At 48.0% G+C, this 105,549-nt stretch overlaps 6 protein-coding genes and 1 long non-coding RNA gene across 7 annotated transcripts; 2 read left to right on the plus strand and 5 right to left on the minus strand.

Annotated features, from left to right (window-relative positions):
- Nucleotides 1–4,814: 4,814 nt before the first annotated feature.
- RRP8 (ribosomal RNA processing 8) lies at nucleotides 4,815–8,150 on the minus strand (the record flags this gene model as incomplete). Its single annotated transcript, XM_079709469.1, has 7 exons — nucleotides 8,037–8,150; nucleotides 6,483–6,852; nucleotides 5,827–6,280; nucleotides 5,607–5,736; nucleotides 5,342–5,448; nucleotides 5,161–5,257; nucleotides 4,815–4,934 (listed from the first exon to the last, which is right to left on the minus strand). The coding sequence occupies exons 1-7, from the start codon at nucleotides 8,133–8,135 to the stop codon at nucleotides 4,815–4,817; spliced, it is 1,377 nt and encodes a 458-aa protein (XP_079565595.1). The 5' UTR covers nucleotides 8,136–8,150.
- Nucleotides 8,151–8,919: 769 nt separating this feature from the next.
- On the plus strand, nucleotides 8,920–15,000 carry ILK (integrin linked kinase; the record flags this gene model as incomplete). The annotated part of the gene is made up of 12 exons (XM_079709470.1): nucleotides 8,920–9,008; nucleotides 12,344–12,509; nucleotides 12,692–12,787; nucleotides 12,973–13,069; nucleotides 13,168–13,251; nucleotides 13,363–13,448; nucleotides 13,582–13,691; nucleotides 13,802–13,929; nucleotides 14,021–14,142; nucleotides 14,242–14,341; nucleotides 14,449–14,579; nucleotides 14,763–15,000. The coding sequence occupies 12 exons, from the start codon at nucleotides 8,920–8,922 to the stop codon at nucleotides 14,910–14,912; spliced, it is 1,359 nt and encodes a 452-aa protein (XP_079565596.1). The 3' UTR covers nucleotides 14,913–15,000.
- A 142-nt stretch (nucleotides 15,001–15,142) lies between these two features.
- TAF10 (TATA-box binding protein associated factor 10) lies at nucleotides 15,143–16,550 on the minus strand. The gene is made up of 5 exons (XM_079709471.1): nucleotides 16,300–16,550; nucleotides 16,006–16,160; nucleotides 15,701–15,765; nucleotides 15,498–15,612; nucleotides 15,143–15,313 (listed from the first exon to the last, which is right to left on the minus strand). The coding sequence occupies exons 1-5, from the start codon at nucleotides 16,529–16,531 to the stop codon at nucleotides 15,224–15,226; spliced, it is 657 nt and encodes a 218-aa protein (XP_079565597.1). The 5' UTR covers nucleotides 16,532–16,550; the 3' UTR covers nucleotides 15,143–15,223.
- Nucleotides 16,551–19,497: 2,947 nt separating this feature from the next.
- Nucleotides 19,498–24,178, minus strand: TPP1 (tripeptidyl peptidase 1). The gene is made up of 13 exons (XM_079709534.1): nucleotides 24,120–24,178; nucleotides 23,933–24,004; nucleotides 23,544–23,683; nucleotides 22,561–22,711; nucleotides 22,227–22,354; nucleotides 21,950–22,128; nucleotides 21,565–21,763; nucleotides 21,229–21,417; nucleotides 20,921–20,990; nucleotides 20,375–20,495; nucleotides 20,132–20,290; nucleotides 19,844–19,969; nucleotides 19,498–19,670 (listed from the first exon to the last, which is right to left on the minus strand). The coding sequence occupies exons 1-13, from the start codon at nucleotides 24,161–24,163 to the stop codon at nucleotides 19,530–19,532; spliced, it is 1,719 nt and encodes a 572-aa protein (XP_079565660.1). The 5' UTR covers nucleotides 24,164–24,178; the 3' UTR covers nucleotides 19,498–19,529.
- A 1,301-nt stretch (nucleotides 24,179–25,479) lies between these two features.
- Nucleotides 25,480–45,483, minus strand: DCHS1 (dachsous cadherin-related 1; the record flags this gene model as incomplete). Its single annotated transcript, XM_079707879.1, has 20 exons — nucleotides 43,678–45,483; nucleotides 37,777–37,965; nucleotides 37,455–37,686; nucleotides 37,084–37,320; nucleotides 35,727–36,752; nucleotides 35,313–35,506; nucleotides 35,006–35,102; nucleotides 34,746–34,903; nucleotides 33,711–34,575; nucleotides 33,376–33,615; nucleotides 33,156–33,281; nucleotides 32,384–32,593; nucleotides 30,476–31,354; nucleotides 30,238–30,351; nucleotides 29,854–30,065; nucleotides 29,610–29,764; nucleotides 29,288–29,418; nucleotides 28,889–29,172; nucleotides 28,423–28,561; nucleotides 25,480–28,091 (listed from the first exon to the last, which is right to left on the minus strand). Exons 1-20 carry the CDS (start codon nucleotides 45,466–45,468, stop codon nucleotides 25,480–25,482), a joined length of 9,891 nt encoding a protein of 3,296 aa, XP_079564005.1. The 5' UTR covers nucleotides 45,469–45,483.
- On the plus strand, nucleotides 34,334–62,316 carry LOC307055697. Its single transcript, XR_013810979.1, has 3 exons — nucleotides 34,334–34,408; nucleotides 42,284–42,312; nucleotides 62,066–62,316. It is a non-coding gene; the product is annotated as an uncharacterized lncRNA (long non-coding RNA).
- Nucleotides 62,317–81,076: 18,760 nt separating this feature from the next.
- On the minus strand, nucleotides 81,077–82,499 carry MRPL17 (mitochondrial ribosomal protein L17). The gene is made up of 3 exons (XM_079708562.1): nucleotides 82,291–82,499; nucleotides 81,907–81,975; nucleotides 81,077–81,537 (listed from the first exon to the last, which is right to left on the minus strand). The coding sequence occupies exons 1-3, from the start codon at nucleotides 82,462–82,464 to the stop codon at nucleotides 81,262–81,264; spliced, it is 519 nt and encodes a 172-aa protein (XP_079564688.1). The 5' UTR covers nucleotides 82,465–82,499; the 3' UTR covers nucleotides 81,077–81,261.
- Between the last annotated feature and the right edge of the window lie 23,050 nt (nucleotides 82,500–105,549).

The raw sequence follows: 105,549 nt of genomic DNA on the forward strand, positions 1-105,549 counted from the left end.
GCCAGCCTGGGAAGTCACCAGGGATGGAGGACGATGTAATTAGAGGTCTCTGTGAGAATCTGTAAAGGGCTTCGTGAAATTACATAAGTGGTTGAGTGACTGGAGCCAAGCTGTGTCTCTGCCAAGACCACGTTGCTTCTTTGGGAACTGTGCTCCCTTAGAACAGTGTTACAGGAACAAAAGCTGGAGCACCCCAATGACTGCAGGGGCAATAAGCCTCTAAAAGGGATGCTGAGGAAGCATGAGCAGACTGCTATCCAAACCCAAATTTATTCTTGTCTCTCACCACCCCTCCAACCTTTTTTCATTTAGAGAATGAAGCAGCAAGCTGCAGCAAGCCTGTGACTTTTCAGCTCATTCTAAGTTCACAGATGTCTTAGAATCAGTTTAAGATACAAAACCACTCTCAAATGATTGCAATGTCTAATCCTACGCTACAATAAATAATCTGCACCTATTGTAGCTTTAACTATTTTCGCCTCCCAGCTCTGTCCCACTTAAGTCAAGGAGCCTGCACTGGGAAAGGGAGGAATGATCTGGATGCTCTCTGCTCTTCTCACCTCCTCTCCACCTAAGAGCTGCTGACTGCTCTGGGCCCAACTGCAGAGAAGGAAGAGGATAAAACAGTTCTTACTTGACTGGATGTTTTTGTGTCCCATGGGCCTGCTAGATATTTAAAGGGAACATCATGCTGTCCCTTTTCTGCAGTCCCCTTTACCTTGGTGGATGCAGCTTTATTCTGGGTGGTTTCCTGAGACTCCCTCCTCAGCCCACAAGGCACACTCCTAGCTTCTTTGTGCTGAGGTCTCCTTGCCTCTTCAAATGGTCCTACCGGACAGGACTCAAGACCAGCTGACGCTTCCCTCTCCTGCAAGGTGCAAAGGATACACTCATGCATGGCTTACCACAGCCAATTCTGGGAACACAGGCCAATGCAAAAGCAGCAGCACTCCCCTGGCTCCACCCCTGAAACAGTTAATGAATCTCTGTTTGCCCTCCGCATTTCCAGGGCAGGAGTCAGATTCCAGGTTCACCATTTCTTGGCTTTAGGAATAAATACCTCAAGCTTCCCAAATGCTCCCAGTGGAATCTCCAATTACACTCTTTCCCACTCCTGTTTACTTCTTACTATGACTGCACTCCTTCATTCTGTTCTCCAATTGTTCCTTAAACTGATCTCATTGTTCCTTAAACAGCTGGCATGCTGTTATTTCTTAAAGAAATATATATTGTTCTCTCTTCAGTCTAGGCTCTCAACATTAGACACTGAAGCCCAGGCATGGACTTGTAGAACAGTTTGTCCTGAAGCTGATGATGGAGCAGGGGGGACCCAGACTCAGGAAAGTCCTGCTTTCAGAATTGATAGAAACGCAGATGGAGGCTTGGCTGAGTTAGGGGGAGCCGGGGGCCTGAGTGAGACCCAGAAAGATGTTTGTGTAGGTGGCTGGAGCCAGAACAGGCAAAGAAAGAATCCAAATGTTAAGTAAGGGAGGAAAGCAAAAGACGGAGGAGGGCAGACCCCAGCTGTCCTGCTGAGCATGATAATAAAGCAGGGAAAATTAATCAAGATCTAGGAATATAAATAACACTTGGGAAACAGAGATATGGAGCTATAAAAAGGTGATGTGTGTCCTACAGTGAGACAGATGCCCTGCTACTCCAAAACATCCCTTAGACTTTATTGCTTACCTCCCTGTTACCCCAGGAGATTCCTGTCCCATGGAGCTGCCACAACAGTTGTCTCCCCAACAATCCCCAGTGAATCCCGCCAAGTTGGAGAGGACTGTCAGGGTACTTCGTCTTGGCTGCCTGGCAGCCAGCTCCACTCACCAGCCTCACATCACCCCCAAGATGGAAGTCTCTCTAGTAGGCTGTGTGAACCCTCTGTCCCTTTGAAATTCACGCTATCCCACCTCTCCTACTCTTTGCAGATCTCCTGGATCTGCCCCCTTCTTCAAGAGGTTGGCACCTGTTCCACACTTATGTCTACCATCATACTGGAGAACTTCAAAGTCCACTTAGAACCCCTCTCAATACCTGAGGCCTCCACGCATTAACCAATCTCCTGGCAACCTCCCTTGCACACCTCTCAGGCACTCATCCCTCTAACTACACTCTTAACTTAGCCATTGCCTGGAGCTGCTCTGCTTCCAATATGAATTATTCAGGCATTCCAGTTTCTGACCACAGTCTCCCATCCTTCTAGGTTACTTGTTCAGTTACCCCCAATGCAACAACCTACTCCTGTCTTTACTCCACTCACCTGTTCTACCAAATTCCATGGTCCAGCATAGCAATCACTTACTTAGGAACGGTCTGAAATTCGTTTGCTCGTTTATTTCAATTGCATGGCAAGTTTCCAACTCTGGATGATCCCTCAGTACTCACTTTTTCCACAGCTACACCTAGATTCCTGAGTACGCAGAGATAACCACAGCAGTGGGCTGACTGGGCTCACTATAAATTCATGAATAATTCCACTATAAATTCAAACCCCAGGCCCTCAACATTATGCAGTAATTCTCTCCCCGCTGCGATCTGACCTCTCTCTCATCTTAAAAGACCTTTCAACGGCATCTGACAGCCGAAAACCTCCCCACTCCTTCCACATTAAGAAATCCATTCTCCTGGTTTTACTCCTCCATCTCTGGCCCTGCCTTCTCTTCTTGTCCCCTTTATTGGTTCATTTTCCTTTACTCATCCATTAAATGCTCCTGAGAGCTCTATTCCAAGCCACTTTCTTTTCTCATTATCTTACTTTGGATATCTTATCTACTCCTATGACTTGAATTACCTCCTCTGGCTGCTGGGTTTCTGTCCCACATCCAAGTGAACATCTAGGTACCAAAAACCCAACCTTTTGAATGGCATCACCAGCCCAACCAGTTGCTCAAGCCAGAAACCCAAGACTTGCTGCAGATTCCTTTCTCTCACCAAGCCGCAATGTCCCACCAGTTCTACTCACTGAAGTCCTCCCAGCCGCCTCCGCCTATTCCACCGTCACTAGTCCACAGTGCCCTCATCATGTGCCCGAACCCAGGCTCCTGCAACACCCCTGCTTCTCCTCGGTCCCTCTCAACTGGACCCTGTCATCCTTCTCACCTCCTTAGATGGATCTCAAGTGACCAGCTCGGGAATACAAAGATAAATATGAGTTGAGAAGACTGCAGACTAATGCACAAAGCAATTGCCACACGGTATTTAAATGCTGAAATTGCACTCTTCACGTAGCGCTTTGAGAGTGCGGATGAAGAAGTTAGTTCTGCTTTGGGAGTAATGGAGTAGGAAACAACTAGGCTGTTTGGAAGGATGAGTGAGACTCTGTCGATCAGATGAGTATCCAGCAGAGAGAAGCACATGCAAAGGTACTGAGCAGTATCTGCTGGACGGTTCATAGCCCAGCCTCCAAACATGCCCTCTGGCCTGCACAGCCTGCCTCAAAACACCCACCTTACTAGAGGCACCCAACTGGCTCAGAGCCCTGGAACCTGTGTCCCAGTGGTCACTCTCAGTTCTTGTTCTTTGAAATAGGTAGAACAGGCTATACCTTTATACCTGGGCCCATGGCAGATGCCTTCTGGAAGAGGCCAAGGGCCTATCATCCCAGTTCATCTTCTCCCAGCACTAGCCTTCCCTGCCCATGGCTTTCCTAGGACATGCTGATTTGGGCCCACTACAAGGCAGAAACAACAGACAGACCCTTCTGCCAATGAACAGCCCAATCTCCACCCCAAATAGCATCAATCAGTTGTGATTTATGAAGAGGCCCAGCTCCTGCACCCCCCCCCGTCCAAGAACAGCTCACAATCTGTCAAGAATCTCTAAAAATCCTATAAAATAAGCCTGTTGAAAGGCCTATCTTGAGCTCTCCCAGAGTCTTCCTCAGTCAAGAAATCCATTCTTTACTCTTCAACCCCAATCCTACCTGGAGAAGGTCTTTAGTAAACAGTAATACTTACAACACACATCAGCCACAGCTACAGTTTATTGTGCACCTCCTGTGCACCCAGCCCAAGCTACAGATTTCCTCATTAACCCACACCACACAACAATCCCATGAGACAAGAATCATACCATTTTCCAAATGAGTAACATGACATTCAAAGATTAAAAGACTCTCAGCAATCAGTGGCAGGCCTACCTGATTCCAAAATTTGTGCCCTCAGCCAGACACACACCAGGGCCCTATGGGACAACAGATACTAGGAGTAGTTTGGGCCATACAGCTCCAAAGATGGAAATGAGGATCAGGGGAAAGAAGTACTCAGTACAGGGACAATCAAACCATCCTGACCTAGAAGCCCAGACTGATGTGCTCAGCCAGGATGTTGGCGGGCTACCAGCTGCCCCAGAGCCAAGAAGCAATGCCTGCCCCAGGCCTTCAAGGCCTGGGCAGACCAAAGCTATAGAAGGAGCTGGTGCGCAAACAGGAAAAGCAGAATAGAGGAGAGTGGAGATGCTGGGACAGAAAGCCCACGTGGCTCCTGAGAGATGGACAGAGGAGCCACACCCAGAGATGCCTTGAGTTCCAAACCATGTCGTTTCCATGACACTGAGGGCATCCGTAATTCCCAGATACTCCTGCGTTCTCACAATAACTCCTTATTCTTTAGCTAGCCCAAATGACTTTATGCTTCCTGGAACCAAGAAGCCTTCATTAGAGCAGGGCTGAGCCAGGGGTTTCATTACATTTTGTTCTTGGGATGGAGTAAGGGTGGTACCAGGCCCCGGGTCACAGCCTGGCTGGATACAGTCTTCAGAGTACTGAGCCTGGAGTTCAAGACTTGCCTCCCCTTTCAAGGGGGGTCCAGAGGTCACCTGCGCTTGTAGAGACAAGGCTGGAGCTTCAGGCCCAAGAGTTGAACCTTGGGCCCGACCCGAGGAGGCCCAGTCTTCTGAAAGTCAAACAAGAAGAAGTGGCTGTTGGTCAGGTCCTAGGGACAGAAAAGACCCAGTGAGCTCTAAATCCTCACCCCAGCTCCTCAAACCACCTCTCCACATCCCGTTCCTGCTCAGAAAGCTTCCCAGGGCTCTCCCATGAGTCATGCCTTCAAGGAGCAAACGTCTGTGTCTGATTATGACCTCCGTCCTGAACACCACTATTACCCTGAAGGGCCACACATGTGACAAAAATACGGACAGACTTCTTGGGGCCCTCACCTTGGAGATGACCTTGAAGCCCAGTTTGGTGACAGCCCCCAGAAAGGTCCGAACATCTTCAAAGCGGCTGCTGACCTCAGCCACTTTCAGGAGACCCCTGAAAAGGAGGGAAAGTTCTGGGTAAATGCACAGACACACGCATGTGCACATATACATGCATCTGTTTCCTGGGGACTCCTACCCTGGCTTCAGCACTCGATTTGCCTCCTCTAGGAAGTCTCTGATGTTGGTTCCCATCAGTGAAAGGCAGAACACAGCCACATCTACAGATTCATCCTCCAGAGGCACCTACGGAGAATGAGAGTATTGTATGAAGCACACATTATGGGGAGGAGAAAGCCAGCACCGAGTGCTAGGGGTGTCGGGCAAAGAGGGCATGTTAGAGATTAGCACATGGAGTTTGGGCCTAGGGCACAGGCCAGATACGTGGAAGGAGTGGGGTTTACCTGGGCCATGTCACACACAGTGACCCGGGGGTCCAGAGAGGCCAAGTCGAAGCAGTGCACAGGGTTCCGGATACTTGAAGCCAGGCGGCAGTCCCCACAGCCAAAGTCAGCCACCACCAGGGACGCAGGCCTGGAAGTGGAAGGGAGGAACAGCTCACTGGTCTGGTCTGAGCCCATGACTGACACACCTCGCTTCTCATAATGCCCAACTCCCACTCACCGCTGGTGAAGATCCCTGGCAATGCGGTCCACTGGCTGCAGTGGCCACTTCTTGACTTGGCTCTGGAAGCCACGGTGGTAGAGGAGAAAGGCCTCAGGGTCTTCCTGGAAGAGGCGCTGCGCAGCACTGCTGGGCCCTGAGTACAGCTGTTCATTGAGGTAGCGGAACCGGGCACCATCCAGCCGCTGGGCCATGCGGGCTCGCAGAGCCTCTGCCCGGGCTCCATGGCTGTGTGGACTGGGGGCAGGAGGCACCTCTGTCTCCTCTGCGGTGGCTGTGGCTGGGGCCTGCTCTGGTGGCTGAGGAAGCCGAAACTTGTTCTTCTGTCTACGCTTGTTCTTCTGCCGGTTCCGCCACTGCTTGCGACTCAAGGTATGCGGAGGATTAGAGCAAGGGGTCTCAGGGCCTGGCCTGGTGGAGTCACTTGCAGCACTAGAATTCCAAGCTTTGGAACCTGCAGGGAGTGAGATGGGAAGGCATCTTTGGGGCAATATCCCCTGAATTCAGAGGCTTAGCAAAAGACTAAACCCAAGACAGAGGTTGTGGCCTAGATGAAAGTACTTCTTATTCCCTAACCCAAACCTAGTGGTGGCAGATAACCTCTGTCATATGTAGGATCAGCTGATCCCCCCTCCCTGTCCCACATGCACTAATACCAGTTTGGTCAACATTGTCCAGAAGCTGGGCAGGATTTGAAGGGTCCTGTTTCTGGCATTTCCTCTTTCTTTTCTCTTCTGCAGCAAAGTCATTGCCAAGAAGAGCCCCTTTGTGGCACTTCTTCCTTTCCACTTCCTCTTCCTTGGAGTCACTGCTAGGTGGGCCCTGTTTTTGACGTTTCTTCTTCCTTTTCTTCTCTACTTCAGGAGAAGCGCTGGCAAACAAGACCTTTTTTGGGCGTTTATTCTTTCTTTCCACCACCTCCTCCTCGTCCTCCTCGTCACTGCCAGGCAGACTGGGGGGCTGCTGGGGAAGAGATGCTGCCTCCAGGGCCCGTAATGTGGCCAAGAGCTTGCGGTGCTTGGAGCCCTGGGGGAAAACAAGGGATGAGAGCAGGGGCGAGGAGAATGGATGGGGCCTGGAGAATTAAGAAAGGAGAGATGGGGACCTCATTCAGACGCTGGTTAGAGGCACATGGATTATTCCCAGTCAAGTTAACTTGTCATGAAGACTGCCAGACCCTGAAGAACTTTCAACTGCCCAAGGAGGGCAGAGAAATCATCCACCCCACTTTCTTCATTGTGCAGATGAGGTAATGGGGTTCCCCAGAGAAACGTGATAACGTCACAAGCTACAAGATCAAGGCCAGGGACCAGGAGTTCCAACCCTCAATCTCAGGCTTCTACCTCTAACTAATACCTTTTTAAAAAAGTTAGGAAGATTTCTGAAAACGAGAGTAACAGGATCACACGTGTGTGTATTAAAGGTGCCTCCTTTAATAGTTGTAGTGTAGAGAACAAACTGAAAAGGACAAGCTGTAGACAGAGGCCAGTGGCACGGACTACAGCAATGGGTTGAGGGGTTGAAGAGGAGGGAATAAAGCAGACAGACTCCATGTTGGAGGCTGACCGAAGGGTAGAAAGAGCCTGAGCAAGTGCAGCAGCCCACACATCGGCAAAGGCTTAAAGGAGAAGGTCTGCTGTCTGGGAGGCCATTCTAGGTTGAAGTCCTACTGGGCGCTCCTAAGCCAGGCACTTATCTTGGAGTTCCCCTCAGCACCACCTCCCTTTGAAAGGTAGTACTGACAACCCTTCAACGTCGTTCACTCTTGCTCTCTCCAGTCTCCACACAGCACCCAATGACCTTTTCAAAGTGCAAATCTGAAGAAATAATTCCTCTGCTAAAACACTCCACTGGCTTCTCTCTATCTTTACCGTATGCAAAGCTTCTAATCTAGCTCTCCAGTTTCTACGGCACCCCCTCTCACTCGCTCCGTTCCAACTACACAGATTATTTCTGTGTAGGTGTGTGACCCTAGCAGAACATGCTCTCTCACACCAGGGTCTCTGCACGTGCTTTTCCTTCCAAGAAACCCTCTTTGCTTCACTAACTTCTACTCACCAAGTCTCTCTCAGTTCCAACGTCACTTTCTTTTGGAAGTTCCGGGGTTTTCGGGCGGCCGCAGGCGCCCCCTCCCCCTAATACACATGCGGCGCGCCCCAGCTCTGGGAGCCAGCGGGGTCCGTTCCGAGTGCCCCTGCGGGTCCACTCACCTTGATTTGCGAGTCGGCCGTGGTCCGAGGCCGTAAGGCTACAGACCCGAGGTCCGCGACTACTGGGGCCTCCTCGGCCCACTCCGGCTCCTCGAACATGGGGTTGGGGAGAGCGAGGTCGCGCGGTCCACCAGTCTCTCCACGTGCCCAGCTAGTCTTCAAGAATCAAAGCGCTCAGAGCCTCCAAAACAGGGCCGGAAACCAAAGAGTGAAAGCTAAGGCGGCTAGAGCAGCCGGCGCAGTGCCGAAAACCATCGAGTTTAGACACTGGTGGGCTAGAAGGTCAAGGAAGGCGGGCTGGAGGGCTGGGGGAAGGAGGCCCGCGCTAGCCAGAGAGGGCCAGGGGCGGGGCGGGGCGGGGCGGGGCGGGGCCGGGCGGCGGGCGCGGCCGGACGGGAGTTCCCCGGAGAAGGCGCCTCCAGCCCGAGTCCCGGTGAGTGTGGAAGTACCCGTGCCCCCTCCCCAAGTCTCGAGCTCTACCAGGCGGTCACCCCTCACTCTGCCTACTCCGTTCCGAGCGGGGAACGAGGGCCATCCCCGGGAAGGACCTCCGACCCCCTCCCCCAGGGTATAGGGCGCCTAAACTCCCCCCTCCCCCCAGTTCTGTCCGCGGGTAGGGTCTCTGTGCTTGCTCTCGGACATCCCTTCGACCCGCCTTTCCCTCGCGCCCAGGGGACACAGTACGGTATCATCCCTCTGCCCCCCTAACCCCTTCACAGACCTCCAGTAGCCGGGGACGCAGTGCCCAGACCCCCACCCCAACACAAACACTTCTCTCCTTTAAGGGACAAGGCTTGGGGCTCACACCCCCCCCCCCTTCCCTGGATCCTTCTACAGTCCCCACGCTTTCCCAATCGAGGGGACTCAGCGCCGGGACGCTGCTATGGACGACATTTTCACTCAGTGCCGGGAGGGCAATGCGGTTGCCGTCCGCCTGTGGCTGGACAACACGGAGAACGACCTCAACCAGGGGTGAGCTGAGGTGGCTGGTGGGGGAGAGGAAGGGTAAAGACATGCTCCTCTCCGCGATGTGGGGTGCTCACGTCTGGTGCGGGCTGCTGACTTTCCTATCCAGTGTGGTGAGGGCTAAGCACAGCCAGTCAGCGGGGCAGAGGGTCTCCACACAGAAGCTGTTGTTTGAGCTGAATCTGGACTGAATAAGAATTTCACAGGCAGAGGCTGCAGAGAACTTTTCTAGCCTCAGTAAACTGCATGGGCAAAAGCTAGGGGGCAAGACACCCAGAAGAGGGTGCCCGGAAATTGTCCGGAGTTCCATACGGCTAGAGAATAGAAGACCTCTGTGGGCTTCTGTTGGCTGAAGCACTGGGTACAAGCGGAGAACGACAGGAGATAAGATTGGAAAGGTCTGCAAGGGTCAGCCAGATCATGCAAGAATATTTAGACTATAATAATGCATTTATTCCAAGAACAAGGGTTTAAAGCCATGTAATGATATGATGAGACTGTCCATTTGTTAAGTGTCATCTTGGATGCTTTTTGAAGAGCAGGTGGTGATGTGAAGAGAGGCACCAGAAGTGGTGATAGCTTGGACTGGAATTGGGGCAGGTAAAAAAGAAAAAAATGATCAAATTCCTGAAATCTTTAGGATAAAGAATTGGTGAGACTTGGTGTGGGAAGTGAGGAAGGTCAAAGATGATGACCAGGGTTCTGGCTTGGGCACTTGGGTAGATGGTGGTTCCTTTTACTGACATGGACAAGGCTGAAGGGTGATGAGTTCCACTCTGGACATGTTAAAGTGACAGTACAGTGAAGTGGAAATGTTGAATAGGCTGTTGGATTTCAGGAGAGAGATCTGACTTGGAGACAGATTTGGGAGATATTAGCATGTAGGTGGCACCTGAAGAGGAGGGTGTGAAACAGGGGATGAGAAACGTACAAGACCAAAAAGGAGCAACTGGAGGTTGAAGGAGAAACAGGAAAATATGCTAGTAAGGCTTGGAGAAGTGAATGTTTCAACAAAAGGGGAGTGGTCAACGGTACTATAGACTGCTGAGAGGTCAAAGAACTTGAGCACTTTAAAGTAACCACTGAATTTACAATTAATTATATATTTGATGATCTCTGTGAGGGCTGTTTCAGAGGAAAACAGGTGAAGAAACCAGACTATACTTGGTTCCTTCATTTAAAGAACTATACTGAACTTCTGTGCTGGGTGCTAGAGGTCCAGAATCAGACATAATGCTTGCCTTCAAGGCAGCAACCCTGTGACAGGTTGAATGGGAGGTAGAGAAAGTGAATGTAGACAAGTTCTTTAAGGCTGGCTGAGACAGGAGGACAAGAAAAGCAGTAGTGATGTTGATTCAGGATGGTGGATTTTAATTTTATTTTAAAATTTTAGCTTTTGAGGTTGGGAGAATTTTTTTTTTTTTTTTTGGTACGCGGGCCTCTCACTGTTGTGGCCTCTCCCGTTCCGGGGCACAGGCTCTGGACGTGCAGGCTCAGTGGCCATGGCTCACGGGCCTAGCTGCTCCGCGGCATGTGGGATCTTCCCGGACCGGGGCACGAACCCGTGTCCCCTGAATCGGCAGGCGGACTCTCAACCACTGCGCCACCAGGGAAGCCCGAGGTTGGGAGAATTTATTTTTTAGGTTTGAGAGGTAAGGATCACCTGTCATCTTCATCCAGGCTTTACAGGTTTCCATTAGGCTCTATGCTATTTCTCCATAATTCGCAGTCACTCCTTCCGTTTTTCATATAATTCTTCAAAGGGTGCTCTGATAAAGACAGCGAGCGCAGTTAGTATTTTGTTGGTGGGGTTATAACGCGTCAGGTGAGGTTGTCCAGTGAGCCTGGCATCTAGGAAGACTCAGCTGCCAAAAGGTGAAGGGGTGGCATTAGTGAAACTGGTGCTGGTTTGAGTAGATAGGCTTTGGGGGCCCAACTGGCTATATGCTGGATATGAAGTGAGGGTGAACTTCCTGCTGGCCTCTTCGGGACTAAAGTTCAGGTTCTGAGGTGACCGGCGGCCTGACAGTGGGCAGAACCCTTGTGCCCATACTTTTGCTCTCAGGCTCTGGCCTGCTCTGGGGCTACAGACTGCCAGAGGCTGGTAAGCTGGGGCACAAATTAAAGAGCTGGGATGCAAAACTGACCGATAAGCAGGGGGTGGTGATTGCTTTAGGAAGAGGGAGGGGAATACCCACCTCCCAGGAAAGGTTTTGGCTATCTTTGGGAGCAGATGAGGGCAGCTGTGGAGGGAAATCTAAGTTAAAGGCCACACCCACCACCCACATTGGCTGTGGGGACATCTGGGTGGCCCGCGGTGGCGGCTCCAGGCCCCGCCCAGAGCCCGCACACGGGAAGTGACCGCAGCACTAAGGCATCCTGAGGCTGCCGGCCCAGACCGCGGACTGCCCCCCTGCTCCGCCCCTTGGATCTGCAGCCCAGGACTGGAGGGAATTTCCTTTTATGGCCCCAGGCTGTCAGGCCGGCCTAGCTTCCACCCAGTTGTTTATTTTGTTTGTTTTTGTTTTTTGTACATTTCTTTTACTTTATAAAATACAAGTTCTTGGGAAAAGAAAAAAGTCAGGTATAGCTTTCTTTCTAAAGAAGCCATTCTCATTTTCTTGTTTTCTGTGCCCAGGATTGCTTGAGTAGAGGAATCCTGTCTTATGTGGTGGTATCTACTTCATGAATGACTTATCAAAAGCATTTTTCCTTTTCATTATAAACCCTTCCAAACCATCATTTTAATTCCATTCCCTTTTTAGATCTTAATTTCAGTATCAGAACCAATCAGTAAGCTTGCTTCCCCTCCCATGAGCTGCAGCTTTCCTTTTCAAAGCTACCCCTCCTTCCCATTAACATGCACTGAACAGCTGCTGTCACTCCTTTCTCTCAAGAAGCTTACAGTCTAATAGACAAGACAGCCCACTAACAGATTTTTACAATCCAGTGTGACACGTACTGTAGTAGGGGGATGTGCCAGATGCAGTGGAAAACAGAAAGGACCAACAGATGTTGCAAAAGGGGTGCAAAGGAAACCAGATGAAGAATGTTACCACATAATGAGGGCATGCCAGGGAAGAAAGGCTAGTGGGAGATGGTGATGGAGACAATGAATCATATGGATTTGTTGGGATTTCACGTAGTGGTTGGTTGGGTTTGAAGCTCAGGGGAAGGTCTGAATTGGACAGCTTTGGGAGTTGCTGGCATGAATGAGAATCAAAGTCCTAGAGGTAAAGTTTCTCAGGGAGAGTATGCAGAGTGACTATCAGTTTTTTTTGTATCAAAGCCTTTGCCCCCATCCCACCTCCAGATCAATGACCATTGCCCCTTCCTCAAAGGGACGATCATGGCTTCTCCCCCTTGCACTGGGCCTGCCGAGAAGGCCGATCTGCTGTGGTCGAGATGCTGATCATGCGTGGGGCACGAATCAATGTGATGAACCGTGGGGATGACACCCCTCTGCACCTGGCAGCCAGTCATGGGCACCGTGATATTGTACAGAAGGTATGTATGAACCCCTGCCTCTGTCATCTACTTGATGTACCTGCCTGGAAGTCAGCCATAGACACTATAACATACCATAGAAAGTATGTATACTCTCCTCCCTCCTTGCATGCCTCAACACACGTCTCTCATTTGGGACTGACTGTACCTTCTGCCTCTTTCTGTTTGGCCATGGGGACCAGCTGCTGCAGTACAAAGCTGACATCAATGCAGTGAATGAGCATGGGAATGTGCCCCTGCACTATGCCTGTTTCTGGGGCCAAGATCAGGTGGCAGAGGTGAGTACTCAGGCCCTGAGTTCTGGGATGGGTGGGAAGCAAAGTCTGAGCTTGAGTGGGAGATTCTAGAACCCTCAACCCATCCTGAGTACTGCCCAGTACTCACAACATTCACAGGGTTTGTACTGCATCTACATTCATGGTTGGTTGTGACTGCCCTCATCACAGCCACCTTTTAATTCCAGGACCTCGTGGCTAATGGGGCCCTTGTCAGCATCTGTAACAAGTATGGAGAGATGCCTGTGGACAAAGCCAAGGCACCCTTGAGAGAGCTTCTCCGAGGTCTGTCCCCACCCACCGCTCGTGTCTTATCATGTTTCAGCCTATCTCCTCCCACCACACAACAGCTGAAGCCAAGACTGTTTGTCTTTCTTCCCTAGAGCGGGCAGAGAAGATGGGCCAGAATCTGAACCGTATTCCATACAAGGACACATTCTGGAAGGGGACTACCCGCACTCGGCCCCGTGAGTCAGTTGTGAGGGTAGGGGTGGTGATAGAGAATAATCCTGGGCTCCTGGGGCTGGGTGAGAAGGAGGCTGGTTAGAGGGAAGTACCTGACCTGCCCGTACTCTCAGGAAATGGGACTCTGAACAAACACTCCGGCATTGACTTCAAACAGCTCAACTTCCTGGCGAAGCTCAATGAGAATCACTCTGGAGAGGTGACCCCTACCCTTGCCCTCCCACCCACCCACACATTACCTGCTCTGCACTCGTCTTAAGTTTTTCCTCCAGTTAGTGGGCAGGAAAGCAGTGGCCTTAGTTAAAGCCTTCTAACCCATATCTGTCCTTCAGCTATGGAAGGGCCGCTGGCAGGGGAATGACATCGTCGTGAAGATGCTGAAGGTTCGAGACTGGAGTACAAGGAAGAGTAGGGACTTCAACGAGGAGTGTCCCCGGCTCAGGTAAGGCAAGGCCTAAACTGGAAGCCTTGGTTCCAAGGAACCCTGCCCAGCACCCAGAGGGAGATCTTTTATGCTGGGTCTCAGCCAGGGACATTCTCTGCCCCTTCCAGGATTTTCTCCCACCCGAATGTGCTCCCAGTGCTCGGGGCCTGTCAGTCTCCACCTGCTCCTCACCCCACCCTCATCACACACTGGATGCCATATGGATCCCTGTACAATGTGCTACACGAAGGCACCAGTGAGTAGGGGATGCCAAATCTCGTTGTGGCGGGGGAGGGGAGAGAAGTGTAAGCCTCTCCAAACTATTTAACTCTTGCCTCCTCTTTTAGATTTCGTTGTGGACCAGAGCCAGGCTGTGAAGTTTGCACTGGACATGGCAAGGGGCATGGCCTTCCTACACACACTAGAGCCCCTCATCCCACGACATGCACTCAACAGTCGTAGTGTAATGGTGAGGTCACAACTTCACTCCCGGCCCAGGCCCCAGAAGCCCTTTCCCTATCTAGAATAGGACTTACCTCCTTCCACACAACTATCTTCTCCTCCTCAGATTGATGAGGACATGACTGCTCGAATCAGTATGGCCGACGTCAAGTTCTCCTTCCAGTGCCCCGGACGCATGTATGCACCTGCCTGGGTGGCCCCTGAAGGTGAGTGAGTGCATTATGTTGGGAGGCAGAGAAGGGGCAGCTCAGTAGTAATGGAAGGGAGCAGAGACAGGATAGGCAGCTGGAGCAGTTAAGTCCTGTTCCTCCAGCTCTGCAAAAGAAGCCTGAAGACACAAACAGACGCTCAGCAGACATGTGGAGTTTTGCAGTGCTTCTGTGGGAACTGGTGACACGGGAGGTACCCTTTGCTGACCTCTCCAACATGGAAATTGGAATGAAGGTGAGAGCATAACTGGATATACTTGTGTTGGGGGAATGGTGGTGGTAGTGACAATAATTGTAGTGAGGCTGGGCTCTTCCTACATTTGTTCAAATATACAGAATCCTGTCCTGAGGGCTAGAGGCCGCTCCCCACATGAGACTCAAGTTCTGAGACCCACGTTGTTTTTCCTTGTGCTTGCAGGTGGCATTGGAAGGCCTTCGGCCTACCATCCCACCGGGTATTTCCCCCCATGTATGTAAACTCATGAAGATCTGCATGAATGAAGACCCTGCTAAGCGGCCCAAGTTTGACATGATTGTGCCTATCCTGGAGAAGATGCAGGACAAGTAGGGCTGGAAAGTCCTTGTCTAAACTCCAGAGGTGTCAGGACACGGTTAGGGGAGTGCACCTCCCCAAAGCAGCAGGCCTCTGGTTGCCTCCCCTGCCTCTAGTCATGGTACTACCCCAGCCATGGGGCCCATCCCCTGCCCCCATCCCTACCACTGTGGCCCAAAAAGGGAATGGGCTTAAAGCTTTGTCACTTGCCACACGGTGTCTCCCAGCATGGGAGGGATCAGCCCTGCCTGTCACAATAAAGTTTATTATGAAAACAGGCTGGTGTGGGGACAAGGGGACGGACAAGTACATTTAGATTGGGTGGCTCAGGTGAAGTAGTGCGGCTTCTTCACATTGATGCCATACTCGCTGAGGGCAGGGGTCAAGTCCTCCATGGTTAGAGTGTACTTGCGGTCCTGAGGGAAGAGGGAAGAGCACCAACTGAACACAGGAATTTCCAGATTTCAATCCCAGGTGGGTGGCCCTGAGTAGGTCTTTCACCTCCCCTAGGGCTTAGTTTCCCTCAAAGGGGTTTCAGGATAATTTAAGCCTCTGCTGCTGTAGGAGGTAATAACTGACTCAGTGAGCCTCCCCTCACACCTTGCTCTTGCTTCGGGAACTGCCAGAGGCTGTGCCCTTCATTTTGCAGTGCTGTAGGGCATCGTTGGCAATATCTGAGATGAATTTCTGGGCAGCTAGGGAGATGAGCCGAATTCTAGAGAGAAAAAGATGGTATGAGAAGGAGGTGGACAACAAACTCCACACAAGCACCCAAGGCTCTAACCTGCCCAGAGTTTACTCACATGCGTGGGTCCGAGGCCTCAAAGCCAGCACGGTTCAAGTAGTAACCAGTCACTGCATCGGGGATCTGAGAAATCAATTAGACGACTGTCAGTGTTAGCCCTGTGTACTGTGGGGCTGAGAGTGGGAGGGTAAGGGAAATGGAGGGCAAGCCTGGCTACCAGGAAGCTCCTCCTTTGGGTGGGCAGAAGGGATAAATCACAAGAGCTAGTAGGGGAGTAAACGCAAGAGGACGCTGCAAATACAGGCGGCGTGGCAGAAGCTGACGTGACAGCGGGCCAGCAGCCTGTTCAGGCGGGAAGCCCACCGTAGGCGTGTAATCCTCCAGCTGCATCAGGAAGTCCACCAGAGGCGTGCTGGACACCACCGGCTTCACGTCTCCGTTGGCCGCGCTTGGCAGCACGTAAACCCCGTTAGACATGGCCCCCTCCGGGGGCGCCGCGCCGCCCGCCGTCACCGGAGCTGGAGGAGAACCAGCAAACTGAGACATGGAGGTGGGAGGCGCGGGGGCCCAGCTAGGTCTGCCTTAACCCTCTGCCCTCACCCACCGCTGGGGCCAGCCCAAGGCGCGGCCCTCGCCCTCCCCCGTCCCGGCCCTCACCCGCTCCGCGCCGCTCGGCCGGCTCCCCGGCCCGCGCCGCCACGGCTCCCGTGCCCCCTGCCGCGGCTCCAGCCCCAGGCCCCCCAGCTGTCCCCGCGGGGCTGGCCTTGTTCTCCGCAGCGACGCCAGTGGGCAGCGCGGTGGGGGCCGAGACCGCGGGTGCCGGGCCCGAGGCCGAGGCGGCAGAGGCCGGCGCCGCCTCGGGGTCCGCGCCGGAGCCGCTGCAGCTCATCGGGCCGGTGGGAGAGGCGGCGAACAGAGCCGCTTCCGCTTCCGTTCACGTTACGCACGCACCAGGGTTGACGTCACACGCCTCGCGACTCGCCCCTCCCACGCCACGTTCGCTCCTCCCTTAGGCTGCTCGCCTCTTTCCGCGGCCCCTCCGGCTGCTAGATGACGAAGGCCGGTGGGCGGAGACAAAGTGCTGGAGAACCGCGGTAGCGGGAACATTTCTCCTCTCACCCCGCGGTTGTCCTAGGCGGATCCGCTGGGATGGGAACGCTTGAATGTCGAGGAGCCTCTTCCGTAGGCCTGGGACCCCTCACCCAGCCTGACGCCCGAAAACCTTGCTTTGGGGCCCATCGCCCTGACACCTCTCGACCGTTGGTTGCCTGCCACTCTGCATGCTTTCTAGTCCCTTTATTCAGCCTTTTAAGGGTTTGTAGTGGAGTTGGATAGCCTCTCTCCCTGGCAGCTGCCCAAAGAAGTGAGGGCAACAGGAGAACGTGCTACTGCAGATGGGGAGGGAAGAACAGTCCTCCCACCGTATAGGTGGTGAAGGGTGGGCAGGACTGGTTCTAGGACCCTCCCCTCAACCCCCTTCCCCCCCCCCTCCCCGCCATGGATACCAAAACCCATGGATGCTCAAGTCCCTTATATGAAATGGCATAGTATTTGCACTGTATACTTTAAATCATCTCTAGATTACTTATAATATCTAATACAATGTAAATGCTATGTAAATGGTTGCTGGTAAATTCAAGTTTTGCTTTTTATAACTTCCTGGAATTTTTTTTTTTTAATATTTTCAATTCATGGTTGGTTGAATCTGTGGCTGTGGTATGTCAGGATACAGAGGGACGGCTGTCTTTCAGCCTGAATAAACAAGATATGCAAAATCACAGCTAGTGAAAGAGTGGGTTTTTCAATGCAGCAAACATTTATTTAATTCCTATTTGCCAGTCCTGAGCTAGGGCCTGCAAATACAAAGTTAAGTAGGACAAGGTTCTAGTCCTCTAGGCACCAATAGTCTTGGAAAGGGAGGCAAACAGTTAACTGGCCATTTCAACAATATTTGGGGGTTTAAATACTGGAGGTAGGCACAGAGTGTACAGTGCAAGGGAGGAAGGGAACTAACAGGTGCTGCCTGTATCTGTGTGTCAGGCATTCTATTAACTTTATCCCATTTAATGATTCCCTGAATATTAGAGGCAGGTATCAATAGCCTCACGTAACAGATGAGGAAAAAGGCTCAGAGAGTTGAACTTACTTGTTCAAGGCTCTCGCCTACTCTATATCAGAGCCAAGAATCAAACAGGTTTGTTTTCAAGGATCTAGGATTTTTCTGTCGTACCAAAATCATCTAGCTTCAGGGAGCCAAAAGGTTCACACGAGAAGGTGACTTCTGAGTTGAGTCTCGAAAGAATTCTGGAAATCAACCAGGCAAAGGGAGCCAGGTGTAATGTTAGGGCCCAGAATATCTTGAGCAAAAGTGAAAGTGTCTGTGGGGAGGGCAGGAAAGGATAAACAATTTGTTACTCATGAACAAATGGCAAGTAAGGGATTAGGTTTTTAAGTCATGATAAAAAGCCTGAACTATATCCAGTAATCTTTGAAGGGTCTTAACCAAGTAAATAACCTTATGGGATTTGCATCTTACTCTGGTAGATGGTTTAGGGAAGGGCAGAAAGTAAGGACACTTCTTGCAAGGGCCTCCTCAATTCAGAGGAGAGGGAATATGGCTCAGGGCTAATGCAGTAGCAGTAGAGATGGAGAGAATTCGATGAGTTCTAGATATACTTAGGAAATACAAATGGCAGGACTTGTGGATTGATAAAGATATATTTAAGAGGTAAAGTCAGCAGGACTTGTTGATTGAACATGATGATGGGAGGAGGTGAGGAAAAGGGAGTCTAGGATGACACTTTAGGTTTCTGGCTTGGTTGGAAGAAGCATAGTGTTATTTTTTTTTTTTTTTTTTTTTTTTTGCGGTACGCGGGCCTCTCACTGCTGTGGCCTCTCCCGTTGCGGAGCACAGGCTCCGGACGCACAGGCTCAGCGGCCATGGCTCACGGGCCCAGCCGCTCCGCAGCATGTGGGATCTTCCCAGACCGGGGCACGAACCCGTGTCCCCTGCATCGGCAGGCAGACTCTCAACCACTGTGCCACCAGGGAAGCCCGCATAGTGTCATTTACAAAAAAGAAACAGAACAGTTTGGGATTGGGAAGAAGGGAGATGAAATATTGAGTATCACACATATTACTTTTGAGGTATCGATCACTGTTGGATAAAAAGTCTGATATAGTGAGATGATGGCTGTGGATGCCAGTGATTGATTTGTTCCAGGGTCAATGAGTAGAGCAAGAAGAGCAAAAGGCTAAGGATGGAGCAATGAAATACAACAACATTCAATGAGGAAGCGGAGAAAGAGAAAGAGGGAAGAGGGAATGAAGGAGGAATAGGGAGTGGTCAGAGGAGAAGTTAAGCCTTGGGCACTAAGGAAGGAGAGGCAGCAGACTACTGTGACAGAGAGTCCACAGAGCAAAGATTGGGAAGTGTCCACTGGATGAAGCAGCAGGAAGGCCTTCATTTCTCAGTGTTTCTCAGGGGAGGAAAGAGTGAAAAAGTAAGAGCAGAGGTCTCATGGCAATGAATTGAGGAGTGAAGATGAAGTGAAATAGTGTACTACACAGACAGTGTAAACAACTGAAAAAAAAAAGTTGAAAAAAAAAAAGAAGAAATGGAAGAGGGGGTGGTGTGCGGAGGAGGCTCCCAAACAGTGCAGGTTATAGCATCTGTAGAGGAACCTGGGCCAGGGGCAGGGGGACCTGAGTATAAGGGAGCAGGTAGCATTGGGAGTCAAGTCAAGCTCACAGCATTTCTGGGTTAGGGAGATAAGCTGCGGCAGTCAACAGTTGAGGGTTTAGCAGGGCTTCCAACAGTGCAGAATCAGGGACCGAGCCACCAGCTGTGGGGCAGTGGACAGGCCCACTCTTGTAGCAAGAAAGGATCAAGGGTTTATTAGTATCTTCAGCAGAGCTGGGAAGTTGGGTGTTCCCCAGCCTGTCACAGGATCCCAGCCAGGACCAGAGCAGAAACCTTGACCCTCCACCTCTTCATTCAGACAGGACTCATGGCAGCCACGTGTTACCTAGGGAGAAGGTGGGCATCAGATCCCGGCTTGCTGATACTAGCAGACTGCAGCACCTCACCTTGTATTCACATTCCAGAGGCTATCCCACCCCATCAGAATTGTCCTCAAGTTCATCTTAGCACTCGACGTACTCTTACGAAAGTGGCCACACCCCTCTCTTCCATACTCACATCAAAGAGTCCTGCCCCGTGCTGCTGGTAGAGCCGTGGGTTGAGAAAACCAAGAGCGGGGAGGCCTCTGAGGATTCTGTGTTCATTTATCAGGGATAGGAGTCCCCCAAACACTGGAGTAGAGGCCTGCAAGGGTGAGGGTACAAGTAGAGGTTAGGGGTTGAGTGGACTTTTTGGGAGGGATGGATCAGAGGTCTCTGAGGAATCAGGGGTTCTGGGTGTAAGGTCTTGGGGGTGGAGGGTGAGGGTAGTCCCTGGGTGGGGGTTTGGAGCCAGGCTAATTCTCACCGAGGTGCCAGACACCCATGGAATGGGCACATGGTTGCTGACCACCCAGTAGCCATCAGAGAGTGCAGCCACGTCTGGGTAGGCACGGCCGCTGGCATTAAAGTAACTGGATGGTGGCAAGTGGGGACTGGAGCTCAGGTACTGGGCTACAGCTTCCTCCTAAAAGGCATTCTTGAGTGAGTATCATCTGCTGAACTGAGGATCCCACCTGTCCCCCCTCCATCCACGCAAACACACACGTACCTGGTATGAAGGCCGTGGGAACACATTGCTGAAGCCGCCACCACTGATATAGTCAACAACCTCATCTGTGACTCGGAAAGGATTCTGGAAGGATGTGCCTCCCACCGTGGTGACATAGGGGCTGAGGGCAGAAGACAGCATTCAGATTGCAGGGTCCAAAGGGCACCTCCAAAATGCATGGGGATGGGTGAGTATGGGTCTGGGGTTTGCTGGAGGGACTGGGGAAGCACTCTGGTGAAGTATGTACATGGGGATGACTGAGAGATTTGGGGCCCTCAAGGCATGGCCTGAGGTGACTGTGCACACTTTTCCCTACAGAACACCCACCAAACCTCCCCTTAAAATGCCTGGGGACTGAGGAAGCGGAACAATGGAAGCTATGTCCTACTTAGGAGACTCGGGGCCTTCCTACAGGAAGAAGGGGGGTGCAGGTAAAGTTGAGGGTTGGGCCACAGGAGCACCTGGTGCAATCAAGACAAAGGCTCCAGATCATGAGGTCATAGATGAATTGGTGGCCACAGGTAAGTGGTGGGCTGGGGTGCTTACCTGGAGGCAGGGAAGCTGGGACGGAACCGGTGTCTTCCAGAGACAGACCAACACCCAGCCCCACTGTCACCTGGGAGAGAGACCAAATTTGCCACTCAGTTTAATTGGTCAGAGTTTGGAATGTGGGTTCAGATGTCAGAGAGGAAATTCAAGTGTTAGTCATTACTGCAAGAGGTCAGAGTTGAGGTCAGGTCAGTGGTCCCTGTTGAGTTCAGATTATGAGATAGAGATCAGGTCCAGGAGTCACTGCGGGGTCAAAGTTCTGAGGCTGGGTGGGTGTGGGAGTCTCAGTTTGAGTAGGAGGTCACCTGAGGCAAAGAGCAGGGTAAGACCCCGAGCAGCAGCCTTCATGAGCTCGGTGTTGACCCGCTGGATGTAGGCGCTGCTGATGGAGTCCTCATCATCCCCGTAGCTCACGGTGTGCACATGTGGCAGGGCTGACTCATTACTGAGCAGGAGGAGCCACTGCAGGAAGGGCTCCTGTGACTCATGCCGGCCTGGATTTTTTTTGGAGAAGAGGGCACAAAGGCAGTCATTTGGGAGGTTGTCAGGATCTCCCTGGAGCTCATGGGATTCCCTTGGGGAAGCAAAGATCACCACTCACCCCCACCTCTATCCCCACCAGCCAGTCCCCTTGGCAGTACCAGGGCTACTGTAGACCCAGGTGGAGATGTTGGCGCCAGCACTCATCAGGTACTCCACATCTAGGCTGGCCTCGATTCCGGCATGGCCCCGGCCCTGCTGTCCGACCACACGGGCTACTGATGCCTGGTGTGCAAAGTTCCCACCGAAGAGGCGCATGAACTCAGCCAGGTCTGAGTCATGGAAATACTGCTCCAGGAACTATGGAGGGAATCAGAGCAGATATCATGGGTCAGAGGACACAGCCCCAAGGGTCAGGTCAGGGGATACTGTCCCAGATCACAGGACTGGGGGTGAGAGCCCAGGGGTTAGAGTCAGCCCCAGGCTGGTCAGGCACCTTGGGGCGGGGGGTGCGGTAAGGACCCTGAGGCTCTCTGCGTGGCTCACCTGGGCACAGGCTTGACTGTTGTTGGTCGTGCCAGAGCCCACGTCTTGTGCCGTCAAGTTGTACCGCTCACGGATCACAGATGGGGTCACCCCCAGGTGCAGGCCAACAGTCCCTGGCACCTGTGGCTCAGGGCGTTGCCTCAGGGTTGATGTGGGGGGAAAGCGGTGCAGCCCCCCCACTGTGGGGAGGAGTCAGCCTTGAGGAAGAGATCCTTTAGCCTCCAACCCCCCATTTTATCACTGACCGCCCCCCACCACCAACTCCACTGGGTGTTACCAAAGTCCACGTGGGAGGCCAAGGCCTTCGGGAGCCGGTAGGGATGTGGGGACCTTACAACATGGGTCTCTGCAGGTCCCCCCATATAGCGATGAAACTCAGCCCCAGAGAGCAGCAGCTCTGCTTGTCTGAAGTCAGAGATCAGAGAACAGAGGTCAGAAAGCATGGAACAGAGCAGAGGAGGCTGCCTGAGCATCACTGGGCAGTTAGTCATTATCTCCCCACGTGTTTTCACCCACAGGCCCTGGCAAGCTCTCAGCTCCCTTCCACTGCGGTGACGAATCTCCCTGATGGGAGGATCGGTGCCCTCCATGAGGCAATTATTCCCTCTTACCGGACACTCAGCCAGCAAGTCAGAAAGTCCTGTGTAGTCACTGAGTGGCAGTTCCGGGCTCCAGCAGCCAAAAGCCATTTTTGGACTGTGTGGAGGGTCAGTGGTGATGGCTGGACCAGTTCAGCCACATCCTCTAGGGTCAGGTACTTTCCTGCAGGGATTCAGTAGAGGCTCTTACCTTCATTCCTTGCTTTTCTAAGTTGCCCCTTTTGAACCGTAACCAGGAGACACTGGAGCTTAACATGATGGTGAGTCACTGCTCTCCTGTGTGGATCATGCATACACCTCCTGGGTAAACCTTAGACTTCCCCCCTCACCACGAAGGGCTTCCAGCAGGGGAAGCCCACAATCCAGCTTGACCATTGGAGCAAAACATGGACCTTCTGGAGCAGAGTGGGGAGTAAAGTAGGGAAAAGAGCAGAGGGGAAGCGACTGCAGACCAGTGAGGGGGCTGGCAGCAGTCCAGGTGAAAGAGTTATCAGCTGAGTTGGTGGCAATAAGGAATGGTGAGACAGTGGAGTATTTCAGAGCTGGAACTGGCAGCCTTAGGGTCGAATGGAGGAGTAAATGAGAGTGAATTTAGTGGGGGGAGGTGAAATTTGAGGTAATGAGCACTTATATGTACTGGATGCTACTTCCCCATTTGTCTGGTAGTTGGTAAATAGTAGAGTCAGAATTTGAATCCAGATCTGATCACCAAGCCTGTGCTCTTAACCATACCCACTTTCAGTTTTTGAGCCTGATGAACATAGGTGGAAAGTTTTGGAGGAAAGAATGTGAATTAGTTTGGGACACTCTAGTTCCAATTCACCTTTTTATTCAGAAACTCTTTAATGAGGGTCACTGGCATTCATCTGTTCTATACCACCCCCTCGACAGGCCCCAAGAGCACGTCCCTGACATGACCTGCACCGTCCCACACTCAGCCCAGTCCTGTGTCCCTCTACTGCATCCCACATCCCACCCCCAGTCCCATCAGGCACCGTAGCGAGAAGAGCTGGGATCCGACACAGCCTGCACCAGCTCGGACAGTCTCTCCAGGTTCTGCTGTCTCAGGGCAAACGTGAGACTCAGCTCTTCCTCAGGGTCCGCACGGCCCAGAGACACCCAGCCTGGTGGCAGCCTGCAGGGTCAGGGGTCAGGCACATGGCCTTCATTAGAGTAGGGATGGGAAGGTTCAGTATTAGACCTAGACCTTGGGGAGGATTCCAGAAGAAGATATGGATCACAGGAGGGGGATTATCGGGAATCTGGGAATAAGGCTATGGAGTGGGTACCAGGAGCTGGTAAGGGGGGTGAGGGAGGCTAGAACCAGGAAAACGGGTACAGGAGAGGCCATGGGGTAGGGGGTGTCAGTGCTAAGTCAACTCACGTCCGCTGCTGGTCAGGCTCCGGGCTGTAAGTGCATTTGCCGGCGACAAAGAGGGCAAGGAGCCCTAGGAGGCTGCAGGGGCAGCACATGTGTTTCAGCAGGAGCTGGACTGTCATTGTGTTCCCATCCTCCAACATATACTCCCTCCAACATGATTCCCTTCTCCCAGGGCCCCCTAGTTTCTTACCAGGCTCGGGGGCCCATTCTGCCTTTCCGCAGATCCGCTGTCATGTGACAGATCACATGAGCCCTATAGTGCACCACCACCACCCGTCTCGGCCTAGAAACTAGTGACGGTGCTGGCTCCTCCCTTGAATGGGTGGTCCTGAATGCTGAAGAAGGGGAGGGGCTGCTCCTCGGATTCTCCCTCTGTGGACTGTCAAACACTGGGTAAGCTCAGGGCTCCCCCACCTGCTGCCGGAATCCAGGACTCACCACAGTGTAGGGGGTGCTTAAGAAAGGGGCTTTGGAGGCCCACAGACCCAGGCTCTTACTAGCTGTATGATATCAGAAAGTCACTTAACTTCTCGGAGCCTAGGTTTCTTCATGTAGACTATGGAGACTCTTATGTTAAAAGTGCTCTGCCTCAGAGGGTTGCAGTGAAAATGTACAGAGATAGAGCAGGCAAACCCCTCAGCAGAGAGCCTCACATGGCAAAGGCTCAACAAATGTGAGCTCTTATTACACGCGAGTATATAGGGGCGCCACGGAAAACAAATGCACCACGTGGCTGCTCTTGTACCCACCCGCACCTCCCTGAAGACCCTCAGGCCTAGAGCTGGTCATCTCCAAGATCTCTCCCCAGCCAGCCAATCCCTCTCTAGGTCACTGCCACAAGCAAGCCCCTGCTGTCTGCCGTCCTCTGGCCTCCTGCCCACGTTAGAGGGAAAGGTCGACTGCAGAGAGATGTGATAGTCAGCCTCAGGCTGGGCTCGGGCTCCCGGTGCCATCCCCACTCGCTCCCACCCTAGATGCCCCTATGTCCACCACCTTCTGTGACTCCTGAGGTGTCCACAGTGTGCCAGGTGGCTTCCCATCATCCCCCCACCCCTACGGCCCCCACAGAACAGAGCCGGACACTGGATACAAACTGCAGTTTATTAAGGCTCCAGAGTGAGAATTGGCACTTGATTCTGGGCAGGGGCAGGGGTGTCAGTGGAACCCAAAGGAGCTGGGCCCAAACAAGTTAGAGGGACTGACCCCATTCCCCCTACCCCCCAATAAATAAAGTCTCAGCACCATCTCAGGGTGCTGGCACAGGGCAAGAAGCCCTCACTGAGGAGGACCCAGGGCTGCTGCCTCCTTCATCATCTTTCTCTCCACACTGTACCTGGCCACAGGTCAGTGCCCAACAGGGCCTCGTGGTGCTGGTGCTCTGACAGGGCCGGGGTGAGACGTGAGACCCGTCCCCACTGGAGGACTCTGGGGTGGGAAGCTGGCCTCCCCCGCGGCCAATCATGGTCCGAGGCTGCCCAGGGCAGGCTCAGATGGGGCCTGCATTGGGGACACTGTGTGCATCCCAGGTCGGGGCCCAGCCTGGGCCACAGCTAGATATGCAGCTCCGTGTCATCGGGTGGCTCCAGGCCGGACTCTGCACTCAGTGCTGAGGCTGAGGGGCCCTGGGCCACCCCAAATGGTGAGACAACAGGTGAGCGAGCAGCCAGAGGAGACAGTGAGGGTGAGAAGCTGGGGGACATGGCAGCTGAGGACAGGGAACCTTCATGGCTGATGGGGGAGCGGTGAGAGGCTGGTGGGAAGATGGCCCGGGTTGTAGCCGTGCTGGCTGGCTTGGGGGGCACAGACTTGGCTCCTGGGTGGGCCACGGCAGTGATGAGGGGTGGTGGGTCAATACGGGGAGCTGGGGGACATGGCCGAGCCTCATCCTTGAGCCGGGCGATCTCTGTGAAGACGCTGGCCAGGGGCTGGAACTGAGGGCACCAGCTCAGCAGGTAGTCCCAGTTATAGCTGCCACGGAGCTCCTCCTCACCAGCCACAATGGCCGTCAGTGCTCCTGCCACACATGGCTTGCCATCTGCTGGAAAGCCATAGTCCCCAGTGGGTGCAGGGCTTAGGCCACAGCCCCCCAGGAAGGCTGTGGCAGCGGCTGGGGGGCCCTCTTCTCGGTACAGAGTGGCTCCTGCACCCGGCAGCAGCAGCCCTGCCTTGCGGCCCTTATACCAGGTGTCAGGGGCAGGTGGCTCGCAGGATGTGTCACTCAGTCCATCTGCATCCTGCTGGATGCCGGAGTCAGGGCCACGGGCAGCCAGAGAGGAAGCCACACTGGCCACACGGGGGAACTCGTTGATCATGCGGATCTCGTCATCCTCTGCAGCCTCCGCTGAGCCTCGGCCGCTTGAGTGTGAAGGGTCCAGGGAGCCACCACGGGGGTAGGGTCCTCCAGCTCCTGGCCCACCATAGCTGGGGAGAGTCTGGTGATACAGGTGCTCTGAAGGCGGTGGGCTGGGTGGCTCTCGGCCCAGCTTCTGTAGAGAGCCACTGGCCAGGGGTGCTGCCTGTGACATCGGGCCAGATGCCGCCTCAGCCTTGCGGCTCTGGGCCCGCACCAGCCCTAGGACCAGGGCTGCCAATGCGAGCACCACCACGACTCCCAGGGAGGCCGCCACAGCCCCCACCAATAGCAGGTTGAGGTCAGGTGCCAGGCCCAGCGCAGTGTGGGTGATGTCCACAGTTACGGGCACTGTGGCACTCCGGGAACCAGGCAGAGGCCCCCGTGCCACCACCTCCAGCCTCAGCTCCCGTGGTGCCTCACGTCGGGTCCGGCCCCCACCGCCAGAGGTGCCTGTTCCGCTGCCTGGTGCCCGGCTGTCCACCCGCAGGTACAGGGCACCTGTAGTCTGGTTGATACCAAAATAGGGGGAAGAGGTGGCAAGAGAATAGAGCACCAGGCCATCAGCACCTCCATCCTCGTCTGTGGCCTGCACGTGACCCAGGCTGTGGCCACGCCGGGCACCTTCTGGCACTTGGAAGTGGAAAGCTGGAGCCAAGAATACTGGGTCATACTCATCCTCTCCAGTCACCAGCACTGACACAGTGACTGAGGCTGACAAATTCCCAGCATCGGTAGCACCCACCAGCAACTGGAAGCTTCCTGTGTGCTCATAGTCAAAGGCCACTCGTGCCCGCAACTCCCCTGTTGAGCTGTTCAGCGCAAATGCCTCACGGCCCTCAGGCCCTGGCCCAGCCTCCAGCAGGTTGTAGCGGAGCCTTCCGAAAGCCCCAGCATCCCCATCAATCGCATGCAGAGTAGTCACGAGAGTGCCTGGAGGCTGGTTCTCTGCCAGGCTGGTGCTGAGCAAGCTCAGAGGGAAGGCTGGCCTGTGGTCATTCACATCTTGGACCTCGATGGTCACTGGTGCCAGAGCAAAGTGTGCCCCGGCAGGGTCGGCAGCCCGCACGACAAGCTGATGTCGAGCCTGGGTCTCACAGTCCAAGGGGTGGGCCAGTCGCAAGTCACCCGAGCTCTCATCCAGCTGAAAGAGCCCAAAAGGGTCGCCTGAGCTGAGGGTGAAACGCACAAGGCCATGCGGGCCTGGGTCAGAGTCAGAGGCCTCCACGTGCAGCAGCTCGGCTCCAAGAGGTGTGTCCTCGGGTACTGCCACACGGTAGGATGCTCGGGTGAAGACAGGTGGGTTATCATTGACATCCAGCACAGTGACAGTGACCGGCACAGCCGAGCTTCGAGGTGGCTGCCCCCGGTCAGCTGCAGCCACAGTTAGATTGTACTGGGTTAGGCTTTCGAAGTCTAGAGGCTCAAGCAACACCAGGCAGCCCAGGGCCCGGGGGCCTAGTCCATCACCCTCCCCAGTCTCAGCCAGCCGGGGTTCCAGCTGGAAGACTCGACCCCGGTTGCCACTGACAATGCTGTAGTCCACGGTGGCGTGGGCGCGGCTTCCGTCGGCATCTGTGGCCTCCAGGGTGAGCAGGGTGGAACCAGGGGGCATATCCTCAGTTACTGCCACACGGTAGTGTGGCAATGTGAAGCTTGGGGCGTGGTCGTTCTGGTCCTGCAGCTGCACGTGCACTGTGGTGCGTGCTGCCCGAGCCGGCGTCCCATGATCTCGTGCTTCCAGCACCACGTCCACCACTCCTGGCCCTTCATGGCCCAAGGCCATTGTCCCCACTGTTGTGAACAAGGTCCCTGAGATGAGAAGGGAATGAAGAGAAATATGCCATCAGCAGAGGCTGTGGGTGAGCAGAGTGACCCTTCGGGGACTGGGAAATGGCCTCGGAAGTCAGACTCCAGGGAGTGGCCTGTGTGCTAGGGGATTACAGAGGGGCCTCCAGGATTCAGAGAATGGCTTCTAGGCATGCAGTCAGGACAGTGCTTAAAATAGAGACAAAGGGTGGAAAATGTCCTCCCTGGGTCAGAGATGTAGGGGTTAAGAGTTCAGGCAAGAAATTCCAGGAATGAGGTCAAAACATGGCCCAGCACAGTCAAGGATAAAGGGTAGATCCCAGGAAGGACGCACCGTTGTTGGGGTCAACACTGAAGCCCTCAGCAGGGGAAGCCAGGTGGTAGGAGACATGACCATTGGCACCGGAATCCCGGTCAGTGGCAGAGACGGAGAGAATGGCACTGCCTGGGGGGGTGTGCTCAAGCAGCATCACCTGAGGTGTGAGGACAAGGGTTTATGGCCAAGCGTCCCAGCTGCCCACTCAGCCTATGTTCTGGAGCTTGGTCTCATGAGCTCTGCTTGGCATCCGTCCCAGCTTGGAGCCCATCTACCCCTTAGAATTTGGATTGTGCACCTTCCCCCATTTGGGCACTGGATGAAGAACCTGGACACAGTTCCCAGGACTTATAAGGCTGGTCTTATAGCCCCAAAGATCCGTCCCCAAGTCAGTTCCGACATCCAGCCCACCTCAGATCCTTCTAGCCTTGTCACTCCCCTCCGTTGTGAACAACCCTGGGCCCAGAGGTGGGGGCATCAGTACCTGGTAGAGGGTCTGTGAGAAGGCGGGTGCATTGTCATTGACATCCTCCACGAGCACCGTGAGGTTGGCACGGCCCTCATGAGGCCCGTCATGTGCCAGGAGCTGCAGATGGTAGTGGTCACGCTGCTCGAAATCCAAGGGGCCCGTGAGGGAGAGGCGGCCACCATAGCGGCCTACACTGAAGGGATCCTGGGGCTCAGAAGGGCTCAGCACATACCACAGTACTGGTCCTGAGTCCACATCATTCCCTGTTACCTGTGCAATCTCTGAGCCCAATAGTGCATCTGCAATACATGGGACGAGTGTGTTTGGCATGGTCCCAGAGGCCCCTGGAGCCCCAGAGTGGGGAAAAGTGCTTCGCTACCACCCTTTGTACCTCTCACTTTACCCAGAACTCACCTTCCGACACTCGGAGCTCCCAGGGCTGGGGGATGGTGGGGCGATTGTCATTGGTGTCGATGACCATCACCGTCAGGGTAGCTGAGCCTACCAGGGCTGGGCTTCCTCTGTCTGTGGCCATCAGCACCAGCCTGAACACAGAGCACAATCGGGGTGGGGCCTGGGGATAAGGGAGAACCTTGGGCAGGGATAGGAGGGCTCAGGACAGGCTGGGGGGTGGGGAACTCAGGACGTGGCCTAGGGCTTGAAGGGTATTCCATGCGGGGCTTAAAACTGGATGGACCTGGGATGGAGTCTCAGGGTCTACAGACCCAAGCCTCACCGTGTTTCGGCCCAGATCTCACGGTCCAGGATAGCTGTGGTAGTGATAGTGCCTGTGGCTGAGTCTACATGGAACAATCCCCGGGCTGGCTGGGATGCGGCCAAACTGTAGGAGATCTGTCCACCGGGGCCTTGATCCAGGTCATCTGCTTCGACCTGGTGAAAGTAGGAGGCTGCTGGCACTGGGCTGGCCACAGACAAAGTCCACCCAGCCCTGCCCCCCATCTTCCCATCACACGCCACACCTGCAGCAGGGGTCCCTCCAAGGGCCTGGACTCAGGCAAGAAGGCCACGTAGTGGGGCCGCAGGAAGCGGGGAGCATTGTCATTGGCATCTTGCAGGGTTAGGGTGAGCACGGAGAAGGCAAAGGCTCCTCCACTCTCCGCCTGCAGCACCAGTCGCAGCCGTGGGCTTGCCTCAAAGTCCAGCCCCTCTGCTGAGCGGACTGTGACGGCTCCTGGAGGGAGGTGGAATGTATCACTGACAGACCTCTTGCTTGCCCTAGAGCCTTCCTGTCTGAGGCCCGCTACTCAAGGGCAGCCTCTCCCCAACCAGAGTCTCCTCGGGCCCAAAGAGGAGCCCCGCCAGGAGCCTGTCCCCGCACAGAGCCCCCTGCTCCCGCCCCTTACCTGTACTAGGCTGGATGGAGAATGTCCCTTTCTCATTCCCACTGAGAATGCTGTATGTGATGGGTCCACTTGAGCCCCCTGTATGGATAGCCTTGGGGGAGACAATGGGAGTCCCTGCAGAGGGGATGATATTGGTTGAAATGTGAGCGCTAGACTGAGGGAGTCTGGGGACTATTTTTAGTTAGTAACCCCAACCCATCCAGGGATACAAAGCTGGGAGACATGGTTGGGCACCCACCTGGGGGTGCATTCTCACGGAGCATGGCTTCGCTACTAGCCCGGGGAAAGCGGGGTCCACGCTCAGACTCTCCCTGCAGCCCAACAATGACCACACCAGTGGCAGAGCGAGCTGGACGGCCAAGGTCGGTTGCCACGATGAAGAGGACACGATCCTGGGGACCCAGGGATACAGGGGAGCGGGCCACACGGATTTCACCGGTGTAAGAGTCCACAGTGGTGCCAGGAGGTGGTGTGCCTGCCAGCCGGTATAGGATGGAGGCATTGGCACCAGCGTCACGGTCTTCAGCTCGCAGAGTGGCCAGAGCCAGGGTTGGGGTGCTGAGGCTGGGGCCTGGGCGGGGCAGGCGCAGCCTCAGGGGACTGGTGGGGAAGGTGGGCGCGTGGTCATTGACATCGCGCACCATGATGGTGATAGGCACTGTGGTGCTTAGGGGTCCAGCAGCTGCACCATCCACTGCATTCACGGTAAAGGCATAACTGGGACACTGCTCTCTGTCCAGGGCTGTGGCTGTGCGTAATTCCCCAGAGCTCGGCTCCAGCAGGAAGGCTCCTGCTGCACCTGCACCTAGGTAGTAGGTCACGCGGCCATTGGGCCCAGCATCAGGATCATGAGCCTGTAGCTGCAGCAGCAGGGTCCCTGCAGGCGCATCCTCAGGCACCTCCACAGAGTAGGCAGGCACAGGGAAGGCGGGGGCATGGTCATTAGCATCCAGCACTGTCACTGTCACAGACAGAGTAGCACTGAGAGCTGGCTGGCCTCCATCCCGGGCTTCTATCTGCAGCTGGAATGCTGGCTCCACTTCCCGGTCTAGTGGCCTCATGGTGGCAAACTCCCCAGAAGCTAGGTCCAGGACAAAGGCTTCTGCTGGGTCCCCATCTGCAGAGAAGGGCACGCACACATAAACATACATGTGTCAGCCCATGGGAGTGGGGGTGATTTACAGGCAACCTGGCAAAGAAAGAGAAAGAGAGAGGGAGAGAGAAAAGAGGGAAAGTGGGATAAAGGCAGAGAAACAAAGAGAAACACAGAAGGTAAAGAAAGATACTGCAAAGTAGCTTTTCTAAGAGTGTGGTCTGCGGACCCCAGGGATTCCCCTGAGACCCTTTTGGGGAGTACATAAGATCAAAACTATTTTCATAGTAATACTAAGACATTATATGACTTTTTCATTCTCATCAACCCACAAATGCAGAGTGGGGTCCGGATGCTACACGACATGTGATGACATCATGACTTGGATGGTTAATGGAATGTGTGTGCTTGTGTAGTCTTGTGTTTCCCAGAATATTCTAGGTAGAAAGTTTAGAGCATAAATATGTGTTGTTTTCAGAGATTCACTCGTTTTTGCTGGCTTGCGTTCAGTTATACCTGCTATAATCTTTGTAACCTCATTACTGTCCAACAAACTGTTAGTTGAAACCCTAACATTTCCTTGGATCTATGCAGAAATATGGCAAGTGGTATATTTCATTGGCTTGTTTTGCAATGATATTTTAAAATTTTCTCATCTTTAATATCAAATATTATAAATATTGATATAATTTATTATATATTTTATATATTTATTAAATTATTATTTCACATTTTATTATATCAATAAATGCTGGTATCATATAAGCCAAAGTTCTTTACAGTCCTCAAAAATTAAGAATGTTAAGGGTTCCTGAGACGAAAAAGTTTGAGAACAACTGCTCTACAGGGAGAGACAATCAAGAAAGAAAAAGAAAGAAAAGAAACAAAAAGATAAAAAGAGACAAAGAGGAGATCAAGAACTGGAGGGGCACAGAAATAGATGCTTGGAGACACAGAAACATAAAGAGAAGGAAAAGGAGACCCGGGCACACTGGGTCTGACACAGGCCAACAAGGAGTACACCTGGGCAAGTGGGTGCGGAAAGGTTCTCACCCAGGATGCGGTACTGCAGCTGCCCGTTGGCTCCCACATCCGGGTCAGAGGCCCGCAGCGTGGTAAGGGTCTGTGGGTCCTGGCCCTCAGGCACCTCCAGGGAGAGATGGGCACTCCCAAAGGTTGGGGCGTGGTCATTCTCATCCTCCACAGCCACTCGCACTGTGACATGGGTTAACAGTGGAGGCGAGCCCCCATCCCGGGCATACACTATCAGAAAGCAAAATCAGTGAGATCTAGCCTGCTCCCATCCCATGGAGGAATCCACACCACATAGTGTTCACATGTGTTCACCAGGTGCATACAAAAATCAGAATATGTCCCTCTCTCCACACCCCACAAGCACACAGGCACACATACATATATGTGGTGGTGTGACAGAAAAGGCACTAAGTGAGGTAACAAAAGATCTGAGTTCAAGTCCCAGCTCTGCCACTTCCAAGCTGTGTTAGCCTAAGCAAGTTACTTAATCTCTCTGGTACTCAATATCCACATGCTCCTCTCTTAAACGGCTGCAGTGTAATCTGAGGGAATCCTAGAGGGCGTAGCTGCGACATTATGCATTTGAGAGTTAGTGTGATCCCACTGGTGACAGCCTAGACGTCAGTTCAACTTGCACTCTGCCAAACTCTTGACTCGCCAAAAGTATTAAAAATATGATAGAAACTGTGCTCTAAGAGGTGGAAGCTTATAAAATGTACTTTGCGGGTCCTGCCCATGTAACACTGCTGTTTACAGCACCTCAGGCTTTGGGGATCCTGCCAACGCGCACCTGTCAGATTGATCTCCTCCTGCTCCTCCCGATCCAGGGCCCGAAGAGTTGTAAGGACTCCAGTGTCTGGGTCCAGGGAGAAGCTTTCGCCAGAGATGCCTCCATAAGTCACTTGCCCATTGGCCCCTGAGGAGGGGCAGCGTGGGGGAAGATCAGAGGGTGAATATACCCTTTCTTGACCCAGTCCATCCCTCTTTCAACTCATCCCCCCAGGCCTTACCCAGGTCTGGGTCGGTTGCCCGCAGAGTGAGCAGAGATGTGCCAGGTGGGCTGTTCTCACGCAAGAGGACGCTGTACTCCTGCTGTTGGAAAGTGGGTGCCTCGTCGTTGACGTCGGCGACACTGACAGTCAGGAGCTGCGTGGCTGAGCGCGGCGGGGAGCCGTGGTCGGAGGCCACCACAGTCAGCACGAACTCAGCTCGCTGTTCACGGTCCAGGGACCGCACCACGGACAGTGCTCCTAGTTGAGCGGTAGGGCGGGTTGGAAGGAAACCTCAACACTCGCCCCACATCAGCACCCTCCTCGTCCCCACCCCCACCCCCGGCCCAACTCACCAGTACTGGGGTGTAGCCGGAAGTAGCCGTCCCCGCCAGCTGCCAGGCGATAGGACACGCGTGCAGCCTCGCCCAGGTCCGGGTCCCGGGCTACCACGTGCAGCGCTGCGGGCCCCGGCGGCTGGTCCTCAGAGAGGCGCACACGTGAGGGCGACGCAAAGACCGGAGCGTTGTCATTCTCATCCGTGACAAAGACGCGCGCGGAAACGCGTGCTGCGCGGCGGCGGCTGGCATTGGCAGGCCGGTCGGTGGCTTCCACGAGCAGCAGCAGAGCGGGAGTGGTCTCCCGGTCCAGGCCTCTCGGGGCGCTGAGCGCCCCGGTGCGTGAGTCCAGGCGAAGCGCCGGCACGGGCGGCTCCTGGCGCAGCAGACGGTAGCGCACGTCGCTGTTGGGGCCCGGACCGTCGGCGTCCGATGCGCGGAAAGTGTACAGCGCGGCGCCCGGCTCTGGGTTCTCCGGAAGCGCCAGAGCCAGCGGGTCACGCGCGAAGGCCGGCGCATGCTCGTTCTCGTCCTGCACGCGCACCTGCACTCGCAGCAGCCGCGCGCCCGCGCCTCCCGGCCCCTCGGCGCGCACTGTGAGCGCGCGCCACGCCGGGCCCGCCTCGAAGTCCAGGGGCCGTGCCAGGTACAAGCGCCCGGAGGCCGCGTCCAGCGCGAAAGTGCCCTCCGGGTCGGCGCCGCCCACCAGTGTGTAGGTGAGTGCGCCCACCCCCGCCGGCTCTGGCGGCGCCACAGAGCCCAACAGAGAGCCGGGCTGGAGCCCCTCGGCTGCTGTCACGGTCAGCACGACAGGCACAGGTGCGGCCGGGTCTGGGTCTGAGGGTTCCGGCGGAGGCTCAGCCGAGCGAGCTGAGGGAAGCACCTGTTGTGGACCCAGGAGGGAGTACGGAATCAGGCGGACCCATGTAAAAGGGAATCTGGGCTGGCCTGCTGAGTAGCAGGAAAGGCGGTCAGAGTGGCCTGACTAGAGGAGAGGGTGCCCACACTGGTGACCAAGGAGGCGTGGACAGATTGGAGGGAGGGCAGCCATACCTGCACCAGCAGCTGGAGGCTGGAGCTCCGAGGGGGGCTGCCTTGGTCGTGAGCGCTTAGCGTCAGCACATAGTGAGGCCGCTCTGCTCGGATCAAGGGTGCTGCAGTGAGCAGCTCCCCTGAGTGAGGGTGCAGAGAGAAGAGCTCTGAGCCAGGACCTGGGGACAGGCAGAGGAAGGGCGAGGCCTTGGGTTCCAGAGCTGGGCATGTCACGAGGGCCTGCCATCACCCACCAACTCCCTTCTCTCCAGCCCCCGTACCAGTTAGCATGTACAGGATTGTTCCATTCTCCCCCTCATCTGGATCCCTGGCCTGCAGAGTTGTCACCAGTGTTCCTGGAGGCACACCATCTGGTACCTGTGGGAACAAAACACATTTACAGTTGTCTCCTTCCTGTTCTTGAGACAACTCAGGATGGAGTTCCCATCACTTATGTGCAGGCAGAGCCCCGTTTTTGCTCTCAAACCTGTTCCAAGATGCAGACTCTCTTACTTCCACCTACAGCTCTAAGCAGAGACCCACATACCCTCTTACTTCTTCAGGGCAGAGTACTGCAGCTTCACATACCTGTACGGGGAGGCCCCCACCAGCAGCCCCTGAAGCCTGCAGGAAGGTGGGGCTGTTGTCATTGAGGTCGAGCACTGCAATGTGTATGGTGCCTGTGACACTGCGGGGTGGGCTCCCCGCATCCTGCACCTGCACCAGGAGCTGGTAGCTGCTCTGCCGCTCACGGTCCAGAGTCTGGAGTGTGGTAACCTCTCCTGGGAGTGCAGGACAGATAGAGATCATGTATGGGGTAGCTAGGGAAGCACAGCCTGAGGTCCGTGAGAGGCCGGGGTTTGGGGAGTGTGGAAGGGAGTGCCCGGGTAAAACTCCAGCTCAGTCCTGGGCCTCACGGCCAGGCTCTGGGGAGAGTGTCTGGGTGTTCACCAGTCTGAGGATGAGGCTATGGGGTCTCAGATTTTGGGTCCCAGTGCTCACCAGTCTGGGGGTGGATGCGGAAGGCCTTGCTGTCTTCTGACAGCTGTCGCAGGCTGTAGGTCAGACGTCCATTGGGTCCTGAGTCTCGGTCAGTGGCAAAGACCCGGCCCACACTGGTCCCTGGGGGCTGGTTCTCAGCCACAGCCAGGAAGGTGGGCTCCTCAGACAAGCGGGGACTGTGGTCATTCTGGTTGAGGATGCTGACCCTCACGGTGGCTGTGGCTGTCTGCTGCCCCAACTCAGCTTTGGACCCAGACACTGCCATTACTTTCAGTGTGTATAACTCCTGGGCCTCACGGTCCAGTGCTGCTCGCACCCATAGCCACCCACTCTGTGGTTCCAGGCCAAAGGGGCTACTTGGCCCATCTGCTGCAAGGCGGTAGGTGACAGGGCCCCCATCTGGTGCTCGAGCCTGCACTTGCAGGACTTGAGTTCCAGGGGTGGTGCCTGAGGGCAGGTCCACACGGTAGGTAGGGCTGTCGAAGTGGGGAGCCAGCCCACGGGTCCCCAAGTCCTGTACCACCACCCGCAGTCGAAAGTGGCTGGTGCGGGGTGGGGAGCCACCATCCCGGGCTTCCAGCTCCAGTTCATGGGCTGGCCCCCCTGGAGGCCCCAGAGGTCCCATAAGCAGTATGTGGCCTGTGGTGGGGTCCACAGTGAAGGCCCCACCACCCCCAGCAAGCAGGGTAAAGGTGACTCGACTGTTAACGCCTGAGTCGGGGTCCAGAGCCCGCAGTGTATAGATGGGGGTCCCTGGGGCAGTGCTTGGCGGCAGCAACACCGTGTCTTCAGGTGCAGGGAAGGCAGGGGAGTTGTCATTCACATCATCCAGCAGCACACGCACCCGAGCTACAGCGAAAGCCGGGGGCACTCCACTGCCTGCCCGTACCTCCAGCTCTAGCACTGGTCCCAGCAGCTCCCGGTCCAGAGCTCGAAGCGTTTGTAACAGCCCTGTGGCCCCATCTAGGGAGAAGAGTCCCCGGGGATCCCCACCTGACAGGGTGAGGGTCACAGGCCCCAGGCGACCTAGGGAAGAGGAAAGAAGGGTCAGAAAAGAGATGGGGGGGCACCTATTGAGTTGGGGCCCAGACTCTGATCCCCAAAAGGGCTAGGCAGTGCCCACACCTGGGCCTTTCAAAGTATTAGGGGGAGGGGCAGGTGTTGGCAGAGAAGCTGGGTGGCACCAGGGTGATATTCATGTACCTGGAGATGAAGCAGAGTGCCTGTACCATGCCCAAGGAGGTGGCGGGGATTGGAACCAGAGTGTTTTGCATTGGGGCTATCAGTGGTGCGATACTTGAGGGTTATGTTAGGGTGTCTGGGTATGGCACCGAATGGATATAATGATAAGTGATACCTGATGGATTGTGTGCTTGGACTACGCCCACACTGGTGCCTGGTGCCACATCCTCTGGCACAGAAAAGACATACTGCAGTTGCTCAAATACTGGTGGTATGGGAGTTCCAGGCACAATGCTGATGTTGACTCGGGCACTGGGCTCTGCCTGCAGGCCACCTCCATCCTGAGCCCCGATCTCCAGCTGCACCACAGAATTGGCCCGTCTGGCCAAGGGCCAGGCTACCGTCAACAGCCCTGGGAGGAGGGACAGAAGTGGAGATGTATAAGGAAACAAAATAGAGCTGGAAAGGTTGGGGGGTGGGGGGCAGGCAGTACTTCATTTAGGCAGATGGGGAGGCAAAAAGCCCTGGGAATGTGAAGATCCTCACCTGAGTGCTCATCCAAGGCAAATAGTGGGGGGCTATTGCCAGCCAGGATGTGGTAGGAGAGTCGCCCATGGGGTCCCTGGTCAGGGTCATGGGCACGCACCCTCAGCACAGCTGTGCCTGGTGTACTCTGGGCGCTCAGACTGGCAGCATACTCCCGTGGATAAAACTGAGGTGGGTTGTCATTCTCGTCTGACACAAACACCTTCACATACACCATAGACTTGAGGCCTCCCTGGTGAGACATGCAGCCATTAAGTCAGGTGGCCCTTGATTGGCCCTGGTGAATGCCCTACCCCAGTCTGCCCACAGACTGTCCACTCACCCCATCCACAGCTGTCACTGTGAAGTCGAAGCTTGAGGGCCCCTGATCGTGGTCCAGGGTCCGGGTCGTGCACACGTCGCCACTGTGGGCATCGATGCGGAATGGGGGAGACCCCGAGGCCCCAAGTCCAGCACCCAAGGAATAGGAGAGGAGGCCAAATGGGCCACTGTCTGCATCTGTGGCTGTCACCTGGGGAGAGGCTGGGGTGAGTAATGCCCCATCTTTTTGGCCAGAGAAGCCATAACTAAGTGGCAATTGGAAGGAGCAGGCCCTGGGCCAGTTGGTGCCCAGAGTCTTGGGATGGTGGACACACAGAAGGGACTAGTAGGACACGGGCCAAAATCCAAACCCAGCTCAGACCTCACCACTTGCGTTAGGTTCCTATGAGATTCTGATCACAACATTTTTGTCAACTGGTCAATATAGAACTTTGTTTTATGTGTGTTTCTGTTTAAAGGCACCTTATTTAATATATATTGCTGGTTCATTAACACTGAATTCATGGCCAATGGCACAACTCATAACTAAATGAAACTTATCTAACACATGTATTTTCTCCATAAGGCACAGCACAGCCTTCTTGTGTTTAGGAAAACAGACATCACTTCAGCACTACAGTTGGGGACCATTTTATACAGCAGAATCACCAAACAAAAAGCACAAAAATGCAAAAAACATGGCATTAAACAGACCACGAAAAGGACCCTTGTTTACCATATAAGAGCTGTAACATGAAGGCAGAGCATTGCCTTGTTCGACCTCAGCCGGGAATGTGCTTGTTGAGAGACTTGAATTTTCCATCCTTCTGCACATGTCCGGGAATGACTGTGAAAGCTCCATGAGTATTGATTCAAGGGTTACAAACAGATTTTAGAGAGCTGGCGAATTCACAAATACAGAATCTGCAAATGATGAGGACCAACTGTACTTAAAAGGAGAGTGCTAAGGGCTGTGATAGCAAATTCCAAGTGGGTCACAGGGAGTTAATAACCATCACCAAGTCTCATAATCACTCCAATCAGAGAACTAGCTGACCAACAGAGTTATTGAGACTGATGTTATAGGCCCGCTCTTTATTGAGTTTGGTTATGAAGTGGGATCTGATTGATACTCAGATCTGGTAACTGGAGTGATCAGGATCTGCACTATGAATTTATGGGATATGGCTCATGCACCTTTAGCATCCCTTCATCTCTCAAGCCAACCTCACTGGAAATGAGAAAGGGAGAACTGCAGGTCTATAGGAAAATACCGAGGTCATTAAGTTCCAGGGGCTCCCCAAAACTAAGAAATAGGGGAAGGTTTTCCTGGTGACTTCTCAGGCATCTCCCAGACTGGCTCAGGAAGAGTTTATGATTGGACACCAATGTCAGGAGCCTCTGAACATTTCAGAGCCAGAGCAGCAGGAGACACCATTCCGAAAGCTTCTGAGCCTAGGACAGGGCCAGGCACACAGTAGGTACTCTATGTATATTTGTTCATTGAGTAAACAGACATTCAGATTGCCCTGCCTTACAACAAAAGCTTCTTTCAAACTTAAGTTTTATAAATTGGGTGCATACTAGGCCCTCAATAGTGGGTTAGCTGGTGCAGACTGCTGTAGCTTGTGACAAAGTACTCTTTGTGGCTACACGGGCCTCAGGGTCATGATACGCTGCAAAAGGAGGCTGGAGAGTTCCCCTTTCTTGGCCAGAAAATGTTGCTCAGAGAGAAGCCTAGCCAAGGACTTCTGATCGTTGCCCGGGCCTTTGACAGAAGTGATTTGTGCCATTGTTTACACTCCTGAGAGACACTAAGACCTTGCCATGCTGAACCCTGGAAACAGATCCTGCCCCAACTCTTTACTGTGGCCGTGGGCCTGGATATCCCAGGAGACAAACTCCCCCCTGGATCAGTCTGGCGGGCTGCAGCACAGCTGCCGCACCATCTCCAGAAGCTGTTAAAGACCTCTGCCCTCTGACTCACTGCAGGAAGAAAGCAATAAATAGTGGTCAAGAGAAGTTGTCAGGAAGTGACCCCAAAAGGCGCAGGGGCCGTTGACTGGAAATGACCAAGGCAGAAGTGAATTTTCTGGCCTGTGCAGCCCCTGTTCAGAGGTCCTAGTGCAAATGCAGTCTCCATTTTCAGCAGGCTCTCAGCCTTGCTTCATAGTCCAACCTTGGTCAGCTCCCGCTTCCAGCTCTGCCTGAAAGCTGTAACCTCATCTCTCTCCTCTTGTCCCCACCCCACCCCTAGCTCTCATCACATACACTAGTGCAAGGAGAAAATAAAGACCCTCATCTGTGAACTCTCTAAAATTCCCAGCAGACCACAAACTTACTTCATCTGCCCCATGCTGACCTCCTTCCCAGGTGTCCCTCCTGCTTTGACACTTTGACACTGTGCTCTCCTGCTTCCCCACCCACTGCTTCCCCACTCCCAGCCTTCCTCCACCTCTCCTTACTCTGTTATACGGTGTTGTTCTCTGGAATCTTTCCTTGGCCTCTTCTCATCCTGCACACTCTCAGGGCCTTCTCTTCCACTGCTGTGGCTTTGACCATCATCTGTACTTTGACCCAGACCACTCCTCTGGGCTCCAAACTTGTACATCCAGATGCCTGCTCAACATCTCCACTTGGACGTCCCACAGGCACCTTAAATCCAACCTGTCCTAAACTAAACTCATGATAATTCCAACCCCCCCTCTCTCTAACGATTCCTCCATCCACGCAGTTGCTCGAGCCAGAAATCCGTTCTTCCCCTTTCCTCTCTTGGCATATCAATCAGGCAGGGACTAAGTAAATCCTCATTATCCCTCCTATGTGTCTGTTCCTCTCCATCACCGTTATCACTGTCCTGACTTGGGCCTGAGTCGTCTCTCCCCTGGACTACTGTAGCTCCCTTCTCATAGGCGTCTGACCCTCCGATCTGTCCTCCATACCAGGACTTCTCAACCTTGGCATGACTGACATTTTGGATCAGATAAATCTTTGTTGTGGTGCTGTCATATGCATTATGGGATGTTGACAGCATCTCTATCCACTAGATACCAATAGATCCCACCAGTTGTGACAACCAAAAATGTCTCTAAACATTGCCAGATGTCCCCTCCAGAGGGCAAAATCACCAGCCGTTGTGAACCACTGCTCTACACTAACTAACAAAAGCATCTTTTGAGAAAACAAATATTATATTATTCCTCTACTCAAATATCTTCAGTGTCCCCCAAAGAAAAATGCTCAAACTCCTCGGCTTGGCTTGACTCCTCACTGTCTGGCCTCCTGCAGTCTCATCTCCCACTCTTTCATCTCACACCTTAAACTCCAGAGATACCGAGCCACTTGTAGGCCCTTGAACGAGTCAGACAAGTCAAGCTCTTCCACTTGTCTCTGCGTGTCACCTCTGCTTCAACCCTTCCCTTATTTCGTCCCCTCATCTGCTCCTGCTCATCTTTTAAGTCTCAGCTCAAAGGTCCTTTCTTTTGAGAAAACGTTCGAACTGCCTATCTGTACCTCATGAATATCCCCATATAGAAGTTTTTATTTATTGGAATAAAACTGTTTCTCTGCATATGAATCTCACCTCTAGACTATAAACTCCATGAATTAGGTAGGGGTTACTCAGTTATTACTGTGTTCTGTGTCCCTAATACAATGACAGGCACATGGCAGATACTTGATAAATGAATACTGAATGAATCAAATATTATGACTTCTTGTAACAGTTATGAACACCCAACGGTCATTTTTACCCCTGCTTCCCTATGATTACTACTAGTAAAAACTCCAGGAAACCACCTGGAGAGATGCCCTCTTGCTTCAGGCATTAGTGAGGAGGGAAGATGTTTGGAAGCCACAGCCCACTGGTCCTGGGCCAAGAGGGAAAGTAAACACATGGGAGAGTGGGTGGGAGCTGGACAGCAGTAGGCAGGCAAGTACCCAGCGTCTGGCCAGACAGGAGGTCAGCCAGGCCTAGGCACTGGCCTGAAAGTCTAGGCCAACAGGCAGCTCCTAGAAGATGCTCAGGGATCTGGTGGACTTCTGAGACATAAAGACTTCAAGCACGAATCTCCTAAGAGACCACCCTGCGTCTGGTCTCCTCTCCTGCATCCATATTCCATGGGGCAGCCAAAGCAATCTTTCCAAAAGACATATCAGATTTGCCTAGAGCCTCTCAATGGCTCCCTATGATTTTTAAAATAAAGTCAAAGCTTGTCAGCTGGTCCCTGTCTACTCGCTTGTTTCATCTCCCCATAACTCTTTCTCATCAGCACAGTCGAGGCCAACTTGAACAGTGCAGTTCCATGAACACATCATGATGTTCTGTAGCTCCTTCTGTGGCTTTGGAGTCCCTGTCCTCATACCCCATGTTATTCACTTGGCAAAGTCTCATTGCTTCTGCAAAGGTCTGCCTCTAGGCTTCCACAGCACCTCATATGCAGCCTGATGCATTACTAGTTACTGGTGTGTCTCCTTGCCTAGACTGGGACCAGCCTGGGAATAAGACTGTTTCCTTTCTTTGTTCTCAGGGCCCAGCAGAGTGCCAGGCTTACAGTGGGTAAGTTAATTTTTGAATGTATCACTTACCATTGATCTAATCTCTCTTTCACCCTTAAAGCAAGTTAGCTTCCAAAAAAAATATATATATATACAAAAATGGGACTTCCCTGGCGGTCCCAGTAGTTAAGACTGTGCGCTTCCATGCAGGGAGCACGGGTTTGATCCCTGGTCGGGAACTAAGATCCCATATGCTGTGTGGCACGGCCAAAAAACAAACAAACAAACAATCTGTAGTGAGGAGGGAGGGATGAATAGGTAGAGAACAGAGGATTTTTAGGGCAGTGAAACTGCTCTCTATAATACTATAGTGTATGTCATTATATATGTCAGTTATACATATACTTTATACTTTTGTCCAAACCCATAGAATGTACAACACCAAGAGTGAACCCTAATGTAAACTATGGACTTGGGTGACAATGATGTGTCAATGTAGGTTCATCTGTTGTAACAAATGTACCACTCTGGTGTGGGATGTTGATAATGTGTGAGGCTATGAGTGGGGGCATGGGGTATATGAGAAATCTGTACCCTCCACTCAATATTGCTATGAATCTAAGACTGCCCCCAAAACATAAAGTCTTGAAAAAAAAAACAAAAACAAATCTGATTATGCCTTTTCTGCCTCAAAGAAGTTCAGTGACCTCTTTTGCCTTCCAAGTAAAGTCCTAACCCTTCATGGCTTGGTGTCCAAGGACTTCTGCAATTTGGCCTCAGCCTGCCTCTCCAGTTTCATGCTCCACCACCTCCTCCAAGCCTGACTTGCAGGAAGTCTGTGGCTCCCACAGCCTGTCCAGGGCTCCTGCCTTTTCCTCTGAGGTCTTCCTACTCTGGACATTGGGATCTCACTGGATACTTCTTGTTGTCTCTCATCCTCGTGCCTGAGCCCAAGTGTCCCATCAAGGCTCAGTTCCAAGGGCAGGGATGGGGGTGTATTCCAGGACACCTCAGCACTAGACTAGGGTTGGAGAGCTCTGTAAATGCTGGCATCTCCCTTGGGGAACAGGAACCACACGGGTGTGCAGAATCTCCATCTCTGCCCTGCAGAACAACTTTGAAACTTTAAAGAGTCCTCTCTCATTTCCTGCCACCACAAGACACATTTTCTCTATATCCAATCTTAATTCTCTCAACTGCCGAGATTACCTGGCCCAGCTCTTGTACCCTGCTTTCTCATCTTCTCGTTAATCCTCACCCTCTGCACAGACTGTGGAGCTCACCGAGTAGGACCGAACCCTCTGGCATATGTCACCATCAACAGATGGCACCTGCAAGACTTGGTTCCTGCTCTGAGGTCCCCTGTGACCCTCTGATCCACTCCTGCCCACAGAATCATCCTGCTGTGTGCGGGGGGCTTACCCACCTGCAGGAAGCAGGTTCCGGGCTGGGTGCCCTCAGGCAAGGAGGCATTGTAGAAAGTCCTCTGGAACTGCGGCTCATTATCGTTCACATCCTGCAAGGCCACACTCACTGTGGCAGAGGAGGTGAGAGGGGGCAAGCCCCCATCTGTGGCCACCACAATTAGCTGTGGCTGTGGTTCCAACTCATAGTCCAGTGAAGCAGCTGTGGTGATGATGCCTGAAGTGGGGTCGATGGAGAACCAGCGGGTGTGGGCACCTGGGGCCAGGCTATAGGTGACCTGACCGTTGGTGCCCTGGTCAGGATCCCGGGCCATCACTCGCACCACGAAGCTGCCAGGCAGCGCAACCTCAGGCAGGGGCTCGGGTCGGTAGAGCTGGCGGTCAAAGGCAGGGGCGTTGTCGTTGACATCAGTGACATGCAGCACAAAGGCAGCCTCAGCTCGCAGGGGGGGTGAGCCTGAGTCTGTGGCAGTAACTCGCAAGTTATAGGCATCCCTTTCCTCTCGATCCAGCTGCCGAGCCACGCACACCAGGTAGATGACGCTGTCCTGGGTGCTGAGCGCAAAGTGGCCCTCTCCCCCCTCCAGGGACACATTGACATGGGCAAAGTCACCATCATCTGGGTCTGACACAGAGATTCGAGCAACAAGCTGGCCAGGGGGGGCAGCCTCAGACACTCGGGGGGAGCCATCCGCACTCAGGAAGATGACAGTCATAGAGGGCTGATTGTCATTGGCATCTCGCACGTGCACAGTCACAAAGGCCGAGCCCAGCTCAGGGTGAGCCCCTCCATCCCGTGCCTGTACCACCAGTTCATGGACCCGCCGTTGCTCGAAGTCCAGTGGCCGCTCCAGCCGCAGCAGCCCCGTGTGTGCGTCGATGGAGAAGGGTCCGTCACCCTCGCTCTGCCTCCGGTTGATCTCATAAGTTACAGCCCCATTGGCACCGGCATCAGCATCAGAGGCATACACCTGCAAAACAGGACTGCCGGGGGCCAGGCTCTCGGACACCGCAGCGTGGTAGCGGCTCTGATTGAAAGCTGGGGCATGGTCATTGATGTCCAGCAATGTCACATCCAGTAGGGCCTGGGCCCTCCGGGGTGGTGAACCACCGTCGTAGGCCTCCAGTTGCAGCATGTAGTGTGAGCGGTTCTCTCGGTCCAGCTCCCCGGTAACTACCAGCTCAGGCACAGGGGCCCCATCTGGACCAGGACGTGTCTCCAGCCGGAAGGTCTCTCCAGCCCCATCACCAGACAGCGCATAGCCCTGGGTTCCTAGGCGGCCAGCATCTGCATCACGAGCAGGCTCCAGTGGGTAGCGGGTGCCAAGAGCTGTATGCTCAGGTATCTGCAGGACAGCTCGAGCCTGTGGGAAGGCTGGAGCGTGGTCATTGATGTCAGCCACTCGCACGGTAACTTCCACGGTGGCGCCATCAGGAGTGACTGCAGTGAAGCGGTAGCGATCCCGCCGCTCGCGGTCCAAGACTCGGGCTGTACGGACCACCCCACTGTGTTCGTCAATGGCCAGGTCTGTGCCCACACCGCTGCCCTCCTGGGCGGAGATGAAGTACATGGGAGGTGCTGCCGTGCCTGCTGGAAGCCCTGCACTGATGTCCCCGATCAGTGTGCCCGCTGGCTGCTCCTCATCAATCTGCAGGTCCAAGCTCCCAGCCTGACCCCAGGCGCCTGGCACCCCCGCACCCAGGAGCAGCAGCAGCAGCAATGACAGCAGGGGTAGGGGCCTGGGGCTCTGCATGCCTGGGCAAGAAGGTGCAATGCCCCGCTCCTTCTGCATGGCAGGGGCAATCCAGTTGTGGCTTGGGCTCCAGCTCCAGGCCAGGCTCCGGGCCCAGCTTGAGCTCAGGCTTTGGATCAGATCTAACTTGGACCCTGGCTCCAGCTCACGATTCCTGACCTGGGAGAAAATCGGAAGCAAAAAGGTCATGATGGGGGAGGAATCAACCGTCCAGGCTGGGGCCGTCTGGGGCCCAGGAAGCTCCTCAGGACCCAGTCCAGTCTTTACCTGGCAGGTCCCATCCCACTCTGATTTCCGTCCCCGCTCCAACCCCCAGCAGATTGTTTTTTCCTATTGTTCAGACCTAAATGCCTTCAGACTCCCCTCCTTCCATCTGTAGACTTAAACATGTGGCCAATTCTTTCTCATTTTTCTTCTCATCCAGGATTAATACCTCAATAATCATGTGCTTGGCAACCTCACCCGAATCTCAACAATGTCCTCTCTGCCAGAGCCTTCTACCAATATTTAACTATGCTGAAGTCTCTCTCTCTTTCTCTCTTCTCTCTCTGTCTCTCTCTGTCTCTCTCTGTCTCTCTCTCTCTCTCTCTCTCTCTCTCTATATATATATATATATATATATACCTTTAGCCCTACTTCCCTCTCTATTCAACAAGAGATTGAGCACCTATTATGTGGAGGCACTGGAGACACCACAGAGAATAAAGGAAACAGTCCAGGAATTGGACAAGTAATTAGAAGTGTGATACGGGATGAGGGAGAAGTGCCGGGAGCTGTGAAGGCGTAGATATAGGAGGGGCTTACCACAGTCAGGGAGTCAGGGGGTGCTTCTCTGAGGAAGCCACATTCAAGTCAGGATCTACTTAATGTAGGTGTTTGCTAGACAATGGTGGGTGGAGAAGGGGGATACAGAAACGAGAGAAGAACATTCAGAAGAGGGAACTGAATGGGAGGCTTAGAGTCCGCAGTCAAGAAAGCGCTGAGGGTGTCGGGGCAGGCAGAGCACAGCGTGTGTGAGGTGTAGAGTGCTGGGGCAGAAGGTATGAAATGGGGCAGGGGCTCGTAGGCCACGCTGATGATTCTGACTTTATGCCGAGGACAAATGGAAGCCATGAAAGCATCTTAAGAGTGGGTGCTGCAATATGACTTACGTCTTGTGAAGATCTCTATTGCTGCCCCTTTGTAAACAAGGATCACATAGATGGGAAGGTTATCTTAGGACAGCCCTTATAACACACTTGGGGGAGTCCAGGTGAGGGTGAATTGACGGTGAATTGGATGAATGTTAGCAATGAAAATGGGGAGAAGCGGATAGCTCTGCGGGACATTTCGCAGGTAGAACAGGCAGGGCTTGATGATGGCTTGAGGCAGGGGATGAGGGAGTGGGAGGAGTCACGGATGATGGGCAGATTTCGGGCCTGAACCATCAGCTGGACCAAGGCAGCCTTAACTGGCCAGAGAGAGAGACAGAGAAAGAAATCCAGGGAAGGGCGGTGCCTCTGTGGCTAAGGGAGCCAGGGCTTCAAATGCTGCTGACGTTCAAGAAGGAGGAGGCCTAAAGCCCCAGGAAGGCCTTTGAGGACTGAGTGAGAGCAGAATCCGTGGAGACGTTGCCCTCTCAGAAAGGTTTGTTCACTTCCTCCAATTCCTCACCTCTCACCCCCTCGTCCATCTACACAGAGAGTCTTCCTCTCCTGTGACGCTGCTTTCACTAAGCTTCCAATCATCGCTATACTCTACATCCAATGGACACTTTTTTATCTTCTTGCTGGATCATTCTGGAACACTGAAACACTGATCACTGGCTTCTTGAAGCCTAGCCCTCCTGGCCTCCCATGGTGACCCCCCACCTCTTGCTTCCATTGTACTTCTATGTCCACTCTTCAGTCCCTTGGGCAAGTTCTTCCTCTGCCCTTAAAAACTGGTGCTCCTCAGGACTCAGTCCAGGGCCGCATGTTTTCCCACTGACCACACTGCCTGGGTGATCTTATCCACTCCCATGCCTTCAATTCAAATGTATCAATCATCTTATGTACCGTCTATTTGCTGATGACTTTGCAATCTCCAGCTCTGGAGAGCACTGGAGACACATGTCCATCCATACAATGGACTTCCTTACAATGTATTCCCAGCCTTCACCTCAACCTGATTTTCTTCCTCCATTCCCTTTCCTGTGAACAGCACCACCGCTCAGAAACTCTCCTTGCTTTCCTTGCTTTTCTTCAGTCCTGATTTCCAATTAGTCTTCAAAACCTGACCATCTTAACTAGACATGTCTCAAGTCTGCCCTTTCCTATGTTTTCACACTGCTGCTGTCCCAGTCCAAGCACTGTCATCCCTCTTTTCGATTCCTGCCACAGCCCTTTACTGGTTCCCATGCCTCCTGGATTGGACCCTCTGATCCATGTCCACCTGACCAGAGCTATCCTCACAACTCTCACCAAACCAGTCACAACAAAAGGCTTCCACTGGTTTGCCATTACTGACGGCAGAAAACTGCTGCCCATTACGGACAAAAAAATGCAGATGCACATACACCCAAACTGTGTCTGCAGTTTCACGGGTTCATGGACACTAGGTAGAGAACTTCTTTTCGCAAGACAAAGCCCAACCTCCTTAGTATATCTTACTGACCTGAGCCCTGCCAACCTCTCCACTGTGCCCCACATTCACCTTCCCCCACTGCACCCTGCATTCCAACACTAAACCCATCACCTGATCCTTCCCAACTCTTTGCCTTGTATGCACCATGCTCTTGTCCTGAGATATCCTTTAAAAGTCCTGTCCAATTGGCCATCCCCTACTCAAACTTCAAGATCCCATTCAAATATCCTGTCTTCTGTGGACTCTTCTATGATATCTCTCTGACCTCCCTGCAGTGCCCATGGTGTCCCCTGCTGGGCTCTCACTGCTTTTGATGCACACTGACAATAAATTGCACAGCAGCCCTGATTTGTTCATGTGTCTGCCCATCACACCCCTCCCCCTACACCGCACTGAAAGCTCCTTGAGGACAGCAGCTTGAGGGTCTTAGTTAGTTTCTGGTTCTCCAGCAGTTCCTAGAGGTATCACGAGAGCAGGCAATCAGTGCTGAACAAATGTGCAGAACCTCATAACTGCACACCACCACCCTCACCTACTGACACAGGGAGAAACGTCCCTGGACATGCCACCTCAGACAACACACACAAACACGTGTGAGCCTGCGCCCCTGAGGCACCATGGTCAGGAGTGTGGCTGTAGAAATGGCTGCAGAAGTGTGTCCTTTGGTCTTTCTAGATTTATTTGCTCTGCTCTAGGACTTCCTGTCCTCCCAAGGGATGAGAGTTTCTGACCCTCTACTTACACTTCCAACCTCCATGTCTCCCATCTGTGTGAGGCAATGAAAAGAGCTGGGACTCTGGAGTTTGAGCTGGCTTTGAGTCCAATCTGAGCGTTACTTTCCTAATCTATATAATGGCCATGTTAATGCCTACTTTGTGGGGTTTTAGGAGAATTACAGGCAATGGAAACAAGGAGCTCAGAGTTGGGCATTTGGTAGATGCTCTCTCCTCGGTTCCCAACACCATCCTTGGCTTCAGAGTTCTAGGATTTACTAAGACCCCTCTCCCCAAGGCTCAAGTCTGTGAAGTCTGTGGAGCTTCCACATGGAATAACAGATCAGAGGAATTCAGAACAAGAAGGTCAGAGTGAACACAGGCCTGACTCAGACAGGGGAGAGGCTGTGTGTAGAGAGATGGCGCAGTGGCCGGGGCAGGCATCTAGGCCTAGAGACTGGGTTAGGGAGTCAAGGGTTAGGAACTGGTCCTATTCATTTAATCAGTCAGTGGAGAGAAAGCAGAGTGGGGATAATGGATAGTGAGGTCAATGTACTTCTTACATTCTGTGTTAGGATTCTTTGTCCCCAACCCAGAATGTCAGCTGTTTGAGGGCCAGGACTGTATCTTATTCACCTCTGTGTGTAGCACAGAGCATGGCACATAGCACATGATCAATACATTTTCTGAATGAAAGGATGTATGAATGGTATGAGATAAAACTCAGGTGAATGATTAGCCTTGAGGAGGAGGGATTCAGGCCCAGGCAGATGTCCCTTCTCCCAACCCGTGTGGACCCTGGTGCCCTCCTGGGTCCCTGTTCAATGCAAACTCCCCCATACACCCTCACAGTGGATGCACAAAGGTGCCTACTCACGAAGTCACAGACCCACACACAGCCAGGCACACAGATGCACAGACTCACATGCAGACAGGCACACTCAACACACACACTCACATAGACAGGAGCTACTCTAACATACACAGAGACACCCAACCTCACAGAGGAGCATGTTATCACTCACACAGATGGGCATGTTCATTCACCTGGAACCTTCCCCCACCCCCCACACACATGCAGGCACACATGGAAACACACACAGGCATGCTTTTGCCCACACAGACACATACACACAGAAAGACACTTTCTTGTGGGCCTCACACAGACAGGCACGTGCGCACACACACACGCACACATACACACAGCCACACTCACTCACACCCCCTCCCTCTCACAGACACAGACAAACCACTTTCACCCCTCCCCAGACTCACGCTGGCAGGTCCATGCACACACTTGCAGACGCACCCACACGCCGGCATGCTCTCACACACGCTGTTGGGGCACTCGTGGTCAGCTCTGCGGCTGCAGCTGTGACCTCGAGGTCCCTGGGGCCTGTCTGGACTAAGCTTCATCACTTCCTGCTCCAGGGCTTCTAGTTCCAAACTCGAACTCCAGACTCTCTCCCGAGACTGTCTCAGTCTCTCTCCAACTCTCTTCTCAGCACCATCTCCCCATCTGTCCACTGTTTCTCACAGCTTCTTCCCCAAGACTTGCTCCTCCTCTCTGTTCCTGTCTCTTTCCTTCTCCAGGTTTGTCCCATCCCTTCCCCCAGACCTGGCCTAAGCCATCCATCTTGTCTCTTTCCCCAATCTGTCCTGCCTCCTACCCAGCTTTGTCTTCTTTCTCCCCCCAGATTGGTCACATCTCTTCCCCCACCCAGTTCTGCCTTGCTACATGCCCTCACCCTGTCCCGGTCCTGTTACTCTGTCCTCTGGCTCCATCCTGCTCTCCCCCTCTAGCCCCACATCTGGGCCTCTGGAACCACAGCTGGTTCTCATTAGGAGGGGGAGGGGCGAGACTGTTGATTGGGGCCTGCAATGTGATGTCAATCCACCCCCCCCCACCAGCAGTCTGTGCGTCTATAGGACCTGGGAGCAGGGAGAACATGGGAGAGGAAAGAGGTGGGCTGTGGGGGAGTAGTAGGGGGACCATAAGGGAAAGGGTGCTCCAGAAGGAAGCAGAGGAATGGCCCAAGGTGCAGAGGGGAAGCCGGCTGGGGGAGCTGGCACCTCACAGGTCTCCTCCCTCAACTTCCTGTCCCAGAGCCAGGGAGGGGCTGAGACCAGAAAGACAACAGGGTGAGGAGGGGGCTGCAAAAGGCAGATTGGCTCAGAAGTGGAGGCAGAAGAGGGTAGCTCTGGTGAGCAAAGGGAGGTGGAGATACAGGGCCAGGCGTAAAGGGGAGAGGAAGAGAGGCGAGAGTTCTCATGGGGGATGACGGGGAGCAAGACTGAGGGAGAGGGAGTGTGTGTCGGCAAAGCAAAGAGTGAGTGGAGTTCATACAGAAAGGGGAGGCAAGTCAGAGACAGGAACAGCTGGGCTGGAGAGGTGGGGGGCGGTAAATAAAGGCGGGAGCTAGGGCTGGGGAGTGGGTGGAAGGGGGTAAAGAGGAGAAGAGGCGTTAGTACGGGAGGAGGGAGGAGAAGGCTGACAAGCTGGCTTCCTTGGATGTCCCCGGGACAACCTCATGGACGGGTGGCCCAGGGCAGTGCCCGGGCCTGGCTCTGTCCCTCCTGAGGACCGGTCCCATTAGGCACCTCAGGGAGAGGCCAGGGATGGATGTGAGCAGAGAAGGCAGAGGGAAGGTTTCTTTTCTGAACTGTTAGTGTGCTGGCAATTCATAGACGGTGCCTTATTTAATCATCGTAACAACCGCGTGAAGAAGGCAGCCCACCTTCCACGGAGGAAACTGGGGCTCGGAGTGAGACAACTGTCCTGAGTTAACACAGCCTTGATCTGATCCCAGGACTATGCACGCCATACTGCTTGAGATTCATGGAGAAGGGAAAGATGAAGAGAGGAAGACATTTCAGGGGAGAGACCTAGGAAGACAATGGAGGCCTGGAGAAGAGAACCTCTGGGAGGAGGGACACCAAGGACACGGTGTTTGTAACCCAGGTCAGCAGTAGCGGGACAGAGAGGACACAGAGAAGAAAGATGTGAGGAGGTGAAGTTGACAAGATTTGGCTACCGACCCTTCAGGAAGGGTGAGGGAATGGAAGGGCTCTAGACTGACTCCAGGGTTCTGGCCTGATTACTAATGTGGTGCCATTAGGACACCACAGAAGAGAAGCCATTTTGGGGGTTCCTGTTGAGGTCTCCCCATGGAGGTGTCCCAAACACAGTTGGATTTGCAGGTCTGGAGCTTAGGAGAGAGGTCTGGGTTGGAGATGGATTTGGACCAATCAAGGAGTAACTCATAGCCATGGGTATGGAGATACATCAGGTAGGACATGTAGAGCGAAAAGAGAGTCTAGGACAGAGCCCTGGGGAACAGTCACATTCAAGGGGCAGACTGAGGAGAGCACTATTCTTCTTGGAGGAGAAAGAGAAGGAGGCCGTAGCTCAGAAGTTAAAGGAGGGAGCATTTCAACAAGGACGGAGAGATCGATAGTGTCCAATGCTGCTGAAAGGTCAAGAAAGATGAAGACTGAGAAGTGGCCACTGGTCTTAGCAGTCAGGAGGTCATAGTGATCTTGGGGAGAATCATTTCAGGAGAGTCCTAAGGGAGCAAGCCTCCTGCAATGGGAACTGATAGAGAATGAATCAACTAACAACTAGCCATAGACCAGATGTCAGTATAGATTCATTCATCAACACATGCTTACTGCACTCCTAGAAAATGGAGGCAATGTATCATGGTGAGGTAGGACCAGACAGTGCTGAAGACATGGACTCTGGGGGCAAACCAACTCTGGGATTTCTCCCCAGCTTCTCACTTGCTAGCTGTGTAATCTTGGGTGAGCCACTGAAATGCTCAGTGCTTCCATTTCCTCATTTATAAAATAGGGACAGGGACTTCCCTGGTGGTCCAGTGGTTAGGACTCCGCCTTCCAATGCAGGGGGGGGGGCGGGTTTGACCCCTGATCAAGGAGCTAGGATCCCACACGCCTCATGGCCAAAAAACAGAAAAACATAAAACAGAAGCAGTATTGTAACAAATTCAATAAAGACTTTTAAAAAATGGTCCATATAAAAAAAATAGGGACAATAATAATACTACAGTGTATATGCAGTTAGAATAGTGTGTTGCACACAGTCAGCACACGTAAGCATGAACACAAACATGCCTGTATAAGTACACAAGCATGAACTATTATTACAGTGGTTAAGAAGATGGGCTCTGCTGTCTGACAGACTCGAGTTCAAATTCTGACTCCGCCACTTATAGAGAAATCCTGGGAAAACTGTTCAACCTTTCTAGACCTAAGTTTCTTCTTTCGTAAAATGGGGATTAAAGTGCCTACTTTATATGGTTGATATGAAAGTTAAATGAAAGAATGACAAAAAACTTAGCACAGTGGCTGGTACACAGTGAAGGCTCAATAAATGTTGGCTGCTATTGCGTGCCAGACACTCACAGTAACCCTGGGGTAAGTGTTATTCCACAGATGAGGAGACTGAGGCTCAGACTAGGTAGCAGAGAAACATCTGGAACATAGCTCTGATGGACTCCAAAGCTAGTGCTTTCTCTTCCACAATATTGCTTCTCTGCTGGAGGGCTTGGAACAGCCTGATAAACGTTCATGTAAATGGCCAGGCAACCGAACAGGCAAGGAGCCTGAGCAGAGCTGTGCGTAGGAGAGTAACTCCAGCAGTATATGCAAGGTGGGTCAGAGTAGGAGGTGATCAGTGACGAGGCAGTTATGAGTCCAGGTTGAGGGTCAGGTGGGCATGGTCAGGTGGTTAGAGGGGAAGTGACCAGAGGATGCTTGGAGGTCTCCAGGAGACAAAGGAAAAAATAGGAGAGGTGGGCCCAGGGCATGTGTGTGAAATGATTCACTAATAGATTTATTCAATAAGTACCTATTGAAGACCTACCATGTGCCAAACACCATACTAGGCACTAGAGACATAGCAGTGACCTGGACAGATCGCGTCCCTGCCTTCATGGTGTTCACAGGTAGGGAGGCCTGGGCAGGGATGGGCAGGGAAGGGTGAGGGAGCTACAGTGGTGGGGTGAGCAGCAAGGACCTGGTCTTAAGATCTGACTCCCACAAGTAGAGTCCAGGCTGCAGAGGAGGCCAGTGAGGCTGGAGCTAGCAGAGAAGCTGGAGACATAGAGGGAAGAATGAGTCTGGGGAAGCAAGAGGTGGAGGAGAAGGACAGAGTAGTAGAGGGACTGAGATCTTGGAAGTAAAATGAACTAAGTTAAGAGTCGAGCACTTAATAGTTGTTTTCTTTCTCAATCCTCAGAACAACTCTCTTGCTGTTACCTCCATATTCAACTGAGGAAAGGGAAGCTCAGAGAAGCTAAGGTCATCCAGGTGGTAAACAGTGAGGCTGGAAGGTGTGAGGTGTAGCCCCCTTCCTTTCCTCCCTTTCCTCCTTCCTCACCAAGCATATGACAGTGTGTTCTAGGCTCTGAGAGTGTGTTCTAGGCTCCTGCTTCCATGGAGCAGCTTAGACAGAAAAACATAAACAACAGGGCACTCCACTGTGCTAAGCGAACACAGAGGGGCATCCTGACTCAGGCCTGGGGGTTCTAGATGGACTGCTGGAAGGAGGTGCCCTCTCACTAGGGGACACGGGAACTGAGAAGCCCCTCCTAAGTGGCAGAGGTTGAAATGCCCGGAAGTCAGAGGATTACCTGGAAACACTGACACCTGAGCTGAAGGAAGGGGCAGGCAGCAGGAAACCAGGAAGAAGATGGGATCCAATACCATGGACCCATGGGAGGGGCTTTTGCTTGCAGGTACCGGGGCATCAGAGAGTCCAGTCTTGCTTCTATCACCACTGACAGGCAAAAGGAAGAGGAAGAAGAGGGCACAAGTGTCTGGGAACCTGATACAGGGAGGAGCAGGGGCCTGGGGGTGCCAGGAGTAGCAGGGCTCAGAGTGGTGTATGTGGGTGGGTGTTAGAGGAAGGAGCAGCCCGTGGCACCTCCAGGGAAGGGGGCCTGGTGGAGCAGGGCAGATGGAGAGGCACTATGGTCCTGTGGCCTGATGGCATGTCACAGCTTCCTTGTCTTCCACTCCCTCCAAGAACCCCAACAGGCACGTGGCCCAGTAGATTTGGATCTGCAAATTTCTGGTGTTTGTTAAATATCTGCTAGCTGAATGAAAGGGAGATAAAGTACAATAGGGGAGAGGAAGAGGATCCAGGAAAAGAGAAGTCCAGGTGAAAGAGAGAGAAGAGGAGAGACAGTAGGGTGAGGAAGGACAACTTGTGCGGGAGGGGAGTGGAAATGTCTCTAGTGGGTAAGTGGGCATGTGTGAAAATATCTCTGCTGTGTGGGCAGCTGAGACCAGGGGTCAGTCTTCTGAAGAGTGAATGAGGGTGAGGGAGGTGCTGTGAGGTGCCTCATTCATTCATTCATCTGTTCATTGCCAAGCATCTGTAGAGGGGGCCGGGGACATGAAGGTGAATAATATACAACCTTGTCATTAAGGATATCCCAGCCCAGGCAGAGAGACAGAAAGGGAAGAGGTAATGACAACAGTGATAACAAGAGGGTCCCAAGCTTGCCTGGTGGTCAGGAGAGACAGGGTTTGAGACTAGAGCTGAGGATGGGAAGGGGTCAGCCAGGAGACAAAGGGAGTAAAAGGCTTTTCAGGCAGTATGTGCAAAGGGCCAGAAGCATGGAAGAATGCAGTGTCTTTGGGGAACTACAAGGAATTCAGTATGGCTGGAACTTGCCATGTGAGGGAGCTATGGAAATGGGAGAGGGTGGGGAGGCTGGGGGAGTCAGGTCATGACAGACCTCCTAAGGCTCCTTAAAGTAGAGATCTCATCCAAGACAGTGGTAGAACACTAAAGAATGCTGAGCAGGGAATGCCGTGGCTGGATTTGCACTTTAGAGAGATTCCTCTTCCCGCAATGAGAAGACTGGATTGGAAGAGGGAAAGGTAGACGTCTAGGGAGACAAGTTAGGAGGCTCTTGGAGTAATTCATGTGAAAAGACGGTGAAGGCAGTAGCTGAGGCCATGGATAAAAGGGGATGGGATATCAGAGACAGCTGGAAAGGAAGTAGAACCAACAGGTCCCAATGACTTTCTGGGTTATGGGACATGTGGAGAAGGGAGTGGCTACGGTTAATTTCTGGGTTTGTAGCTTGATAACTGACTGGGGATGGTGGTTTGGGGGAGGAAGGAATGATGAGATCAGGTCTGGACATGTTAAGGGGCTTATGGACTCTAAGGTCAGGTAGGAAGCAGACCTGCAGGTCTAGGGGTCAGAAGAGAGGTCTGGAAGAGATAGATATTTGGAAGTCATCAGCTTATACAGATGATAGTTAAAGCCCTGGAAATGAATGAGACAGATGACCAAGAGGGGTGTATACAGTGAGACAATAAGAAGGTCCAAGCCAGAACCCTAATAAACAGTAACATTTAGGGGCCACCCAAAGGAGCCCCCAAAACAGACTGAGAAGGAACAGCCAGGAGGTGCTCTGAAAGAGAGATGCACAGATCCCACCCTACTGTATTATCTGTTTATTTGCCTGTCTCCCTTGCCAAGGGTAGGAATAGAATAGTCTCCTATTACAGTATCCCCACCACCTAGCAGTGAGCTCATTAAATACTGACAGAATAAAATAGTGGCTCAAAAGGCGTAAGAATGATTCAAAGAGAAAAAAACAGTCAACAATGTTGGACCCCGCCAAGAGGTCAAGCAGTTGAGGACTTTTGAAAAGAGCCCCTAAATTTGGCAGGTGAGAGGTCATGTTCTCTTAGGGACAGCAGTTACACTGGATGGGACAGGAGTAAATGGGAAGTGAGGAGGTGGGAACAGCTCTGTGCGGAAGACCCTTGCACAAAATGTGGCAGTGAGGCAAAGTGAGAGAGCGTCTTAGCTAGTCAGGTATTACAAGGTTAATACCTGGAGAGGTATTATAACCTAGAAGATAGGAGAGCCTGGAGGCTCTTCATGTGCTCACAGGAGGAATAGGTACAGAGGGAGAAACTGGACATATGGATAAGACTCAGAGTACTTTGTCAAGTGAGGCCGAAGGGGGTGGGATCTGCAACAGCCGAAGGAATTCAAACTGGATGGCCTCAATATTCCGAGTGGCTGACAGACCAGGTGTGTCTGTCATGTCTACTCTTCCTTCCTCCCTTTCCTTCAGCCTCCACATCCATTCTGTCACTGAGCCCTTCTGACCCCACTGCCTAAAGAATTCTTGAAACTCTACTTCCTCGTCCTCTACTGACACTTCTCCAGTTCAGACCAGCATTATCCCCTCCTGGGTTCCTGCAACAGCCAACTATTCCTTTCTTTTCAGACTCCTCCCTCCAGTCACCACACTGCTGTCAGAGTGGTATTTATAAGACAGATCTGATCATATCACACCACAGCTTCAAATGATTCGGTGATTTTCAATTATTCTTGGCTTCCATAAGCTTTCATATGGACCTGCAAGAACTGCAAGAACTGCATGGCCTAACTAACCCTTCATTACCTCTCTCAGACTCTGTGACCCGCCCTCACATCATGCTACTAGTGCCAGGCTCACTGGATTGCTTTTTCCCTCAGACATACAATACTTTCTTACATGTGGGCTTTCCATTGCTGCTCCCTAGGCTTGGCATATTTTCCACCTACTTCACCTCACCTCCACCCCTCCTCCACCTCTCCTTTGCTTGGTAAACTCCCTATGTATCTATCAAGCTTAAGCTTAAATGTCACTTCCTTCCAAAAGCCTCTTCTGGTCTCCCTACAAGGGCTCAGGTTTCCGTGCTACGTGCTGCCATGGTACAGCGCTCACCCCATAGCCTGTAAGCTCCACACAGGCAAGGACCATGTCTATTTTGTTCACCCTTGTAATGCTACCACCTACCACACCGCCTGGCACAGAGTAGGTGCTTAATAGGTGTTTGCAGAATAAATGATCCAGAGAGTTGACTAATTAATCTGCTGAAAACAATGAGGGATGTAAGGTAAAGGGATGTGAAAAAATAGAAAAAATTTCATCTATTTATTTATGGAGGGCCCAGTTGAGGGTGCAATTTATAGAAGCGTGAATTTATAGAAGCATAACTTGGTGTGGTTGAGAAATCATTCCAGCTAGGGCTGAGACTTTGTGGGATGGGTGGTCTCAAGGACAACAATAAAATGGAACAAAGAGTGGCCAAGGAGTGGGTGAAGTGATGGTCCTGGGCGTATAAACTGGAAGGAGAGCACAAAGCCAGAAAGGGGCAGATTAGGACAAAGCAAAGAGGTCAAGGGCAAGGAGTCATTATGAGGTTGAAGAGTAAGTGGAATGGGAGCAAGGGCATCCGGGAGCTGGAAGGACACTGGAGGCTGTGGGCAGAGTGGAATGTAGGAGTTCAGAATTTTAGAGATGGACCAATTATACAGAGTGGTCGTGGGAGGGGAGAAGGTAACAGGAGCTAAAGAGCTCAAGAAACTGTGAGGCTACACTTGGAGGGACACTTGGAACCATGGCAGTGTATAGGGTGAGGGGAAGACTGATCTAGGTCCCCAAGTTTTCAGGGAACTAGAGGGTAAGCCTGGAAAGTCTACGAGTGAGAAGAAGCCATGGTGTGAGAGTATCATAAGTTAATGGGAGCTTATTCAGCAGTTGGGACAGCTCAGTCTGGTGTGTGCAAGACACCTAAAACTGTGTTTCCTATGGGATATACAAACGGGTGTTGGTAAGGGTGACTGCAACACAGCCTCCTGTTAGTGTCAGGTCTCTGAGACACCTGCTATGTACAGGCAGTCCTGATGAAGTATAACCTAGATGATGGGTTGGCTGTGACAGGGTTACCATTGGATGTATATTGCTGTGGCAGTGTCTCCAGAAAGGTGCTGGCAGCAACGGTGTCTCCCATGGTTTGTGGTGGCCTTGACAATGATCCTGTGGGAATGTGTTGGCTGCACCATTTCTGTCGTGGGTGTATGCTGTTCTGAGAGCACCCTCTGTAAATGTGTATTGGCTCTGACAGTGCTTCCGGGGGGTGTGTGATGGCTGTGAAGGCATCTCTTGTGGATGTGTGCTGCCTGCAACTGTGTCCCCTGTGGGTATTTGAGGAGTTGACATAAGCAACAATATTTTTCTGGCCTATGACCCCATGGCTGTGAGCCCGGCCCACGCCACACTGAGCTCATTGTACTTCTAGACCTCCATTTCCCCACCCCCTCCACGTGGGACCAGGCCCGCAGTGACCTCCCTCCGTCCCCTGCACAGGATTCCCATCTAGGCATCCTGGACACAAACTCAACACCAGTCTGGGTGACAGACCTCCAGTTCGGGCTTCGCCTGTCTCTCCTCTGTTTCTCTTTACTTCTCCCCCCTCAGTTTCTTTGTTTCTGTCTCAGTTTGTCTCTGTCATACACCCATCCTCCACATTCTGACACATGGCTCCCACAGAGGCAGGCAACACACACACACACACACACACACACGCGCGCGCGCGCACACACACACACACACACACACTCCCTCACAGGGACTGGCTCACCAGACACATACTCACTCTGACCCACACACCCTTGGAGTGACACGCACGTACACACGGCCAAACACACACACACACACAACTCCCCAGTGACACGCACTGACTCACACTAGGCGATGCACTAGCGCTCACATTCACATTCGGAGGAGCACACACACACCCTGCCCACACCCCCGGCACACTCACGCCGCCACACATCCGACTCGATGACACACGCACACAAAGACCCCCAGGCCCTGCCCCCACGCTCACGTTCACGCTCGTCCTCGTCCCGCAGGCCCAGGCCCCCCCCTCCCCCATTGTCTCCGGCTCAGAACAAAGCCCCCGGCTCCGTCGCCGCCACCGCCGCCCAGGAGAGGCCGGCGGCCCGGCGGGTGCGGCCGGACGGGCCGGGCGGCCGTGGGCACTGACCTCCGCGCGGCGCGGGCTCCCTTGCCCGGTCCTGGGGCGCCGTCCGGCGCGGTCAGCCCCCTGGGCAGCGCCCGCCAGCGCGGGGCCTGGGGCCGCGCATCGTCCGCCACCGCTGTCTCCCGGCCAGCGAGCAGCTCCGGGCGAGCGGCCGGCCGTCGGTTCGCGAGCACCCGCCCGTCGATCGGTCCGTCCGCCGCCGCCGTCGCCGCCGCCGGGGCGCCGCCTCCTCCACAGCCGCCCCGAGGAGGAAGCGAGATTCGCCGCCGCGGCCCCGCGCCCCCTCCCCTCCCCTCCCCCGCCCTCCGCGCGGTAACCCGAGCCCCCGCCCCTCCGCCCGCGAGCCCCCGCCCCCGCCCCCACCCGCGCTCCGCGCCGCTGCCCCCCTAGCGCCCGCCAGTCCTCCCTCCGCCCCTAGACTTCCCGGCCCCAGTCCCCGGCCGGATCCAGCCCCAGCGCTGCGCGGTTCCCGCGTCCCCGTTCTCTTCCCTTCTCCTGGTCCAAGCGCCCTGTCCCCTTCTTCCATCCCGTTCTCTGCATCCTCTCTCCTCGTCCCCTTCTCCTTCTCGTCCTGCTCTTCCATCTTCTTTCCTAACCCCATTCCTCCACTGTCCCCTCTTCTCCCTCACTGCCCTATTCTCCCTCCCAACCCTTTTCTCTCCATTCCCCTCTCCCTTCTCCCTACCCTCTTCTTCTCGCCCCATCTCCCATCCTTTCCTCTCCAGCCCCTTGTCCCCATCCCTTCTCGATCCTTTCTCCTCAGCCTCTTCTCCACACCAGTTCTCCCCATGTTCTTTGCCTGCCCTTCTCCTTTCCCTGTCTCCCCACCTCTTCTCTTCAACTCTTTTCTCCCAACCCCTTCTCACTGTCCCTTTCTCCCTGTCTCTTCCCCACATGGCTTTCCCTCCCAGTTTCCTTCTGTCATCCCGCTTTCCTCATCCTCTTCTTCCATATTAATCTCTCCATTCTCTCCTCCTGGTCACTTCTGTTTAACCCATGCGCTTTATTAGTTCTCCTTCCCTCACTTCCTCTTTCATCCCAAAGTTGAGGCTCCAGGTGGAGGGTATTGGAACGAGGAGATTTAGGGACGGTGGTCTCACTCAGGGTATACTCCTCAGAAAAGGAAAGCGAGATGGAAACTAGGCAAGGAGGTGGGAAGGGGCTTGAGGGGCCAACTGGCAGAGAAAATGGAAAGAAGTAAATCAGATGGAGTCAGACAGTATTAAAGAACTGGAAGAGTTTTGATCCCTCCTCTTCTGTCCTTCCTGTGACTGAGTATAGGCTGTGAGTCCAAAGGTATTCTGACTTGAGACGTGCAAATGGTACAAAGAAATCAGGAACTTCTGGGGTGAGAGAACACACTTTCAGTTAAAGCAGAAGGGAGTGTGATTTTGAAATAGAGGAGTGAAGAAGAGGCTGGAATCCTTGATAACATCCAGGTTTCTGGCTTGGGCAGCTGGGTGGATGGTGGTGACATTCACTGTTTTGGACAAAAGGAGCAGGAGTCGCTTGCAAGAGGCTGATTTAGAAAGATGATGACTTTCGATTTGGGCTGCTAACTTTGAAGTGCCTGTCGGGTAGGTAGGTCTGCAGCTTAGAAGAGTGGTCTGGGATGGACATAAATATTTGGGAGTCATCTGCAAATACTGTATAAGCTTGAATATAGGGTGAGGTTTTTGCTGTTTTGTTTTTCTAAAATCATCCCAAGGAAAGAGGGAGTAACCTTATATTTGAGTCCTTACAAAGTCTCTCATATTACAGGGTTTGCTCTCATTTACTTTATTTTGAACAACAAACCACTGGATAGAGCAGTATGGTATGGTGACTAAGCTTGTGGACTCTGGGGCCAGACTGCCTGGCTTGGGGTCCAGACCCTGCCATTTACAAGCTGTGTGGCTTTTAAAAAGTTACTTAGCCTGTCTCTGCCTCAGTTTTCTCATCTATAAAGTGGGGCTAAGGGTTAAATTATTTAATATATATAAAGTACTTCGTACCTGGCACATAGTAAGTGCTCCATAAATGCTAACCATTTTTACTGTTTGGGCATGACCCATTAACCTGAAATGTCCTCAACTATGCTATTTTGGATGCCTGTATAGGTCATTTCCCACAGAATCAATAGTCACAGCTTTGATAGCTATTCCTGGTAATAGTCTCACAACTGCATGTGGTGAATGTTTCTAAGTATGCTTTATAAAAAGTGCCTTTAAAAGTAATACTGTAGTACTTGGGAGGGGCTTCTAGGCTGCTGGAAATATCCTGTTTCTTGACCTGAGTGATGTTATATGGATGTTTTACTTTGTGACAATTCATTGAGCCAAACACTTATGACTTAGGCCATTTTCTGTATGAATATTATACTTCAGTAAAAAATTAACAATTAAAAAGTTATTTTTAAAAGGCAAAACAGTAAGTGATTTTTAGAGGTCATGAATATATTCTTGCAGGATGCATGCCAAACACCAGCTGCCCTAGAGTGATGCAAATGTGGGACCTGTGACTTGGGATACAGTTTCCAATGACTGCATCACAAATGGATTCAAATTGTGCTGTGTCCTCTCTGAAATTCTCCACTTAGACTGAAGAGAAGATCATCTGTTCTGGAAAATAGGTAAGATGGCTGAAAAAGTTAAAAGTATGCATTAACTTGTTTATGGAATTATGAGAATGGAAAGAAAGCAATATTTAAAAATCAATATATTATTTATAAATTTTTTTTATTCTTGTAATATTTTTTACTTTTTTTTTACGTCTTTATTGGAGTATAATTGCTTTACAATGGTGTGTTAGTTTCTGCTTTATAACAAAGTGAATCAGTTATACATATATATATATGTTTCCATATCTATTCCCTCTTGCGTCTCCCTCCCTCCCACCCTCCCTATCCCACCCTCCCTATCCCACCCCTCTAAGTGGCCACAAAGCACCGAGCTGATCTCCCTGTGCTATGCGGCTGCTTCCCACTAGCTATCTGTTTTACATTTGGTAGTGTATATATGTCCATGGCACTCTCTCACTTTGTCACAGCTTACCCTTCCCCCTCCCCATATCCTCAAGTCCATGCTCTAGTAGGTCTGTGTCTTTATTCCTGTCTTACCCCTAGGTTCTTCTTGACATTTTTTTCTTAGATTCCATATATATTTATACTTCATGATATGTGAATTTAAATATATGTATAATAAAGTCCATTAACTGACAGAAATAAACTTTTGGTTGTTTCATCCTCATCCCTGAAGGTATACAGTTTCAGGCTGGTCAAAAAGCTTTTGGGATTTTCTCAGTGGGAAAATGAGGAATCACCTTAGGTTTGGGTTGGCTTATATGGGAAATGTGATAAATGGTAAATGAAGCTAAGGGAGTGAATAAGATTTCTCAGGAACAGCATGTACACTAGGAAGAGAAGGGGGCTAGAACAGACCCTAAGAAGCTCCAGCACTTAAAGGTTGAGGAGAGGAGGCACAGCCTTCAAAGGAGAGTGAGAAGGAGTAGCCAGAGAGGGAGAAGAAGGGGTGGAGGCAGTGCCAATGAAGCCAAGGGAAAGCCAAGGGAAGCCATGGGACAGAGAGTGTTCGTCAGGGTTGACTGATACAGAGGAGGCCAGGGAGGTGAGGACTGTTACGTATCCATTGGATTTGGCCAGAGGGAGACCACTGGTGACCTTGGGGACAACAGGGTGGGTGGAGAGGTGGGGGTGGAAACTAGTCAGCACTCAGTAAAGGAGTTGGGTAGGGTGGAGGGGGGACTGAAGACGTGGAGTAGAGCCTGTTCTTTAAAGAGGCTTGACTACAGGAAAGGAGAGAGATCTATAGCAGGGGGAGGGGACAGGTGTTTTAGGGGGCCAGAGAGTTTTTCAAATAGGAGAACCTAAATTTTCTTACTTCCTTCTATTTACTGAAGACACATGTAAGTGGCCAGCTTTATACTCAAGATACATAGTTAGGATATGACTAAGGAGCTCACAGTAAGCTGTGAAGACAGATCTGCACATTGGCACTGGGTAGTATAATGATAGAGGAAAGCATGGGTGGGCATAGAGAGGAATCTTAATCTAGCCCAGGGCTGGGATGTCAGCAAATGGTGTCACAAAGATGATGCTGGAACTGGATCTTCAAAGATGAGTAGAATCATAGCAGAGGGAGAAGTTGGGGAAAGGACTTTCAGGCCGAGTAAACAGCACCATGTTCAAACCACAAGAGCATGAAAGAAAATAGCCTTTAGCCATGGAGGCTGGTGTACAGGTGGTAAGTGTTGGTGGTTCCTGAGTACATTGATTTGGCTGGAGTGTAAGGCATATGGGCTGGTGCGAAAGGAGAAAACAAGAAAGGTAAATGGGGCCAAATCATGGAGGATATTACCTATAATGCATATAGTCCAGGCTCTGAGGAGCCATTGTAAGGTTTATTTAATAAGGGAAATGGTCAGGTTATGTGACATCAGCATCATTTTGGCTTCAATACTAAGGATCAAAGGAAAATAGACAAGAGTCAGTTTCAATTGCCCAGCTTGTAATGAGGATCTAAACTAAGCTAGTGGTCGTAGGATTAGAAAAGAGGAGTAAGATATGAGAGAGGTTACAGAGACTACAATTCTTGGTGGCTGACTAGATGTGAGGAGTGGTGGTGCAGGAGGAGTGTCGTACAAGATGACTTCCGTCTTCCTGGGCCGTACATTAGTGATGTTACTCATGATGTTTGGGAAGAAAAGGATGAGCAGGTTTGAGAGGAGAGACATACCATAATGAATTTGGTTTTGTACATGATGACTTTAATATGTATGTGAGATATCCAAATGAAGATGTCTAGGATGTGGTTGAGTATAAAATTTGGAACTCAGGTGAGCTGAGGATAGATATTTTGGAGACATCAGTCTGTCAGTCTATCGTGGTTAAGTGGAACCATGAGAATGGATGTTGTCACCTCCAGAGAATATGTAGTGAAAGGAGGGCCTGGGCAGCATTAAGGGTGGATAACAAAAGAAGAGCCATGAAGGGGATTGGGAAGAGCAGCCAATGAGGTAAGAATTGAACAAGAGAGTAGTGTCCAATGTGTTATCATAGAAGCCAAGGAAGGAAACAGCGACTAGAATGAGAGTCGTCAACAGAGTAAAAATACCACAGTAATATGAGGTCTGATAAGTCTCCATTAGACTTTGAAATTAGGATGTGGCTGATGATCTTAATGATTCAAAGACAGGAGAGGAAGAAGAAAAAAGTGGCTGATGATCTTAATGATTCAAAGACAGGAGAGGAAGAAGAAAAAAGCTGGAGGCATCACACTTCCTGATTTCAAACTGTATTACACAGCTATAGTAATCAAAACAGTATGATGTCTGCATAAAAGCAGACACATAGATCAATGGAACAGAATAGAGAACCCAGAAGTAAACCCATGCATATGTGGTCAATGTTTTTCAATATTTAAAAAAATATATTTATTTATTTATTTATTTATTTGGCTGCATCAGGTCTTAGTTGTGGCACAGGGCATCTTCGTTGCCACGTGCAGGATCTTGTGGGATCTTCGTTGCAGCATGCGGGATCTTTTTTTTTTTTTTTAATTTTTTTTTAGTTGTGGCATGCGAACTCTTAGTTGCGGCATGTGGGATCTAGTTCCCTGACCAGGGATAGAACCCAGGCCCCCTGCATTGGGAGCGCAGAGCCTTAGCCACTGGACCACCAAGTCCCTGTGGTCAATTAATTTTCAACAAAGGTGCCAAGAATACACAATGGGGAGAGGATAGTGTCTTTAATAAATGGTGCTGGGAAAACTGGATATCCATGGGTGAAAGAATGAAACCAGACCCTTATCTGACACCATACTCAAAAATCAACTCAAAGTGGATTAGATTTGAACATTAGGACCTGGAACGATAAAACTCCTAGGAGAACTTCAACATAGGGGGTAAGCTGCTTGACATTGGTCTTGGCAATTACTTTTTTGGATTTGACACTAAAAGCAAAGGGAACAAAAGCAAAAATTAACAAGTGGGGCCACATCAAACTGAGAATCTTCTGCATATCAAAGGAGACTGTCAACAAAATGAAAAGGCAACCTATGGAAGGGGAGAAAATATTTGCAAACTACGTATCAGCTAAGAGGTTAATATCCAAAATATACAAGGAACTCATACAACTCAAGAGCAAAAAACCAAATAACCCAATTTAAAAATAGGCAAGGAATCTTAATAGATCTTTTTCCAAAAAAATATACAAATGTCCAATAGGCACGTGAAAAGTTGTTCAACATCACTAATCATCATGAAAATGCAAATCAAACCACAATGAGATATCACCTTATACCTGTTAGGATTGCTGTTATCAAAAAAAAAAGACATCGAAAATGCTGGCAAGGATGTGGAGAAACAGTGAACCCTTGGACACCGCTGGTGGCGATGTAAACTGGTACAGCCACTATGGCAAACATTATGGAGGTTCCTCAAGAAATTTGAAAATAGAACTACCATATGATCCAGCAATTCTGCTTCTGGGTATATCCAAAGGAAATGAAATCGCTATCTCAAAGAGATATCTGCACCTCATGTCCATTGCAGCATTATTCACAAAAGCCAAGACATGGAAACAACCTAAGTGTCCATTGATGGACAAATGAATAAATAATATTCATTTATGCTGAATATAAGAAAGAATATAAATATTCTTTCCAGAATAAAGAAAGGATGCTAGTGAGACAGGAGGATGAAGAACTACTACTCAGTGAGTGCAGCAAGGAAAGAGAGAAAGGATAGGTAACAGGAGGTGGAGAGGAGGAGTGGGGAAGGGAAGGATTGAGGAACAGTTGCTGGGAAGTAAGCAGTGGGACCTCATTTAACACCGCAGGTAAAGAGCTGATGGACAAGCAATGGCTAGTGGAGCAAGGTCCCAGAGGAGAGAGGAGGGTTTGAGGAATTAACCATGGCTACAGGAAGCAATTGGTTTTTAACCTAGAGAGGTACCTCCTCCTTCAAGACTGAAAGGGAAGATGGGTGAGGATGCAGATAAGTGCATGCATGAGCGTATGATGGCAGTGCAGAATGAGGATGGACAGGGTGGGATTTTGAGGCCATCATACCTGGTGATCCCATTCTCTCTGGAGAGGAGTTGGAGTCTGTGAAAAATGGGGCTTGAGGGAGGCAGTATGTTAGTGATTTTGAGGAAAGTGTTAAAGGAATGGAGACACTGTTAAGAGGAATGATGGCTGGTGGCCTTACAGGCTTAAAGGACCATGGAGTTGAGGATGCTGGTGAGAGAACAAAGGGTACAGGCACAGCTATACTAAAGCCTTTGATGAAAAAGAAAGGTCATTTCATGACAACACTGAGGAGGGTAGAGGCTTGAATAACAAGATGGTATGACTCTCAAAGGCTGGGGGGAGGTGTGGAAAAGTACTTATGTGTGTTTGGGCCTTAGGGAGCCCCAAGAGTGGAGACAACTTCTCTCTCCTCCCTAGACTTGTGGAAGAATGTGAAGAAATGATGTACTTAAACAAAGCCAACTCTCTTAGAGGAAGTGGAGACTCAGAGGTGTATAATGGGGCTGAGAACTTAGGGGTTTCAGAACAGGAAAGATTGGGAGGAGAGTCCACGATGGAAAGGGCTAAACTCTGGGAAGCAGTGGAAGGACAAATTAATCAGGGGCAAGGAAGGACAGATGAATGTGGGGAAGATCGAATGGAAAAGGAAAGATGACCCAAAAGGCCTGCCTTGTAAATGATGATCCTGAATGATGGGATGGGAGGCTAACAATTCTCACGGGCTCTGTTATCCAATTGTTCCTTCTTAGTGCGGGAGGAGGCACCAGGCAGCATCATTGCTTGGTTGCAGACTGCTCTGAGACTGAGCCCCCCGTTCAAATGCTCATGAGAGACCACAGTCATTAGCACTCTTCAGTAGAGCCCAGCCCTGGAGAAAGTGAGCAGGAGTATTAAAAAAATGGCCAGGGCTTCCCTGGTGGCGCAGTGGTTGAGAGTCCGCCTGCCGATGCAGGGGACACGGGTTCGTGCCTTGGTCCGGGAAGATCCCACATGCCGCGGAGCGGCTGGGCCCATGAGCCATGGCCGCTGAGCCTGCGCATCCGGAGCCTGTGCTCCGCGACGGGAGAGGCCACAACAGTGAGAGGCCCGCGTACCGCAAAACAAAACAAACAAAACAAACCAAAATGGCCAGAGTCCAGCACAGTTTGAGTTGGGATCTTCCAAGACCAAGTATGTTTTCCAGGCTCTGAAGGATTTCAATTCCCTGCAGAGACTCTCGGAAAGAAAAAAGGAGACTCTCGATTCTCTCCCACAGGGCAGGAGCCAGAGAAGGCAGAACCAGATGGAATCTAGAACACAGGTGGAGGGATTAAATGTGGAGAAGAGGAAGGACTCCTATCCTCTGGGATAGGAAGTAAGGAGAACCAGTTCTCTGAATTTCAGTTCACAGAATGATCCATTTGCTGAAATTCACCAATTTTCTCAATTTACCAAAATTTTGTTTCTTTTAATTATGTGTGAAGTTTACAACAATTGCATGGTTGTATGGGTTTTAACTACTTTTGAACATTTCTACAAATTATCAGTTGACTCAGTTGAAGTGTAGTTTAGCTCAGTTTTAGTTTTAATTTATTTGCTGTTTCACTGAAGTCATTTTGCCATGGCTGGCCAAAGTTCAGTGTAATCTAAAATTTTCCTTACTTTGAATCTAAATTTTGAGAATGAGAAGTTCTTGTGTATTTTGTTCTACAAGTGTTGTGCAATGACTCAAATGTCAAATATAAACAATCTTGTGGCAGGGGGGTTCTCTCTTTCAAAACATTTTCAATCTAATAATTTCCTTTTTAAAAACACTTTTTTGTGCACTTATAATTTTTTTTTTAAAGGTTTCAGCAAAGCTTTTTTTTTTTTTTTCCTCCTTTTTTTCTTGCGGTACGCGGGCCTCTCACTGCTGTGGCCTCTCCCGTTGCGGAGCACAGGCTCCAGACGCGCAGGCTCAGCGGCCATGGCTCACGGGCCCAGCCGTTCCGCGGCACGCGGGATCCTCCCAGACCGGGGCACGAACCCGCGCCCCCCGCATCGGCAGGCGGACCCCCAACCACTGAGCCACCAGGGAAGCCCTGTGCACTTATAATTTTAATAGGTATATAGACATGGGCTGAAATATGGCCATATTGTACTTCCATACTGGTTGGTAAATGGAATTAATAGTTACTACAGTAAGTGATAAAATTAATTATATAAGTTCATTAGTTCAAGATAATTGTTCTAAGATCTCATGATGACCATTGATGAATGGGCCTCCTGCCATAGTGACATCGAAGAAACATTTGTAGAATTTCTGCCAGTCCCATTCATGTCACAATAGGATGACTGTACTTTAGGAATATCTCTGCTTATTCTTATCCTTGATTATGTAGTTGCTACTACTTCTAAATAAAGTTTTTACTTTGATTTTATTTTTTATTTGTTTAAGTAACAGTTTTATTGAGATACAATTTATATACCATAAAGTTCATCCTTTTAAACTGTATAGTTCACAATGGTTTTTAGTATATTCACAGGTGTATATCCATCAACCACAATCAAATTCCAGAATGTTTTCATTGTTCCAAAAGAAACCCCATAACTCACTAGCAGTTACTCCCCATTTCCTTCTCCCTTCAGCCCCTGGCAACTAATAATCTGTTTTCTGTTTCTGTGGATTTGCTTATTTTGGGTATTTCATATAAATGGAATCATACAATAGGTAGCCTTTGTGTCTGGCTTCTTTCACTTATCCTATTTTTGAAGTTCATCTATGTTGTAGAATACATTAGTATTTCATTCTTTTTTATGGCAGAATAATATTCCATTCTATGGATATATGACATTGTTTATTCATTGATCAGTTGATGGACATTTAGATTTTTTGCCCTTTTTGGCTATTATGAATACTGCTGCTGTGAACATTTGCATACAAGTTTTTGTGTAGACATACTTTTTCAATATCCTTGGGTATATACCTACGAGTGGAATTGCTGGTATGATACACGTTGTAACTATGTATTATAAACTATGTTCACCATTTTGAGGAAATATTTGAGGAAATGTGGCCAAACTTTCCTACAGCAACCTCACCATTTTACCTTTCTACCAGGAATGTATGAGGGTTCCAATTTCTCTACATCCTTGCCAACACTTGTTATTGTTTATCTTTTTTATTATAATCATCTTAGCGGGTATGAAGTGGTATCTCATTGTGGTTTTGATTTGCATTTCTCTAATGACTAATGATGTTCAGCCTCTCTTTGTATGCTTATTGGCCATTGTATAACTTCTTCTCTGGCTTCTTTCAAGATTTTCTATGTCTTTGATTTTCTGTGGTTTGAATATTTTCTGTAGTTTTAATATTCTGAAGTTTTGTACACCTAGGTGTAGATTTTTTCAGTGTCTATTTTGATGTCTTCTGAGCTTTCTGGATCTGTGGTTTGGTGTCTGTCATTAATTTCAGAAAATTCTCAGTGATTATTACTTCAAATGTTTCTTCTGTTTCTCTCTTTCTTCTCCTCTGGTATTCCCATTCCATACATTTTGTTATTGTTCCACAGTTCTTGTTATTGTCCCACAGTTCTTGGATATTCTGTTCCTTAAATAATTATCTTATTTTCCTTTTTTAAAAAACTTTTTTACATTGAATGATTCTTTAAATTCTGTAGCACTTTAAATTTTCAAGTTTCACACACATGATTTCATATAATCACATTAAATAACCCTTTTCTTCCCCAACCCTATGTTGCCCCTTCTCCCTCTCATTTTCCTTTTGTTGCTTGTGTTTTTGGCATTCTATCTAAGAAATCATCATCTAATCCAAGGACAAGATTTACTGCTATTTTTTAAAACAGTTTTATAGTTTTAGCTCTTACATTTAGGTCTATGATCCATTTGAATTAATTTTTGTATGTGGTGTGAGGTAGCGGTCCAACCTTAATTTTTTACATGTGGATAGCTGGTTCTATCATTATTTGTTAAAAAGACGTGTCTTTCCTTATTTGATTTTCTTGTCATCCTTGTTAAGAAAAAAATGACTATAAATCTAAGGGTTTATTTCTGACCTCTCGATTCTGTTTCCTTGATCTACTCGTCTGTCCTTATGCCAGTACCACACAGTCTTGATTACTTTGTAGAAGTTTTAAAATGAGGAAGTATGAGTCTTCCCACTTTGTTCTTTTTCAAGATTATTTTGTGTGGCTATTCTGAGTCTCTTGAATTTCCATATGAATTTTAGTATTTCTGCAAAAAAAAAAAGCAGCATGACTTTGATAGGGATGGTGTTGAATCTCTAAGTCAATTTGGGGAGTATCTGCACCTTAACAATATTAAGTCTTCAAATCCATGAACATGTGTTATCTTTACATTATTTAGGCATTTTACATTTTCTCTCAATAATCTTTTGTAGTTTTCAGTGTGTGAGTCTTGTACTTCTTTTGTTAAATTTATTCCTAAACATTTTATTCTTTTTGATGCTATTGTAAATGGAATTGTTTTCTTAATTTATTTTTTGGATCATTCCTTGCTAGTGTGTAGAAATATAATTGATTTTTGTATACTGATTGATTTCAGAATGGTAACCAACCTTGTATTTCTGGTGTAAAGCTCACTTGGTCCTAGTGTATAATTTTTTGTGTGTGTTGTTGGATACAGTTTGCTAGTATTCTGTTGGCAAATTTTGCACCTATATTCATAAGGGATATTGATCTTCTCTTGCAATGTCTTTTTCTGGTTTTAGTATCACGGTAATAATGGCTTCACAGAATGAGTTAGTGCTGTTTGTAACTTTGTTTAATTCCTAGATTTTTTTTTATCAGCTCGGTCAAATGAGTATTATATATTCATTTTAGGCATCTGAATCCTAAGTTTCTGATATGAGTATCACACACAAAAGTGACATTCAACAGAGTTTGATTGAAATCTGGTTATACAACAGACCTAATGAGAAGACTCTGGTTAAACTAAAACTAAACTAAATCAAGCTGAAATTAATTGAAAACTAAAACTAAAAAAAAAAAAGCAAAATAAAAAAGAGTAAATCTATAAGGTTATTAAATCTTTCCACACAACACAATTTCTATAAATTTTATACATTATTGATAGAAACAAATTTTTGGTGAATTGATAACTCTACCAAATAGATTTTGGTGCTCAAAACCAACAATTTTTAAACTTGAGAACTTTGGAAAATTTGATGAATTGAGCTTTTGGGAGCATGATCATTGGGTGAACTGTCTTCAGTGAATAGATTTTCAACTTATTGCCTAGTTCCTAGATATAGATAAAGATCAGGAGGGTAGGGAATTGAGAAGACCATGCCTACAGCCTCCTTTTTTTTTTTTTCTGGGAAGTAGGAGGTGAAGTTAAGTGCTTATACTAAGAGATGAAGATGATACAAAGAGTTTAAGAGAAGTGGAGAGAGTTTGCAGGGGTCAAAGAGATGGTAGAATCCAGGCTTATTGTGTTCAGGGCCTGGTTCTGTTGACCCCAGTGCCAGTGGTTGTGTGATATTGTTTGTTCCTAGGAGCTCTTAGTGATGAGGGCACAGGAGTAGAGAAATCTGGTAATTAATAAGTGGGTGGGAGAGAAAGACATGGGGTTGAGTAGGGGCTGCCATGAGAACAGATGAAGTTGGATCATGATATCCAGGCTGGGTTGAAAAGGAAGAAAGGCCTGGTGTATACAGGGAGAAAAGAGTTCAGAGGACTAGAGTTTCTAGAGTTTGAAATTTTGATATGTGCGCAAAGGGAGATCCAGAGGCAAGAAGCTGGGTTTAGAGAGTGAGATTCTGGAGCATAAAGCTTCAGGGCTAAAGTAGATCTGGTCATGAAAGGGTCAAAGGCCTGGTAAACAGAGCAGGCTGGATTGATGGGCTTCAGTAGGAGAGAACAATAAAGAACTATGGGGCAAGAGTCTTTTTTTTAATAAAATTTTTTTAAAATTATTTATTTATTTATTTATTGGCTGCATTGGGTCTTCGTTGCTGAGCATGGGCTTTCTCTAGTTGTGGTGAGTGGGGGCTACTCTTCGTTGTAGTGCATGGGCTTCTTATTGTGGTGGCTTCTCTTATTGTGGAGCACGGGCTCTAGGCACACAGGCCTCAGTAGTTGCAGCACATGGGCTCAGTAGTTGCAGCACGCAGGCCCTAGAATGCGTAGGCTTCAGTAGTTGTGGCATGTGGGCCCAGTGGTTGTGGCACATGGGCTTAGTTGCTCCGCGGCACATGGGATCTTCCCAGACCAGGGATCGAACCTGTGTCCCCTGTATTGGCAGGTGGATTCTTAACCACTGCGCCAGCAGGGAAGGCCCAGAGGCAGTGTTGAATGGGGCATCCAAGGTTGGGATGGTGAGTAAGACTCTGGGCCTAAGACTTTTTTTTTTTTTTTTGAGGTACGCGGGCCTCTCACTGCTGTGGCCTCTCCCGTTGCAGAGCACAGGCTCCAGACATGCAGGCTCAGCGGCCATGGCTCACGGGCCCAGCCGCTCCGCGGCATGTGGGATCTTCCTGGACTGGGACACGAACCCGTGTCCCCTGCCTCGGCAGGCAGACTCTCAACCACTGCGCCACCAGGGAAGCCCTGGGCCTAAGACTTGAATGAATGTGTGAGTGATCAGAAGCTGTCTTACCCCACCTTCACCCCCAGTCAGCCTGGCATGATTGGCCCAGTCTGTTATAAAAAAGACAGATGTGGGGTAGGGTTCTTAGTGTTACAAAACCCCTTCAGAGTTTTGACTTTTCCTGTACTTGCTTTTATCTCTGCTAGCTCCATGTTGACTTCTCGGTCATGTTCGGAATTCCTGATATTTTGTCTGTCTGCTCTAGCCCATCCTGTTAGGTCTGAGACTGACAGAATTTAACGATTCATTTTGTGACTAGCTCTGGGCTATACACTGTGTATGTTTTCTCCTCAAAGGCAGACACGTTCAAACTGCAAGCTTGCCAAGTGACTTCCTGTACGTTGGGCCAGCAGGTGCTTTAGGCATCCTGTAGCAGCTAAGGCCAAGAACATCAGGAGGAGGTGGTCAACCAAGGTCTCAAGTCCCCAAAGAAAAGAGGCTTTACATAAAGGTGGAGGAGCCATGGAAGCCACAGTGGCAAACAAGAAAGCTCTCTTCCATCCCCTTTGCCCTCAACACAAGATTTTGGACTTTTCCCTCAAAGCTATATAAACACTTAAGTGCCTATCTCCATAACTAAGGCCTGGAAAAAGTACTCATTATAAAATTGCCTTAGTCTATTTGGGCTGTTATTACAAAATACTGCAGACTGGGTAATTTATGAACATTAGAAATTTATTTCTCATAGTTCTGGAGGATGGGAAGTCCAACATCGAGGTACTAGCATGGCTGAGTTCTGGTGAGGACCCTCGTGCAGGTTCACAGCCAGCACCTTCTCACTGTGCCCTCTCATGGTGGAGGGAGCAAGAGATCTCTGTGGGGTCTCCTTTATAAGAACAATATTCCCATTTGTGAGGCTTCCACCCTCATGACCTAAGCACCTTCCAAAGGCCCCACTTCCCAATACCATCAAATTGGGCATTAGGATTTCAACATATGAATCTGGGTGGGGGGGGACATAAACATTCAGACCATAGCAAAAAATAAATACATTAATCTTCAAAATTCACTTTTTAAATCTCCTTTTCTCTCAAGTTGCTGCCGTATCTTCTCTTTTCATTGTCACCAAACTTCTCCAGTTGTCTTTATGGTTTCTGCTTTTGCCCCTCTCAAGAGACTGCTCCATTAGAGGTCAACAGTGAACATCCTAATCTTTAAGTCCAATGGCCAAAGATACTCATTAAATCACTGTTCTGGAGCCTGGCCAACATTAGGTTCTAAGAATACAAAAATCATCTAGTGTCTGTCCTTAGGATCTCAGAATCCGAGGGAGATGTTTTTGACCCCACCTCCCTTGGATTTTGAGACACCAGTGTTCTAGCTGTAGTCCTTCTTTTCACCCTCCTCTGAGGGCTTCTCTTTTTTTCTGTCTGGCCTTTGAATGTTGGCTCTATCCTTTTTCTTTTACTTTTACTCTATATTTTTTGTCTGGGAAATCTCATCTAGTCCAATTGCTTCAATTTCCTCCTATGTGTGAATAGCACATCTGTATTGCTGGCTTACCTATATCCTTTGAGCTCCAGAACAACTGTTCACAAGACAACTGTGTAACATGAATATGTTTACAACAAAGCTCATCACAGAATCTCAGATCTGCTTCTCCTCTGCTATCCTCATTCTCTGTGAATGGAATTACTTCACCCAACTGCCCAAGTAGAAACTTGGTATCGTGCTTGACTCTTAACTTCTTCCTCTACCTTCCTCTATCATGTAGTCACACACAATGTCTAGTCTATTCTATCTCCTGTATATCTGTTTGATCTGTTGGCTTCTCTCCTTCCCCCCTGCTTCTGGCCTAGTCTAGCCTTCCCTCAACTCCCCTTGGATTCCTTAACTAGCCTCCTATTCAGTTTCCTTGCTTCTAGTCTTGGCCCCTAACCCATCTTCCGGTCTGATGGAAGAATGATATTTCTGAATTGTAAATCTGATCCCTTTTCTCTCCATTTAAAAATCCTTCAGTGGCTTCCCCTGGTCTTCAGGATAAAATCCAAGCACTTTATCATGTCTTACAGGGTCCTTTGTAACCTGATCTTGCCTGGCTTTCCTGCTTCATTTCCTCCACTTCTTCCTCAAAACTAAATCCCAGCTGTACCAAATTACTTACTTGGAATTTCTTAACCACTCCATTCTGTTTCATAATTCAGTGCACTTCTACCTGCAGATCTTGCTGCTTGGAATGCCCTCCCAGAGGACCTCTCTACCCAAAGCTTGATGAATGCCTATTCATTCTTCAAGATGCAGCCCTAGCATTGTTTCCTCTGAAAAGTTCCTTATTGACCTCCTCCTTTTTTGGTACTCCAGTATGCCTTGTGCACACCACTTTCTTAGCTACCTGTCTTATTATGTTATGCTTATTCATGATCTGTCTCTCCAACTGGCCTGATGGGCCCAGAAGGAGTCATCCCTGTATTCTCTATACTAGCACAGTGCTTTGAATGAAAAAGGACTATGCTTGCTAAATTCATTTTATAATTATTTTTGAGTGTCTCTTATGTACAAGGAAGACACTGTACTGGGTACTGTGATGAATTTTGCAGGTTCTCTTTCCTCTCTGTAAGGCAATTTCTCAGTCTCCTTCATAGATTCTGCATCCTGTCTGTCCTCTAATGTCTGACCTCAGTCTCCTTTCCCTCTACATATACACTCTGAGTCATCCCATCCATTTCCTTAGCTTTAATTGCCAAGAACTCCCAAATCTCTTTTCCCGGTGAAGAACTCTTTCCTAATCTCCACATGCTCCCAGGCATCTCAAACTCAGCACATACAAAACTGAACTATTTTTCCTTTCTTTTGTTCCTTTTGGGATAAAAGGAAAAGATAACTGTAGGAAAGCTTCTGAGACCATTTTAAGGGAAAGAAGTTAGAAATTAAGTCAGAACAATGGTATTGAGTTTTCAGTGACATCTCTAGGTACAGCTTTTGCATTTTCATCTCCTTGAAGTGAATAGCAGTAAAACTTTAATGCTGTGCTTCCCATGCTGGGCTACACAGTTGGTGTGCCAAGGCATATGTGAAGACACAGTGTAAACAAGGCTCATCTTCTTAGAGCTTAGAGCATCAATTTTGATAGAATTGTGTGCGTATGTATGTGTGCAATGTACAATATTTAACTTGTAAGAACTAAAAACATTACTTTTATATTAAACAGATATACTGTGGAACAGAATGCAAAATATCAGAAAAAGTTGAAACTCCTTTCCTCAAAATATAAGCACACAGACCATTTTTATCATTGGGGCATCTCAAATTTAACTACCGAATTCATGTCCCTGAGTCAGAGAGCTACAATATGCCCCCACACTTAAGGGCACGGAGAGGAAAACCTTAAGGGTACAGACGTTACCCAGTAGTGAACAATGGGGAATCAGTGTTGCAGGAAGTTCATTTTCAGATGAAGTAAGAGGAAACTGGGGAAGGGAGGAGTTAGTAAACCTAAAATGCAGAGCTAGGCTGAAGAACTTAGTACAACAGACATTTATAGATGCCTGTTTTGTTCCATGTTCTCTACTGGGTAGCCCAAGAGTTGATTAGGTATGTCCCCTACCCTCTAGGAATAAATCAGCTAGTTATGGGTGCTGACCAATGTAATTGTGCCATTGCTACAATGAAGGATGTATGTGTGAAACTGGACCACTGGAAAAGTCCCTAACTTAGCTTGCAGAATTCAGTGAATACTTCTCAGAAGAGGCATCAGATCAGCTTTTGGCTATGTCTTGGAAAATGTATAGGTATTTTCTGTCTGTAGGTAGGTTAGAAATATTTCAGGAAATTGAAATATGAAATGTGTGGGAAATGAATTAGACACATGCTTACATTCTTGACTGTCATTATGAACACTTAAATCCCTGGAGAGGAAGGAGCCCATTTCTTCAGCCTTGGTATACTCAGCAGGGTAGCTTAGCACTGTCCCTGCACACAGTACCATGTTTTTGGTTTTATACAGCTAAGCCAGGGAGTTGACTATGTCATAGACAACATGTAGCTTACTCCTCCTCATTTAATAAACATATATTGAATCAGGTCCAGTGGTAGGTATAGAGTTACCCAGAAGAATGAGTCCCAGTTCCTGGCTTTGGGAGCTCAGTTGAGTGAAGGAGTCAGTCAAGCAGACAGGCAACTGTAGTAGAGTGTAATGAATGCTTTGACAGACATATGACCCAAGGGCTATTACTGCACCCAGGAATGGACCTAGCCCCATCTGGAGGATGATGTGGAGTTTGGAGAAGGCCTCAAAGCAGTGACTTTGAGTAGAGATTTGAACGACATGCAGGAGGTAATTTGAAACAGGGCAAGCACAATAGTAGAGGCAGCATCATGAAAAAAGGTATGATATATTCAGAGAATAACAAGTTAATTTCCTGTGACGGGTGGTAGCAGGTAATGGTAGGAGACGAGCCTGAGAGGTGACTGAGACCAGGCCATAGATGGCCTTTGTGCCATGATAGAAGCCTGGATTTTATCCAGCAAAGGTAACGGTGAATCACTGTAACGCTGGTTTAGATCAGTGTTTCTCAGAGAAGGTTGTAAAACATTAGTGAGTTGTAGAATCAACTTAGTGAATTGGGACCATCATTTTAAAAGAGTAAACTAGAAAAGAGTAGACAATATCGGTGCACATGATATTTGTACAAATAAATAATGTTTTGTCATGCTTTTGTTTCAATTATATATATACATGTCAATTTCGCGGTCTGATGTGTTTTTCGATCTGTGGGTCATAGTAAAAAAAATTTGGGGAAACACTAAAGATTCAACAGTACAAAATCATTTACCAGATTACTTTCAGTAGCAATTAACAGAAAACTCAGGCACAAATGGGAGTAGTCACTAAAGATTCTTACTATATAGTATCTTTTAGCTGTTCTGACCTGCCACTCTGTCATCTTCAGCCTAGAGCCAGTTCCCTGTGTTTATCAGAATAACAAGCAATCTTACTCTTATCTAGCAGAGTAGAGCCTGGAATCTCATTGCCTCAAGTTATTTAAGGCCTGTCCATCCCTGAATCCATCAATAGCTAGGGGATGGAAGTAGCAGGACTGCCTTAGACTAACCTGGGGTGGATGTTCGGGAATTAACCCACTGCAGGGAATTGTAATGCAATGTGGTAAATCCAGTGCATTATGGGAATACCATAGTGGCACCTAGGGTCACAAAGTAATGAACTTAGGTGTGGAGATGGTCAGAGCATTCACCCAGGAGATGCCAAAAGTTTGTGTACAAGGCAGGTAGGTAAAAAGGGGAGGGTTTTCTGGGTGGTAGGTGAACAGAAGGTGTTAGGGAGAGACCTGCATAGGGAAACAGTCAAAATAAGGCCTTCCAAGCCTCTGGAGCATAAAATTAGAGGCAAAGGAAGAAGTTGGAGCAACGAGCAGGTGCTTACTCACCAAGGGGAGTCATGGTAAGGAATCTGGACTCTTTCCCTACAGGAAGAGAAGAGCCACTGGAGATCAAGCAGAGAAGTAAGACAGCAGATTCCTATCACCATGGCTGCAGTGGGGAGGAAGGCAAGTTAGGAGGCTGTTGCAGTAATCCAGGATAAGGATGTCTTGGATCTCAGACTAGGGAGAGGTGTCTGCAGATTGATAAAATTCACATGATGTGCTAATTTGACTGCAGAAGATGAATGTAAGGAAACAGTCTCTGACTTCTGTAATTGTGTCTCCTCTAGATCTTGGGCTTACACTGTGTCATTGATCTATTGAGGCTAGAGGAAATCTGTTACCTTTTGAGGGGGATGGGCATAACTGTGAACCTTGTAGTGAAGAACTGGGGCCTGAACAGTGAACCTTTGAAAGTAAGAGGGAATTTCAGTGCATCCAGGCCTCTCTTGGGAGTTTGGAATTTATTAAAGAGATGCCTGGATGGACTTGGGGGCATATTCCACCAATTTAGGTGAAGAGTTACCATTTATAGGCCAGATTAGTAAAACTGCTACATTGTTGTTTATTTCCCTTGTGTTAATCCCTGAGCCTTTAGTAAATGTTCTAGGATTCATGTACTCCAAAATAATAAAGGGGATGCAGTGTCTCTTGAGACCACTGTGGCAGTAGAAGTGGCCCATTAGACTGTAAGCTCCTTATGGCAAAGCCTGTTTCTTCTCATTTCTATGTCCTAGTATCTAGCCCAGGGCCCGACATATGGCTGACACTTGTTAAACTAGTATATCCCTAGTGCCTAAAATGATGCTGGGTACTAGCAGATGCTGAATAAGCACTTAGGGAACTACTGAAAGCCCCAAAGGAAGTTATATTTCTGGGGGCCAGGAGGAAAAGCTGTGAGAGTCCAGCCATAACTCACCTGTTACCGTTACTTAAAGATATGGTTTTAATTTTAAGGAAAGAGCTTTCTCTAGGAGTCAAGGATAACTCCAAGACATCTGGCTGAGGTGAATGTTTGTACCAAAAAGACAGAAAGAGGGCAAATTTTTTTAGAGAAGCATTCAGAGTTGCAGGTTTATTCAATAAATGTTTTGAGTGTCTACTATATGTCACTCAAAATATAATGTCAGAAAGAGCTTTCTGGCAATAATGTGAAAGACCAACTGGAGTAGAGTAAAAGAGATGAGACCCCTGTTGGGAGCCGGTGAGTCTCAGACTAGGGCAGCTGTACTGAAATAGTACCAGAATAGCTCTGTCACTGAAGCTAGTATCTGTCTGCTAGACCAGTGACCCCTCCACCCACAGCCTTATTATCTCAGACAATGGTTGGGTTTGGTGGGCCAAACCCCCTCTGTAGGTCTGGCCTAAGATAAAAATCTGTTTTTTCCACTTTACTAGAAAGATGGGATTTGCTAGGCCATGCTATCACGTGTTCATGCAGGGATGATAGCTCCAAGTCTTCCCACGACTATCACCCCTGTCAAGCCTGAGTGTGAGGAATGGGCAGCTTGCCTGGGCCAAATCTGACTTCACAGTAACTAGTGCACATAAAGGAACTTCCTACTTTTCACATGCCCTGACCATTCTGAAGCCGGATTTCCTTTTTCCGAGTTCCCAGAGAGGCCCAGATTGAAAACTTCCAGGAAATTCCCACAGGTTTAACTTCCTAATCTTCTTCCCACTTCAACCCTCTCCTTCACCCTTCCACTCCCACCCCAAGAGGAAGGAGCTTATCCTGGAGTCAACATCCTCTGCTGAACACTTCCACTCCCTTGGCCAGGGTGGTGGTACATCTGAGTTCTCAGGTCCTCTCCTCTGAGGCCTATTCGGGGCTTGAGGTGAACACTTAAGAGTAATGTGTGATCCTGTCCAGAAACGGAGGAATGGAACCTTGAAGGTTCCTAGAGTACCAGACTATTACAGAAAGTTCGCTTCTAGATGTTCACCCTCCCACCCCTGTCAGGAGGTAATCCTTCTCTAAGAAATCCCTGGGGCTCAGTCTCTATGCTAGATATCAAAACTCAATCACCTCTGGGGGGCTAAGTTTGGAATTACAGGATACATACCCCATATAATCTAGCATTAAAAAAAACAAAACTTGGGCCTCCCTGGTGGCGCAGTGGTTGAGAGTCCGCCTGCCGATGCAGGGGATACGGGTTCGTGCCCCGGTCTGGGAGGATCCCATATGCCGCGGAGCGGCTGGGCCCGTGAGCCATGGCTGCTGAGCCTGCGCATCCGGAGCCTGTGCTCCGCAACGGGAGAGGCCACAACAGTGAGAGGCCCGCGTACCACAAAAAAAAAAAAAAAAAAAAAAAAAAAAACAAAACTGTGCTAACCCAACCCAACCCAGATTTAAGAACCAGAAACATACACCATGAATTTACTATCCCACACAGACCGAGCATGTGGATAGTTCTCATTCTCCAGAAATCCCAAGGGGAGGGGAAAAAAAAATCAGTTTACATATAGTCATACAATGAATTTTATCTATTGTGCAAAGAGAGGGTTATCTGGCTCCCAGAAGGTTTTGGGCTCCAATCAGACAGTTCATTTTACAACTCAAGATCCAGTTCTTCTTAGAGATTAAAAGAGCCCCCAAGGCCTGTGGATCATGGGCGCTGATGAGGGCCACATACCCTTTGGCTCCAGTTAAATCTCTGGTGTTCGAACTGTGTGGGAGCTGTGGGTGCTTGCTTCCTGATCCTTCCGCAGCCCCTGAAGCAGCTGGTTTAGGAGTGTGAGGTTGCTGTCTCTGTGAGGAAGGGGCAGGGGTGGGAGGCAGTTCCCTTTATACTCGATCACTGCCATCTTGGCCCGATCCTGCTTGTTCCGATTTGGGATCTGCAGCATTCTCGTGTAGCCCCCATTCTGACCTTGGTACCGAGGGGCCAGTACGTGAAACAGCTTTGGGATCAAGTCTTTCTCCTGGAAGGGGAGAGTTATCCAGGAGACAGCAGAGTCAGGCACCACCGCAGAGACATTTAACTTTCAGCACTCCCAAAGGTAGGGTCCAAACACACACACACACACACACACACACACACACACACACACCCCTTCCCTCACCCTCTGATGTGGTAGAGTCAAAATTACACAGAGTGGATCAGTTACAGGCAGTTGTGCAGACTGAGATTCACATTGAATTCAACTTAGGACACAGATCTCTAATTTAGCTCACATTTGTCCATAAGCGTGTGCCTTATCTTAATTCCGCCCAGTTCCCTTTCCTCTAACAACCCCCTCCCACTTAGGGAGCAAAGGATGAGATTTGGGAGGTAGACAGGATGCACTCACCGTGAGCCAGAAGTCAGCCATGCGCATGGCTCGTTCGTTGGTGTCTCCCAGCTTCCCACAGTCGATGAGCTGTGAGGATATAACATCACTGACCCAACTCGAGCAAGAAAGGAGGCCATCAATCTTACTCCTTAAATGCCGGACTGCAATCTACTCATTTCATACACCAACAAAGCATCTCGCCAATTAAGGCAACCTCTATCTCCGCAGCCCTAACCAGTCTTCAGTGAGAGGGGCCGGAGGAGTAGGTTCCGCTCACTGTATTAGGGGAATCAGCCTTCGGGCACAGCTTACCAGGGCGGTCCCAATTCTTCCCCAACTCCAGCCGGATCCCGCCTCCCCAGGCCAGAGCCGAGAGAGGAACAAGAGGGTCCCGCCCCTCACCTTCTCCGCGTAGCCCCTCAGCTCGTCCACGCGTGCCCATGACGCCTCGATGCGTTCGTGTCGCACCAGTCCCGTGAGCAAGTTCTGCAGCAGGTGGATGCGGGACTCGGGACCAAGGCCCAGGCGGCGGAATACGCGGCCGTGAGAGATGGCAGCCGCGACCGACAGCCGCATGCTCCCAGCTTCTTCCAGCCCCTGTGAGGCCGGAACTGGAAACTCCAGGAGAGACACGGCGGAGAGGCGGAGCTTAGAGGACGCATGCGCCATACGTTGGTGCGTGGTGGACGTGTTTGCGCATGTGTATCAGAGCCTGCCTCGTTGGCAGCCTGGGGGAGGGCGGGGAAGGGGCGTTGACTTCTTCCAGAGGAAGCGAGCCTGGTGGGGTTTGGCCCCCGGGAGCGCTCCCTGTCGGCCGGGGAACCAGGCGCCCCCTGGTGTGGAGTGATCCGGCTGTCGGGTTTCTCTGATGCTGCGTCATTCGTCTTGTGGCCGGTAGGGCGCTGGCAAGGTCCGCCTGGTGTCGGCTAGAAAAGTGAGTACCTGAGGGGAAAGTGCCTGGCGGGGTCCTGGTCCCTCAGGCTGGCTGCCCTGCCCTCCCTGAGGCGCGGCGCGTCCCACACCCTGAGCGTGTCATTTTTAAAAGAAAATTGTTTTCAGTAGTAATGGTGAAATGAGTGGGATAACAATGATATGAAAGAAACGCAGATGGTGAAAATTTTCTTTGGTTTAAGTTGTTGACTGAAAAAAAGCACAACATAAAAGTTGAGAGTTATGTTTTATTTGTCAGACAAAACTGAGGACTTAAGCCAGGGACACAGCAGCTCAGATAACTCTGAGAGGCTGCTCTGAAGAGGCAAGGGGTGGGGTCGGGGTGGGGTGGGGTGGGGTCGGGGTGGGGTGGGGACCAGGATACATAGGAGTTTTTGCAGCAAAACCCAGGTAGTTGGAGCATCAAAAGACTACTGTTCATAAAAGAAAACCAGATATCTCAAGTTAAGGAATTTAGCGCTTTTCTATGCACGAGACGATGCAAGAATCTGGGCTCACTGAAATCATTCTTTTGATCTGCACCTCAGCTATTTGGGACCAGTATCCTGTGTTTTCTCATCCTGAGTCTCCTCAGGGTGTGCTCTCCGGGGTGCCTGTAGTGGCTGATGGCTGCAACATCCTTTGTTTACTGATATGGCAGGTGGCATTTTTAGTTCACAAAGTACATATAATTATCCCGGTTCAAGAAGAATTACCGCACTCCAAGGAAAAATAATGGGCTAATACTTTTAAATTACATCAGTGTGTTTTTTATTTTAAAATGGGAAAACCATACCTATGCATTTATGTGTTAAAGTAATGAGCAGTAACATTATAGTTTCTGGTTCTGAGCCTTCGTGTCTGCCGATTTGCAATGACCTGGTCAAAATTGCTCTTTGTTATGGATTCAGATATGTCCCCCCCACAAAAAAGATATGCTAAGACCTACCCCACCCCCATATAGCCTGCATCTCCCTCACCCAGTACCTCATGATGTGACTTTATTTGGAAACAGGGTCCTTGCAGATGTCATTAGTTAAGATGAGGTCATACTGGATTAGGGTGGGAGTCTAATCCAAAGTTACTGATGGCCTTATAAAAAGAACACCTGTGGAGAGACAGAGACACACAGAATGCCATGTGACCCGGAAGGCAGAGATCAGAGTTGCCTAGTTGCAAGCCAAGGATTTCTGGCAAACATCAGAAGCTAAGAGCAAGATATGGAACATATTCTTCCCTAGATCCTTCAGAGAATGCATGGCCTAACTGACAGGTTGATTTTGGACTTCTAGCCTTCAGAACTACAAGACAGTAAATTTCTGCCCTGTTTGTGACACTTTGTTACAGAAGCCCTAGACATATATTCATGTTTGTTAGAAAGCATATTTAGATTTGTCATTCTGTCTTCCTCTTAGGTGACCGGAGAACACCTCTTGCTAATTTTAATTTTGAAAAGTTTCTTTTGTCTGAAGCAACATACGTGCAAATAGGAAAAGTCTTAAACATATGGATATGTTGGCAGAAATTTATACAAACCACACTTCACAATAAATTCCAGAAATTACAATACTGTTGGTGTCTTGTTTCTTTGGGATCGATTCTTGCAGCTTTCAGTTATCTCCACATTTCACTGTAACGTCGTCATCAGAAAATTCATCATAAATTTCTACTGGTAAAAACTTGGGAAGATTTTCTTCTTTGCAAAAGTCAGAGAAAATGAACATTGACACTGGTGTTATTTGACCTATTGCTTTAAAAAAGGAATGTCCTCTTGGTCAAAATGTACAGCATCAAACATTGTCCATATTTATTTTTTTGGTTATGTGAGGCTGATCTAGGGTGGCCTCAGCCTGCAGCAGCTTGAAGCAGGGTTTCAGTTACTGGCCAGTGATCGAGGTGGGGTCGCGGTGGTGAGAGCGCTGAATCCTATCCACTAGACCAGTGGTCAGTGACAAGGCCCTGGCCCTATGGCTTTGCAGAAAAAGAATTCCCACAAAGATGGAAAGTAGTGAAACAAGTAAAGTATTTATTAGGAAAAAAAGTACGTGTGGATAGACACATGGGTGGGCTCAGGGAGAGAGTCACGCCCTTGTGGCAGTTTAAATCACTTATATGGGGCATTTCTTCTGTGTTTCCTTTGGCCAATCATTTTGGTTTGTCTGGTTCAGAGTCCATATTGGGTGTATCTCGGGATCTTCCCATGTATGCACATGCATCTCTTAGCCAAGATGGATTCTACTGAAGAGGCCTATGGGTAGTGAGCATCAGTTGGCATCAGTTAGCATCACTCCCCTTTTGGCCTCCAAGGAGCCTTTCTGCACATGTGTAGTCGGGGAGGTCTCCTGACTCCGAGAATGAGAAATATGTGGTCTCTTACCTTCTACCTGGGCAGGGCCCAGCCTCCTCTCTCAATTGTTTTGTTATTTCCTTCTCGGAGTATTGGTCCACAGGGAATGAACTTTGACCGTTTGCCCCTGGGGTCCCATCTGTCTCCTGCTTCGAGATCATCATCTCTTGTTTGTTCTCCTGGCAGTATTCAAACTTTTTGTCTATGTCAATTTCTTTACATTTTGTTGGTGCATAGTTAATGGCTTTCTCTCCAGTTTTTGAGGATTGATGTTCAAGGAACCATTTTAAACCTTGGTATCTTACTGTATGTTGTTCAAGGCATATTCTGGCTGTTTGTAGATACTTCTGTGTCTGGTTGATCTCATCTGAAACTTCACCTTAAAACAAAAACAACTCAGGAAAGAAAAATCTCATACAACCAGGATTGTTTATTTTAAATTTATAGTTTTAGAAGCAGGGCTATGTTCTACCACAAGGGTTGGAGGTACAAAATGTGCCTCAAGTGAGCTTGAAAGATCACAAATTGTTATGAATTTATCAATACTATGAAAAATAATACATGTGGGTGAATCTGACTATGTAACTGATAGGTTTCCAAATTAACTTGCGTGTGGAATAAAATGTTTTAATGGATTAGTTTTAAAAAGTGATAGTTTGAAGCTTACATGTACTTTATTTTAACACAAAGGTAACCATATCAATTGTTTAGAACTTAGACCGACAAAAGATTTTTCTTTGAGGGTTATTATATCACTAACACTGTTTAGCATAGTCATGCAATGTGATAAAAATCAGATTGACTTTTTTTTTTTTTTTTGCAGTACGCGGGCCTCTCACTGTTGTGGCCTCTCCCGTTGCGGAGCACAGGCTCCGGACGCGCAGGCTCAGCGGCCATGGCTCACGGGCCCAGCCGCTCCGCGGCATGTGGGATCTTCCCGGACCGGGGCACGAACCCGTGTCCCCTGCATCGGCAGGCAGACTCTCAACCACTGCGCCACCAGGGAAGCCCCAGATTGACTTTTAGTTAGTTTTATTACTATTTTAAAATTCTTTACAGAAAATTCACCTCCTTATGCTTGCTTTGGAACAGGCTGCGTCTACCTCCCAACCCTTGGTGCCCACTGGCTTTGAGAGAGTTTGGGACTAGGATAATTGCTTTGGTGTCAGAACTATTGTAAATAGAAAAACAAGCTTTTTCCTTTACTCTGAAATAACTGCATCTTCTTCTACTGATGCCTTCATGAAGCAATGTCCTGGGAGCCTGTACAGGGAGCTCAGCAAGTGTTCAATCAGGGATTTAATGATGATGGTGAAAAGCAATTGTCGATTGGACCCCAAGCCAACATTTTTTTAAAATTAGGTTTATTTATTTATTTATTTATTTATTTTAAAACATCTTTATTGGAGTATAACTGCTTCACAATACTATGTTAGTTTCTCTTGCACAACAGAGCGAATCAGCCACATACATACACATGTCCCCATATCCCCTCCCTCTTGAGCCTCCCTCCCATCCTCCCTATCCCACCCGTTTAGGTCATCGCAAAGCACCGAGCTGATCCCCCTGTGCTATGCTGCTGCTTCCCACCAATGGACTGTTTTACATTCGGTAGTGTATATATGTCCATGCTACTCTCACTTCGCCCCAGCTTCACCCTCCCGCTCCATGTCTTCTAGTCCATTTTCTGTGTCTGCCTGTTTATTCCTGCCCTGCAACTATGTTCATGAGAGCCTTTTTTTTTCAGATTCCATATATATATGTTAGCATACGGTATTTGTTTTTCTCTTTCTGACTTCACTCTGTATGACAGACTCTAGGTCCATCCACCTCACTACAAATAACTCAGTATTGTTTCTTTTTATGGCTGAGTAATATTCCATTGTATATATGTCCCACATCTTCTTTATCCATTCATCTGTCGATGAACATTTAGGTTGCTTCCATGTCCTGGCTATTGTAAATAGTGCTGCAGTGAACATTTTGGTACATAATTTTATTTGAATTATGGTTTTCTCAGGGTATACGCCCAGTAGTGGGATTGCTGGGTAGTTCTATTTGTAGTTTTTAAGTAACTTCCATACTGTTCTCCATAGTGGCTCTATCACCTTACATTCCCACCAACAGTTCAAGAGGGTTTGCTTTTCCCCACACCCTCTCCAGGATTTATTGTTTGTAGATTTTTTGGATGATGGCTACTCTGACCGGTGTGAGGTGATACCTCATTGTAGTTTTGATTTGCATTTCTCTAATGATTAGTGATTTTGAGCATCTTTTCATGTGTTTGTTGACAATCTGTATGTCTTCTTTGGAGAAATGTCTATATAGGTCTTCTGCCCATTTTTGGATTGGGATGTTTGTTTTTTTGATATTGAGCTGCATGAGCTGCTTGTATATTTTGGAGATTAATCCTTTGTCAGTTGCTTCATTTGCAAATAGTTTCTCCCATTCTGAGGGTTGTCCTTTCATCTTGTGTATGTTTTCCTTTGCTGTGCAAAAGCTTTTAAGTTTCATTAGGTGTCATTTGTTTATTTTTGATTTTATTTCCATTTCTCTAGGAGGTGGGTCAAAAAGGATCTTGCTGTGATTTATGTCATAGAGTGTTCTGCCTATGTTTTCCTCTAAGAGTTTGATAGTTTCTGGCCTTACATTTAGGCCTTTAATCCATTTTGCATTTATTTTTGTGTATGGTGTTAGGGAGTGTTCTAATTTCATTCTTTTATATGTAGGCATCCAGTTTTCCCAACACCACTTATTGAAGAGGCTGTCTTTTCTCTATTGTATATTCTTGCCTCCTTTATCAAAAATAAAGTGACCATATGTGCGTGGGTTTATCTCTGGGCTTTCTATCCTGTTCCATTGATCTATATTTCTGTTTTTGTGCCAGTACCATACTGTCTTGATAACTGTAGCTTTGTAGTACAGTCTGAAGTCCGGGAGCCTGATTCTTCCAGGTCCATTTTTCTTTCTCAACATTGCTTTGTCTATTCTGGGTCTTTTGTGTTTCCACACAAATTGTGCAATTTTTTGTTCTAGTTCTGTGAAAAATGCCATTGGTAGTTTGATAAGGATTGCATTGAATCTGTAGATTGCTTTGGGTAGTATAGTCATTTTCACAATGTTGATTCTTCCAATCTAAGAACATGGTATATCTCTTCATCTGTTTGTATCATCTTTAATTTCTTTCAATAGTGTCTTATAGTTTTCTGCATACAGGTCTTTTGTCTCCTTAGGTAGGTTTATTCCTCGGTATTTTATTCATTTTGTTGCAGTGTTAAATGGGAGTGTTTCCTTAATTTCTCTTTCAGATTTTTTATCATTAGTGTATAAGAATGCCAGAGATTTCTGTGCATTAATTGTGTATACTGCTACTTTATCAAATTCATTGATTAGCTCTAGTAGTTTTCTGGTAGCGTTTTTAGGATTCTCTATGTATAATATCATATCATCTGCAAACAGTGACAGCTTTACTTCTTTTCCTGTTTGGATTCCTTTTATTTCTTTTTCTTCTCTGATTGTTTTGGCTAAAACTTCCAAAAGTATGTTGAATGATAGTGGTGAGAGTGGGCATCCTTGTCTTATTCCTGATCTTATGGAAATGGTTTCAATTTTTCACCATTGAGAACGATGTTGGCTGTGGTTTTGTCATGTATGGCCTTTATTATGTTGAGGCAAGTTCCCACTATGCCTACCTTCTGGAGGGTTTTTATCATAAATGGGTGTTGAATTTTGTCGAAAGCTTCTTCTGCATCTATTGAGATGATCATATGGTTTTTATCCTTCAATTTGTTAATATGGTGTATCACACATATTGGTTTGCGTATATTGAAGAATCCTTGCATTCCTGGGATAAACCCCACTTGATCATGGTCTATGATTCTTTTAATGTGCTATTGGATTCTGTTTGCTAGTATTTTGTTGAGGATTTTTGCATCTATGTTCATCAGTAATATTGGCCTGTAGTTTTCTTTCTTTGTGATATCTTTTTCTGGTTTTGGTATCAGGGTGATGGTGGTCTCGTAGAATGAGTTTGGGAGTGTTCCTTGCTCTGCTATATTTTGGAAGAGTTTGAGAAGGATAGGTGTTAGCTCTTCTCTAAATGTTTGATAGAATTCGCCTGTGAAGCCATCTGGTCCTGGGCTTTTGTTTGTTGGAAGATTTTTTATCACAGTTTCAATTTCAGTGCTTGTGATTGGTCTGTTCATATTTTCTATTTCTTCCTGATTCAGTCTTGGCAGGTTGTGCATTTCTAAGAATTTGTCCATTTCTTCCAGGTTGTCCATTTTATTGGCATAGAGTAGCTTGTAGTAATCTCTCATGATCCTTTGTATTTCTGCAGTGTCAGTTGTTACTTCTCCTTTTTCATTTCTAATTCTATTGATTTGAGTCTTCTCCCTTTTTTTCTTGATGAGTTTGGCTAATGGTTTATCAGTTTTGTTTATCTTCTCAAAGAACCAGTTTTTAGTTTTATTGATCTTTGCTATTGTTTCCTTCATTTCTTTTTCATTTATTTTTGATCTGATCTATTATGATTTCTTTCCTTCTGCTAACTTTGGGGTTTTTTTGTTCTTCTTTCTCTAATTACTTTAGGTGTAAGGTTAGGTTGTTTATTTGAGATGTTTCTTGTTTCTTGAAGTAGGATTGTATTGCTATAAACTTCCCTCTTAGAACTGCTTTTGCTGCATCCCATAGGTTTTGGGTCGTCATGTTTTCATTGTTATTAAGTAGTGTATTGTTTAGCCTTTGTGTGTTTGTATTTTTTACAGATCTTTTCCTGTAATCGATATCTAGTCTCAGAACATCGTGCTCGGAAAAGATACTTCATACGATTTCAATTTTCTTAAATTTACCAAGGCTTGATTTGTGACCCAAGATATGACCTATCCTGGAGAATGTTCCATGAGCACTTGAGAAGAACGTGTATTCTGTTGTTTTTGGGTGCAATGTCCTATAAATATCAATTAAGTCCATCTTGTTTAATGTATCATTTAAAGCTTGTGTTTCCTTATTTATTTTCATTTTGGATGATCTGTCCATTGGTGGAAGTGGGGTGTTAAAGTCCTCTACTGTGATTGTGTTACTGTCGATTTCCCCTTTTATGGCTGTTAGTATTTGCCTTATGTATTGAGGTGCTCCTGTGTTGGGTGCATAAATATTTACAGTTGTTATATCTTCTTCTTGGATCGATCCCTAGATCATTATGTAGTGTCCTTCTTTGTCTCTTGTAATAGTCTTTATCTTAAAGCCTATTTTGTCTGAGATGAGAATTGTTACTCCAACTTTCTTTTGGTTTCCATTTGCATGGAATATCTTTTTCCATCCCCTCACTTTCAGTCTGTATGTGTCCCTAGGTCTGAAGTGAGTCTTTTGAATACAGCATATATATGGGTCTTGTTTGTGTATCCATTCAGCCAGTCTGTTGTCTTTTGGTTGGAGCATTTAATCCACTTACATTTAAGGTAATTATCGATATGTATGTTCTTATTATCATTTTCTTAATTGTTTTGGGTTTGTTATTGTAGGTCTTTTCCTTCTGTTGTGTTTCCTGCCTAGAGAAGTTCTTTTAGCATTTGTTGTAAAGCTGGTTTTGTGATGCTGAATTCTCTTTGCTTTTGCTTGTCTGTAAAGATTTTAATTTCTCCATTGGATCTGAATGAGATCCTTGGCTGGGTAGATTAATCTTGGTTGTATGTTTTTCCCTTTCATCACTTTAAATATGTCCTGCCAGTCCCTTCTGGCTTGCAGAGTTTCTGCTGAAAGTTCAGCTGTTAACCTTATGGGGATTCCCTTGTATATTATTTTTGTTTTTCCCTGCTGCTTTTAATATTTTTTCTTTGTATTTAATTTTTTTTTTTTTTTTTTTTCAGTACGCGGGCCTCTCACTGTTGTGGCCTCTCCCATTGCGGAGCACAGGCTCCGGACGCGCAGGCTCAGTGGCCATGGCTCACGGGCCTAGCCACTCCGCGGCATGTGGGATCCTCCCGGACCGGGACAGGAACCCATGTCCCCTGCATCGGCAGGCGGACTCTCAACCACTACGCCACCAGGGAAGCCCTGTATTTAATTTTTGATAGTTTGTTTAATATGTGTCTTGGCGTGTTTCTCCTTGGTTTTATCCTGTATGGTACTCTCCGTGCTTCCTGGACTTGATTAGCTATTTCCTTTCCCATATTAGCGAAGTTTTCAAGTCTAATCTCTTCAAATATATTCTTAGTCCCTTTCTTTTTCTCTTCTTCTACTGGGACCCCTATAATTCAAATGTTGGTGTGTTTAATGTTGTCCCAGAGGTCTCTGAGACTGTCCTCAATTCTTTTCATTCTTTTTTCTTTATTCTGTTCTGTGGTAGTTATTTCCACTGTTTTGTCTTCCAGGTCACTTATCCGTTCTTCTGCCTCAGTTATTCTGCTATTGATGCCTTCTAGAGAATTTTTAATTTCATTTATTGTGTTGTTCATCATTGTTTGTTTGCTCATTAGTTCTTCTAGGTCCTTGTTAAATGTTTCTTGTATTTTCTCCATTCTATTTCCAAGATTTTGGATCATGTGTACTGTCCTTACTCTGACTTCTTTTTCAGGTAGACTGCCTATTTCCTCTTCATTTGTTTGGTCTGGTGGATTTTTACCTTGCTTCTTCACCTGCTGTGTGTTTCTCTGTCTTCTCATTTTGCTTAACTTACTGTGTTTGGAGTCTCCTTTTCACAGGCTGCAAGTTCATATTTCCTGTTGTTTTTGGTGTCTGCCCCCAGTGGCTAAGGTTGGTCCAGTGGGTTGTGTAGGCTTCCTGGTGGAGGGGACTAGTGCCTGTGTTCTTGTGGATGAGGCTGGATCTTGTCTTTCTGGTGGGCAGCTCCATGTCTGGTGGTGTGTTTTGGGCTGTGTGTGACCTTATTATGATTTTAGGCAGACTCTCTGCTAATGGGTGGGGTTGTGTTCATGTCTTGCTAGTTGTTTGGCATAGGGTGTGCAGCGCTCTAGCTTGCTGTTCGTTGAGTGGAGCTGGGTCTTAGTATTGAGATGGAGATCTCTGGGAGAGCTTTCACCGTTTGATATTATGTGGAGCCGTGTGGTCTCTGGTGGACCAATGTCCTGAACTCGGCTCTGCCACTTCAGAGGCACTGGCCTGACACATGGCCGGAGCACCAAGACCCTGTGAGCCACACGACTCAGAAGAAAGGGGAGAAGAAAATAATGAAAGAGAGAAAGAAGGAAAAGAAAAGAAAGTTATTAAAATAAAAACTAAAAAAAATTATTAAAGAAATTTTTTAAGTAATAAAGAAAAAAATAGGAAAGAAAGAAAGAGAGCAACTGAACCAAAAAACAAATCCACCAATTATAACAAGTGCTAAAAACTATACTAAAAAACAAACAAACAAACAAATAAAAACCCAAGAATGGAAAGGCAGATCCCTAGGACAAATGGTAAAAGCAAAGCTATACAGACAAAATCACACAAAGAATCATACACCTACACACAAAAAGCAAAAAAGGAAAAAATATATATATCATTGCTTCCGAAGTCCACCGCCTCAATTTGTGATGATTAGCTCCTGGGGTTCCGCTTTGGATCTGGCCCTGCCTCTGCGTGTAGGTCACCTGAGGGCACCTGTTTTTTGCTCAGACAGGACTGGGTTAAAGTAGCAGCTGATTATGGGGCTCTGGCTCACTCAGGCCTGAGAGAGGGAGGGGTATGGAATGCAGGGTGATCCTGCAGCGGCAGAGGCTGGAGTGACGTTTCAACAGCCTGAGGTGCGCTGTGTGTTTTCCCGGGGAAGTTGTCCCTGGATCACAGGATCCTGGCACTGGCGGGCTCCCAGGAGGGGAGGTGTGGATAGTGACCTGTGCTTGCACACAGGGTTCTTGGTGGCTGCAGCATCAGCCTTAGCATTTCATGCCCGTCTCTGGTGTCCACGCTGATAGCAGTGGCTCGCGCCCTGCAAAGTAGCTGTTTTAAGAAAACTCAGTAAGCTACAGAAAACTCAGAAAGACAATGATGAAATAAATTGAAAGACACAGATAAATGGAAAGATATCTCATGTTCATGATTTGGAAGTATTAACACTGTTAAAATGTATATACCTAAAATGTATATATCCCTAAAATGTATATACCTCACAAAGCCATCTGTAGATTCAACATAATCCTTATTATAATTCTAATGGCATTTTTTCACCGAAATAGTCAAAACCAATCCTAAAATATGTACAGAATCACAAAAGATCCCCAATACCCAAAGCAATCTTGATAAAGAATAACAAAGCCAGAGGCATCACAATTCCTTACTTCCAACTATGTTATAAATCTATAATAATTAAAACAGTATAGTACTGGCATATAAATAGACACATAGACTAATGAAACAGAGCAGAGAGCCCAGGAAGAATACTCTGTATATGTGGTGAATTTATATTTGACAAGGGAGCCATGAATACTCAGTGGGGAATGGATCGTCTCTCCAACAAATGATGCTGGAAAAACTGGATAAAGAAATTAGGCCCTTATCTTACACCACTCACAAAAATTAACTCAAAATGGATTAAAGACTTAAAGAGAAGACCTGATAACGTAAAACTCAAAAAAGTAAACATAGTAAAGAATCTCCTTGACATTGTTCTTTGTAATGATTTTTTTGGATATGACATAAAAACTTAAGCAACAAAAGCTGAAATCAACATGTATGACTACCTCAAGCTAAAATGTTTTACACAGTAAAAGAAATAATAAAAAAATGCAAGGTAACCTTCAGAAAGGGAGAAACTATTTGCCATTCAAATATTGAATAAGGACCTGCTAATAAAAATATATAAAAACTCGTACAACTGAATAACAAACCCCTAAAAATTTCAGCTGAAAAAATGAGCAGAGAAGCTAAATAGACATTTTTTTCCAAAGAAGACAGTCACATGACCAACAGATACATGAAATGATGCTCAACACTAATGGTCATCAGAGAAATGCAAATCAAGAGCACAATGAGCTATTACCTCACTCTCAGTAGAATGGCTTTCATCAAGAAGACAAGAGATAACAAGTGTTTGTGAGGATGTGGAGAAAAGGGAATCCCAGTGTTGATATGAATGTAAATTGGTTCAGCCACTATGGGAAAGAGTATGGAGGTTCCTCAAAAATGTATAAAAGAACTACCATATTATCTAGTAACTCCACTTCTGGGTATATATCTAACAAGTGAAAGCAAGATCTTGAAGAGATATATGCACTCCCATGTTTATGACAGCATTATTCATAGTAGCCGAGATGTTGAAATAGCCTAAGTGTCAGTCAACTGCTGAATGGATAATAAAGATATCTATCTATCTGTCTATCTATCCCTATCCATCTATCTATCTATCTCCATGAGAAAGAATGAAATTTTTCCATTTGTGACAACATGGATGGACCTTGAGGGCATTATCCTAAGTGAGATAAATCAGACAGAGAAAGACAAATATTGTAGGCTGTCATTTGTAGGTAGAATCTAAGAAAGCCAAACATGTAAAAATTTAGAGGAGAATGGTGGTTAGCAGGGGCTGGTGAGTGTGGCAATTGCAGAGACGTCGTTTAAGGGTTCAAACCTGCAATCATTAGATAAATAAACCCTGAATATCTAATGCTTAGCATATTATAAACAGCAATACTGTATTATAAACTTCAAAGTTGCTAAGATTCTAGATCGAAATTGTTTTGACCACAATAATGAAATGGTGATGATGTGACATGACAGATGCTTTAGTTAACTGTTCAGTGGTAATCATGTTATGGTATGTAAAAGTATCAATTCAACACATGTTTATACCTTACATTTACCAAAAAAGACTCTGAATAGCTAAAACAGTCTTGGGCAAAAAGAAGAGAGCTGGAGATATCAGAGTCCCTGACTTAAGACTGTACTACAAAGCTACAGTAATCAAAACAGTATAGTATTGGCACTAAAGCACACACATAGATTGGTGGAGTAGAATAGAGAGCTCAGAAATAAACCCACACACTTTTGGTCAAGTAATCTATGACAAAGGAGGCAAGAATATACAATGCAGAAAAGACAGTCTCTTCAGTAAGTGGTGCTGGGAAAACTGGAGAGCTACTTGTAAAAGAATGAAATTAGATATTTTTCTCACACCATATATATAATAAACTCAAAAGGATTAAAGACCTAAATGCAAGACCAGAAACCATAAAATTCCTAGAGGAAAACACAGGAGGAGCAGTCTTTGACATAAATTGTAGCAATATTTCCTAAGGCTAAGGAAACCAAAGCAAAAATAAACCAATGGAACCTAATTAAACTCAAAAGCTTTTGCACAGCAAAGAAAGCTATCAACAAAATGAAAGACAGTGTACTTACTGAATGAGAGAAAATATTTGCAAATGATATGACCAATAAGGGGTTAATATTCAAAATATGTAAGCAATTCATACAAACTCAACATGAGAAAAAACAGAAGAACGGATGAAAAAATAGGCAGAAGACCTGAATAGACATTTTTTCATAGAAGGCATAAAGATGGCCAACCAGCACATGAAAAGATGCTCAACATTGTTAATCATCAGGGAAATGCAAATCAAAACTTCACACCTGTCAGATTGGCTGTCATTGAAAGGAACACAATTAACAAATGTTGGCAAGGATGTGGAGAAAAGGGATCCTGTGTACACAGTTGGTGGGAATGTAACTTGGTGAAGCCACTGTGGAAAATAGTATGGAGAGTTCTCAAAAAACTAAAAACAGAATTACCGTTATTTAGCAATTCCACTCCTCAGTATATAGCTGAAGACAATGAAAACACTTTTTAAAAAATACATGCACCCTGGTGTTCGTAGTAGCATTATTTACAGTTGCTAAGATATTGAAGCAACCTAAGTGTCCATCAGCAGATGAATGGAAAAGATGTTTCATGTATACACACACACACACACACACTCACACACATGATGGAATATTACTCAGCTGTAAAAAATAATCAAATTTGCTATTTGCAACAACATGGATGGACCTGGAGGGTAACATGTTTAGTGAAATAAGTCAGAGAGAGAAAATCAAATGCTGTATGTTATCACTTGCACCTGAAATCCAAAAAATAAAACAAACTAATGTATATAAGAAAAAGAAACATGCTCATAGATGTAGAGAATAAACTAGTGGTTACCAATAGGTGGAGGGGCAAGACAGGGGTAAGGAATTAAGAGGTACAAATTACTATGTATAAAATAAATAAACCAAGTATATGACATTGTGCAAGTCAAAATTATGGAGACTGTAAAAAGAACAGTGGCTGTCAGGGGTTGGAGAGAGGCGGGGGAGAATAGGTGGAGACAGCATTTTCAGGGTTAGCAAAACTTTTTTTTAATAATGTGTAATGTTTTATCATATCGTTATACATTTGTCAAAACCCATAGACTGTACGAAATAAGAGTGAGCCTTTAGTTAATAATGGAGTATCAGTATTATTTCATCATTTGTAACAAATGTACAACACTAAAGAAAGATGTTAATAAAATGTATGGGATGGGAATATATGCAACTCTGTACTTTCCATTAAATTTTTTGTAAATATAAACAGGTCTAAGAAGATAATCTACTAATTATTTATTAAATACTTTATTAATATGAAAGTTGGCAAGCCAGGAAAAAAGAACACAAACTTTGAGGTTCAAGTAGAAATCACATAGTAAGGTTGCAAACACAAATATATCACTAATCATATTAAGTATAAGTGCACTGCATGTTTCAGTAAAAGACAAAGTTTATTGGAATGAATTAATAAAGAAAATCCAACTTTTGTTGCTATTGACAAAAGTAACATATCTAAAACATAAGGATAGAGAATGTGTGAAAGTAAAGGGAAAATTCAGACACCAAAAGAAAGCTAGAGAAGCTAGTTATACTAATATCAGAGAAGCAGAAATTAACTTGAAAAGCTTCCTGTAACACAAGTTCTTAAGTTGTAATGATAAAGGTTTTTCACAAAGAAGATGTAACAGTTTACATAAATGTCATCTAATAACATGGCCTCAAAGTAAAAAGCAAGTCATCCAGTTTCCAGTCTGGCATGTAAGAAGCTTGGAAGTCAACACTCCATCCTAACAACAACTAAAATGCTGTACAAACTGAAAAACCAACAACTCTTCTTAGATATGACAGATAAATGAAGTCACAAGGCAAACTGCTGCCCCCCAAATTGCAGAGACAGATAGGCAAATGTAGAGAATCAAGACTTACTGGAGGTGAAACTTATGAGGAGAAACCTCCATGAGGTAGGAAAACCTAAACTGTAATTGAAAAATTGCTGGGGGCTCTGTGGGCAAGTCTGAGTGTCAGAAACTCCAAGAGAACCCTGTAGTAGAGGCTCTCCATACCTTTATTTTATCTCCAGGAGGTTGACCAGGTTCTCACAGTGAATATTGGAGAAAAATCCACTTGTGCAGAGGGAGGGGGAAAGTAACCATTTTGAAATAGTTCAGAGCATTTTGTTTTTCTTAATAAGGCCTGTCCTGAGAGAAACTATATTTTCAGACTGTAAACTATTAGAATTTTTTTCAGCGTTGAACCGACCTGGGGAAAGTGAAATACCCAACTCCCGTTTGCTCTAACATTCCACATGGGGAAAAGAGAATACCCAAGTACAGCCTACTGTAGCCTTCCATGAGGGAGAAGGGAAATATCCAACTCCAGATCACTCTAGCCATCATCTCCCACCCACGGGGGTAATAAAGCTAGGAGAAGCATTTCTGAAGTTCACAGTACAGAGACACAGGCTTACTAAAAGACTGAGACCCAATCACCAGATTATAGCACATTTCCCCTCCCCTATACCTCATCACCACATTATTAATGACCTATATGCAGCAGTTTCCTTTACCCAGTACATCATGTCTGTCAAGAAAAATGATAAGGCATACAGAAAGACAAAACAAAACAGAAAAAAACAGTTTGAGGAGATAGAGCAAGCATCAGACCAAGACTCAGACATGGCAGGAATATTAGAATTATCAGATTGGGAATTTGAAACAACTATGATTACTATCCTAAGGCCTCTAATGGATGTAGTTCAATTCATTCAAGAAAAGATGGACATTGTAAGCAGAGAGTTGGAAATTCTAAGAAAGAATAAAGTAGACATGCCAGAGTTAGAAACACAGCAAGAGAAATGAAGATTGCTCTTGCTAGGTTCATTAGTAGACTGGCAACAGCCAATGAAAGATTCTCTGGGCTTGGGAGTACTTCAGTAGAAACTTCCAAAACTTGAAAGCAAAGAAAAAAGAAGACGGGCTTCCCTGGTGGCGCAGTGGTTGAGAGTCCGCCTGCCGATGCAGGGGACACGGGTTCGTGCCCCGATCCCGGAAGATCCCACATGCCGCGGAGCGGCTGGGCCCGCGAGCCATGGCCGCGGAGCCTGTGTGTCCGGAGCCTGTGCTCCGCAACGGGAGAGGCCACAGCAGTGAGAGGCCCGCGTACAGCAAAAAAAAAAAAAAAAAAAAAAAAAAAAAGAAAAAAGACTAAACAAACAAACAAACAAACAAACAAAACCCACCAGAATATCCAAGAACTGTGAGATCACTATGGAAGGTGTAACATATACATAATGAGAATACCAAAAGGTGAGGAAAGAAAGAACAGAAGAAATAATTGAAGCAATAATGACTAAGAAGTTTGCCAAATTTGTCAAAGGCTGAACAATAGATCCAGGAACCAGAACACCAAGAAGGATAAATGCCCCACCCCCAGACCTCACCAAAGCTTATCATATTCATACTGCTGAAAAGTGAAGACAGAAAAGTTAAAAATTTGCCAGAAAAATGAAAACCTCACCTATAGAGGAGCAAAGATAAAAAATGCATCTGAGTTCTCCTTAGAAACCATGCAAGCAAGAAGAAACTGGAGTGAAATATTTAAGGTTTTGAGAGAAAAAATCCACTGACTTAGAGTTGTGTACCCTGAAAAATTATTCTTCAAAAGTGAAGTAGAAATACTTTCACAGACATCAGAAACTTAGATCTATATAAAGAAAGGAAGAGCTTTGGAGAAGAAACAAATAAAGGTAAAAAAAACAAAACAAAAAACCCACAACTTATTTTTATTTAGTCTTAACTGACCTAATAGATAAATTTGTTCAAAATAAAGAAGCAAGGGGGCTTCCCTGGTGGCGCAGTAGTTGAGAGTCCGCCTGCCAATGCAGGGCACGCGGGTTCGTGCCCCGGTTCGGGAGGGTCCCACGTGCCATGGAGCGGCTGGGCCTGTGGGCCGTGGCCGCTGGGCCTGCGCGTCCAGAGCCTGTGCTCTGCAGCGGGAGGGGCCACAACAGTGAGAGGCCCAGGTACCGCAAAAAAAAAAAAAAAAAAGCAGACATAGACAAGGGACTTGAGGACATGGGGAGGGGGAAGGGTAAGATGGGACGATGTGAGAAAGTGGCATTGACATATATACACTACCAAATGTAAAATAGCTAGTGGGAAGCAGCTGCATTGCCTGGGGAGATCAACTCGGTGCTTTGTGACCACCTAGAGGGGTGGGATAGGGAGGGTGGGAGGCAGTTGCAGGAGGGAGGGGATATGGGGATATATGTGTACGTATAGCTGATTCACTTTTTTATACAGCAGAAACTAACACAACATTGTAAAGCAATTATACTCCAATAAAGATGTTAAAAGAAATAGCAAGAATATATTTAATTATGTATGCTTATGTATACATCTTTTGTGAGTATAGGTTATGAATGCTTATTGAAAGTGAAATGAATTGGTAGCAGTGATATAAGGGACAGAAGGTCAGAATTCATATTGTCTTATTACAAGGTACTTGCACTACCCATGAAGCACTATAATGCTCTTTAAAAGTGGGTTTGTGGGGCTTCCCTGGTGGCACAGTGGTTGAGAATCTGCCTGCCAATGCAGGGGACACGGGTTCGAGCCCTGGTTTGGGGAGATCCCACGTGCCACGGAGCAACTGGGCCCGTGAGCCATAACTACTGATCCTGCGTGTCTGGAGCCTGTGCTCCGCAACAGGAGAGGCCACGACAGTGAGAGGCCCACGCACTGCAATGAAGAGTGGCCCCCACTCGCTGCAACTAGAGAAAGCCCTCGCACAGAAACGAAGACCCAACACAGCCAAAAAAAATAATAATAATAAATAAATTAATTTTTTTAAAAGTGGGTTTGTGTTGCCTTGGAAAACATGACTAAAACGTAACTCAGGATTGTGTTTCACTAGCCTGGCTTCTCACTTGTATCATAAAGGTGATGGCCCAGACGTTAACTGTTCTGAGGAGCATGATATGTTGTTGTTCATCTGCTTTCTGGGATGGGTATACAACCTATATACTCATTACGTTTTTCCCACTATCCCAACTAATAGTGTCATGTTCCCTCTTCCTCTACCAGTATGTAGCCTAAATCCAAAAGGAGAAAGCTGGCTCACCTATTTTTTCCCCAGTCTTACACATTTTGTTAAGCCATTTCAGAAACCATAAGAGATGACCTGCTTTCTCTAGTATACTCATCAATTCTGACACATGGAATAGCAAATAAAACTGATTTACATGATGCCAATGTCTTTGTACTCCTGCACTTTGGAACAAGCACATTTCCAAATAGTCAGCTCCAGGAATGTTAAAAGGTCCTCAAAATATTAGGAATAATATCATCTCTGGTAGTCAGTTTTTCTAAGGCAACAGTAAATAAAAATTTAACCATTCTTGTATATAAGCATATTATTCTTTTCTTGAATAACATGCAGATGAGTAGCATATTAATGGCTGACTTTAAATTAATCTTGATTTCTCTATCATGTAGGCCTAAAACTCACTGTAAGGGATTTCAGTTTTTTTCTTCAAGTGACAATTTCAAGCCTCCTAAATACTCACACAAGTCTTTTTTCTTAGGAAAGAAAAAAAGGCTAACCTTGGCCACTGTAGACAGCTGATAGTTTTCATATATTCCCTGAAATATTTCATACTTAAAAATGAAATTCTTCCTTAAAATATCACTGTAATATACTGCATCAGCATTTTCACTCATTTTTCAATTTTGTAAACACCTTTTATGAAAATATTTCCCAAAATTTAAAAAATTATTTTTTTGTGTCATATAACAAAGTAATTTTATGTTAAATCCATGTATTAAGGGGTTTAGTCTTAAGTATATTTACTAATCAAAAATTTTAAACAAATTTGTACATTAATAGGATTCTAATTTTTAAAAATTGTACCAAAGCCTATTTAATGAAAAGTGAGTTTCCTTACCATCCCTTACCCAGTCCCTTAGGCAGCCATTGATAGCAGTTTAAGCATTCTTCCAGAGGTATTCTGTGCATATCTAAGGGCATCTGTCTATATCTCTTACTTTAAAGACAAATGATGGCATATAATATTTGCCGGTTCGCATCGTGTTTTTTTGTTTTGCTTAACATATCTAGTTTATAATAACTTACAGTGTAAAAAAATATACAAAATCTTTAATGACCTAATGTGCAAACTTTGCATTTGGCTTTAAATATGTACTGGCTTATTTTTATAATTTTTGTGTCTATACGGTTCGTAAGCCATATGTAAATAGACTTTACTATTAATAGCAAAACCAATTTGGATAGAAAAAAAAGAATTTGGATTAGTTGTATCTTTCAGAGAATAGAAGCAGAAGGAGTACTTCTTGACTCATTTGATGTGGTTAGTGTTACCCAAATATCAAAACCAGACAAGTCAGATCAAAAACTGATAGCTAATATTTCTCATGCACATATGAAATAAATCCAACAGTGTATAAAAGGAATTATACACCACAACCAGTTGGGATTTATCTCAGGTAAGCAAGTCTGGTTCAGAATTTGAACATCAATTAATGTAATACATCATCACATCAACAAGCTAAAGAAGAGAAATAACATGGTCCAATATTAGGTGAAGAAAAAGTGTTTGATGAAATCTAACACTCATTCATTATCAAAACTCCTGGCAAACTAGAAATAGAGGGGAACTTCCTCAAATTGATAAAGCATACCTACAAAAATCTTAATGGTGAGACACTTGGAGCTTTCCCCCTAAATTCCGGAACAGTCAAGGATGTCCCCTATCACCACTCCTGTTAAGCATCTTCTAGCTAATGAATTAAGATAAGAAAATGAAATTAAAAATATATAGATTGGGAAGGAAGAGATAAAAGTATTTGCAGGGGACATTACTCTGTAGAAAATCCAGAAAAATCAACAGCAACAAAATCCCTGGAACATAGAGAACCAGGGAAGTCCCTGTTGGAAGATTTTTAATCACAGTTTCAATTTCATTACTTGTGATTGGTCTGTTCATATTTTCTGTTTGTTCCTGGTTCAGTCTTGGAAGGCTGTATTTTTCTAAGAATTTGTCCATTTTTTCCACATTGTTCATTCTTTGGTATATAGTTGCTTGTAGTAGTCTCTTACGATCCTGTGTATTTCTGAGGTGTCAGTTTTAACTTGCCCTTTTTCGTTTCTAAGTTTATTGTTTTGAGTCTTCTCCCTTTTTTTCTTGATGAGTCTGGCTAAATGTTTATCAGTTTTGTTTATCTTCTAAAAGAACCAGCTTTTAGTTTCATTGATCTTTGCTATTGTTTTCTTCATTTCTTTCTTTTAAAAATTAATTAATTCATTCATTATTTATTTTTGGCTGAATTGGGTCTTTGTTGCTGTGCACGGGCTTTCTCTAGTTGCGGCGAGTGGGGGCTACTCTTCATTGCGGTACGCGGGCTTCTCGTTGCAGAGCATGGGCTCTAGGCACGCGGGCTCAGTAGTTACGGCTTGTGAGCTCTAGAGTGCAGGCTCAGTAGTTGTGGCGCATGGGCTTAGTTGCTCCATGGCATGTGGGATCTTCCTGGACTGGGGATGAAAACCATGTCCACTGCATTGGCAGGCAGATTCTTAACCACTGTGCCACCAGAAAAGTCCCTATTTTCTTCATTTCTATTTCATTTATTTTTGCTCTGATCTTTATGATTCGTTTTCTTCTACTTTGGGTTTTGTTTGTTCTCTTTCTCTTACTACTTTAGGTGTAAGTTTAGGTTGTTTATTTGAGATTTTTCTTGTTTCTTGAGGTGGGATTGTATTGCTATAAAATTCCTTCTTAAAACTGCATTTGCTGCATCCCATAGGTTTTGTATCATTGTGTTTCTTTGTCATTTGTTTCTAGGTAATTTTTATTTCCTCAATGATTTCTCCAGTGATCCATTGGTTATTTAGTAGCATATTGTTTAGCCTCCATGTGTTTGTGTTTTTTACAGTTTTTTTTCCTGTAATTGATTTCTACTCTCATAGCATTGTGGTCAGAGAAGATGCTTGATACGATTTCAATTTTCTTAAATTTACTGAGGCTTGATTTATGACCCAAGATGTGATGTATCCTGGAGAATGTTCCATGTACACCTGAGAAGAAAGTGTATTCTGCTGCTTTCAGATGGAATGTCGTATAAATATCAATTAAGTCTATCTGGTCTAATGTGTCATTTAAGGCTTGCGTTTCCTTATTAATTTTCTGTTGGATGATCTTTCCATTGGTGTAAATGAGGTGTTAAATTCCCCCACTATTATTGAGTTACTGTCGATTTCCCCTTTTATGGCTGTTAGAATTTGCCTTATGTATTGAGGTGCTCTTATGTTGGGTGTGTAAATATTTACAATTGTTATATCTTCTTCTTGGATTGTTCCCCTGATTATTATGTAGTGTCCTTCCTTATTTCTTGTAATAATCTATATTTTTAAAGTCTATTTTGTCTGATATGAGTATTGCTACTCCAGCTTTCTTTTGATTTCCATTTGCATTGAATATCTTTTTCCATCCCCTCACTTTCAGTCTATATGTGTCCCTAGGTCTGAAGTTGGTCTTTTGTAGACAGTATATATATGGGTCTTATTGTATCCATTCAGCCAGTCTGTGTCTTTTGTTTGGAGCATTTCATCCATTTACATTTAAGGTAATTATCGATATGTATGTTTCTATTACCATTTTCTTAATTGTTTTGGGTTTGTTTTGTAGGTCTTTTTCTTCTCTTGTATTTCTCACCTAGAGAGGTTCCTTTAGCATTTATTGCAAAACTGATTTGGTGGTGTTGAATTATGTTAGCTTTTGCCAGTCTGTAATGCTTTTGATTTCTCCATTGGATCTGAGTGAGTTCCTTGCTGGGTAGAGTAATCTTGGTTGTAGGTTTTTCCCTTTCATCACTTTAAATAGGTCTTGCCACTCCCTTCTGGCCTGCAGAGTTTCTGCTGAAAAGTCAGCTGATAACCTTATAGGGATTCCCTTTTATGTTATTTGTTGCTTTTCCCTTGCTGCTTTTAAGATTTTTTCTTTGTATTTAATTTTTTTTTTTTTGAGGTTTGTGGGCCTCTCACTGTTGTGACCTCTCCCGTTCCGGGGCACAGGCTCTGGACGTGCAGGCTCAGTGGCCATGGCTCACGGGCCTAGCCGCTCCGCGGCATGTGGGATCTTCCCGGACCGGGACACAAACCCGTGTCCCCTGCATTGGCAGGCGGACTCTCAACCACTGCGCCACCAGGGAAGCCCTGTATTTAATTTTTGTTAGTTTGATTAATATGTGTCTCGGTGTGTTTCTCCTTGTATTTAACCTGTATGGGACTCTCTGTGCTTCCTGTACTTGGTGACTATTTCCTTTCCTATGTTAGGGAAGTTTTCAACTATAATCTCTTCAAATATTTTCTCAGAGCCTTTCTCTTTCTCTTCTTCTCCTGTGACCCCTATAGTACGAATGTTGGTGCATTTAATGTTGTCCCAGATGTCTGTGAGAATGTCCTCATTTCTTTTCAATCTTTTTTCTTTATTTTGCTCTGCAGCAGTTATTTTCACCATTCTATCTTCCAGCTCACTTATCCGTTCTTCTGCCTCAGTTATTCTGCTATTGATTCCTTCTAGTGTATTTTTAATTTCAGTTATTGTGTTTTTCATCACTCTTTGTTCTTTAGTTCTTATAGGTCCTTGTTAAACATTTCTTTTATCTTTTTCATCTGTTCCTCTATTGTATTTCCGAGATCTTGGATCATCTTAACTATCATTACTCTGAATTCTTTATCAGGTAAATTACCTATTTCCTCTTCATTTTTTTGGTCTTGTGGATTTTTACCTTGCTCCTTCATCGGTGCATATTTCTCTATCTTCCTATTTTGTGTAGCTTACTGTGTTTGCAGTCTCCTTTTCACAGGCTGCAGGATCGTAGTTCCCGTTGCTTCTGGTGTCTGCCCCCTAGTGGGTGAGGTTGGTCCAGGGGCTTGTGTAGGCTTCCTGGTGGGAGGGACTGGTGCCTGCACTCTGGTGGGTAGATCTGAATCTTGTCCCTCTGATCGCCAGGGCTGTTTCAGGTGATGTGTTTTGGGGTGTCTGTGAGCTTAGTATGACTTTAGGCAGCCTGTCTGTTGAT

Source organism: Hyperoodon ampullatus (assembly GCF_949752795.1).
Source record: "Hyperoodon ampullatus genome assembly, chromosome: 7".
NCBI lineage: Eukaryota > Metazoa > Chordata > Mammalia > Artiodactyla > Ziphiidae > Hyperoodon > Hyperoodon ampullatus.

Excerpts from the sequence above, each read along its gene's own strand:
- TAF10 (XM_079709471.1), bottom strand. The coding sequence starts at position 16,531 with ATGAGCTGCAGCGGCTCCGGCGCGGACCCCGAGGCGGCGCCGGCCTCT. Across the intron at positions 15,766-16,005 it reads TGGAGGATTACACGCCTACG|ATCCCCGATGCAGTGACTGG; the intron begins GTGGGCTTCCCG and ends TTGATTTCTCAG. Across the intron at positions 15,314-15,497 it reads GTTCCCGAAGCAAGAGCAAG|GACCGCAAGTACACTCTAAC; the intron begins GTGTGAGGGGAG and ends CTCTTCCCTCAG.
- TPP1 (XM_079709534.1), bottom strand. The coding sequence starts at position 24,163 with ATGACAGCGGATCTGCGGAAAGGCAGAATGGGCCCCCGAGCCTG. Across the intron at positions 23,684-23,932 it reads GAGCCTGACCAGCAGCGGAC|GCTGCCACCAGGCTGGGTGT; the intron begins GTGAGTTGACTT and ends CTGACCCTGCAG. Across the intron at positions 20,991-21,228 it reads TACCCTGCTCTTTGCCTCAG|GTGACAGTGGGGCTGGGTGT; the intron begins GTGACCTCCTAC and ends TCTCTCTCCCAG.
- MRPL17 (XM_079708562.1), bottom strand. The coding sequence starts at position 82,464 with ATGCGGCTGTCGGTCGCGGCTGCCATCTCTCACGGCCGCGTATTCCGC. Across the intron at positions 81,976-82,290 it reads TGAGGGGCTACGCGGAGAAG|CTCATCGACTGTGGGAAGCT; the intron begins GTGAGGGGCGGG and ends ATATCCTCACAG. Across the intron at positions 81,538-81,906 it reads TGGCTGACTTCTGGCTCACG|GAGAAAGACTTGATCCCAAA; the intron begins GTGAGTGCATCC and ends CTCCCCTTCCAG.